Below are 144,179 nucleotides of genomic sequence, written 5' to 3'. Positions count from 1 at the left end.
TGGGTAGGCTGCCTGAGGATCTAGCACATGAGAAAGGTGAGATTTTTGCTTAAAAGGACATTGCCCAGTGATTTTTCACAACCCTTTGAACAGTTTTGCTGATTCTTTTATTTTTAATTGGTTCCCCTTGGAAAACTCGTGCTGAAATCTGTGTCCTTTCATCATTTTGTGCCGCTGTTGATGCCAGCAGTGTGCTCGGAACTGTATGGGGCATGTGAGGAGCTGGGGTCACCTCAGATATCCTGCCCATAAACTAGGTCAGCATTTGACAAAGAGATTTTAGCTGGCGGTGGGTCTGGTGCTGACATCCTATTGCAATGCCAATAGGGGTGGTTATGGGTAGGTTTGCTTGCTTGAAGAGCACCATGGAAAGGTTTTCCTTAGCCTGAGCAGCATCCTTTGCCTCTAGGGGAGGTGGTGTGGGTTTGTGCAGCAGTTTCCCTGGATCAAAGCCTGACTTGAAATGCCCTTGCAGGTCTGCTGTGTGGTGAGGAAGAGTAAAGCAAAACCTGCCAGCCTTTGGGTGCTGGGATCAGGTGAGGACAGAGCTGCCCTGCTGTGGGTGCTGGAGCTGGGACAGCAGGATTGGGCATGGCACCCACAGCGCCTTCACCCACCACCCCCAGGCAGGGACTCTCTGGCCCAGTGTTTTGGGGGTTGCATTCTTGGGTCTCTTGTTATACAACTAAATCCCTGCAAGGGGAGAGTCTGGGCTCTGTGCTGGATTCAAATCTTTTTCTAGCAGGGCTGGAAAGTCCCCTGCATGCACCGTCCTTGCAGAGAGGGGGTGAGACCTGGCCACTGCCCATCAGGCTGCCTGCCATCCTGCTTCTGGCTCCCATCACGATGCCCCCAGTCTTGGACCTGCCACCCTCCCCACCAACTTTATTTGTGGCCGCAAGGCCACAGTTTACTGATGAAGAAGGTGTTATTTTGGCAATAGCCCTTTCAAAGGCAAATGACTGCCATCCCCAGTGCCCTCTGCACATAAGCTTCTCTGCAGGCTCTGCATTTCACAGCCCATATATTATGCTGGGTTTGATTACTTTTCAAGTCATAGACTCTTGGCAAGGAAAAACGTTCTCCTAAAAGACTAAATTATGCCCTCCTTCCCACCAGGGCCCACAGCAAGCACAAGCAGCTCCTTTCTAGCATTTGCATGGCCTCAGGAGTTGGTTAGAGAAAAGCGGTGCTAATGGCAGCAACACCTCGGAAGGAAACCTCAGACCCGTTCAGATGGGTTTGGTAAAACAGCTTACCTTGGGCTTCTCATCACTGTGATCCCCCTCTTCTGAGTTCTAGGCAGATGGTTGACTGTTCTTCAGACACTCCAAGGAAAGGGGGGCTCTGCTGCCTGTCCCCTGCCACGCAGGAGGGTCACCCAGGAGAGTCTGGCACGAAAGGAGGGAGGGAGAATAGATACAGGGGGATAGAAATTGGTTTTATTCTTTTTTTTGAAAACTATTTTTAGAAAACAATTATGTGCAAAATGCCCTATTTCTTTCACTTGTGGTTGGGTGAGTGCAATATGGATGTGTGTGGATTAGCAGGGATATTTTCATTAAATGGGTAGGTGCAAGGAGGCAACACCCACCCACTGGCACTGCTGCTATCGCCTTTTTATGGAGCGCACCTGTAAGAGCTGTGAGGCCCATCTCGACATTGCTTTGGTCATCCATCCCCTTCCCCTCATGGCTTCCCCTTTCCTTAGCAGGTGCTACGAAAGCTCCTCCTCTTGTTTAACCCCCAACTCTTTGCACTTGCAGCGCTTCCTATTTCTTGGGCTGGACAAGTTCCCTGGGTTCACCATAGTCTTATCTCGGGTAGTGCAGCTGTGAGGGCTTAGCAGTGAAGGGTGGCGTTAGGGTTTTAGAAGAAACTTAATAAAACCATGTTGGGGGCCAGGAGCAGTCCAGCAGAGGGTAACAGGCAGTGCTGCCCATGCATGGTGCAGGCAGAGGCAGAGCAAAGCTGCCATCCTGCATCCTGCTTGGCTTCAGAGTAAACTGCTGACGCAGCCAGGGCGAGCGTGAGCGGCCGAGGCAAGGCTGTGCACCGGCAGCGGCGGTTTGTCTCCTTCCGGCAGCACGTTGCTGCCTGTGCCTGCGCCATGAGCCTGCAGCGGCTGCCCGTGGCGGCGGCGAGGCTGGGGGGGGCACGGACCTGAGCCTGCCCCCATCTGTGCTTGGGCACTACAGTTGTTGCCACGTTTGGAAACCATTTTATCCTCTTTGTTTCTCAAAATAATTTATTTTGTGGCTTTTTTGGAGGCGAGTCAGCGTTCAGGGAAGTTGCAGATATTCTTCATCACAGGGCATGGTTTGCTGGGTTGCGGTGGTGGCAGCTCCGGCTCCATCAGTGCGTCCAGGCTGAACCATGCAGCTTGAGAATTCAACTGCGGCCAAGCCCAGCGGCTCGGCACCTGCTGCAGCAACCAGGGCCAGGTCTGGAGGGTGGTGGTGGGGAGCAGAGCACCTCCAGCACCTCTCAGCCGCACCGGGCAGCAGGTCCCTGCTGAGGGAGGGTGCTGGCCCCCGCGGGCATCGCCCGGGCTGTGCAGCGAGCGGGTGCCTGTGCCACACGGGATTGCAGCTGGCAGCATCGAGCCGGGGGGAAGAACAACTGAAGAAAGGCAGCAAACAAACAGAAATCCTTCGCACGGTTAACTGCCTCCGCTTCCTCCCTCACTCTCCTGGTCGTGCTGCTCCACTTCTCTCCCCAGCCCCCTTTTTAGTTAAATGCAAAGGGGACCATGAGCCCTGTTGCTTTTTCAGCTGCTGTGCGTATAAATGCTCCTCTTTGCTCCGGGCAGGAGGAGGTGATGGGTGTCCCAGCGGTAGCTCTGTAGCTGGCTGGGGATGGAGCCTGGAGCCAGAAAAATCTCCATCCCCCTCCGCCTCCCCCAGGTAGGCTGCCTGCCGGCCTGCCTCCATTTTGCCTGCCGTCGTAGACATGCTTTTAACTAGTCTTTAAAGATAATAAAAGGACTTACAAAGCTTAATATGAGTCAAAGTGTTTTCAAGAAATGTCAGCTGCCACATGTCTCTATTTAAATAGGGAAGGGTTTTTTTTTCCATCTGTAAAGCACAAAACCACACTGCTGTGTTAATTCATGAAAATGCCATGGAAAGTGGCAGTGAGAAGTAAAAAGGGAAAAATGACCAGGTCAGCTCCACTGCCAAGGATGAGTGAAGCACTGAAAGGCTGAACAGAAAATGTGGTGTTTGAAGAGATTTGGTGCCTGATTTAACGCCTTCCTTCGCTCTGTAGTTCCCGTGCTATTGTATTGCACACGATGCACACTTGAACAGACACATGGCCTCTGCCTCTGCATTCCAGCTGTGCAGTTTTGTACCTTGCATGGGAAAAGAAATATGCAAAAACCTGATTTTTTAACTTTATTTTTTGGGTGAGTGGCATTTTGCTTTAATAGCCTTTATCTCCTGTCCCTGTGCAACAAATCTCCTTGTGTCCAGTTCTGACCTGCCCTCAGGACCCTACAGCCTCAGGGTGTTTCCTGCTGGAGAGCCCAGACTTGCAGAGCTCCCTCCAGCATGAGCTTTTTCTTTGCACGTAAAAAGGGCCTTGCATCTCCAGCCAGGGACGCTGGATGTTCCTCTAACCAAGAAAACCCCCTCTCTGAGGCAGGAGAGGACCCCAGGTCCCCCCCGGCCGAGCGCTCCTGCGTTCCTGCACACACGCCGTACCGGGAGCCCGCAGCCCCGGCGGCTGTTTGCACAGTGCGAATCTCTTAGCTGAGTTACTGCTGTAATTTCCTAATGGGAAGGGGAACGCTCAGGAAATGATAGAACTGTATAATTAAACCAAGTCTATCTGAGGATCTTCCATTACGGCATGGTAATTTCTGGATCTTGACATCCTTTCCCTTTTTTAGAAGTTGGAGAGAAGGGAGATGTGAGGTGGTACTTTTCTCTTGAAGCTTTAGGTATCGCACCTTCATGGTCATAAATCCCTGCATATTTACGATCCAGGGCAGTTAACCTTCCAAATCAGATTACACAGATGATTATATGCCTTGCCTTTACCTGGCTGGCAGGAAGGAGCGCTGCTAGGGAAGAGCACGTATTCCAGCAGTGGAGTACGTTGTGTATAGGAATTTAGCAACATCTTTCTGAATAAATGGAGAGCTCTCCTTTGGGACTCACTGTTTTTTATTGCAAAAGCTATTAAAACTCTGTGAGAGCAGCAGGGTTCAGGGCGGCAGGTTTTGTGTATTTGCAGAGGGTAGTTAACCTGGTTATTTAGAGTCCAGCTGTAGATGTTCCTCCATAGTCTTGAACTGCAGAGAGTCAAAGCCACAGCAGTTTGCAAATTCTTCTTCCATGCTCCACTTCCAGGATTTGCTGTTCTCTGGCCTTTGCTCAGGGACCTGCTCATGAAACCTGCTGTAGGTCTGCCAATACCCAGTGTGATCAAATGCTGTGAGACCCAGCAAAACGTAGATGCAGATATGCAATAATTTCACTTAAGCAGGCAGGAGCCAACATTTTAAAGACAAAGCCAGGCAGCCCAGGTTTTGCTCAAGAAAAGGCTGTGCTGGAAGATGCCAGGAGACTGACAGTAGCTGATGTGCACAAAACAGAGATGTCTCCTTTAGGGTTATTCTGGGCACATGCCCTTTGGTGATTGATGACTGACACCTCCAATGCAAAGTTCCCCTTCACTGGGTCTTGTTTTTTACAATGCAGTCTTTCACTCTCAGCAAGGCACGCTCCGGCTGTGCGCTGACTTCGTCCATCCAGGCAACTTAGAATAAAGCAGTGGTCACAATGCACTGAAGAAAACGCATCTGCATTGAGAAAAAACCCACCTTTGCCTGGTCTTTAGAGTTAGCCTGATCTCCAAACTCCTATGTTTGAGTAGTCTCATCCTCGCTGGGAATATCAGCTTTTCTTAGATCCTTTTCTGACTTACAATGTTATTGTTGGGACAAGCTAAACCATTACTTAATGCAAACAGATATTTTATGACAAGGAGGGATCTCATAAGAAAGCAATACATCACCAGAGTTGCACTGAATTTGGTTCAAGGCTCCCAGGGTTATAATGGGACAAGAAGAATGGTAGATTTGCATGGCCCTTCTTTTCTTTCAATCAAGTCTTTCGTCATTTTGATGCAAATAAGCGACCCGTGACAGTGCGGCCGCTGGAGCACGGCTTGCTGAGATCTGTGCAAGTGCTCTGTGCATCTCGCTGTCAGTTGGCAGAGTCTTTTATTATCCCGTAACTCTCCGCTGGCATCCCAGATCCTTTTCTTCTGTTTCTTTGAAAACTTTGGCTGTCCTTACTAATTAAATGGCACTGCTCTAGCATCAGCATTGCTTGGTGGTACCAGACTCCCAGCACTCATGTGAAAGGTGAAAGCTGCACTCCTTTTTGAGGAGATATTGGGCACACTGGCAATTTGGGGCAAATTTCCCCCTCTCCACCCTCTGTTAAGACATGATTTCAGACAGGTTGAAACACAAGTGGAAATGTAGTACCTGGTTTCTACCTTAAGAGAGAGACTTACAGAGCAGCTACTCAGTGGTTAAGACATGCAGAACTGAATTTGTGGTCTTCACTACAGCCTAATAACATTGGCTAAGGGTGGCAGATAGGAGATTTCCTCATACAGCCTTTACTAGTCAGTTCTGGAAAAGAATAGCTATTGATGCCTGGGATTTCCTGGGCAGAGGCTGCAACCTGCCAGATCTTACAATGGAGACAATCCAACCCCCAGGAACTGGTTTAAGTCCAACAAACAAGTTCCTGTAGTGCCTTAAGAGCCATTGCGATGTGGATCTCCAGAGATAATATAAGGAGAGATCTTGAAATGAAGACTTCTGGTATCCAGCCAGCTCAGGGTTTGTTTCCTTGCAGCTTGTGCAAAGGGCCTGAGCTGGTGTTTTGGTGGTGGTAGGACACTTGCAAAAGGTCACCTTTTCCACTGCTCAGGCTCCTGTGGTTTGGGCTGCACTGATTCATCTGCTGCTGGTTTCCTAGAGATGTGCTGTGGGCTCTGTAAGAAAAAAAATCTGGATTTCTGTGCCTGTCCGTGGTTAATATGAAAAGATACTGCAAGTGCTTACAGTCTTTAAGCAAAATCCTCTCCTCCCCATATATCTTAAAATTTTGTTTGTGCTAAGGAAGTAACGAGCAAAATTCATGTTGCAGCCTGTGCCCTCCATCAGGAGTATCTACTGCGTGGACTTTATTACACTGTCCAATAGAAACAGGGTTAGGGAGAGTGGTCAAGAGGTGATGCACTACTTTATTTATAAATGCCCACAGAAGAGTGTCCTGGGAAGCATAGATCCCATCTGCAATTGCTCAAAGGACATAAGAGAGGTAGAAATAAACAAATCAGCTATGAAAATTATACCCTTGCTTCTCCGCTTCGGAAAATATTATCTGTTCACCCTGGTGGAGGTCCAGATAATGATAAATGGGTACTAATGGACAAAAGTAGATCTGCCAGTCACTGTTACGTATTACCCATTTCTTACCCAGCCTGCATCATGAGCTTTGGGTTATGGGTTGAATTTTCATACTCTTCATCACTTGTAGAAAAAAAAAAAAAGATGAGAGAGGCATATCTGGGCATGCATGAGTCTCCCTGAAGAGCCATTTAAAGAGCAAAATCCACCTCTGCCCCAGGGAGCTCCTGACACCATGGTGTGAGGCTGCATTTTGGATGCAGCTCACCTAACTGCAATTAAACATTTTAATAAATAAAAGCTTATAACCAGCAGAGCAGAAACAGTGTCTTTGGCATTTGTTCTCACTGCGGTGTATGCTTTCGCTTTGCAACACAAATGTGTTTTGAGTTTTGCTTCCCTTTCTTAGCATGACTACAGCGATTAGGTTTACCGGAGTCTGACAGCGCACAAGGCTTTTTTTTGTTTGTTTTTGAAAATTGTTCTATTTTAATGCTTTAGTTTTTCCTGGATAAATTCTCAACTTCAAAACAAACCTAGTCTGTGGGTAAGGGAGCGATGAAGAGTGAGCTCTCAGCTGATCCTCGCTGTGAGCAGAAGTAGGGCTGGAGTGGAAAATGCCTGAATTCTGGTGCAGTTTTGATCAAGATCTGTATTTCATTCTGGATGGGATTAGCCAGACCAGTCCCTCCAATCTTCAGGGCAGGTTGTAACTCATTGAAAAAAAACAGAGCAGTTTCCTTTTTCCTTTCTCCTTCACTAAACATGCAAAACCCATTCTTTTAACAATTATTCTTGAACATATTCATTCTTTTCCTATCTATTATTGCTTACCTTAGTAATCTCATTCTATTGTATGGTGCTTCTTATATCAGGCATTAATATATTTCTCAAAGGTAATCTTTAAATACCCAGGCTGGTTTTGCAAAGGGGAAAATATTGTTGGTCTTTTCTAAATCATTTGTTTTGAGGGAGTCTTGGAGGAAGGGTTATATGTATTTATTATGAAAACGCAATAGTATTTTAATGAGAAAATTCTGCATTAAATATATATCGCATGTATTTATTTCTGAGAAAATTCATATTGTTCAATCTTTGGGTGAAAGCCAAGCACTTGTAATAGTTACCTGACATGATGTGGCCCTGTGACAGAAAGTCTAATGAAGACTTTCTTGATAGGAATGTAATTGTAAAGAAAAAAAATTATTAAAAAATTGGTTCCAGTGCTCTGCGATCCAAGAGTTCATTTGTTTCCTCATTCATGCACTAAACAAGTCCCTAATTAATCTTGAACCTTGGAGAAAGGAGACTAGATTGGCATCTTCTGAATACGAACGTACTTCTCATTTTGGAAAGTTTGAAGAGGCTCTTAAGCATTCTCTTTTAATGGTATTTTTGCAAGGGTTTAAAGTGGCTTCATTAGCCTGCCAAAGCCACTAATTGCATTACCATATTTTTAAACTTCGGAGGTACAGGTTTTTTCCAAAAAAAAAAAAAAAGACATTAGATTAATTTGCTGGCTGAAACCGACTGAAGTGTTCAGTGACTCTCGCAGTCCTCAGCTGGAGCCAGCGCGGCACCGAGCAGCGCGTGTGCTCCTGGGGCTGCACCCAGCCGTGCCACCACCGCGTGGGCCTCGGTCCTGCGTAATTAAAGCAGCACAATCTCCATCTCTCTGCCCTGGCCATGGCTACGCTGATTTAAACATGCCTGAAGCTTATTCCTGCCAACCTCAGCACCTGAGCCAGACAGAAGTAAATACTTGCGCAGAGGCAAACCTGCCCCTGTGCTAGATTTGCTGCTTTGGCTGTTTGGGTTAAAAAAGCAGGGGATCTTTAGCAAAAGCATCCCAGGCTCTGGGGGGTTGCAGGCTGCGCCCGGGGGTTCGGTTGGGTGCTCACCCTGCAGTCTTGCTTGCAAAAATACTCAAAGTCCAGTGGGCAAAACCCCTTTTGTAATCTCAGGCCTTTTGGAGGAAAAGTCGTGGTGCTGATTAACTCCGGCTCCTCCGTTCCTCTGTGCTGTGAAGTGTGAAAGAGATCAAGTCAAAGCCTCAGATGGAAAGTGCCAGCCAAGTTCAAAGTGTGGCTGTGTTAGTCCAGCTGTTCTTATTACAGTAAATAGGCGTCTGAACTTTAATGAGGTCACTTCCTTGAATCTTGCTTGTGTGCGGCCCCAGGTGGCTTATCTAAGGTAATATGAATAATACGAACAAGATAAGATAAGGCTGTTAGCCCCAAACAATATTATCAGCCTGTGATTTTAGCTGCCTACCTACTCCATCCTGACAGCGAAGGATAAAAGAAAACCTAAAACTCCAGCCTTGGAGACTTACAAAAGCCATGTTAAAACCCATATGAGAGCTCCAAGAAGAAATATTATCCTGGCTGGGGGAAGGGGGTGGAGGAGAATCAAGGGCACCAAGAAGAAAATACAGCTCACGGTTGAGGGAGTTGGTTTTTTTTCCTTCCTTTGCAAATGTGTTCTTGCTCATTTCATTGTGAGCACCACGATATATTATCAGCTTTCACGGAAGTGAAGAGTCGTCGGGGTTTCATTAGTTATGTTTATGCCAATAGAAATAAATCTTCGCAGTCATCAGAACAGGTTTGTTCATACTCCCGGTCCCATCTAGGGAATTTCACTGGCCACATCCCTGTTGTGCTGGTGGAGCAGATACAGTTTGAGATATACTTTGGCCTTATTGATTTGAAGGCTTCTTCATTACTTCTCCAGCACTGCAGATCAATAGCCATGCCTAGAGCAGCATAATAGATTTTTTTAAAAAATCAATTAAACAGAATATTTTTAACAGAGCCTAGTGCGAAATTCTGTTGCATTTTGATTTGTGTGGTTTAAGCTTTGCTGCGTTTACCTGCTGACCCATATGCCTTACTGAGGGATGGGAGTCTTTGTTTCAGCATCTGTGTACTGTGGTATTCATGCTTAGCCTCCAAAGGAGGAATGACTCCAGATTTGAAACAAGAACCACCCAGCTTTTCTCCTTTGAAACCCGTGTTCATCACTGCAGCCTCGCTAGGAAGGGAAATAATGTTTGTGGTCTTAGCTCAATCCCCAGTGGACAATAATTCAGTTAAACTATACCAAAATCTGTCATGCTTTTTCCTTGCTCCGTGTCTCTGAACACAAGATGAGCTCCTTTTAAATTAGCTCTCATGCTCGAAGGCTTTCCTTGTGCGTGCAGAGCCCGATCCTGTGATCCTGTCCCCACTGAGGCTGGTGACAAATTCCCTATTGATTTTGGTAGCCCGGGACTGGGGTCAGGCAGCAGCATGGCTGGAGGGCAGCCCTGGGGCTCGCTGCCTTCCCAGGGCTGGGAAAAGCCACCCGCAGCCGCTCCTGTCCTGCTGTCCCGTAGGACCACGTAGGTGGTGCCTGGCCCTGGAGCTGGCAGCGCAGCTTTGGCAGCTGTGAGTCTTCTGTGTTAGATTTTTGCAGCCAGTGCAAGTGGTTAACGTGGTATAACAGAGGTAGGTAAATCCTTATGGCAAGGAAAACACTTATTTTCCAGAAAATTTTCCCCAGTGGAAGGATGTAATGAAGGATCTTGGTGATGTTCTGAATGGTGATATTCAGCAACACCTTTCTCCAGTCACCAGGTCCCCCAGATGGGGCCACTTCAGATCATCTTACAGGAAACTAAAACCAAATTTCCCCATCTTTATTCTTCCTTCTCCCTCCTTCCCACCTGCTCCAGTTCAATACCAGATGCTCTGGGCTGCCTCTCAGCCACTCTCCCACCATTTCTTCTGAAGCCCTGAGTTGAATTATTTCTTTGAAATATATGCATATTTCAAATGACACGGGTATTTTCAGAACCTGCATTTTTAGGTCCCAGCACAGCAGCTGCAGCCACGTTGGGTTTGTTTGGTTGGGGCCTTTTTGCTTTGCACAAGTACAAATATTTGTGGACATGACTACCAAGGCACTTCGACCTGAGTGTGCAGGGTGCCAGGTTGTGAGGGTTCCTCATCAATCTGAACTAGGTCTGCACGTTGTGGACCCGACACACCAAAGTCTTATGGCAGAGGTGCAGATCCACCTCCTGATGTCACGTTGGCTTTAGTGCATCACCAAGTCAGGCTGCTTCAGTCCCATTCCCAGAGAGATGCTCTCTCAGAGGATGATTTGTAGGAGATAGACTTCTCTGCATCGCTGTTACAGGAGCAGCTCGTTGGCCAGGGAGGGAGCTGAGAGAGGCTAATGTGATGTACCCAGCTCCTCAGCTGTCTGCAGTTGGGAGGTCAGGAAACCTGGTTTTCTTCTTTGTATCATCTGTGTGTGCTGGGGATGTGAGAACCACTTCCAGAAAGCCATGACTTCCCTCTTCTCCCCCATTTTTATGCTTTAACATCTCAGGCAATCCAAAGAGTTGGCCTTTTATTTTAAAAAGTGGTTTAAACCTGGAATGGGAAGAGGAGCAAGGCAGAACCCGGCATTCTTGAGCACATGGATTGGAGACCACCCAGCCCGTCACACCCCCGGGCAGCTCAAGTTTAAAGCCAAGTGGGGTGTTTTCTGTGTGAAAGCAAACTGAATAAGAGGCAAAAATTATCAGAGAGCCGAGAGGTCTGTCTCCAGCGGCGGAGGTGAGCTCGGTGGCGTGGGGAGGGTTTGGCTTTGAGCTGCCAGCCGCGGGTGGGCTGTGTCAGCGGAGCAGGTTGGGGCGATGGCACTCGCACACACGCTCTATTCATTCATTTTTCATGCCTCATTTTCAGGCCTGCCTGATTTATGAACCTCATTCTTCCTTCCCCTTGGTTTAAATTTATCTTCTGAAAACAAAGCCAGGGTTTAGAGTAGACCCTCCCTTCCCTTGAGACAGAGGAGCCTGAGTTGGTTTAAGGCCACTGGCTTTAGCCAGGGCACAAGCAGTGTCCTGGGGACCCGGCAGCCTTTTGGGTGAGCAGCTGCCACCAAAAGTGACAACCTCCCTGCCCCAGGTCCTGCCTTTGCCCTGACACCCACCCAGGCCCTGGCAAGAGCTAAGCCAGCAGAAAGCTGCCCCATTTGCCATCAGCCAGGTTTCCCTGGGAAGCACCAGAGCTGAAATGTGGAGTGGGCTGGGAAACCGAGGGAGGAAAGTCAGTGAGCTGGGGGGAACACAGAGACAAGGGAAGCAGCTGGCTGTTGTGGGGATGGGAGGTCTCCTGCCCTGGCTCTGATGCCCATCCCGTTGTCCCACGTGCAACAGCCTCCAGCTGGCCCCACCGCGCTCACTAACCCCACGGGGACCGTTGGAGGGGCTGCACCAGTTCTTCCCCCCCACAGACACCGGGGCAGTTGCAATTCCTGGTTGATGGCAGCAGCACGCCTTGATGTCCTGCACTGACACAGCTCCTCTGGAATTGCCCCTTCTCCCTTCAGATTGGGAATAGGCCCAAATGAGCCACCTTTAGCTCACGTGTATTCCTCATAGACAACCGGAGCAGAGTCACGAGCTGAAGTGCTCTGATTTAGAGGGAAAAAATATCCGGTGTACCTGGGATGGGGCTTGCAGTCCACTGAGCTGTCCCCTAGCAGTCAGGCATGTAGGCCTGGGCAGGTTTTTTATGCCAGGGCAGTTTTGATGGCTCAAGTCTAGCTGGGTTTTGCCTTTTTTAAGCTGCAGCACTTGGGCCTTCCAAGGGTCATCGTGATCCTGCAGTGACCTTCTCCACTGCAAGCTGCCAAGGTGTAAATGCTGGGGGACAGCATTTCCCATGAGTGGCTCTGCCCCAGCACGGGTCCTGGCGTGTCCATGCATTTTCTGCTGGGCAGCGCTGACCTTCTGATGGTGTTGACAGTGCCAGCGCTATGAATAATTACTGACTGCTAAGAAGAGACTTTGTTATTAGGAAGCTTTTTTTCCCAGTTATTTTTCAGCTAATTTTTTCCCGTTCTTAATTTGCGCCTTGCTCCTCGGAGTCGTTTCAGATCTGTCAAGCGCTCTCTGTGAAATGCTTGTTTTTGTTTGACTAACACGTTCTGGGGGAGGGGGACGCGCGGTGCTTTGGAAGAGCCGGTCTGTTTGCTTTGGTGATAGCAGTGATATTTGGGAGAGACAGATGGAAGGCACTTTTTATTTTCTGCAGACACTTCATGATCCAAGCTGCTCATATTGTATAAGAGAGGCCAGATGCCTTGTTAATTCATAGACATGTTTACAGCATGGAGCTTCTAATAGGTGAATATGAATACTAAATAGTGATTAGTGCTTGTCTGACAGACGTCTCCCTCCTGACTGAAATTGGATCTAAGTTTGACCTTTGGTGAGGGCGGAAGGTATTCTGGTATATAATAAGCTTTTTTTTTTTATATATATATCTTCTCTGCATGTAAAAGACAAATCCTTTTCCTTCCTGTTGAAGGATGCATTTGCTCTAAAGACACACCAGCCTGCCAAGCCGGGCTGTGCCTCCCTGTTCCTGCGCCGTGGAAGGAACAGAGTGGGAAACACCCGGCTGGGTGTTGGGAAACTGCGTGTTAAGTGGCGAGCGGGAGCCTGATGGTGATTTAATGCCTGTAGAAGGGATGGCATTTGGGCTTTTTGGAGAGGTAGTGAGGAGCACCATGGCGGGCTTTTCTGGGATGGTCCTGGTTGGACAAGAGCCAGTGTGACCTGCGGGTGTCTGTGCATCCCAGGCAGGGGGGAGGGCCAATGCCTCTGGGTCATGACACCAAACCAAACACACAGGATGGAAGGATTATAGATGGAAGGAGGGAAGGGCAACAGGGAGAGAAAAAAAATTAGCGAAGAGCCTTAATTTAAGAATAATCCCCAGCACTGCTGGTGAAAGGGGCCACCAGCTCTTTAAGAGGATGGACCACAGTGCCCTGTTTGTCCCATCCATGGGGCTTTGCATCACCTCCCTGCAGGACCCAGAGCTATCGTGTATGTGAAAAATCCATCTAGGAGCAGCATCCAATTTATGTTTAATTGTTCTTGATGTGATATAACACCTGAAAACAAGAGTGTAGCCAGCATCCCGGGAGGGGGGTGCTGCTCAGGCACATGGCCAGGCTGCTCCGGAGGCGGCAGAGGTGGGAGGGTGGTTTGTGGAAGTGAAAGTGAGGAAAGCAGAAGCAGGTCTCAAAAGCAGATTTTATTTTGGGGGGGGGGGGGGGGGGTGTGGTAAACTGCTCTTTAAAGATAAGCAAGCACAGACTTCTCATCTTTATGTAAAGAATCATTCCCAATTGGGGATTTGTGGACTGCCTTGGGGAGGTTTGCAAAGCTGAGGGAGAGTTGCAAGGGACGGCTGGCTGTCAGCAAGGTCCCCGCGCACTGGGGCTGTGCCACTTCTCCCTGGGGACTGCTTCAGTGGCACCGAACCTGCAGGACCTGGGAAACAGCGCAGAGCACCCCACAGCCCTGGGGAGCGCCTCGGGTCACCTGCTCAGCCACAGTGGGTCCGGGGCACCCTGGGAGCACCATCTTGGTCACACCGTCTCTCTTATGGGTGCTAGGCATTTCCCAGTCTGCTTTGGCTGGGAGAGCTTTGTGATGCTCGGAGACCCAGCAGGGCTTTGGGAAGAAGGGAGGGTGCTGAGGGAAAGGCGGGTGTGCAGTAGTCCTGATTCCAGCCTTTTTGGCCGCGCTAAGCAGCCACGGTGAGGGGCACTGCTGCGTCAGCGGCTGTGCATGGCCAGACAGAGAGATGGCCCTAAGCCAGCAGGCAAGCGGAGGCAGCTGAACAGGGAGCCAAAGCATGGAGAGAGGGAAGAGGGGGTCAGGCCCTGTGTCCCCAGCCAGGGTCTCCACCCCCAGCCTGGCTTCCCACGGATGCAGAGCAGTGGCGCTTATAATGTCTCTGCATTACCGGAGCATCCTTTCAGACACGTAAGATTATCTGATGCCCATCCAAGGTGCTTTTAAGGCTATTTTGGGGCCGAGCGACAGTGCATTTATCACCCAGGAATCATCCCATTAAGCTGAGTGGAGCTGCACCCAAGAGAAGGGAGACAGAGCTCAGCCCCGCACCCAGCTCCCACCATCCTCCGACCCTTCCCAGCACCCAGTTCCCAGTTGAGGCTGCTCATCGTTTTCTGAGGGCTTGGCTTCAGAGGTTTCTCGTGGTGGCAGGCACCCAGCTCCCACCAGCTGTGTAGGAGAGCAAAGGGCCTGACTCCTGCTGCAGTCCTGCTGACTCGGCGGAGCCCGACAAACAGAGCTACCAGTTCCTCCAGAGCCACAAACCCAGCCTACTGCTTGTGATCACAGCAGGGTGCAGCACTTGGCTTGACTTGCTTTTATCCCTTTCCTTTTCACTTTGTCCTTAAAACTAGTTGTTAAGTTTATTCCCCAATTAGACCAGGATAGGAGAAAATGTTTGGTTTGGGGGATTGGGGGATTTTTTTTTTTTTTTAAAGGCTTGCTCTTGCTGTGAATTTATTGGGTATTGCTGACTGCAGAGGAAATCTTGTGGTTTCTTCCTTTCCCTGCTTGTCGTTCAGACATGAAGGTGCAGAGGACGTCTCAACTCTTGAGTGAGCTCAGCTCTCGCATAAGGCAAAGAGAGCACAACCAGTTGAGCAAAATCAGCCCACGACTCTCATTTCTGATCTCAGCCTCCCCTCTGCTTGGACTGGAAGCTGAAGCAGGAATGCGGTTTTGGCAAACAACCTCAAAAAGTAAATTGCTTGCTCTGTGGACCGAAAAACACACTCTTTCTCCTCTAACTGCTGCCTCTCTGCAGGGAAACAAGCAGATAAATGAACAAGAAAAGAGACCTGGCCTCGAGAGCTTAGCAAAGCAAAAAGACAGCAGCTCGTTCCTGCAGGTTAGTGGGGCTGATGCTGCAGCCGTGTTCTCACCCTGGGACCAGGCTCTGTCGCTGGAGAGGAGGAGAAAAGGGATTTGCTGTGTAAAACACCATTAAGGACGTTGCTTTAGGTACCAGCTGAGTGCACTCCGGTGGCTGTAAACCAGATGATGTGTATATATTATGTGTGTATGTTTGCATGTATATATATAACATATATAAGCTTGTTGCAGGTTCTTCAGAGGCAGACTCTGCCTCCTTGCAGCTGGAAGGGTACAAACCCACAACATCTTGCACTGACATTAGTGCCTTCCCCAGGACTGGACTTTCTGGGGCATTTGCCTGTGCTGGTGCTGGGCTGGTGCAGGCAGCGCAGGCAGATGTCAGGGGTAATGCCTGCCTGCCTGCTCCCGCTGCCGGAGGCTGCTTTGGGTCCAGCCCGCATCCCTTTCCAAAACGTGGGTCTGGCAAATTCTGGCACCAGGTCCCTCGTGTGCACTGGGCTGGCTGGGACGAGGGGGCCATGGCTCCCGGGGCAGAGGTGGCAGAGGGGTTGCAGGTCTCCCAGCGATGCCCTGGGAGAGCTGACCGGCAGAGCTGGTGTCGGGGGCAGAGTCTGGCTCTCGCTAATGCTGTTTCTAACCTCCAGTGCAGTTTTTGTGTGTGTTCTTTGCTGATCACATTGCGATGCTGCTGTGGCTTGCAGTCGTGCCCCGCTCTCTGCTTGCATGTATTTAAAACACTCTGGGTCAGCAGGCAGGGGAAACGTCCTCTTTTTTACCAAAGCACAAAATGACTCCCCCATTCTGTGTCTGTAACACTTACACGGGGGCCCTGGCTGCTTTGTGGGCTCCGGCTGTGAACTTTGCCAAAAAATTGCTGGTGTTTGGAGCTGGGCTTTTGGCTCAGACCCATCTTGAGTAATATTGTTTCTCTTGTTTTTGAAACCATAATGCATTGCACTTGGTGGTGATGTCAGGTACTTGGGGATTATAATTACTGTGTAACCCGGCAGCCTGGAGAGAGATGTCTCAGGAGGGGCAGCCTGAGGGGAAGGAAAGTTAGTTCTTTATGAAATGCAGATGTTTTTAAATAGCTGTAATTAACTGGACTGGATGCAGAGCATTGCAGATATAAAACCTAAATAGGCTTTTGTTTTTAAATGTTTGCTGTGTACTTCAAGGGGTCACTCAATTCTGTAGTGCATGATTTCAGTCCCGTCTGCGCTGCTTCCAGCATCATCCTCATGCTTTGGGTTCAGATCTCGTTATGGTGCTTTTTCTTCCCCATCCAAAACCTGAGGACCACCTAAATGCTGTGTGCAGGGCTGTGTCCCTCGGCTCCATCCCTCAGCACGGCACAGGCTGGAAACTGGCTTCAGGAGGATGCAGAGAACAAGGCAAGATGGGCAGCATGGAAAAGAAAAACAAAACCCCCCAGTGCTCATAGCTGAATAGGAGTGAGCTCTCCAACCCCAAGTTATGAATTTTGTCAATGAAATTAGCCAACAATGTTTGGGAAAGAATAAAAATAAAGCAGTGAGGACTCAAAGAAAAACTACCAGAGCCCCAGAGTGAATGGGGGCTTTGTTCGGGCTCTGGTCCCTTCAATAGGCAGCCTGAAACGCTGTGAGTCACTGCGTGCTGCTGGCCAGGCGCGGGGCCTCCCTTAATGGGCCAGTGGAAAAATCTGCCTTGCTCTCATTTGACAGGCTAACCAGCAAAAGAATAAAGTTAATTTACTGTTAAAGTTAATTTGTTGGGTAAGAGAAGGAAATGAGAAGCATGTTATAATAAATGCAGCAGCAGCGAGGCTGACATGTGGGAAGGGGTGTCTGAGGCAAGGGCCATCCCTCACCCCACTAATAACTGGGTTCGTTATACCTGCGGGTCTCACAGCATGTCTGGGCAGCGTCAGGCACGGCCTGGGGACCCCTGTAATACTCTGCAGGGAGAAACCGCCTTTACATCGGAAATTCCTGGTACAGCAGCGGGGTGATGCTGGTGCTGGGGATGCATGTGAGCCCTGCCACGTCCACGGCTGTGCCTTCCTGGGGCCAGCACCAAGCCCAGCGCTGGAGATACCGATATACGTCAATGTGAGCTGGCTCTGCAGCCCGGCTCACGGTTCGGTAGCCAGCAGGCAGGCAGGGAGCCCACCTTCGGTCACATCGGGTGTGTTTTGCACGTGGAGGTGGGCTCTGCGGGGCCGTGCGAAGCGGCACATTCCTGGGCTGTGATTTCACCCCCAGCCACACACTCAAACCTGTGGAGAATTGGGAAGCTCTCCCTGCGCCCCGCCAGCTCACACTGCACACACCCGCTGGGTTCCTGCCGGGGGAACAGGTACCATTTTGTGCAAAATTGTTTCTGTACGTAACACGGGCTTTTGCACACGCAGACGCCCTGTGCGTGTTTTTGTGGGAGTAGCTGCTGTTTCCAAACAAAGGGCTCCTTTCTTCCCAGCAAACAGAGGTAGCTGGTGTGAGCTGAATACAACCTGCCTCCAGCCTTTGTTCTGTGGTACCTAACACACCCTGTTACTTGGTGCTTGGCATCGTACAAATATACAGCAGAAAAAAGATGGTCCGTCCCCCCACGGGGCTTGTCGGAGCTGCCTGGCTTTGTCCCACCATCGTCCATGGCCCTTCCCACAGCCGGGGATGCCCCAGCTGAGAGTGATGGTTGTGCAGGGTGAAGGATCCCCTGTCTGGCACTGACCCGGCATGCCGGGAGCCCGGCAAGCATTTGCCCCCCCATCCCGGCCCCTGGGCAGGCCGCCACACTGCTGTGGTTTCAGACAGGCATGGCTTGTCTGCGGAGGTTGCCGCCGAGCAGGAGAAATTAGGGCATTTCTGAGTCTCTCCGGCTTGCTGCACGGTGCTGTGGTGGGGCAGCGGAGCCGCTCAGCCCCTCGAAGGTGGAGCTGAGCCCCCTGAGCCAGTGCAAAGTCCAGCTTCTGCAGGGGCTCTGCTGCAGTCCAGCGAGCCAACGTTGGGTCGTATCACCTTCCCCATCATGTAAGCTGGTATCTAATGAAGCACAGAGGCATCGAGATCATTTCTGGATCACACGTTATTTGGGAGGAAATGTTAATAATTTGTTACAATATTTTAAAATCTGGGTTAAGCCCAGAAATGGCACAGCAGAGGTAACCGTTGGGCAGCCAACAAAACTGCAACATCTCCCCTTCCTAACTTCAAGAGGCCATGTTGCGACCAAAGTAATCCTCCTTTCTGCTCACATCACCTTTCCGGATTTATCATTTTAATGTTCTCTGGGCCACCAAGCCCCACAGCTGTAAATTAATTTTTAAAGTAATACAGGTTTTAAAACTTCCATCTGCTTTAATGAGCTTGGGGGAATCCTGTTGTATTAAAAAACATGCATGCAATTATTTTTCCATCTTGGGTTTCTCCAGTTCCCAGCACCACTCTGCGATGACATCTTCTTCCCCTCTCAAAAGTGTTTTCTTGTGATAATGTGGCATTGTATCCTGATGGTGTGTGTTTTGCCGCACATGGGCAAGGCTAGAGAGGACTTCTCTAAGGACAAAGCAGTATCATTAGCAGGTCCCTCGGTGGCTTCCCAGTCACCTTTCCATTAATCCAGAGCTGCATCACAGAATTACGAAGCGGCTAATGAACAGCTTCAGTGCCGGGAGCCTGGAGGTACCGTATTAACCGGACGTCTCTTTGAACTGCGTGATTTCTGGTGGGAAAACTTCATGGCAAAACGAGATTGTGTTTGTTTTCACAGACTTCTGCATCTGTTTTTAAATATTTGCTCACAGTAGTTCTGGGGTTTTTTTTCTTTTTTTTTATTAGCAATTAGCCTAATAAGCCACCTTTTCATTGCTCTGCATGTAGATTAACCACTTCAGAGAGTACAAAATAAACATTTTGCAATGCATGCATGTATCTTCTGGAAAAGATGAGTAACTTGCTTCCACTGAGACAAAGTCCTCCTAACATCAGGGTTTTGCTCTAATCATTAGTGCCCGAGATTTTTTTTCCCTTTTATTTCCCTTAAGAGAACTTCTTACAGCATTCGTTAACCTGAATTTTTAACACAATTAATTCTTATTTAGCCAATGCATTCAAAATGATGTTCTTTATAAATAGCAAATAAATAGCCTGGGAAAGTGCAACTTCCTTCTGGTACCTGAGCATTTAGAAGATTCATCTCTGCTGAGATCGGAGTTAAAAAACTCGGACAGATTTCAGCTGTCGCATTAAAAATGAGTCTGTAAGAGACAATCCTTCTCTGCAGCCCGTGGATGAGCGGGTCTGTTGGAGGGAGAGGAGATGTAGCATCTGAAAGGAGCACACATATCCCAGAATCAGTATGCTGTGTTGCCTGCCCTTACTGCCTGATGGAAATCAAGCCAAGTTTAATAGCAAAATCACAGTGACTAAAATATTCCTGGTCCTGATGATGCCTTGAGCTGTAAAGGCAGAGCAGCAGGCAGTGCTGCCATCTCTTTGGTGCCTCCGTGCTTGTTGCTGCTGTCCGGGACTCGGGCAGCAAAGCTGGAAAGCAGCAGAGAGCAGCCCCCGGGACTGAGGTGCCCTCGCAAGATGTGTCTCTTCCAGTTTGGGGCTGAAACCCACGGCTGGGCTGGATGGGGCAGACTTGTGGGTGATGCTGCCAGTGCCGGCTCTTTGCTGGGGAATGGGAGGACACCATCCACTTGGGTGACATCAGCTTGAATTTTGTGAGCTTTCAGAGTAAGTTGTTCCAGAACCAGTGGGATAAATTAAGCCTTTCCTCCAAATCTGAGATAAGCCCCTACCTCTTGCCTGCTGGAAGAGCTCCAGCATCCACACGTCCTTCTGCCGTCCTCTGGGCAAGAGGTGGCACAGCCAGGACGGGGCCATGCAGAGCAGCCCGGTGCTGCCTGGCCAGCTCTCAGTCAAACCAGGAGCACAGACAACGAGTCACTGCATCTCGGTGGAGACCCTCCTCTAGTCATTTTTCCCCTTACATGCAAAATTTGTAGGATCTTAACATCTTCCTGTCTTCTCTGTCAAGAACAGTAAATGTTTGCCAAAATGAGTGGGGGACAGTGGGAAGAAAGAGGCAGCATGATAGCACGAGCTTGATTTCTTTGGCAAATCAGGTTAAAACCAACCAAGTTGTTTATGCTTATTCCTTGCCATCGCAGTATTACCGCTCCTGGTAGAGCACCCCCTGCTCCTAGAGCAGAGGTCCTGGACACAGCACTCTACATTTTCACTTTGATTTTTGCTGTTCAACTTGAGCTACCCAGCACTTAATTCAAAGGCACCGAGCACAAATGAAGCTCTTGAACTGCTGACAAAAATCAGGCCCATGGTGAGTGATGCCAAGTCTCTGAAATGACCTAAGGTGGCTGGAAACATGGACTGCCTCTTCCTCCGCACCCCATGCCGAGCCCCCAAGGATGTGCAGGGCAGTCCCTCCCCGGCTGGCCCGGGCATGGCCTGAGCTCTAATAAGATCAGTCCAGCAGCGTGTTTCCTGAGCAGCAGGAACAATGAGCCTCTGTCCCACATGCTGCTGCAGTGAGAACAAGAACCAGACCGAAAGAGAGAAAAAAAAAGAGGGGGGGGGGAGGAGAAAGATCTTCATCTTTCAGCAAAGCTGCACTCATATTCACCTCCTGCCTTAGCGAAGCTGAAACGCTGAGTGCCTATGCCAGCAGAGAGACAATAAGTTATTAGTGCTGGTGAAGGATAGCATGGTTTTTTTTTCCAGTGCAAAGCCTTAACCACCCCCCTCCAGGGACCCCTGCGCTCCTCTCATGCCCACACGGCCCCTTTCCAGAGCCGGTGACAAATTCCACATCACCGCAAAGGAATTTCCTTTCCCTTCAAGAGATAAGGGATGGCTGGGTGCAGCAGGGTGGGCCCCCCTCTCTCTGCCTGGCATCTCCTGCAAGAGGGATTTGCTGTGCTGCCCCAGGGGCAGGTAACAGCCTCTTCCCGTTAGCAAATGAGGTCAGTGGTCCAAACGTGGAGGATAACTAAGCAGTGAAACAGAGATCAATAAATGCCTGGACACCGGACTGTCTTAAAATCCCATTTTGCTGTTGTTTAAGGCTTTTGCCTAAATGACAGCTGCAGGTTCTTGGGGAATTTGATCTTTCTCCTGCCCTCATGGTCAGGGCAAGCCAAAGGATCCCCACAGAGCTCCCTGGCCCCCTGCCTCCAGGCTGGCTCCCCAAAAACGCTCCCCACCCTCCAGGAGCCTGCCTGCAGCAGAGCCAAGGGGCTTCAGTGAAACAGTGATGACCTTGGACCAGCTGGGTTGTGTTGGCCCCACAGCTTGTGGATTTTCTTTGGAGGGGTTTTTAGGAGAGACGCTCTCAGAAGAAAGTCCTTCAAGTGTGGCAGGAATCATGCTCTTTCCCTGCTGCTTTTTTGCCTAAAGCTTTCCCCTGAGCCAAGCGATTAGTTTGTGTGACTCAGTAGCTTTGATGGAGCAATGCTGATTTACACCAGTTGATGAGCTGCTCTGATTTTCTTATAGAAAATTACTGTTAGGCTGTTACACTTAACCTGTACTAAACCATGCATGAATCATTTATTGTGTACCTCTCATGCAAATGACATTAATAGACTCTGTCATACATAGGAGAAGATGCTAGAAGATTACTAAAATCTGCTGCACTTAAAAATGTTTCAGAAGAAAATAATGTCTTATATTGTATTACCTGAGAAACACACCTGACTTTCCCCTTGAAGACACATATATGAAAGAACAGTGTGAAGGTTGCGTTGCATTGCATTGTGTGTGAAGCACCTTCAGGCTTTTACAGAAAAGCTACAAGAAGTATTTTAAAAGAATATATATTGATAACCAGAGCTGCATTACGAGGAAGGAAAGAATTCTTCTCCTCACATATCTCGTTCAACCCGACTCATGATCCAGGAGTGTTTGATGACTTCAGGATCAGACTGCAGAGAAGAAACAAACCAAAAGCAGTCCTGTCTAATTAACTGAACATATTTACATGTGTAAAACTCTCCTGTAGTCTTCGTAATGACTAATACATAATTATGCACAGACAAATCCCCACAGTAAACACAAATATTTTTGTTTGTGATTATTTATCTCAGGAGAGCTTAGCAATTTGTCAGGGCTTTGCTGAGATTCTCAGCTGAGCCGAACGAGGTGTGGGCAGCGACTGACTGCCCTTGGTCACCCCAGGAGCCATTCTAGTCATGCAGCAATAGAGGAGGGCAGCTTCTTGCTTACAGAACATTTTTGCATTGAGACATGTAGATTTGGATCAAAAGAAAGTATTTTGCAAGTTTATTCCAATTTCACAGAAATACTGTGGTTTCCCCCAAGTCTAGAAAACATTTATAACCTTTTCATACTACAACCCTCCTCCTTATGTGCTGCCTTCCCCAGACTGCCTGGATGGGAATGGGCTCGTGTGTACCCGTGTCTGGATGTGATGTTACCAGGTGATGTTTGTCCACCAACAAAAGCCATTTCCTGGAGCCAAGTAGGACAGGCACCCTCAAGGATGCAGCATCCTCTGGTGCATTGCAGAGGGGATGTCTGTAAACAAAAGGGTCATCCTCCAGTGGCCAGATCACTTGGACCCTTCACTATGAGAGGACCAGCATGGACACAGCAGGTTCCTGTAGGGAAATACTGTATTCTCCCAGTGCCTGCAGGACAAATGATGAAAAAACACGTGGAAAAAGATTAATCCTTGTAGCTGATTTGGAATGAAGATTTTAGATGGGATGGAGGGAGTCTATTGGCACATCGATCCATGCACCTTGAGTGCCTGGGAGCCAAGGGAGGGCTGAACAGAGCAGAAAGCAAGAGCACTTGTAGGGTATAAAAATGTAGTTTTAAAGTCTTCCCACTGGCCTCAGTGGATGTCAGATTCTTGTACTTTGACTTCAGCTTTTGTTGTCCGTTGGTTCGCCCCAGGGCGTTTCACAGCTCAGCTGCAGGGATGGACAAATCTCCCTACGCACACGCCGACTGATGACTGATGCGCGTTTGACACCAGCTCTGATGTCCTCTGGTTTCAGTGGGGCATCTGTATCAGAAAACCCGTAGTGCTTTCCTCTTACACAGCACATTATGGTGGTCTGGAAAGATGTGGGGGAAGGAAAGCATGAGGTAGCATTCCCAAGCCAACACCGTGGCTCTTTGCAGACAGGTACAGGCAGCTGTGGGCCTGTCTGCCCAGGGCTCCAAGCTTGCTGGACACGTGGGAGCTCTGATTCACCCACCGGTGCCATGTCTCCTCCCTGACTGTGCTGTCACCCTGCCCGGGAGCAGCACGGGCACCTCACCCCGCACCAACGCCTGCACAGTGTAAAGAGCCTTCCCGAACCCCTCTGGAGTCACCAGGCTCTCAGTCTGCTCTCCGAGTCCTTTGTGCCATACCATCTTAATCCATGGAGCCATGCAACCCCTAGTGATAAATTCATCACTTAGTCAATCGCTTTCCTCCTAAAATCCTCTTCAGGGAACAATTTTCCTATGTCTGATACAGAGGCTAATTGATAACTTTCTTTAAGGGGACTGCACGATAACTTTCTTTAAAGCAGTATATTATGATCAGTGGGTTTTCCAAGGAGTGTGCTGCTCTCTTAATTCTCACCTTCATTATTTTAATACCTCTGTAAAATGGATTTCTAATGGATCTATATTGCCATAAAACTTTAGGGATGGTGGGTGGGTGTCAATAAATTCTTTGTGATCTGAGTGACTCTGCCAGGCAGGTAGGGAACTCCTCTGAGGAGAAGCTAGGTCTTGACTCAAGATTGCAGCTTCCAGTGGCGTGACCTTCCCTGATTTGACCCCATCCTGCTGTCTCTGAACACCTTGCAAAACTTCATTAAGCAACATGAGTAGTATCTGTCACAAGCAATTCTTTCTCTCCCACCTCCTCACCCCAGGGATAAATCATATCAGCTCTGTCAGAAATACAGAAGCTGCCCCGTGTGCAATCCAACCCAATGTGTTGATACCTGGTAAGTCTGTGCAGAATAATAGTCATCACATCACAGCATTTTCACCCAAAGATCCCAAGACAGGCAATAAATGTACATTATATTGGTATCAACCCCCTTCAAAACGTTCTCTGCCACCAACGGGATGGGAGGCAGCAGCCGCTGTCCCCAGCTTAATCAAAGAAAGAAAGAAGTGGATGTTATGGCCCTCCAAAAATAGGGGGGAGATTTTAGAGCGGTCAAATTATTCCTATGATGATTAGCCAGGACATTGGAAAAAACTCTTTTACCATTGGATCCATCACCTTGTCTCACAAAAACTGCCCAAGAATCTTATTTTTGTCTCATGCAGGTTCTTGAGCTATAATAACTCATTTTTACTTGGACATTGAAGTAGATGGCCCAGTAACCACTTAGAAATGAGCTGCAGACATAAGTATTTGCCATTCTGCCATCCTTTGCCCTGAAAGAGCTCCCAGGAACAGGAGGTGTTGGAGTGAGAGTGACGCCTGCACTTCCTAGTGCATGTGGTATACAGAGGTCCTCTACCAGAAGCGTAGGAGACTGAAGTCAGATGTGTTGGCTCGTTCCATTGCTAGCATTTGGGCTATGCCACAGAGTCCTCCTGCAAAACCCCACCGAAGGCTATTGCTTATCCTAAGGAAACGGTGTTTGGCTGCCACTGGCATTGTGGAGGCAGTATGGGAGCAGTGCCTGGCCTGAGGACTTGGGTTTCTTTTTTTTGTTAGCTATTTGCAAGTCCTTTAACCACCATTTTGATAGCTGGTGGGGTGCTAGAAGATATTCTCCTCCCTGCAACTTGTTTCAGAAGAAGTTTCATCCCTTGGGTTTTTCGTTCTGGTGGAGTTGTTTGAGCTATCCATGTCAAAAAGGGTCAGACTGGTATATACAGCAAATTCACCTTTTTGTGGACTGCTTCCAACTCTGCTTTATTTCTATTGGGATCAGAGACTTGCAAATAGATAGAAAAACCAAAATCGTCTTGAGCACATCAAGAAAACAGCTCCAGTGCTTTCCATACATGCATGAGGACCTGTGTGGGATGAAGATAAAAATCAACAATCTGAAGGAGACTGAACAATGTTTTTCTGAAAGGTCTTTTCAGCAAAGTACTGGCACCTTCCTCCCAGTTCATTGAAAGGTTGGGTAACTGGGGTTTCTTCCCTTTCTGCTGCAGGATTTTTATTACAGACACTTGGCTTGGCGTCCCCCTCGGTCAGTCTGCCAGTGCCAGATGTAACAACTTCAGTATTTCACTGGGGTTTTGCACACTCAGTGGTGGGTTTTCTGTAACATCTGCAGCCATGCCTGGACGATGAGCGCTCTCTGTGCCACTAGAACAGTCTGTGTCTTCCCCCTGCTTGTTCCAATCCCCTTGTACCAATAAACAATGACCATGAAGGTAAAAACCAGAGCCAGAGAAATTTATTCTTGGAAATACTTTTATCCTCAGAAGCACGAGAAACTTGCATCTCCAGACATTTCTCCAGCCTATAGACTTAACTGGGGGTGCCACATTCACATGTTACCACCTCTAAAACATTACTTCCTCTCCCCCAGAGTAAGCTATAGGGTAGGCTATAGGGTCAAGTCCCGGGCTCTGCCTCCTCTGTTCAGGGCAGATTATGTATTTAATGTTAAACAGCTATCGATAATAAGCAGAAAGTGTTATCGCAGCTGCTGTGTGCTGTGGCAAGTAGGGTAGAGAGTCATGTGCTTCTTGCTTGCTTTTTGGCCTCAGGACACTTGTGTTCTTGTTTATACAATAGCTCTGCTTGGAGAGCAAGAATAAAAAATACCTTGTTTTTCCCCCTTACCAGATTGCTGTTTAGCATCATGCTACATCGCTCTCGTGGGAAATACAGGTTAGAGACTCTCAGGTTGGGGAAGGAATTGAATCCAGATGCTACATTTTCTGGGCAAGTGTTTGAAGTATTTGGTTATTATATAAAAAAGGGGAACCAGCTCATCCAACCTAGGGGTAATAGATGGGCTTTCAAACTCCTGTGATGATGCTCACTGTGGTGGGTTTGCTGATGTTAAATGTCTGTGCCAGAGACTGGGAGGAACCTGGGGTACCAGGGTTCCAGGAGTCCTTTCTGCTTTGGGCCAGTGCCATGGGGAAGATGTTTCATAGCTGGATACAGCCACAGGTTGCTTCACATCGGGATATGGTCCCACCACGTGGGCAAAGAACGTTATTCTTTTTGCATGAAAATGCGAGGAGAGAAACAGAAGTTACTAAAGTGAGTTTTTCCGTTAAAAGAATGATCCTTAAGTTCATTTAAGCGTTCACCCTAAAGGTGCAGTTTGATGGTGGGGTGGTCAGGAGGGATGTGTTTGCGTCCTTCAGAGGGAATGAATTTGATGCCAGTGTCTTACACATCCATAACTCACTTGGAAACCTGGGGAAGAGCCTGTTGTGTCCTGGATCCTGGTCTCCTAGTGCAGCCATATATATAAAACTCTGCCTCTGAGCATCAGCTCAGACAAGGGAGGGCTTTTGAGGTGTAGCTTCACCTTGTGTGGGCTCTAGGAAATCTTGTTCAGCATCAGACACTGGAGCCTCCTTAACGCATGAGTTTGCATTTGTCATTAAAGCACGGCTATGCTGGTGTCAGGCTTTGAGATTAATTTTCTGTGTGCTCGTTATTGCCTGGTAAGAAGTGCTTGGTGACTATTTTGACCCACTTTTGTACTCGGTTGGATCAGAGAAAATTAAGCAAGAGGTGTAAAGCATACGTTGGAGGAATACTTTGCCTTGGTGTGGTTAAGCCATCCCAACGCAGCCCTGAATGTGTGAAGACCTCTGCTTAGCTTAGCTTTGTCACTTGCAGCAAAGAAAACACCATATCTGCATGAGCACCCGCTTCTTTGTGTTTGTACCCATCCATTCAACATGTCCAGCCCCCTGTGAACATTTTGGTCACAGCCCTTTCCCCAGGACATGGGTGTATTGGGAAATTTGAGGTTTACAAGGCAGCGGTGCAAGCACAGAAATTCCTCCTCCTCCGCGAGCAATGAACCTCTGGCATCATATGTCCCTTTTCCTTCCTTTCCCACTAGCTCACATCTGTTCTTACTCAAGTGTGACAAAAAAAGACTACCTGAGCGCTGGGGGGAAGGAGAGAGTTCAAAGGCAGGAGCAGATGCCCGAAGCGATGGCTCCCATGCCGGAGCAGCTCTGGAAAACAAAGCTCCAGGAGAAGCCTGTGTCCCACCAGGGTCCTGCGGCGGTGGCTCAGCTCAGGCCGAGGGGGCTATTAGGGGCCAGATGTACCCTACATGGTCCCAGGAGTCACCAGCAAAGCCTCAGCCTATGGCACTGCGGGTGTGCCCGGGATCTCTGCGAGCTCCCCAGGAGCACAGCCGAGGGAGCAGGGAGGGCAAAACCCCGGCAAAACCCGAGAGGGAGACCAAAGTAGAGGGGGAAAAAAAAAATCAAATTTGCATTGGATAAAGCCCTGTATTTAATGGTAAAAAAGCTCAGGTAGGAAAGGAATGGCTTACTACAACGCATTTTTACCCACTACAGATAGTATTTTAAAATACGGGTATCAAACACAACGGGCTCTCTGTGTCTGTGTGGCTGAGGTTACATCATGCTTTTTATGGTAATTTTGCCAGGGCCAAGAAAACATATTAGTACACAAATCACTTTCAGTTTTATTCCATTTTGACATTTCAGGGTCTCCAGCAACTTGGCATCATTCTGCGGAGCCAGGCATTCTTGGAAATATTTGTATGTTAAAAGTGTGTTTGGAATTACAAATACTTGCACATTCACAACACATAATTTAGGGCCAAATTTGACCAGGAACATTCCTCTGTGCAATTGCCAAGCAGAGTTTTTGGTCTAGGGCAGCCTCCTGTAGGTACATTATGAGCATGAGGATGCTTGTCCCATACGCAGGCGAAAAAGGCTTTATCTGTTCTGCTTCTTTGGGGTTGTTGGCTTATCAGAAGAGCAAAATCTCTTTCGAAAGAAGCAGTGTGGCAACCTCCTGCTGCTCTGGGGCGGTCTTTGTGGGAAGGAGTTTATAGGTGCTGACCTACATTTAAGTAAGAAGAGCAAGCAGGGAGCTGCGGTGACTTCTCCTGCAGCAGCACGGGCGCTGCTCATGGGATTGCACAAACCAAGGAGCACGAGGGCATTTTCATCCTAATCCAGGTCTGCCACCATCATGGTGTAAATTCACTCCTGGTGAAAGGTGCCAGACTGACATTCAAAACGTGGGAAGAAAAAGCCTTGTTCCTAATAATTTTTCCTTTCTTTGTGCTGATGAAGTACAATGGAACATTTAAATCTGATTTTTATAACATTTTGCATATCTATAGATCACGGTCTGACCTGGAGAAGACACTTTGTTCTGACTACAATGATCTGATATTTCATATTTTATTATTTTTTGTCTTCCACATATTATTTCTGTTGAATTCTGGCACAATATGGGCTCCCTCCAGTGGTCAAGGGACTCTGGGCTCCTGCTGCCGCTTGCCCAGGCGCTGGAGCTGGCAGAGTGGCTTTGGTGCATGGCATCAGAAATCTGAATAGAAATCATATTGGGCCTGTACTTCTCTATTTTCTCCCGTCTCCTACTGTGTGTGTCATCCCACTTGCAGTAGTAAACGCCCTGCTCTGTAACCCACATTCAATTAATATTTAAGTGGAACGGCCTGCGCAAATAAAGATTCAGGCTTTAGATTTCCTTGCAGTTCCCAAAACGTTCACTGCAGAAGGGGGAGAGGAAGCAGGAGAGGAGAGAGAACCAGAGAGGATCTGCTGAAAGACCTAGACACAACAACTTTTAGCAAAAATGACTCATTTTTGCATTCCACTCTTCTTGTGGTACTTTGAGAATAGATCCTGACATTCTCCTCAAACCTGCAACTAGTTAACGTGGTTATTGTGGGGGGTAAACCAGTTCCTCTGAAATTTCCACCTCCCCTCGCCGAGCTACATAATTCCTAGCGGCTCCCTCGGCTCGGTTAGCCGCAAGTTCATTTAAAACGCTGCAATTTTTTTTGGGGGGGGAGGGTTGAGGGCATCCCCTCCAATGGGCCAAGCCTGACCCAGGGCGCTTGCTGGGCCGTTGAGGAGCGGCCGTGGAGGGCTGGGCCTCCTATGGACACACGTATGGTCCAAACCAAGCGATAAAGGGGGGTATATCTATAGGTGCGTGCGCACGCACAGGTGTGTGTGCTCGGAGGTGTGTGCAGCTGTGCACGCCGGTGTCACCACACGTGCCGGGGCACCCTCGGAGCAGCTGGATTGTTCTGGAGCGCGAAGGGACCCCTCAGGCCGGCGGCACCTCGGGGTGTTTCACACACACCGCCCGCCCCACACCGGCCCCTTCTCGTTACTCCGTGCCCGGCGGAGCGGGCCGCCCCCCCCGGCCCGCTGCGTGGTGCTTGTTTGGGAGAGCGGGAGGAGGGCAGCGCTCCCGCCTCCCCCCCCCACCCCGCCGCGGCGCGCGGGCTGAGCGCGGCCCCCGGAACGGCGCGCGCCGCCGCGAGGGGAGAGGGGAGGGGGAGGAGGCGGGGCCGTGAGCGCGCGGCCTCGCCGCTGTTTGGCTGCGGCCGCCGCGCTCATTTGCATGTGGCGGGGGCTCCCCTGTCACGTGGCCGCGCGCGGGCCGGAGGGGCGGGGGCGGGAGGGGGCGGGGGCAGACTTCCTGTTTGAGGTCAGCGCGGGGAGGGGAGGGGGGAGCGCGCGGCGAAGCCTCCCCGCGGTCTCGCGCTGCCTGGCGGGGCTCTTGTCAGTTAGCAACAAAATGGCCGCGGTGGCAGCAGCTCTGCTCCTGAGGACGGCGGCGGCGGCGTCCGTGGCGGCGGCGGCAGCAGCGGTGGCGGCGGCGGCAGCAGCGGCGGCGGCGCGGAGGAGCGGGGGACCGGCCCGGCAGCACTGAGCCTGCACCGCCTGCCTGCGAGCGGACGAGGCGAGAGCGAGCGGGAGAGACGGAGAGAGGCGCTGCGGCCCCCCCAGCCCAGCCTCCGCCAGCGAGCCCGGCTGACTGACCGACTCTGCCCGAGGCGCTGCTGCAGCCCCCTGGGGAGACGCTGCCGCCTCGGCCCCCGGCCTCCCCCGCTCCCCGCCTCCCCCCCGGGGGCTCGGGCGCCCGGGTCCCTGCCTCCCCCCCCACACCTTCTCCCCGGCGAGGGGCCCCGCTGCCGCAGCCTCCCGCCGCCCACCCCCTCGCCCCCCCCCGCCCGGAGACCCTGTCCGGATCCCTCCGGAGGAGACGGAGCGAGCCCGCGGGATCTCTCTCCTCCTGCCCCCGGATCCCCTGTGCGAGCGAGGCAGACAGACTGTTGGGTTTCCCCACTCCCCCCGTCGCGCCCCCCCCTCCCCTTCCCCTTCCCCCCCCTCCCCGTGAAAGACTTTGCAGGATCCTCCTCCCCGGCTCCCCTCCCCGCGCTCGCTCCTTCCTGCGAGAGCGGCTGCTGGATCCTCCTCCCGCCGGAGAGAGGCTGCGGGATCGCTCCGCTGGGTCCCTGCGAGAGCCGCGGATCCTCCTCCCGTGAGAGACTGCTGCGGATCCTCCGCCCTCCTCGGATCTCCCCGGAGCGAGAGACTCGGCGGGATCCTCCTCCTGCCCGGAGCCCCATGTGAGACTCCGGATCCCCCCGTGGCTCCGTGGTGGTGTTTGGTTTTTTTTTGTTTTTTTTTTCTTTTATTTTTTTTGAAGAGGAGGATCCATCTTAAAACTATTTTCTGGGTCCCAGTTTCTCTTTTTAATTTGCACTTTTTAAAAACCCCTCAGATGCTTCTCCATGTGGACTGAGAACCCATCAAGACACACACACGAGAACTCATCCCGATCAACTCCAAATCCTGGCTTTCGTGGGTTTTGCTGCAACACATAAAAGCAAACTTGTATTTAAGACACACTCGTGCAAAAATTTAGCTGAGGACTTTAAAGTGTATTTTGTCTTGGTTTTGGTTTTTTTTTTTTGCTTCACTGGAAATCAAAAGCTTGTTTTGGAATTGGACCTGCTTTTGCTGCACTTCTCCTCTGGGCTGGATAACACTGAAGCTCTTTGCTTTTCTACTTGGATAGTGTTTTCCTGTTGATCTGTTGTTTTTTTCTTCTGTGTGGCAGACTTTTTTTTTTTTGAGGGGGGTAAACGACAACAACAAAAAAAACTTAATTTTTTTGGCCGTGTGAGATTTTTTCGTATTCAGATTCGTGAAATTACGGGTACACTTACAAAAAAAAAAAAAAAGCATTAAAATAAGAAAGGAACACGTCAGAAAGACCCCTACACGGTAGACAAAATACTCGTTTCCTTACAGCAAGACTGAATCGAAAGCTGCCAAAGAGCCCCATAAAGAAAAGACTAAAAGGTAAGAAGGGGTAATAGCCTCTCTTAATCAGGGCATGGTAGAAGCCAGTGCATACCTCCTCCTTTTCTCACAACCAGATTATTTTTTTTACTGCTGGTTAGTCAGTGAAGCAAGTAACACCCCCAAACATTTCAAAACCCATTTATTTTCATGAGATATCTTTTTTTTTTTTTGCTTTAAACAACTTGAGGATATGTTGGGTTTTTTTACATGCTAGAATTAATTCAGTATTTTTCCATCTTTTCCCAGTTTAAATAGATGTTGTGTGCAAAATAGCGAACAGAAGTACCATTTGTGAGTATGTTGTGCCACTTAAACATTAAGACCGCTTCTGTTGCAGACATGACCGTCTACGCGGTCGTGCTTTATAACTTAACACGTGTGAAAATTATTGCAGAGCGTGTTGGAAAGGATCCTAAGTCTGGAAAATGAGTGGTGTGGGTATGGTCAGCAGTGCTGCTCTGGTGGGGGAGCAGATGAGGCTCCAGCTCTGTCCTTCGTAGCTGCTTTCCGTTAAAAGTTAAGATCTCCAAATCTGGGGTTTTTTCCCTCCCCCCCCCCCCCCCCCCGTAATGAGATTATGGGGATCTACTGTAATTTTCTCTTGGGTATTCAGAGAGAGAGCTTCGTCTGAACCTGAAATGTCGTCCAGTGGGAGAGAGAGTATTAAACAGAGTTTATGCTTTTAACTGCGACGCTGAGGGGGAAGAAAATGGGGAGGGTTCAGTTAACCTCAGAAATCTTGAAACGCTGGAAGTTTATTAATTGTTTGAATCTTCTTTGTATCACAAGTTTGTGTCAAAGGTTAATCTTCTTAATATGTAATTAGTCGAAGGTCCAATTATGGGATTTATTGAACTCAATTGTTTGGTTTTTTTCCCTCTTTGCCCATTAAATATAATACTGCTAGTCTTACTTTGTGGCTACTTTATTTTCTGCTACATCTCGAGTGTATCTGTGGGAAGATACTTATTCAATTAGCATAACAGCCAGTTTAAATTTAGAAATAATTTTTAGTACATCATACCCGCGTCTGTTGCTTATTTTTCCTCTCGTATGCATGTGTATGTATCTGACGAATTTACGCTAATTTATATACTGAAATTTGCTCTGGATATTAGGCCAGTTAAGGTAATTAAAAATCCAATAAATCCCGCTGTTAGTGGGCTGCTCGATGATGCAGAGCTCTAAATCAGGTGGATGTCGGCAGTGCTGTGTGGACCTGGGGACAATGCGAGGGTAGAGGAGCAGGAGAACATCTGCACTGCTGTTGGGAAGAAAGTAAAGTCTTTAAAATCTTGCCCTAATTACATACGGTGGGTGGGTTTTTTGGATCCACTTGCGACTGAGAATTAAAATGCAGTTTTCTGTCGGATGTTATTTTTTATCGTTTCAGGAAGGTAGTGGAGGGGTGCACACCGATTCTCACTGCCTCCCTCTGTTTTCCAAGGAAGTAGTAGGTGACTTGCACTGGGTGCAACCCGTGCTTAGCAAATCCCATAGTCTTCCATAATTGCGTTTCCTCAAATTCAGAAAGCCCTCGGATATCTGTCTGGCTACTTCAGGGTGTTATGTGTGAACTCAAAATGGTGTGCTGAGGACCTGCCCCCGGATGCGCGTTCCTTCAACTCCGGCTTTTGGAGTTATTTCCAGGACATTAAAGCATCAATGTCAGACTTGTATACAACTAGCGAGGAAAGCTGCTTTAGCCTGTGGGAGGCTTGTTCTTTGATTTGTAGGACTAATGTTGCTTTCTGAGGGTGAGATTCCAGAGGTTGCGTTGTGCCACGGGTATTGTAACCTTGCTGCTTCCGAATCTCTGACTGCGGAGTCGATGAAGAAAGCTATAGTAAATCAGATTCATTTCAACTTTTCTTAGTGGCCACGACTGTTTAAAGGGACTGGCAGTAGTGTAATAATGCCTCGCGTCGCTTTGTCCTTATCTTCAAAGGAGAACATACCTTTTCTGGCTTGAAGTTGGCTGGCTGGCCCGTAGTTCGTGAGAAGGACAAGGTTCAGCCCTCGGGGAGCAGGTGCCGCCACCGGGGGAACGGCGAGGGCCTGGGAGCAGCGCTTGGAAACGTGCGGATTAACAGGGGCTGTATTTTAGGCAGTATTCGGTACTTTTGATGAAATATTTTGTTTGTAGTAATGAAAAAAACAGGGCAGGCTAACCTCTTTTTATTTCAAGCCCTTCTGGATTGCAGTATAAAATACTTAGGATTTATTAATGTTTCTGTTCTGTGTGTGTGGATTCTCCTATTGACAAATTTAACTATCGGTATGCATCAGACTAAAAGCTGACTTGAACTGAGTGGTGTGTTATATACGGTTGGTTTATGTATGCTGTTACAGTACATGGATTATTTTGTAATTAGGCTGTCATCGGTGCAGGGCGTTAGTCTCTCTTACTGGGAATGTACTTGTGGGGAGCCTTGGTCTGTGCCATTTCTGTGCTAGTACAAAGCGTAGTGGCGTTTACTCTGGGATGCTGCCCTTGGGTCTTGGTTGTTAAGAAGCATTTTTGGTAACTTAAAGGTTCACCCTCTTGACCTGGCATCTTTGCATCTTTAGAAATCTGCCTCTGATCACCTGTGAATGGGATGAGGTTTACCTCATCTACCATTGCAAAGCCTGCTGAAGCTTGCTGGGATGAATGAAAAATCCACCTCTCTGGCTTAATTTTTTTTTTGTTTTGTTTTCCGAGGTTTGTCTTTCCTGTTAAAATAACAAGAGATGCTTTTGACGACTCTTGTGATCTTTTGCTGATGTTTAGGGGAAGGTAATTCTATCCTTTTTTTGTTTGAAGAAGCTTTTTAAGACTTGGAAAAATAATAGGATGAAATTTCCTTGGTATGACAAATAACATAATTGGGCATAAGAGTACTTTTAACCTGAAGATTTTTTGTTGAAGTTCTCAAAGCTCCCAAGTTCCATACCGTGCCGAGCTGGGGTAACGATAAAACAGGGGGAAGTTAAAGGTTTTGTCAAGCAGGGGCTGTGATCTCTTTGTGTCTTCAAGCAAACTGTTGCTAAATGGCAACCTTATAGAAAGTATCGCTTTAAATTAGTGTAGAAATAAAACCTCGTATTTTTCTGTTTTTCATTCACTTCATTCAGGAAGGCCAGGAAATTTTATTCATGTAAGGGATTTACTGCCTGCTGTTAACTCAAAATGACCTACGCTTTTACAGTCCCTTCAGATGCTGTATGTGATGTAGACACCTTTTCTCTTTCGTGTTAAGTTTGTTATTAAAAGCCCAATAGCAGCGTTTACTTTCAGTTTTAGCTGTTAAGACTTAACCAAGACTGGTGTATGTGGGAACGGGTAATATGTTAACTTAGCAGCTGGCCTTGCCGAGATAAACATGCGCTTTTCCAAATGCTGTCATCTGGCCCCTTTCCAAAACAAGCTGAAGGAGGAGGTCAGGGGTGGAGCCATCCTTTGCTTTAGTAAAAAGAGTCTTTCATTTGGAAAGAATTGCTAGATAGTATTGACCAGGAGAACTGCAGATTTAAAAATAAAATGGCCAAACCTTTCCAAAGTAAACAAAATACCCTCTGTCGATTCCTTGTATCTCAATGCCTGTTACTGTGGTGCTTCTCTTTGAAGATACAGCAAGTTAAACGTAGACTGCATATTGCTGCTTTTATTTTTTTAAAAAAATCAGTGCTTTATATAAGACTTTGAACATGAGAACTGATGAAAAATTTATCATCTTTGGTTACAGTATAGATGTGCAACACAAAAGTGCTATTGTTTTAATTGTTTAAAATTCAGATTACAAGATAATGGTAATACCATTAGAAGGTTTCCCTTTGGCCTAGAAGCTGCAGGTAGGAGCCTGTCGATCCCTTAGTATTAAAGATGAATGATAAGGAAACCTCTTAAATGCCTGTGATGCTGCAGTCTAGCCAATTTAGGATCAGCTGATGCCTTCTAGTGATAATGGCTTGAGGTTTTCAGCTGTATTATGAAGATATCCGCCAGGGCAAATAGTATTTAGAAGAGAAGTATACTTTATTGAATGCGGAGATGATCTAGAAGTGACAGTAAATTGCATTACTAAATGATCTATGCGCTCTGCACAGTCTCTTCACTGGTAAATGCTAGTGGTAAAATGAAAGATGGTTATTCTTAATGTATGAAAGCAGAGGAATCAAAGTATTATTTGATCTTCCTTTAGGAATCTGAGCTATTTATGAAAATTGTCTACCAAAAGCACGGCTTAGTTTTACATCTTAACTACCAGATGTAGATGTACTTATGCTTATTTTATCATTGCTTAATCGTGATTAACTTCACTGTGGATTCCCATACACAGTTATAGCTGTGTTTCCTGAAACTTTATTTGTGCAGCTTTCTATCTTGTCCCTAATATGTTTTAAAATTTTCCGCACAAGATAAAAATGTCTGAATTTGACCATAATTAACAAACTGTACATTCTTGCACAGAATAATTACAGCACTCCTTAAGATTGTATCACTTGCAGAAAATGCAGCAGGACTTTAAAATAAGCGCCTGATTCTTTTGTCTTTTTTTAAAATGTAACCTATCTCTCTCTTCATCCCAATAAAAAAAGGCTTCTTTCAGTGAAGACATCTGTAAAATAACTAGCTGTTCTTAAGTCTCACGGTTGGGGGTACCACGCATCAAAATCTGAGTTAGTTTTGGTCTTAGTGCTGATTCACATCCAGGGCTAATTTTTCAGTGTTGAGGTCTTGAATGTAGTTGTAATTCAAGCTCATAAAATATTAGAAGCTCTGACGGTAGTGAGGTCTGCTTTCTGGAGCTCTTCCCTGTGGGTTTACAGCCAAGGATGGCTTGAGAGTGAGAACAGTTATCTGTGCTGCAGCAGTGATGTTTTATGGCTGGATGCCCAGATTGTCTAGCTTTGCACACAGCTTTATAGTTTGCCTTTGAGGGCTATGGAGGTGGAAGTCATTTGTAATAAACAGCTATCTGCAGCTTGCTTTTTCTGTGTTTTGAAATGTACATCCATTTAAAAAATTGCAAACTAGATGCACATTTACTTAGATTTCAATCAGGAAACTATGTGTTAGAAGCTCGCTTATGAGAAATGTTAACAATTGCTTATTGCTTTTTATTAAAAATAGCTAATATTTATCCCTTGGCTGTTTGGGCTTTTTTAGCAGTAAGCTATGAATTACTAGAGAATGAGATTTTTTTTTTTTTTATTTGAAAGAAAAATTGACTTGTCAAATCGATTGGCATCCTTTGTGGCAATTAAGCCCCAGAGAAAAATATGTTTATAGGTCTCAATAGTTATCATGCAACTACCAGCTATAGGCTCATTTAGGAAAGAATAACACCCACCCCCCTTCCACCACAAGGAAAATAACCACCCTGGGCTATGGAGTATTTGACGTCTGCCCATGGGCGTTTTCCTGAGGCAGATCCATTTCTTTTTTTTCCCCTAGCTTCTTGTTAATGGGGTCTGTGCGTGTTTTCCTGTGGTGACTTTCCGAAGGGATAGTGGGTAGTGCCTTTGTTATGATCTTGGTCAAGAAGAATCTCCTAGAATGGCATATCTGTTTTTTTAGATGTGCCGTTTTCCTTCCTATTCCTTTTTTCCCTTCCTGTGTTCTGTCTGTTAGCTGTCTGCTTGAAGTTTACAGTTTTCCCTCTCATACTGCATCTGCAAGACATCCCGATGAGAAGTGGAAGAGCTCCTTGTTTTGTTTGAGGGATACAGAGTACTTGCAGTGGCTTGGATACCTTTCTGGGTGGTCAGTATGTACACATATCGATTGTTAGTTCAAACTGACTTCTGCCAAGTCTATTTTAAGCTCAGCCAGATCTCTACATTGTGTCAGTCTGCTTTTCAGTCATACTCTAGTCCCGGACTCTTGGGTCTTTTAGTTCGTCAGAATTCATAATGTTTTCATGGCTGATGCTAACATCATTGGTGCTGACAATGGAGATGCTTGTTTTTAAACAGTAGCTGGTTGCTGGTAAACAAAAGAGCATCAGCCCAGTGCTTTATCACAAAGCATTCTAGGAAAAAGAATCAGTTCAGTGAGAATGTAAAGAAAAAAAAAAAAATCAACTGCACAGATGCATAATGTCCTGACTGCCATTTTACCGTGTTTTCTTACAAGGTCATTAATGGACCACCATAGAAGGTGGTCTTGTAAGGTTTTTGTTTGAACTCAATGTACGTTCATAATATCCTTGAAGATGGTATTTCATATGAAATGTGAAGTTGAAAACTTTACTAGCACTGCAGGCGTAGCCTAATGATGTGTGTGTAAATTGAGTAAGACTCTTTACACAGTGTATTACCAAAGCCAGTCTGGTGTAGGATTCCTCGTTACCCCTCTGCTAACATCATTCTTCCTGTCTGTAGGTCTCATCTTTCGTCTTCTCTCAATGTTTTTAATCAATTGCACAAACTTATTTAACATAGGAGAATTGCTTCCAATGTTTGCGTTGTCTCAATTTTTTTTCCACATTTTCAGCTTTCAAGTGAAGCATCCACTTCAAAGTTTGTTCCTTACTCCCTGGCTATGTAATGAAAGTTGTTACATGTCTGTAAATCTAATAATTCTTCGCTCTTTATGGTGTCATGGCTGAAATGCTGTAACTGCACAGTATTGTACCTCATTCTTGTTTTGTGATGCTACAAAAAATTGTTAGTTAAAAATAACCTGTTGGCACAAGAGTGCTGATCACATCTGTTTGTAACATACCTCTTCATTTTCCTGCTTGTGAAACTGGTTTCTCTTTGCATTACATTAGTTGATGTCAACTATAAAGAGGTATATGTTTATCTTTTTAAGCCTTTAAATAATAAATTAATATGGAAAATGCAGCATCTTCTGATAAGGAAGAAGAGCCTGGTGGTAGCAATCTAAGTGCTATTTAATATTTCCTACTATGTTCATCATAAAATATAGCTGTCTGATCCAGGTGTGGAACTAAATTTGGTCTGTCACAGTAATAGAATTGCTGCTATTGAGGAGGAGAGTCTTTGTATAAATAGCACTGTTTCAGGTGAAAAATGTTATTATATGGGGCTTAGTGGAGCTTGGTGAATGTGTAATTTTTACGATTTTTATTCTTCTAATCAAACTTTTAGAAGTCCTTCACTTTTGAAAAGAGTGATCCTAGTTAAGTCTCATTGGGCACCAAGAGTACGTTATCTAGTGATGTCAGTCTTTATACCGTGCTACCACGCTTACGTGTAATAATTGAATAAAGCAACGGTTGTGTTATTGGATGGATGCTTATATAGTGATTTGCTTAAAGACCTCAACTTTCATTTTTTTTTCTTGCATTTGTGAAGATGAAATGTTCTTCACAAATTTCTAGATGAAATATTGCGGTGACAACAAAACTCCATGCTTTTGAAGCAAATACCCAGACTGATCGATATAATCTATTTTATCTGGATGATATTGCAACACTCTGATAGTCCAGCTGCATTGAAATTGTGATTCCCTCCACCCCCATCCATCCCCTGTCCCTCTATCAGCATCCAGACAAGCAAGAGCTGATCTTTCTGGAATTCTGTCTGCATCTACTGATCAGATAACATACTTGGAGACATTTTGGATATGTTTCTGAGAATATTTACTCCCCATGGCATTTCATAGACTAACTGAAGGCATAAAATAGTTATTACTAAGATCATAATTGACCATAAATTGATTTCCAAAGTGCTGTTTACTGCAGCTGGTTTTCCTGTCCCGGAAGATCGTTTATGGCTATTTCCTTTCCCCATCTCTCCCCCCACCCTGACTCTCCTCCCCCCATGGAGACGCTATTCATTTGCTAAGTTGAAAAATGGATGATGGCCCATTCTGATGGTGGCTCTGATATTCTAATTTATTATTGGCAGCAATTGGCGTCCAGATGCTTTTACTATGGAAAGTGGAGGAACAGAGAACTTTGAAACTTGGTGAACTTAATGGAAATAAGGATTACCTTTTTAGCAATGCAGAGTTAATCTTTTAAACTCTGGTCGATTTTTGGAGGGAGAGGTGCTAGCTTGGACCTTTCTGTTTCTTTAATTTGGATGATAGAGTAAGTCTTTTTCTGAATTTTGGGGATTCAGTTTCCAGCCTAAAGATAGGTACAGACTCATGTATGGGTTTCTTACCTCTCTTGAGCTATGTTGCTATATAAATTTTCAAAACAGCATTGTAGCTGAAGATGCGGTGGAACAAAACCTAAATTGCTTCAAATGTATTATCTTTAAATTGAATGCAGTGATCATGGTGGGCAGTGTTTTGATTTTTATAGTTAAAACACAAAGAATGTATAAAAAATGCACAAAACAATTCAGTAGATTTTCTTTGTGTTTAAACTTTAACATATTTGCAATGCACAACTTTTAGTACAGTTTATTAGTCTATAGTATGTTTTTGTCTTCCTTGACTCGGATCAAATTTGGTGTTAACCTCCTGCAGAGAATTCCAGGACCCCTGACATTTTATTGTGACTCTTGATTAGCTCACCAGGGTTCCTGCTAAGAATTCTTCTTTCATTCATTTGATAATTTGAATTCCCTATTCACAGTGCCTTTAAATAGAATGGTATTTGGAAAACTTGAAGACAACAACTTGAATGTTCAATGAGCTCACCCAGCAAATCTAAAAGAAGGAAATGATGGGTTTGTATATTCTGAAATCTTTTAAAAGAATAAACATTTTACAAAAACGTAAGTCTTAGTCTTTATGTTCCCTTTAAATTTATTTCCTTTTCGGTTTCTACAACAAGGAGTTCTGTTGACATCTGTTTTCCATTTTTCATCTTACCTTGTCTTGTTAAGTCAGGAGCTGTGTGTTCACCTAACCTGTGTCTATCTGGGAGCAAGTATAGTACACACCCGTGTAGTGGAACTTCAGCTTTCCAAGGCAGTCTGTGTGCAGTGTAGAGAGCATCTCTTTCTTTACACCCAGGACACACTAGCCTAGCTTACTTGCACCTCGTAGATACTTATGCTGTTCACCCGCTTTTACTGTGTGCCCCTTGCTGGTGGTGCTGGCAGGGCATGTACTGGGCAGTACCGCTCTGAGCACTACAGCATGAGAAATAGTGTCATTATTTTTTTTCTGATTCTAGATCCTGAGACACATCCTTCCTGTGAGGCCACTGTCCTTTTCCTCCCCCATCCAGGTCTCGCTCCATGAGCCTCCTGGGGCTGCAGCAGTGCCCTGCACCTCCCCACTGCTTGTGCCTTCTGTGGTGACACCTGGAGATCTCGGTGGTGAGATGGCAGAGGCTTGTTCCCTGTATAGGATGCCATCTTTCTAGAGGCTGGTTTCTGCGGGCTTCTGCCACTCATCTGTGAAACAATTTTAACATCATAGGAAAGCTCAGGCTGGAAGGGAACCTCAGGAGGTCATCTCAGATAGGCAGGTCTGTATTTTAAGTCGAGTGACACGTGCATGTCTGATAACACATCTGCTGCTACTCACTGCATTCGTTGCTGGTATGTGTTGGTGTTATTCTTAGACTTGTCTGGTACAGTTTCCCTGCTTGTGGATAGGAGTGAGGAAAGTGCATGTGCGTTTTTTCTACTGTGCCCGTGGCAGGAACTCTACATCAGGAGGAGGTATTTCTTCCAGACCTCACCTTCTTGGGCCTTTTTAATTGCACTGAAGTCACTCCTGGATGTGGTAGTGGACATGTGTGGCTATGGCTGCTGTAAGCTGGGTGTCTTGTTGAAGGTGTGTTGGCCACCACCTTTTCCCCAGAATAAGCACAAGAGCAGCATCATAAACATAAGATCTGCTGCCTGCTTTTTGATCTTGTAGGTTGTGTTGTCTACCTTGACCCTGTGTGAGAGTACCAGCCCAGTCTTCATCTCCTGCAATAAACGAGTTGAATGTGTTTTCACCTGCTGATAACAAAGTGATTGAGCTCAGAAATAGCTGAGTGCTGGCATGTGACCGCGATGGAAGGGGTGAAAGGACGACTGGGGATGTTGGAAATCCCTACAGATGAAATGGCACATCATTTTAGTTATGCAAACTTAATTTTCACGTCTTTTAACAAAGAAGCATAAAGCCTTATCTGCGTTTGCTTGAAGGGTGTGAGGGTACCTACACAGAAGCAGCGTTCCCAGCTGTCTGTCCTGCAGCACGCGTTGTCCCTCCTGACCCTGTTACTGTGGGTCAGGTAACGTGCTGACCAGCTCCTCCAGCCTCCGTCCCTGGGAGTGGTCAGCTCTCAGCCAGCCCTGGGGGCTGTGGTCTGTGGCAAAACATCCTGTGGAGCTCCTCTTCCTATTTCCTGGCCTCCTACTTCCCAATATCCCCAGGAAGCAGCGCTCCTCTGACACATTCTTCAAGTCCAGCTAAGTAATTTGAGGCAGAAACTTGTCCATAGGTTGTTTCTGCTTCTGGGTCAGTTAATTGGTGATATTTAGTAGAACTATTTGTTAGTGTGGGGCTTTGCCTCTGTTGGCACTGGGCTCTTCTTGGCTGAAGTATTTGCAGAACCCAAAATAGCAAACATAGTATCTGGAGAGAGACAAACATGCAGTGCTCTTGCTGAGCTACTGGATTCCAAAGCTGTTTTCCTTTGTGTATTATGCCCCAGGAAGACTGGGGAAGAGCTCTGGACCAGATGCTACATCAACTGCTGGTAAATACCATCGTGCCTGGGAGGGAGGCAGCGCTGTGAAAGTAAATCTAGTTATCTGTGCTGTTCACAGTCTGTAGCTTAATTTTCCAAGAGAGGAGTCAGTCCATGTTTGTTGGGGGAGGAGAGATGTTCATAGCATGTTTCTTGCTGTTTGTAGCCTGTTTTGAGTGGTGAATGTAATGCAAGCTGGTTTTGGGTATGGGGTTTTTTTTGGCCTTGGTTCTTGCATAGTGGTGCCTGTGATAGGATACTTGAGGTCTGCTGGGGTGTTATCAGCAGGCTGAGGGATCAAATTCTGATATGGTTCATGCCTGAAATGTATACAAGGGTGAGGTTTTGTGTACAGTGTTCTAGCCTATGCCCAGATTTCTGTAACTACTTAAGTTGCCCCAGAGTGGAGCTTGTATAATGTTAATAGGCCTGCAGAAGAGGTGGTGTACCTGTGTGACAGCAGCTTTATGCCCTAGTGTGTTCATTTGGATTGGGAGTTTCATGTTTAAGCAAACCTTCTGATTTTCCTCGCCTGCTGTGCTTTGATTGACATCATGGAGTGGTCTTGGAGTGCAACAGTTGGATTCCTTTTAAATAAAACTTCACTGGGTGATGTGCTCCAGGGGTGCAGTTAATGCTTTCCTGCCGCAAGTGAGTGTTTGGCGCATGGGAGCAGACTGGAGCTAGTCTCAAGCAAAAAGGTCACCTGAAATGGCAATAGTGTGGCTATCAAGTCCCCTGCACTGACAGTTTTGCTCTGCAAATCCACTCCTGTTGGTCTGCACTACTTAGTAATGAAGGTGTAACCTACATCTCCTGAAACATTCCCATTTGTGCTCCAGTACTCCATCAGTATGCTGTCTCCCTCTGCTAACAGTCCAGGAGAAACTGAACAAAAGGAAAAAAAACCCAAACCCTACAAACATTCACTAGGACTTGGGCAGTGCTCAAATATGAACTTGTCAAACTTCTGATGTCTGAATTGCCACTTATAGTTCATCTGTATCCTTGGTTTATAAAGGCTTTTTCTTCTCTGGGATTTTTCCCCATTTCTAGTGACTGGTAATCAACTAGTAGAAGCTAAAACAAGGCCAGGTCAGTGTGTTTTTTAAGAGGATACCTTGAATTGAATGATATTAACTATCTAGTCTGCTCTATTTTTGTTCTAATCTAATTTACTTCAGTGGTTGTTTACCTTATGTGTACATAAAGTAGGATCACAACAAGTTAACATGGGGTGAATTGAAAACTTCCAGTGAGAGCCTGGGTCCTGCAGTAAGTAGCAGCTGGCACTCTCCTTGAGGTCCTGCCAGTATTTATTGCTCTTTAACCAACAATCCAAACCAGCATATTTCTAACACCATGTCCTACTGCTGGAGATGCAGCCTTGAGACAAGGTGTGTAACACAGGTGCTCTTTTTTCTTCTTTCTAGAATTTCTATTTTACAGATTGTAAGAGTGGGATTATTAATTTAGTCTCTTGGGCAACCAAAAATCTCCCTGTAGTCTCAGTAAGATACTTTAATTGAATCTGTTGCTTTTCACACCCCGTTCTCAACTAATGCTGTAGTGTTCTTGGGTGTCTTTAAATGGCACCTACATTCTGCTCCTGTACAAATTTCAGTTGTGAATGAAGTTGTCTGTGCGTGTCTCACACCTTAGTCAACTGGCTTAAAGAAAGCCTGGAAGGGAGCACAGAGGGATCAAGTCTAATCCCCCACGATTACAGGCAACAGTGGAGAAGGGTCCACAGAGCATCATAGATAGACCTGAAGATACCTACCAGTACTCTGTAACAAACCAAATAAATAAAAACACACAAAGAAGACTTAGAGCCAAAACTATATTGTACAGTAAAACATCAAGTGTAGTATTAGTGCTCTGTTTCTGTGCAGGAACTTCGGTGGAATTTTTAAGTGACTTCAGAAATCAGACTGTTGTCCCAGTTTTGTGTTACTTGCTTCAAGGTAAGTTGGTCAGATAGTGGGAGCATCATAGTACCAGTCCTACAGTTGTCAGCAGTGGGTGATATTTAGATGTTTCAGAGGAAGGGAGGAATCACCTGTCAAGGTAAATAATGTATTAAGGAGTGACAAGTGCAGGACAGGGGCATAATTTGACAGCAAGAAACCCTAAAGCATGGGATTAATAAATCACAAATTGAGGTCAAATGAAAGCACACATCAAGCTTCACTTATGACTCCCTGTAGAAACAAATTTTGCACCTAAACTTTCAAATTACAGGGTTTAGTTTCAAGCTGCATGATCACACCTATACATGTAACTCATCCACAAACTTACCTTGCCCACAGTGGTGTGGCTGAGGACGTTTCCCCCATTAATTCCCTTGAAAGAATATTGTAGAATTCTACTTTGTGAATGGGTAGAGGCCTCCTGTTTCTGGTCTAATTGTCTTTGTGTCCAGGAGTTGATGTGGCCTTGTATCAGTGCTACCACTTAATAAAAACAAGTCTGTCTAGGTTTTTTTTCCTGTTCTTTTCCCCAAAATGGATATTTATAAAGATTTGGTATGTCTTTAATGTCAGTGTGGTTTGGGTTTTTTTTTTTTAAATGCTACAGTGTGGAAGATTTTTCTTTATGCCTTATCCAAATCTCCTTTGTTGTAATTTAAATTCAGTGCTGCTTACCACAGCTAAAATGGAAAGATTTTGCTCCATTCTTCTCTACCTCTGTCTTTAACACCTATTTGAATAAGGGAGTTGCTGTCTGTTTAGATTAAGTGAATTCAGGTCTGAAGTGTTTTCCAAGGGCCTGTGCTTTTTTGCTCCCCGATCCTTCTTGTTGCTGTTTTCTGGACTTTCTTTGGTTGACCTGTATCTCTGTTGCTGTAGATAGTCCCAAACTGGACACAGTACAGCAGCTGATGAGTTTCTGACCATTTATGACATTGTTTCTGTGCCTTTGGATTGAGATCTGCTGTAACACCTGTTTTTTTCTCCCCAAAACTGGTGTTGAGCCAGTTGTTCCCTATGCTGTATTGATATATATTATTCCTGCCAAACATGGTACCCTGCACTCCTCCTCACTGAATTGCACTCCACTTTTTTTTTTGTGCATCTCAAGTTTATCAAGTTGTTCTGAATATACTGTCTGTCCTCAATTGTTTTCCAGCCCCATGACTTGACATAGTCTGGAAACTTAGTAAGTGCACACATTTTTCCAGCAGCAAACCGGTTAATAAAAATTTTGCTGCTGGACATCTGGCTTACTGCAACAAAAATCCATTGGTTCTCTGCCTTGTTGGAAGGAGAAGTGCTGAGGTTACTTGTTTTGTGGGTATTTTACTGTAATTTCATTTAGCTTATATTCCCTACCTTGTTCTTAAGGAAAAAAAAAAAAATAAAGCAACCATGTTCTTATTAACAAAACTTTGCATGTTGCTCGAAAAAACCAATAAATTACTTCTGTTGTCTCCCTTTCATCCTTTTCAAAAATATCTGCAACTGTCCTGTAGGGAAAAAATCAGGCTTTTTTTGCCCCCACATTCTTGTTAGCTGTTACTGATGTTTTTATCCCTTCCTCTTTTAAGTTATATGCACAGTCTTTGCCATTTGCTAGTCTTCTGGAGTGCCATCCATCTTCTGATGATTCTTTAAGGTAATCTGTAATGACTTAGACACAGTTGTTCTTATGGTAAATTACATCAGGCCCAGACAGTGGAAAAACATCTGATATCTCTAGGGACTTTTAAAGCAGTTCTTATTCTGCTGGCCTGATTTCCTATTTGGACTGGTAGCAAAATGTGTAGTTCCATCTCCTTTTTTTCCCTGCCAGTTCATGGAAGTTTTCCTGAGAAGCTGGGTCATTCCGTCCTCCCAGATTTGAGGAAAAGGGATGTAACAAATACATCTTGAGATTCCTGCTGTGTTCACCAGCCCTTTTCAGTGAGGAAGCCAGACCAAAACATTGCAGCGGTGGTGGCAGAGGCTCTGGGGTAGGAGCAGCTTGGTTGGTGGCTCTTTGCTGCCCCCGAAGCAAAGCCTCCCTGCGCAGAGACCGGTGCCACAAAATCCCTCTGTGAAGCTGTTGTCATCTGCGGGCTCAGCACCAGTTCAGAGGGTGGTTGGCCATCTGTTCCCAGCTGACCTCTCCAATGAAGGCCAAAGCAGAAAGAGAAGTACTGTCACTTCAGCCCTCGTAGGGTCATCTGTCAATAGTCCCCCTTTCCCACTGAGTATCAAAACTAATGTTTCCTCTTGCTTACTAATGAAGGACTTAAAGGTTCATTTATCACTACTTTTTATATGCACAGTGCTAATACGTAGTTGGCTTTCCCAATATTTGTCCCCATGTGTTTCTGCTGTCTGGTTTTTTTCATATTCCATCTTATTGATTTGACCTAGTTTTGTGTGCTTCTTGCTTATTTGAGGTGGTTGGAGAGCTTGTAATTAGGGACCAGCTTGACTCTTGATTAATGACTGAGCCTAGATATCAAGGGAAAAAAGCTGGCACTTTTTAAAGTCACACCAGCAACTTGCCTTCACTGGTATTTACTCTAAAAAGGTCACAGAGAGCTGGACTGGGTAGAGATGAAGCAGGAAACAAAATTAGCTATAGGCAGATGTGGATTTTTAGTTTATTTATTTCAGTAGTCATGAAAACAAGGGCTGATGATGATACAGTGACCTCCTGCTTTATGCAGTATTCCTCCATTATACATTAGGGTATCCACACTGTCGTTCAGATTCTTGGTGATTTCCAAGAAATACCACCTGCCTCTTCCTATGTGACAGTATTTTCCATTTGTCCTGAATTAACTGAAGCCTGCCTTTCCAGTATTCACTGCTCTTTATTTTGTTAATTTTTTCATTCCATTTCATTGCCACCCTTCAAGCTGCTTTTTGCCTTCATGATCTCAGCCACTTCTTTCTTACCATTTAAAATCACATCTTGAAGAACTTTTTAAATAGTAATTTTCTCCATTTCCATTTGAAACTGTATGATCCTAGATTTTGGCAAACTTGGTTACTTTGTGTTTCCTGTCTGTGCTGTCCATACCCCCTTTTATCACCTGTGATGATGCGTGGCTCTGTTAATTCCTACCAAAAAGCATGCTCAGCATACTTTGGTAGCCAGCCTTTGGGCTATTATTTGTCAGTTCCTTACAATTCTAGTTTAAAGATTTTTTTTTTTTTTTTTTCCCCTCTCACCATTATTGTTAGGAAAAGTGTGTGTGCAGAAAAACATAATGCCCTGCTGTATGGTGGGCAAAGTCAAAACCAGAGCAATACTTAATCAATTGTATGCAGTTTGTAGGATTTCTGTCAGTAACAGCAACTTTCACAGCTCTAAAGGGAGATTTTCCAGCATAAGGTAGGATGTGAATTTAAGGTACAAGAGGTGTTCCAGAATTGAGGTATGGGAGCTATTTTCTCATTGGGCTAAACCAGGCAAAGACATCTGTAGACCAAAATTAAGATTGCTATTCTGAAGCGGTATTCCAGGCAGTTTTCCTATGTAAATAAATAAGCCTTCAGCATCTTAAAATATGCAAACAAAATTCATTAGGCTTCTAGGTTTGGAGCTGTATCATGGAGGGACAAGAGAAACAGGTCTCTGTTTAGTCCTCAGCTATTGCAGGAACCTCTAAACTATAAAACACTGTATGGGCAATAATCTTGCATGTAATAACACAAATAGACTCTACTTGAAGTTGTAAGAACACAATATGCCTGAAAGGCTTATTGCAAAATCCAGTTAGAATGTCACATCCGTGCTAATTCAGAATACCAGCTGTGGCTTCAGATGTGCAAGCAATTCAATGTCTGATACCAAGTAGAAAAACGAAGTTCTCACTCAGCTTAGAAAATAAAGTCAGCCTACAGAACATAGCCATAGTTCTTAAATTGTTCTGCCCATGACCTGCATTTTGTCTTGCTTTCCTATTCAGAGAGAGCTCTTAAGTGTGTGTACTTTAAAGGTAACTTTGGTTTAGGTTTGGATTTAGTAAACTGGTTGCAATCTGTAAAAACAACATTTGATGCTATAGTAAAATGCTTTGCTCTCTGCTCATAAAAACCCCCCATGATTCTGATATATCAGATCCATATACATGAAAAAGGCAAACTCCTACAAGTATATTCTAAGACACTTCTGGTTTAAACCATGTGGGCTTTGTATTCATAAATTTTTTAGCGTATTTCCTGTAATAAAGATTAAGTTGTTGCTCAGGAAGTAAAACTGCAACACATGCCTTTGACAACGTAATCAAACTTTATATAGCAATGTTTTTATTGTTTTCCTTTTGTTTTGCTCTTAGCTGACTAATTTCTGCCTAGAAGTGACAGCAAGAGTTGCCATCTGAGAGACCAATTGGAGCTTTATTTCTATTTTAAGCATATTTAAAGCATATGTATTCAGAAGTGTCATTATGTAAAACAGTTTTGAAAATTGAACTCCATTAAAAATTATAGTATCATTTTCTGAGTTAATCTGAGGCTATTTTAATCTTAGAAATGAAAAAAAAATTTAAAAAACCCAAACAGGTTTCCGCTAGGAGTGGCACGTCTACCTCTTATGTTGTAATTGATAATATGGTGATAAAATACATAGTATTTTTAATGGAGCAAAATGTTTGCTCTTTGATTTGGAAAATCCTCTGATATGGTGTATTACCTGCATACAGGAGGGAAGAACACATAATGGTGCTTGGGAAATGTCAAAACAGAACTACCTTTAGAGGACAGAAAGGCTGGAAATAAAGTTCATAGTCGAGTCTAGTCTAAGTAATGAGACTTTGGCAGTGATGGAAGTTGATCTCAACATAGGACACTCTTAAGATTTGGCTGGACAGGGTGTTGGGCCACCTTGTCTAGAGCGTACTTTTGCCAGAAAGGTTGGACCAGATGATTCCTGTGGTCCCTTCCAACCCCGTGTTCTATGATTTTATGAAAGAAACTTGATTTTTTTAAAAAAAAGGCCCAACAAGAAAGTTGGGAAATACATACTTAAGAAAACTCTGCAAATTAAGCAAAGTGGTGGTGGTTTGGTTTTTTTGGTGTGTTTTTTTTTTTTTTTAAATACTGCACTGACTATTGAAAGGGATTTAGATGTAATTGTGGTGTTCTGGAATTGCTGTAATGTCGTGGGTTTTCTTAAGTACTAGCAAGAGGAAACCAAAAAGTTTCTCATTTTGCACTGACTCGTTTCATTCACCTGCTTTAAAAAACAAGAAAGGCCAGAACTTCCCTTGGCAATAGTCTGAGAGTTTGGGAGAGTTCACTTGAAGACATGGACTTCGTAGAGACTGATGTGACTCGGGTAGGGAGCACTAAAAATGAAGGGATTGGATGTTTTTACTTTGTAGTTACTGAAATCCTGGGAACTTCTGTTCTTCTCCAGAGCTAAGGGCAGTAAAGTCAAATCTGTTACAGTTCCAACTCAGTTTCTTTTGGCAATGTAAGTCATTGCTTTTTGCAATGTCCTAGAACAATCCATTTAAAACTACAATTTTAAGTCCCTTTTTCTAAGTACAGTGTTAAGTATGTGGTGCAAATACCCACCTGCAACTCCTAAGAGGAAATGCTTCTCAAATGTTGATTTACAGTACAATATTTGAAAGGTGGCCCTTTGAAATTCACATAAAGTTGAGCAGTCATGCAGGTGATGAATTTCTGGTTATGACAGAAAGTGGTTCAGTATTTAAAATACAGCTATCTAATGCTGCTTTAGATGTCCTGACCTCCAGTTGTGCACCGAGCACTTCCAGATGTGCCTGACCTCCAGCTGCTATTCCAGACTCTGGGCCTTGCCGTATCTGTCACTTCTGTAAATAGCTTGAGTGCTGTAAAGTGTCTGAAAGGGCACTAACACCTATGTTTAGATCTCTGAATTGCTTACTGTAATGTTTATTGTTTTGGGTAACACAAGGAAAGGGAAGCTGCTTTTGGTTTAGTCTGGAGCACTGTGCAGGATCTCTGTAAACATTAAAGTATCTACAGTGGCCAAAATAAGTACTTTGAGGCAAGTGAAAAAGCCAAAAACCAGAACACCCTTCAACAGCCAAGATCTCAAACAATTGACTACGATACTGCTTTTCTATAAAAAGGGAGACTACGTAAGAATGTGCAAACTTGTTAAAAGGAAAATAAAAGAAACCGTTAAAAGGCAAAATGTTTCATGGGGAATGTTTGAAGACACAATGTGCAAAATCTGAAGAATATCTGTTTCTCCTCTGGGTAAAGAGCAGCCCCCCCCCCCAGTCACCTGCAGACCTGTTGTGATAAGACATTGGAGCAAAGAGTATTGTAACTAAAAAGGCCTTTTTTAACAGCAACAACAAAAAATATAAAAAAAAAAAGGGGGGGAGAGGAATGGGACTGCAGGCTTTGGCATGTTAAATGTAAAGCAATAATAAGTTAGGCTGGAAGTGATCTCTGAATAATTGGAGGACATCATAAGAATAGTAATGGTTTCAGCCCATCAGAAACAAGAGTATTCTCTGTTTCTGTAAGGAAGAGAAAATAGTTATAGAGAAGTAAATGAATTATTGATATTTATTTGGAAGGATGTTGGAGAGGTTCATTGGTATAAACATTTATTACAGTGATGGACAAAGAAAGCATAGATGGAGAGATTTTAAATAGATTTGCTTCTTGATTTGGGACAATTTAAGTTGAATTTTAACCATGATGCTACTAAAACAGGCTTGGCTTGTATTCATGCAAATTCTAAAGCTAGAATTTATAGGATGAACACAAAATAGGATTATTAGAATTCATCTGGGCCTTAGTTTACAACTCTGAGAACAAAATTGATGCGTATGAGAAATTAATACAGTATGTGTTTGATCAAAAAAAGAATAGTTGGAAAATAATGATCTTTAAGGTATATTGTGAATTGTAGCTGTTCAAAGAGAACAGAATTTGCATTAATTACCTGAGTTTTGTTGGTTTTGGGGTTTTTTTTGTGTTTTTTTTTTTTTCGTTTTAAACTTTCCATAGAATGTGCTAATATTAAAGTAGTACTTTGGAGTGATTGCAGAAAGAGGTTCCAAATAAAATCTATTCTTTCTGAATTTTCATTGCCTACTATTTTATTTGCCATTGGTTTCAAGTTTGGAACAGCTTTTTTAAATGCTTTTATTACAGCATTAGAAGCAGCCTTTTTTAGACTCGAGGTGTAGAAAGTTAGCAACGTAAGTATCGATTATTTACCTTCCTAGATAAATTTCATCTTACTGAAAAGCTTTCCCCAACCTTTATTCTTATCAGGGAGAAAGAACAAGAAACACAAGAAGAGGAACATTTGATGGAAGAAAAGAAAAAGAAAAAGCAGGAAGAAAAGAAAAAGAAGGAAGGTGCTCAGAAAAAGGTTTGTTCCTGTTGTTGTTTTAAATGACATACTCACTTTTATGTGTAATGTACAGGTACTGATTCTGCAGCCTTTATTTCTGTGAATAATTCTGACACAGGTGAGCAGTCCTGTCGACTTCGAGTGAGGCTGCAGTCAGAAAATCTCTGCAAAAGCAGTTGTGGCAGTTCATTAGCACTTCCCAAGCTGCTTACCATCCCCTAATATTGTTACTGCTCCCACAGCTGTGTGGCGTGAATGTTCCTCATCAGTGCCAATGCAAAATTCACAGGATTATTCGCAGCTGATACTGAAGTGACTGGATTCTGAGGCTGTTGTGGGTTTTCTGTGGTGTGCATACTCCTGCCTTGTTTTCTGGATTTATGTAGTTAGTGTTAATCTTAAATGGCCTGTAGGACGTGAATTGGAATTGATCACTGTCTTTTCCAGTGTAAATTTAGGCATCATAAAAAAGAAAGTGGGTAGATTCCAAACAGAGTAAAAAAAAAAAAGACTGGTCTTCACAAAATGTGCGGTTAATCTGTGTAAGCTAGCAGTATGGATGGATTCAAAGGGATACTGGACAAATTCATGCAAGTTAATTCTGTTGAGTGTTAGGCAGTTCATAAATGTACTGCTTAATTCAGGTAGCCTCTGAACCTCGAGTGACAGAGGCTGGGTGGGTAGATGGGGGGTACTGTCATACTGCTTGCAAGGTTTTATACTTTCTCCTCAGCATCTGCTTTTGGCTTAAGTCAGACAAGGGTTGCCATTCTTACATTCATAATACATGGAGTTAAACTAACATTCTCCAGACCTTAGCTGGAACTAATGCCTGATTTATGTAAGCAGTTTCTGCAAAAGGTTAGGCCTGCTGCAGCCCTATAATTATTAGGTATCATTTTGAATATGGACAAGTATTTGATTTGTTTTGTTTTTTTCTTCTTTCAGGCTGCTGAACAAAAAACCAAAGGTAAATTCATATTTATTCTATGTGAATCATTTGATATTTTTGTAAGTTTGATTAAAAAAGGTGTGCTTGTACTTTTAATTCTTTGTGCCTTTTTAACAGGGGGAATATATCTTACTTGAATAGTTCTGTTCATAAAGCTTTGAGGATTCTCAGCATAAGCTTTTTTTTTTGTGCTTATCTTGCTGGGTATCGTATGACACCTTTTTGACAAGAATATATGGATTAAATTTCTGTGAAACATAACACAACACATGACATCTTTTTTGCCTAATGTCAAGACAGATGTAGTTTTCCGTTTAGTTGTTAGTAGTTATTTATCTGTTTCAAAGACAACTAATTGCTACCAAAAAGGGTAACTCTCTCCCCCTGCATGCACAATTCAACTCAATTTAGTGAGTAAACTATTTAGTGAGAAAGCTATTTCCCCCCCACCTCTTTCTCTTTCTGTGTGGGTTTTCTGCTTGCTAAGTGAATTGAACTGGTTTGCAGCATGGTCCAGGAAGCAGCAGAGATAAGCAAGGCATTCTCCTTTTTGGGGCAGTGAACTCTCCTAGATGCCCTAGGAGAAATGTTAATGAAGCTATGGCCTTAAAAAAGGTGAGGAAGAGAGTCGAGCTAATGCCTCTCTCCTGCAACTGTTGGCTTATGGTTCTTTTATCTAGTCTGTCCTTTGATTTGCATGGCACCACACAGAACTCGGGGCTGTGGAACGATTCTGAACTAATTAATATGCAGTTATTTATTACTGGGTAATTAGGTGACAGACAGGCAAGTAGAGCTTCCCAGATTCCCAAAGACTGGGAATTAGAGAAGAGCCAAGACTAACATATGGGGTTGACAAAACAACTTATGTTTGAAACACTTTTTATGTATTTATACAGCAGAAATTAAGAATTGCTTCAGTAATACTGAATTCAGAAAAATAAAGTCTACTTGATGAAGAAACTGTAACAAGTAATTTATTGAAACTCTGTCCTTTTCTCTCCAAATTTTTATTACGTAGGAAGTATGAAATCAGAGAATTTTAGTCTGAATTCTGTTGATCCCTGTAAGCCCTGTAAGATCTCAGGTAGTTTGTAATAGTGGATTTTGCTTTCAGGATAAGGCAGCAGAGGTAGCTAGGCCCCTCAAAATCTGAAATACATGGAAAAAATGCAGAATTAAGATACATCAGAGCGATTTCTATCTAATGGAATATTTCTGTTTCCGCAGTATTACGTGTTTTGTTCTCTGTATCAGCTCGTTACTGTGCGGAAAGGTTTCACTGTTCTATAATGTATTATAATGACTTTTTAATGTCATAATTCAATGGCAGATGTTTTTGCTGTCAAAGTAACTAAGTTCATTTTCACAAAGTAATACAGTGGCTCTTCATTTCTGTTAATATTGAAACACAGTGCCTTCCACTTTGCTCTGTGGGATATTATTATTTCTGTCTTTGTTGTGACAGCTTTGTTTTTAATTGCTTGAAAATGTCAAGTTTAAGTTTTTAGAAGTAGCATAATAATAATTCCAGTTTTCAGGTATGCTTGTGAGTTTGTTTCTTTCAAATTTAGGGACTGTGTTTCTCTGATTTCCGCCCCCCCCCATCTTTGTATTTAAGCGTTCTATGCTACTGCTATAAAACACAAATTGGGAAGAAGACAACAGTAAATAAAGGTAGTTATATAAAAGATTAAGCAGTTCTAGCTTTTATTGTTTCATCTATCAGAAGCAGTAATGCACCTTTTTGTAGTTAGGCTTCCCTGGAAAGAGTTCACCTGGCCTTCAGAGCAACCAAACCTCTGCTGTTGATGTTCAGTGCAGGGGATAGGGGTTATTTAGTCATATGAGTGACCCTTCTTTTAATTTCCTTTGGTGGGCAACTACTAGTTGCTTTCAAGGTTGGTCTGTGGGAATGTTTTATTTCTACTTTATGATACTGTTCTCTTAATTTATCTTTAGGAGAGATGTACATAAGCTTATGATAGGTAGCAGGAATTTGTTAAAATATAGAAAATATTAATTCTAAATTAATGAGGGGAAAAATTGACCTTTTTTTCACGGAATTTTCAAAGTTGACTGTAAACTTTAATGCTGTACTGCACCCAAGTATTTTATTCTGATACATTTTCAAGGTTGAGTGACAAATGCTACTAGAACTAAAAGCAACACAGGGATTATCATGGAATTTAGTAGTTAATTTATTTCATATGTGGGGCACAGCAGTTTAATTCATTGTAAAGACAGGACAATACAGTAAAACAGGGTGAATTGACTGTAGCGGGTACTGCATGCCAAGGTATGGGATATATTAAATCAAAGATTAAAACCAGGCTGGAGCTGAACCTTTTGCAGAATGTTGCTATATCCAGGTTTTGGTAGGTAAGGTCTTTATAAATGTGACTTAATGTAGTTTGTTGTGGTAACTTAGAAGAAAAAATTACTTCATTTTATTTATGTTTCATTCAGTTCTGCAACTGGGTTGCTATAGCAATGAGAGATGTTTACACTGGGTCATATTGGGGAAAAAGAAATTGTACAACTGGAGATGGGCTGTGGAAGGATTTTTCAGCTTCTGCTTTTTAGCTGATTGGAGATTGTTTCTTACTTGCTCTCAGTTGTATTTTTGAAGGAGAAGGCACTTTCTTGAAGTAACTAGGATGGGACAAACGGTGGAACTTGCTAAGCAGTAGGAAAGGTTAGCCCTCTTGGTTGGCTTCTTCAGTACTAGAAACCTATTCTATGATCAAGGTGCTTTTAAATTTTTTTAATATTAAGATCGTCATTTATTTCTGTAGCACAATGGAAAACGTGGAGATACTGCCCTATCTAATAATTAACTCGTATACTTTGTGTAGTTCTAATTCGCTGTAAGATGATACTGGCTCTTGCATGTTCAGTTGCTGGTGAGGCCTCAGGAAAGAGAAACTAGTAAGGAGGAAAGAGGTTTCCTGTGGGTGTGTGTATATGGTGTGTTGTCAGTTAAATATTGCTCTGAGGCCTCAGACAGAGCTGAATGTTTCCATTTGTGATGTGGAGCACAAAACCCTTCCAAAATAAACACACATTTCCACCAAGAGAGGAAAGGTATGTGGCTGCTTCTGGAGTTGCTGGTCCAGGGATAGGAAGTGCTCCCTTACACAGCTCTTGTGTCTATTTAAACAACTTAAATTATTTTTTCTGTTTAAACAAGGATCCAACTCTTTAGTTCTTCTCTACATAACAGCTTCTTCAGTTTCTAATTTTTTTCTGCAACATTGTTTGCCAGAGTATTCTTGTTAGGCTGAATCTTTTATAAATACCCTGTTGGCAACAATTCTAAGGAATGTGTGAAAGGAAAAAGGATTGAAGAGCTGATAAGTAGCTGAAATGTTTCTCAATTACTTGAAAACAAATGAAAGTAGTCTTCCAGTTCAGCTGGAGAGGAGCACTGCAGAATTAGATGAGGTGGGAAATGAACATGCTTTTATTGCCTGCTGTGCATTGTACTTCTATGTTACTGTTCTTTTATGGTAATTTTTTTGAGAACAGGACTATTGAGCACAGCCTATTAGTGTTTATTTTAAATGTGTAAACTCTTGCCAGTTTATATGCACTTGATAAAGAAACTTTGTGTATAAAGGCTTTTGTAATGAAAACATTCAGCAGTAACTACCAGTAAGAGTTTTGTACTGTATGGTAAATAGTCACTAGTATGGTAAATGGCTGTTACTTAATAGCTACAGGGGACTTGAGAGAGCTATGCTTGTGCTGAATACTGGGAGGTCAGTGCATTTTGCTGCCTACTTTTCTTCTGGCTGTCTTGCTGCAGGTTTAGTCAGCACAGGTGATCAATTCCTTGACTGCTTTACTTCCATCGAGCTGAATTCTATGCATTTTGTCTAAAACAAAGTTAAAGTGCTGGTATAAAATAGTGTAAGTGGTTTGTTATTCAAACATCTGCCATGGTAGTTGAAAGGCAAAGTATCTGTCCGTTCTGTAGCATTATCTACAATGAAGGTGTTAAATCTGCAAACATGGAAGTAATAAGTGTTAAGTATATACCATTTTTAGTCTAACATAGAAAATATTTCGGTAAATATTTGATTAGAAATGTTAGTCTAGAAAATATTCTTTCCCTTGAGTTTAAAGGGGAAAAAGTCTTTCCCTGTGAGGACAGGCTGAGAGAGTTGGGGGGGGTTCAGCTGGAGAAGAGAAGGCTCCAGGGAGACCTTAGAGCGGCCTCCCAGGACTTAAAGGGGCTACAGGAAAGATGGGGAGGGACTCTGTATCAGGGGGTGTAGGGATAGGATGAGTGGTAATGGTTTTAAACTGAAAAAGGGGAGATTTAGATTAGATATAAGGAAGAAATTCTTCCCTGTGAGGGTGGTGAGGCCCTGGCACAGGTTGCCCAGAGAAGCTGTGGCTGCCCCCTCCCTGGAAGGGTTCAAGGCCAGGTTGGACGGGGCTTTGGGCAACCTGGGCTAGTGGAAGGTGTCCCTGCCCATGGCAGGGGGGTTGGAACTAGATGATCTTCAAAGTCCCTCCCAAACCAAACCACTGATGATGGTCAGTCTCTGCCTCTTTGAACTTCATGATCCTTGTAGGTCTGTCTTTAATATGTTTCATGACACGGGACCGTGAAGAGAGATTTTGCCTTTCAAAGGGGAAAATGGGAACTTCAGCTCACTGCTTATGGGATGAAGCAGGATTGCAGAAGCTGGAATAGCTGCAATATTCCCGTGGTTCAGCAGCCCATCCAGCTCTGCCCATCCTCCGTTAAAGTGGTACGATGGATCCTGAGCTAAGCATCATTCTCTTCCCCTTGTGGTCTGTTTCGGGAGCTTTCCCTTCCCCCAGACTGTCTGTGCTGTGTGTCTTGGGACTCTCCACTGTATGATGATTTTAATATGCGACTTGCAGAGTCAGGAAGGTTGTCTGCAGACTGAAAGATTATTCTACCAAGGTAGACACTTTAATACATTTTATTTTGGGGGACTTAAAAGAACTTAAAGTATTTAACAGTATGTGGTTGCTTGATAAATAATTTGTGTGTGGTGTTGCAAATGTTGGCATACTTTCTTCAGATTCTTTTTAAAATTTGCAAAGCATTTTTTATACTATAAGCAGTACTGTATATTTTATCTAGAGGAATATCATCAACTGTATTATGGGAGTTAAAAGATAAAGAGTGGATGAAAAGATCTGAGATCCTCTCCCCTGCTCTGGCATTTCTGTTTGGATGTCAGATACCTATTTGGATGTGGCATACCTTTCTTCAAAGCCAGGTATTTTAATTTCCAAATCAACCACATAGATGGTTGCATAGTTTTGAATTGATTCTTTACTTACCCTGCCCAAATGGGCTGTTCTAATGTTCTCTGCTTGTACTCATTTGGATGTGAATTACCTCCTGTAACCTACTCTCAGTTCTGCTCATACAGAAGTGCAGTTTTATGTACATTGATAATGTGCTTGTTCTGGCTGTGGTAGATGTTACAGAGGTTTAATGGTAGTTCCATAAGAAATAAGGAAAACTAAACTTTTTAGAGAATCTCATCAGTATTTTAAGTAGAATTATGACAGTGTGTAACACAATCAGTCTTCTAAAAAAAGAAAAAGTTCTGAGTTTTTCTAGTTTGTCATATTATTGTAGGAACCAGCAGAGGTTTTTACATAACACTAGGAAATGTGTTTCAGCCTACAAATCAGGTATGATTTACAACAGACTTACAACCTCTGACTCATGGGAGTATATATAGCTTTTGCTTGAATATCTGCATCTGCCATCTTGTTAGTTAAATGCTGTGTTTGTACTGAACTACTGAACATTGCAGTGACAAAACGTGCCATAAATCATCACTGCAGAAGGAGGGGGGAGCACTGTAATAAGTTCTTCAATTAGATCTTAATATGCAGTCATTTGATATCCTAATGATAGCCTATTGCCATACGTTAAGGCTTTATAACACAAAAATGTTTTCTTTTTGATAAACGTTATCGTGGTGGCGTTCTGCTATTATAAGTGTCTTTAAACATGAATTTGTTCTTATAACTGAGATATCACTTCTCAGAGAAGTAATTATGATTTTACAATCTGCAAAGAACAGAGTATGAAGATAATTTGTAGAGTCTCTGCCATAATACTGGGTGGAAAGGAGGAGAAAATACGGAAATATTAGAGCAGGAGGGAGGGGAAATTTGCATATTCAGGGAGACAAAGTAAGAAGAATGAGCTGGAAGGCTTGGAGTTAACTAGCACAGAAAAAAACTTTGGTTTCCTGCTTATTGTTTCAGGTGGGATGGCTGTGACAAGCCATCTTGAGTTTCTGGTGGCGGTAGTTCAGTGCTATTTAATACATTTTTCTCTCACAAGTGTAAGCAACATTAGGAGTATGTGATGTCAAATCAACGTTGCCATTATGAAGTGAAGGAGAAAAATTTAAGGTAACAAGTATGTGTATGGATAACCTTTGCTATACAAGCTATATTTGGCTTTGTGAGCACTTTCTGTATTGATCTTGCTGGTTTGCTAGTCCAAGGCGTTCAACTAGAGATTAGTTGTGGCATTGAGAATTGGTGTCTTTTTTTGCAGGAGAGAGGGTTTGTCAGAGCTGGACACACTGAGCTCTGTGACCAAGGATTGACAGTTCTGAAGGTTTAAGTCTTCTGTAGCTCTTTAGAGTTTGTCTTCTGTGAAGCTGTAGACTCTTTAGCTTTCAAATAAACACTCTTTTCAGACAATGAGGCACCAAAGTAGTTAGTACAGGTTTTTGGCAAAAACATGTATCTCTTAAACACACACAAAACTCCAGGGTTATTTGAAAATAAAACTGAAACCATGAGATATATTCTTCCTAATGTGCTTCTGTCCTGAGCTGGATCTACAGGACAGCTGCCCCCTGAAGAGATGCAGAGTGCTTCGATGTCTTTGCCTGGAGTTGCTGCTGCTTCTTACTGCTCAAATAAGCATCTCCAATCCCATTCAGTGGCTGCCTTGTAAGGTTTGCAGGTTCCTCACCTGGGAATAGAAAAGTAGGTAAGAGCTCAAATCAGAGATCCTTGATATTCTTAGTACTCCTTAGAGATAGTTTTTAATCTCCTTAGAGATAGTGTGTTGTAGTTTGCCATCGTGCAAATTTAGGCATGTGCTTATATTATAAATACAGGCACAATATTGCTCTAGTCTTCCATGTGTTTGTCATTCCTCAGTTTCCTCAGTTAGGAAATGATCAGGATTTATCAGATTGAGGGTGGCGACACTCTGACCTGTATATATTTAGTTTTAAAACTGGGGGAAAACGGGAGCTTTCAAACACTAGACGCAGTTGATTGAAGGTATTTTTCAAATGCTTTAATGTTGTAAGGGTTGATACCCTGCTTGAAGGCAGCAGGACTAGATGCTTTCATCAGATGTCTCTCTACATTGTCCATTGTCGAATAAATTTCAAGCCTGGGACATTATATCTACAAGAGTACTCTGTGAAGAGAGAATGAGAACGAATTAGATAACACCAGTTTGACTTTTCTTATCTAGAGAACTTAATTGTCAGGGTGCCCCTTGGTGGTCGTGCCTCTCAGATAAATCCCTGGCTTGCTTTCTGAAAAACAAAACAACTGCCAGTACAGTTGTTGACAACTGTATATTCTAGAATATAAATTTTAACACAGCTACACAATGATAATAGTGGTAGTTATGATCAAACTGCATGCTGTTTTATGGTTATTTATCTGCCCACAGTGTGTGCTTTCATACCCGGCAATAGACTGCTTTTTCAGTAACGGGCATTGCCTAATGCAGTGTATTTAAGCATGTAGACTGTGAAACAGTCAAACTGCTACACTTTCTGGCATCACAACAGTTCAGACAACAGTGTATGTTCTGTTCTTCTCTTGGTCTGCTCATCAAATGACTATTTTCCAATTATAAATAATTGTTGTGCGTTTTTCCATTTTCACATGTCATCGCTATGTTCTGTATCTTCTGGTGATAACAGACAGGGAATGCCCACCCTGCATCTCTTAGTTTTCTTACCCACCTAGCAGAGTCTGAGATTTGTTTTCTTGGAAGTGCCTTTATATCATAGCTCACCTGTTTTATCAGTGTAGTCCTCCTTTACTTTCTGAACTAAAGTCTGTCATTTGCTTTTACCCTTCTTTTAAAGAAATGTGTATATGAAGGCAGTTTCTTGTCTGCCTTGAGGATTGTCTCAGTCTAGGTCATTCCTCTTTGGAAACTGCTGTCTGCTGTGATGCCTTCTCCATGGAAACCTATCAGCTTTGATTTACCTGCATTGTGATGACCACTTTCCATTATGAAATTGTCATCTTACTGCCTGGAGGAGACTCGTATCGCATATGAATACAATATCAGTAAGATCTGCATACCATAAGCTTGAGAAGTGGTTCCTCAGGAAATGTACTGGCTCAGTTTGGTACTGATTGTTTTGAGATATATGCCAGTTTTCTAATGTTTCTTGATCCCTTCCTTGAGAAGAATGAAACCAGCTTTGTACTGTAACACTAGTACACGCTCTTGGGGTAGCTAGTCTACAAATGCTGAAGAGGGTTATCTTGGGAAAACAAAGGAAATGAAAACGTGTTTTGATTCTTTTACAATGTATGTGAAGCCTTTGGCCTGAGGGACCTTGTGTTCTTCTGCTGATTATCTGGTGTTGACATTCCTCTACTCTGAGAACCTAGGCTGCCTCTTGGCTTCCCTGTGTTTTGCTAGATTATTTTAATGCTTTTCCTGAGTTGTTAAAGGTGGTAGCCCATACTTTACAAATCCTACAGGACTACTTAAAATGTCTGTTCAACCAGCTCATGCACTGGTAAATGCTCTGAAGCATTCTGGTTGGGTTTGCATCGTGCACCTGATCATTCAGGATATTCCTGAACTGGTTTAGGCAGCGTAGTGTGCATTAGCATCCTAAGAGGTGGTTACTCATAAGGTTGATTGCAGGTCCAAGATCACCATGAGAGGAGGTGATTTTCTTTTGAAGCATCTGCCCTAGCTTTGTGGCATGGCAGCAGTGGCCCATACTAAGCAGTCTTGTGGGATCTGCGTTTAATAGCCTCACTAAATGCTTTGGACACTCCTCAGCTGCCCTGAGCATGTCAGCAACTATTATTACTGTTTGCCCAAGGGCAACAGCTGAACATGAAGCATGATTCAAGCTCTTGATTGCCTCTTCCCATGCTAACAGTAGTTCTCCTCTGTCTCATCACAGAGTTTTCCGAAGATCCGTCCTGTTTTCAGGATGCTTCTAACGTTTCCGACATAATTTCTGATTTGGCTGCTTCTGCTGTCTCTTTTTTCAGCAGTCTTTATGGAGCCGGGCTTTTCACCTTTCCAAGGCCAGACAGGCTGTCATGAACTTCTGTTTTGAAGCACCTGAGTGCTTTTTTTGAAGGCTGCAGAACTGATGAGTCTTCAACTCCATTAAAGATTCAAATGCCACACTAAAGTCCTAGAATTGTAGGATTAGATATATCCTTTTAGATGAGCAAGAAAAGATTGTCTTATCCATCTCCCCACTGTCAGACAGGCCCAACATGTTCTTGAAAGGTGTTTTGATTATTGTTGGAAAGTGGTCTTCGTACGCAGCCTGAACAGTCTTTCCTGTAATTTAAGCCCATTCTTTCTTGGCTGATTTGCCCAGTATGTGGAGAGCAGATCTTTCCCCTCCTCTGCAGGGGCCTTTTTGTGTATCCTCTTTTTTTACTTAACAGCCCATTCAGTTTTTCCTCATGCTAGTGTTTTCAAGCTGTTTTTCAAACCATAATAATTTATGTTTCTCTTCTTTGGAAGTCCTTCCAGTTAGTCCAGAATTATTTTTTTAAATGTACTATCTGTAATTGGAGGATTATTAAGTAACCTTTGAGTTAACCTGTGTTACTATAACCTTACTACTGCTGTTTACAAGTAAAATCTAAGGCTTATTTTTTATGCTTTTCAGGTTCACTCCATTGTACAGCTCTTTAATCCCAGCCGTTTCATAGCAGTGCTGCTGCTGATTCTTCTCGTTCAGTTATCTCTCTCTGAACTCAGCTTGATTTAAGAAGCTCCCAGATTTCAGATGCCCTCTTCTCTAATTCTCTAAGGATCTTGAATTGATAATGTGGAGTTTCTTCTTCCAACTCTCCCCCTTTCTCCTTTATGATCGTTAATCATTTCCTCTCTGCAGGTAGTCCTCTGAAGTATACATTTAAATATATTATTTGCTTTAATTTCCCAACAGTTTCCACTGCAGTTGTTTAGGCCTGATTGACAAACGATGAGAAAATTTCCTGACTGTGCTGGAGGTGGTAGGCTGTCCTGCTGCATTTTTGATTCTTTTCTGATGTATGTATGAGGGAGACCCTTCCCTTCTGTTCGCTCTGGCATCTGGGTAGTGACTCTCTCCTCAACAAGAGAAAGTCTTCAGAGTGAAATAGGCAGAAGATAATGTATTTAATGCTGTGTTTCTGACATAGGCTCCATCATAATTCATATCTTGCTATCTGTCATCTTCCAAGAGTAATGATTTAATTTTTATTCTTTGTCATATAGTTGTTTCTAATCTTGTCCAACAGTCACCGTGGGAAATCAAGTGGGACATCGTCTTCAACCGCCTCAGTTGTTTATCTCTTTCTTCCCAGGAGGGATTACCCAGACTGTGGGTCCATGTTCTTCACCTTTTTTGTCCCATGCCGACTAGCCAATTCCAGAACCCATGTGTCTGCCTCACTTTTTGCTTCATGGTACTTCTCAGAAATCTGGTTTGCCTTGTTGTTATGTTGTACTTTTTAGTGTACAGAGCCTGTCTGTAGCTCTGTCCAATATTTCTCTTTGTCTGATTTCCCCTATATTGTATAATAAAGATACAAACCCCACTAAATTTGCTAAGGTGAGACCCTTCAGTGTCTGGCTGCTGCTTGCTGCTGTAGCCTCCAGTTTTCCAGCACAAAAGAGAGCTGATCTTTCAGCCAGGTCAGGTTTCTCTTCTCTTACTGTAGGTGAATGAGGCTTGCGGTGGAAAACATAATTTCTCACTGTGGTCACCTGGGATCACTTTCTGGCTTACAGAATAGATTTTTCAAAAAACATGCTTTTTGACTTCTAATACTATAACTTAGGCTGCCTTTTCTTGGCATCTGGGAAAAGATCCTTCCTAAACTCCATTGTGGAGTTTGTGATCATTGTCCTTTCTCAGTTTGAGTAGTTTCAAGGACTGTGGTGATGCTTAGATCTCACTGGGAAGCTCTGTAAGTCATTCCCCCCTTCAAGAAAGAAACTTCTGCCATGAAAGTCACTCCACCTTGAAGAGAAGCTTCTGTTGTGGTTGGTTATGGTGGGGGCATGAGCATCAACCAAAAAAGTGAAATCACACCAGAATTTCACCTGTAGATGTATGGTTTGCTTATATTATTCTAAACAGAAAACGAATAAAGAGATGAATAGAGAATAAAGATGGTTTTGTTTAGTGACACAGAACTAAAACTCTTGAGAGTTTTGAAGGTATATAGCAATACTTTTACCAAGTTGAAAGTTCAATTTGAAAATGTTTTAAAGATTCCAAAATACTAAATTACTTTCTTAGATACAGTGTTCTTACTATCTCTTGATGGTTTATAACATCCTGTCTGTTCAGATATATTTTTGTGCAATGTTAGGATAACCAAGTCAATTCCATGACCATGCACAGTATTGCTGTGGTTTGGTCCTTGAATACTAAATACATTTTTGAGTATGAAGACTTTGTCATTTGGTGCCTTATTATAGTTATTAAGACTTTAAAAAAATCTAGTTTTAACTTAAAATTTCTGGATAATAACTTAGATACGTAGTAACAATAAACACTTCAATCCACAATCACATTTTACTAACACTGGAACGTAGGTGGGATGTTGTAAAGCTTACCTTGTTCTGCTCCATTGGATTGTCACTTGCTTTTCACATTTGCTTTTATGCCTGTTTTTAATTGATATTGAGAAAAATTTTAAAAATACTTACCATATTCTTTCAATGGAAGTATTGACTTTTCTATGGGTGTTTAAAAGAACTTGAACTGAACCTTGTGCTTGGGCTGATGTCATTGTCATCGGAGGGGCCAGTGGCAGATATGAAAATACCGTGTGCTCCCCCTGCTGTTAATTGCTGCCTTCTCACGTATACACGGAGTTTCTGTTTGAAAAGTAATCATATGGTTTGTAGTTCTGAAAGATGATGAATGTTAGATAGGGCCCGTTTTTGCCTGAAGTATTTTGGCGAGTCTTTAATATGACTTAAAGATAAAGTCAGGGTCATTGGGACAGCATTAATACCACCATCAGTTTGCAATTATAACTTGTCCTTTATTTACACTGGGAACTGGGGGCATCTTAGACTTGCCTCCCAGCTGACTATCCTACTCTAACATGCAAGAAACTACTTTAAAAAGTGAGGTTAATAATATATTGTTAGGTAGATCTATAAAGCCATTAAAGAGTTCTTACTGTTGTGGTCTGCCTAGACAGGCATGGTATTTTCCTCTTTCTTTGCTCTCGGACTTAAACTGCAAAAAGCTTTCTTTTCTTCCCCCCCCCCCCCCCCCCCCCCAAGCAGATATGAAACTTTTTGGAAACTAGACACAATTGTTCAAGGCATGAGATTTTACCAAAAGCTTAACTGTGTGTGTGGAAGAAAAATCTTGGGATGTCACATATTAAACCAAGCTGTATTTCACAGGTGAACAGTCCTTAAAATGCCAGTGTTACTTCTTTTGGATGAGTCTAAGCACTTCTATGTGAAATGTGTGTAATGTATGTGGAGTAATTAGGTATTCCTTCCTAGCAGGGAGAAGACATGTGTCTAAAATAAACTGAGCAGAATTTTTGAATTAAAATGAAGTAATAATATTAAGTTATTATTAGTAATCTTTATTAAAACATCTTTAATTTCTTTTAACATTCATGTAATAGAATCTGATTTACTGGGAGTGGCATTTAATTAATTTAATTCAATTTAGAGAGTTAACTCTATTACATATTAGTACAGAAAATTACCTCTGAACAGTCATTTCTCACTGGTGACATGCAATAAGTTAATTTAGCTCGGAGTTCGTTTGGGTGCATTGTGAGTTCTTAGTGAAAGTTGCTATGGTGACAGCCTGATCAACCAGAGCTGTCATCTAAAACAACAAATACACCAGCCCTGCTTTGCACGGTGACACCACTGCTGCTAGGCTATAAACACTGACAGATGGATCCTCTCTGCTCCCTGCTTTTTTCTGGTCCTGGTCTTTTTAGTGAACTTGGTCGCTTAAATCTTCAGCGATGCCAAGGTTGTATTGCAAGGAGTAGTGAAAAGCTTCCGAAGGAATGCTCAGTCATTAATAGCCCTGCTGCGGCTCTACCCTCGCACAAAGGGGGTTTTCTATCAGACTGTGTTCAACAAATTGAACTGAGCTGGGGTTTTTTTGGCTTCATCTTGGCTGCAGTGAAATGATAGAAGAATCCCAGTCGGGTTTTACTTTGCTTTTATTTAGGAAAATTTCCTGAAGAATCTGAAAAGAAGGAGGTCTGAAAACTGCTGGAACTACTTTCTTCATGTTTCTGAATAGTTTAAATCCTGTCTTTCATATATATCATTAATGCATAATGGCACTGGAGACATAAAAAAAAAATCTGTTCAGCTTAAACTGAATTAATAAAGTTTGCTTCAGATTCTGTGTTGAATTTGAAGGGAAGAGTTTGCTTCAGATCCTACAAGTTTTGCTATCAGGTAGATGAACTCTTAGTTCAAAAAAAACCCAAAACCCACCTTCCAGTGAAGAGACCGTCTTTGGCAAACTCATTCAGAAAAACACTATCTGCATATTAAATGTCGTGTTTAGCTTTAAGAGGAAGTATCAAAAGAACAGAAATACACATTTTAAGTTAGGTATATTTTCTTTTCTCCCCTGCTAGATCAGTCTGCAGACTTAAGCAGTAGTTTGTTTTTTCTCTAGAGCATGACTTTAATTGGGTTTGTCTGAGTAAGGGATCATTCTTATTTTTGGGCTTCAAATTTTTCTCTACTGCTCATTTCTGAAGGCAAGAGTATGACATTTCCGTAGGACTGCTTGCCTTTCCAATACTAGGAACTGCATCTAAAATAGGGTGTAGAACCCCAAACGTTTTTCTAGATATAAAATCTGTGGAATTTTGTAGGTACAGTCTCCTAAAGTGGTAACAATGTCCCTATGGTTTTTGTATGTTTTTAAGAACCTACTTGCTCAAAGCATTGATTCTCCAAATAATTTTGTTAAATATAAATGAACACATCTTCCGTTAGCCCAGTAAGGATTCATACTTTGAAGATCCAAGGCCAAAATACTTCAGGTTTAGCTTTCATTGAGTTGGCCACATAGTTTCTCTGGGTGATGCTACCTGAGACTTAAAATATATTCACAGTGCTGGGAGGAGGGGGAGCTGGTCCATACTGAACTCTCTGTTGGCAGTACTGCACTTTTTCATGCTGACTGTTTCAGAATGATAGCTCAGATATCACTGCACTACCTTCAGGACTGCAGTATAAACATACTCTTAAGACTTCTTTTGAGCTGGAATGTGAACTGGAAGGGTTATGCCAAAATTTCAGAGGCCTTTTACTGGTTGCCCGCAAAATACTATTTTAGTATTGCACATAAAAAATTAATTCAGTACCATAAATGTACATGACAGTGAAGTCAAGGCTTTGTGTTTACACAGGGCTCTAGCTGACATGTATGTGTAGTCCCATGATTTCAGCAGCACAGCCAGCGTTAGTGAAAATTACACTTAATATCTCACCAGCAGACTCGTAATCTGCAAGCAGATGACACCATGCTTTCATAGAAACATCTAAAAGGAGTTAAATACAATGCAACCTGTTCCCCCTGCATCCACCCCCAAAACATAAATAAAATAATTGGAGAGGCTGTATTTCTGGTTTCTAGAGTGAAAATTTGTGTGTATGTATAGTGAATCTGATGTGTCCAGGCCATGTCAGACCCAGTGTGGGTCTGATACAAATGGCTGTGTGTGTGTGCTTCATAGCCATCCCATGGGTGTTGACCTCAGGCACACGTGCAGGCTGCCTGCATGCCCGGTAGGTCTGATGTGTCCTGGACACGTTGATCTCAGTATCCACATGTTCAGATACTGATCCATAAATACACACTGGTAATTTCCAGACATTCCAGAAAAATAGCCAGACTCCTTACAGCTTGAATTTCAGAGTGGAAGAAGAGATTGTACCGGACAGCATGAATGGTTAGTATTTCCAGTTGTCCTGGGTGGGATGCTAGCACTGACTGTGCTCTGGGGCACCCAAAACTCCAGGGACCTTGCATGCACACACCACAGCGTGTGTGTTCTAGGTGTGATACAATCTGTGTACTACATACGGCAGCTGAACAGATTTCTGTAGAAGCAATCCAAGGCAGGAATGGTGGATATGTAAGGTATCTCTTTACAGTACCCAACCACTTACGTATTTGAAACTGGATGCCTTTACGCTATGATTCACTCTCTTCTCTTCAAGATGCCTTCAGCATCCCTTCAAACCTCGGCAGCCCTGTGGGGTGAGCTGGGTCTGCCGGGCTCTGAACAGATTCTGCTGCAAAAGGGCTGATTCTAACAGCAGTTGTTTGACACAGTATAGGCATTAATCACTTCCTAAGGCACAGGTTTGTTTATAATAGGATTTTTGCCTCTGCTTACTTAAATACAAAAAACACGTGTTAATCTGCAAGATGGGGATCCGCCAGATTGCCCCGCTTTATGTATTGTTTTAAACAAGTCTCAAGTCTTGTTCATGTGAACTGTAACCTGTAGATGCATCACTGTTCAAGGTCCAAATGAAATTTTAGGCTCTTGTATGCAGTAAACTGATCGACATTGAGATTATCCTAAATGTTGATTATTTATGAACATATTCATTGCTGTGAATTTTTGTATTTATCTGTTTGTGTGAATGGTTTAACAATAAGTGGATTTCTGCTACAAAGAATATTTACTGTGCAGTCTGCACCTGGAAGTGGCCTGTTGAATTAAGAAAAAAGAAGGTTGCTAGTGTGCTGACTTAGCACCGTTTGTAAATTTGTTTTTAAAAATATTCCTTTGAATATGAAAACTGTGTGTAAAACATTGTCTAATGAGATTAAATGCACACAGCTTACAATTAAAGGATTCAATTCCTGGTTCTGCCCAGACTTCTTATGTGACTCTGTGTTAAAGTTATTTAATCTGTTATTATATACTTGGATTTTCTCACTAGTATGTGCAGTGATGATAGTGTTAGCATTGTGTAATTTAACTCTAAGCTGTTTCCTGTCTTCTCTGACTCTTTTATTGTCTAGTTACTGATGGGGTTGCGTTGCCTGGAGCAAAACTTAGGAAGGGCTTGGAGGGTGAGAGCAGAGGTGAAGGAGGAGGGAGCCTTAACAACAAGTCCTGCCTGTGTCTTGTTCCTGATGTGTAAAATGCTATAATCCTTTACTGTGTTACCAAATTGTTGAGATTGTGAGACTCTTGTATCCTGTTGGTGGGCTAGAATTTAATGTGTGCCTGCCTAGTGGGTCTTTTTAAAATTAGTTGGTGGAGTTTAGATGTTTCTAAATACTCTGGAAAGGAATAAAAGATGTGCATTCTTTAACTGTGAAGAGGGCCAAACTTGCTTTATAGGAAAGTCTTATATCAGAAATGTGGAAAAGACTCTGCAAATGTTTCTAAACACTAGCTGAGCAATGCCTCTCTTCATTCAGAGCTGCCCTCCCACTTCATTGTAGAGTAGCAGTTTCTTGCACAGGCTAATTCGTCTCAGCAGTGACTCTTTTCTCCCTTCTGTCCTTTTTAGTCAGTTCTTAATGCTGTTGTTTCTTAATGTTATTAACACAAGTGATTAAAAACTTCAATAGCTTCATTATTTTCCTTTTGTAATAGTCAAGTTGGGTTTCTAATGTCAGTGTACTGTCCTGTTCTGGAGGTGGGAATTGAGTTTACAGGAGTCTGATTTCAAAGTTAAATGTATGATGACATGTTACATGAAATATGCCTGTGCTGAAACGTCAGAGGCTTCAGGACAAATATAGTTTAGAGACCAGCTTCTAGCAAGATGTATTTATTTGTCGTTGCTTTGCAATGGGTGCATATTTGGACAAGTCTATGTGTAGAGAGATGTACATGATTAATACCGGTATTTCAGTTACATGAACTCATAAATGCAGCTTCACATCGCCTGTAAATTGGAGAACTATCGCTTGAAAGAAAACAGATGAATTGTTAAGTCTTGAAAGTTACCATCTGTTACCAGTTCACGTCCTGAAGGAATGTAACTATGACAATTTAACTGTTCTTTTACCCAGAATCTTGATTTGTAGCTTGAACTTTTAAGTTTGAGGCCTGATGTGTATGGTCCAATTTCTATTCATCAATTCCACCGTGGCAAACCCATGTGTGTGCACTCAGAGCATTCAGTAAACGTGAGTGAGTTTGACTTGCAGTGAAAGAACATCACATTTACTTTGCATTATCAATCTATTGTTGATGACAACCTATCAACCTAATTAGCTGTACCATTTTAATGGCACCACTAATTAATTGTGAATTTAAAATTAAAATGATAATCAGTGCTAACACAGAGGAAAGCAGTGAGGAAAATACTAAAGCTGCTAAAACTGTAAGTATTCTTCACAAGACTGCCGCACATGAAACCAACCTGAATAATATAGAATGGGATTGAAGTAAACTCTTGAAAATACATGTTGAATCACACAAAACAGGTTTTATATCTTTCAAGAGTATTTGGCACCCTCTCTGCTGACAAATCTGAAAGAACAAAAATGTAGATGCTGTTCCAGAAAGGGAAGCAAAATCTAGTATCTGAGCTCTGAAGTATGCAAGGATCTATGTTTTTATTAGGAGCTTCTCCAGTTCTGAAGAGAAAAGTTAAATTTGTGGATACAGGGTTTTATCAGTAGAATTGGGCTAGGCCTGTTTGCTGCACAGAAGTTCTGCAGCAGGGTGGGCTGTGATGGGCTTACAGACAGAATGCAAACCCATTTGTAGTGGAGGGATATGTCATTCAGTATTGATACAATTTCAAGTTAATGTTAATCAAGATCAAAGTGGAGAGAGTCCAGACAAGTGGGGCTGATGAAGAAAGACCACATCTTAAACTTATATAAAAAAGAACAGAAGCTGCAGAGAGTATTATGGCTATCAACCTGAGAGAAAAATGATTTCTTTGTTGTGGCTGAGGGAAGTGGGAGAACTGAATAAGATGGACCTGGAGCTCCATTTTACATGTAGGTTTGTAGAAAATAATGCTAGGAATGTTCTTGAGAGGTTGTCTGTTCTATCCTCTTGCCCTGAGACAAGATCACCAAACCTGTATCATGGCTGCAGATAATCCTTAATCATCATTATTGCTGGAAATGTAAATCTTTACCTCCCTGGCTGTTATTTAAAAACCCAGCAAGCCTTGTCTTATTCACTGTGGGATGGAGCAAATTATTTCCTACTCTTCCTGTGTATTTTCTTCTTTTTTTGCTTTGTGTACCCACTGTCTTCTAGACTGAACTGCTTCTTTGCCTTGTGTCTGCTGTGGTAGTTCATGTTTCCAGATTCCCATTTACTTGGTACTTTTTTCAGGTGGTCCAGCTCTTTCTTCAAGAGAGATGGTCAACCGTGGGTCGGGGCAGTGCTTTAGTGAAGGCTTTTAAGATGCCAGACTGAAGTAGAAGGGTTACTTTGAGCCTCATAAGTGGTTATTTATTCCATTACACACTTGTTGTTTTCAGTAGCCTGATCTTTTTACTTCTCTTTGGTTTGCGATTGCTAGAACTGCATCTTTTTCTGCAGAACTGCTGTGGGGAGTGAGTTGATGGCAGTTCCACATTTAATTTTTCTTGCCTAATAACGTGACTTTCCTTACTGAATTGCAGTCGCTTTTTTCACACTACTCCAGTTTATCATTGTGAAGTTCTGATCCTATCATGCAGCAATCTGATCACCCCCATCTTCTTTCTCCCTAGCTTGGTGTCATTTGCAGATTTAATAAGGATATTCTCTAGTCCATCATCCAGTTGTTAACGAAAATATTGAGCAGTGTAGGCTCGGATCAAGTCCCTGTGGAATCTATTCCGAAACATACTTCTGTTTTGACAGCAAACCATTGATTCTCCCAGTAAATATTTCAACCAATTTTACATTTAGCTCACACTTCCCCAATTTGCTTATGACAGTATCAAGTAAGAATTTCATGTCAGAAACCATTATGAAGTTAAGACGTATAGGAGGAGCTTTGGATGGTGGGACACGGATGGGAAATCTGAGAAGACAGGTAGAATTTGTTTGAACTGGAGCAGATGACTGAGTTTGGGTGGAGGGAGGAACAAATGAGTGTGAGCGTAGGAGTTAGGGGTCAGCTGGATTTGTGAGGTGCTCTGGAGTCAAAATAAAATAGGTGGTGGATGAAGTCCTAAATGTTTCTCTACTTCAGACCTTTGCATAAAGCCAACAGGTAAGAAGGTAACACCTGTAATTAAATGAATGAGGAAGAAAAAAAAGATGAGAAGAAGATTGTAAGACCTAACAAGGGACAGATTCAAGGAAGGCATGACTATGTCAAATGTTTCTGATAAAGCAGGTGTATCAAGACACCAAGTTTTAACCAGGGAAATACCATTAGAAACCTCAGAAGCTTTTACAGCTCAGTTTACAGAGACAGAAGTTAGGCTGAGAGGTGCTGTGGAGAAAGACAAGTGGGGGCAACAGTGGGTTTAGTAAGGCAAGCTTGAAACATGCATATGCTGTCAGGAGGACCCTAGAATGCAGAGGTAAAAGAAAAGGGTAAGAGTAAACAGTGTCAGTGTAGGCTAGTATGTGGAAAGCATTTGGAATTACCTGGGAAGGCACAAGGGCTAATAAAAAGCAGGTCATAAACTTTTGTGCTAGTGATTTGGAGAGGTCTTGTTTGCATGACCTCCTAATGCATGCAGAGAGATACAGAGCCCTGACACTGTGGGGATATTGTATGTTTTCCCATCAGTAACTGAGGCGGTATCTGTTTAAAATGTATTAATTCAAATATTTAAATTTCTCCATTATTCCATGATTTATGAAGCTATGATTTGTTTAATTCTTCCAAATAATTCCTATTAATTTTCCCCAGATTTCTACTCTTTTCTTCGTTGATACAGAATTTGTCAATATTAACTTCTGCAAAAATAGTGTGGACTCTTAGTTTTAGAGACATTTGACAGAAAACTATGGAAAAATGCTCTAGTAAGTACATTTTCTGGGTATGTTTTGGGCCTAGTTTCCTAAGGAAATGAGGCTTACGAGATTGGGTTGTATTCCTGTCTCAGTCTCGCCATTTAGCTTTAGCAATTCCTGGCTGATCCTGAGCAAATTTGGTAGAAGGTCCACAGAAGTTCCTTGAGACGTGCAGCTGCTTGCAGAGCAGTGCCTTAGTACCATTACTTCCCTTTCCCACCTATCTGCTGAGGTCCTAAGGAAAGTCTTTAATGTGAATTGAATGGTTATCTATTCTGGTTAGTTTGCCAGCTGGCCAGTCAACAGCGGGGAGCTTTGAACAAGCCACGGTACTGTTAACACCAATGTCTGCTTAACAAAAGGATGTTTAGTACTTCAAAAATTGTGAAATGCAACCAAATGGAATGCACTTCCCAGCTTACTTTAATATTTATATGCTTCTAGCAGATCCAGGAATGAAGATTAAAATAAAACCTTTAATTTCTGAGAGGTAATGTGGAAGTCTCACTCTTGGGAAGATAATTAGCAACTGGCTTGTCACTGTGGGCCCTGTAAGTTGTTATGATTTCCTCATGAAATATTGGTTTCCCACAGATGGTTGTAAAAGCTTTCTGGATGACATCTTTTCAAAGGAGGTTTCTCAGCATCAAAATTAGGAATTAATTTTTGACTGAACTGCAATCTACTGTATAGATAACAAATAAATTTCAGCGTTTAATATATATCAATTTATGGTGGGTAGTTATCTGCTAATTTCATGCAATGATCATATGTCTGAATATAGTTTTAGAATAAATTATGCTTATATTTTGATGAAGCCTGTGAAATGTGTTCAGATGAGCAGATCAGACTGGGAGCTGCAGAGTGGGGTTGAATTCGCCGCAGCATAGATACCTTCTCATGCAAAACCAGAATCATTTATTTATGGTTGGTGAGCTCCATCAGCCAATTAACATATTGATAAACATGACTTTAAAACTACTCCAGAACAAGCAGGAAAGCCCTCACCTGTAGGTATTTCTTGAATAAAATGTCTGTCTTTCACAGAATCAATTTTAAAGAAATGTTCTTTCTCCTGTTGTTGTAAAATTACTTTTAAAATGTGATTTGGGTACAAGCTGGTGCAGTTCCAGATGGGTGGATGTGTATTCAGAGCTTTGATTTCTTTCTCTTTTCTGGAGTTGTAAGCTCTGGTTGTTCTAATCAGTTATGCAGTGTATAACAACGCATTAAAACAGTTTTAACCAGTTGTAGTTTAGGTAATATATAAGCAATAGCAATTATTAAGAGCTAAAGCTGGTTTCTGGAGGTGTGAAGATGAGACTGGCTATATGACCACACCATATACCATCACTCCTCCTAAAACAGGGAGGAGACTGGAACCAAGGATGAGGGAACTTCCTTGGTTATCTCCTACCACCAAATTACACAAAACTGAGTTTTTGAAGATGGTTAAGAAATCCTAGTAACTGATTTAGAGGTTTTCCATGATCTTTGGACGCTTCCTGTTAATTCCTAGCCTGACTTCAAATTTCCTGGCAAAAAATCAAAAGTTCTGTATAGAAGGTCTAAATTGGTAAAAGTGAGAGAAGTCTGTAGAGAATGTCAGGAAAGGTAGGTTATGGTGAGAGGATTTAGAAGTCAGGTGTTGAAAGACTGACGAAAGAGGCAGGAAATCTTACAAAAGTGAAGAGAAGGAAGCGGAGAGGAAACCTCTGGAATAGGAAGTGGGAAAAGATGCACTGTGGTCAGATAGGAGGTCAAGTGGAGCGGGGAAATAAAGTTAAACCAGGAAAAGACTTTATTTGTTCTGAGTATTAGATAAATGATATGTCCAGGAATTACTACAAAATTGAAGCATTTGTTTAAATAAATGGTGTTAAAGTTCTAAGGTCATAATAATGCATGTATTTTTACTTTTAACCCGGAATGTGGGTTTCAACATCAAACTGCAGCTTCTGGTTAGGTTTTTAAAGCCATTATAAGTACTACTGAAAACTAATTTCAGGATTCTCTTGGCTTTAGACTGTAACTTTTTGGTAGTTGTTTTCAGGAGAAGTTTGAAAATTGCACAGAAGAAACACAGAAAATTACCCACTTTTGTATAGAAACATTAGGAAGTAGGTTTTTATGCAGTAGTTTACTGAAATACCTTTACTTTTGCCAGTAGATGTCACTGTGGATAAAAAATACCAGCACTTAGTAGACAAAGGAGGTAATTTGCTAAATGAGAATTCATCCTTTGAAAGTAGATTGGGGGGGGGGCAACAATTTTTTCCTAAAGAAAGACCTTTTTTTCAGCATATACAAATGGATTTCTTACTAATCAGGGCATCTATTTTTGCCCACTACAATCCTGTCTGTTTGGCTATCTTCGCCCGACTTGGGTAAGTTCATGGCTTTCTGTCTGACTTCATAGGGGTGTCTGTGTATGAGCGTGCTCCTGTTCAGCTTTATTTTGAAAGCATTTAGTGTTTGGAGGCTGCTTTAATACGCACCAGTTGTCGCTACAGTGTGTATGTGCGGGGAATTGGACATGGAGGAAGTGGCTTCATTAAGGTTGATTTGGAGGGGGGAGCAAGATGAGAAAAAAAATTGCCCATATGATTGGCTGGGAGAATAGCTCTGAATTATGGGATCCATCTGTTTCCTGTAATGAATTCATAAACCCATCAAACAATGACCTGAACGAATTGCTGAAGGAAAAAAATAATACACTGGCATGATATGTTTAACGCAGTGAGGCATTGGCATTGTATAATCAAAAATTCTTCTCACATCCAGCACTTTGTAATGGAGCTGCTGTGTTTAATAGAAGCTGTAAATAAATCCTGTCACAGTAGCAGCCAAGAATGCATTTCTGGGTTTAACTGTTTCTCTTCTGGAATGTCTGGTCCTTTAAGCCTTTAGAAATGCAAGTTTTATACAGCTGGAGTGGGGGATGCTGAAATATAGAGAAATGTTAATGAGGTGAATGAAAGGAAAAAGCTGCCATAAATCAGTATTATGTGGCTTAACCAGTTTCTTTCATTTATGCATGTTCTTTCCTTATGTCATAGAAATGTACTTAAAAGCTATTGTTGTAATTGAAATCTGTTAGACTGATCCTATTCATTATATTAATAAAATCCACCTACAATTGCTTGTAACACTTTTTTATGCAGTTGGGATTCCCGAGATTGTAATCATCAAAAAGCATATGGGGTAATTATTGGATTTGTTTGTGTAAAATTGGATTAAGAAGTTTAGATACCATTAAGTACTGATAATTATTACAAGCAAGCTCATTGTTTAGTATATGTACAGCTCTCAGAATGTAGAATAAGTAGATACCCATCACAAACATCTTAAGAGCAAGCAATCTCAAGGCTTTTATTTTACGCCTTTAATTGTATTTTTGCAAGAGGCTTTCTACTTAAATGTTTTTGCTTTAGCTCTTTAATCATGTGCTAGTTATGAAAACCGCTTTGTATTGAATCCTTTTCCCCATTCATTTTAAAGCAAGTTTAGCCATAAGGGCTACATTTTAATTCCTGGATTTCAAGCAGCTGCCCACATAACATTAGCCGTGACAGTGTATTACTTTCAGGTGAAAGGGTAGACAGGCTGCTCCTTCAGGGACTGGCAAGGTCTCTCTATAGATTGGCAGGTTGGCCCCTGGGGCTGATTAAATGTATAGTGCACAGAGCACCAGTGTTCTAGGCAGCCCCTGCTGACCACAGGCACTGCCATGCGCTGTGCAAAAGGTTGCTGTCTGGTTTGCTCTTAGCCTGCAGTTTGCTAAAATATTATGTCTTTGTACGTTGTATGTTCTGCAAGGGATAGTCATCATCTCAAAATACATCCGTTGTAGGAAGGAGAATGTCTAAATGGTTTATAAAGACACTCTTAGAGCAAATATTGTATGACAATTAATAATTAGGAAATCTCATGTAGACACTTTGAACGGTAGGTGTTTCTCACCGTGCATATCAAATGAAAATTGCTGCTTAAACATTGCTGAAGATGACTTTAATAAATAGGTGTTGAGGTTTTTCAAAGAATGTAGTCGTATTGTCTTTGTAACATATATTATCCAAATATTATTGCTGTATTTGAAGTCTAAATTTGAAGGCTAAATTCTAGCCTGATAAGAAGCTGGAATTTGGGAATCAAGCCCATTGCTATGATGTTGTTCATGTCTTGCTTTATTTCCTGTCAATAGTGTAATTAAATGGTTATTTTTCCAGTTACCATGATTGTATACACAGTATTCTTGCAAGAGCTTCCATTTAACTCATCTTAAAAGAGATTTTTGTATACAAAACCCCCCACATTTCTATGTTGATTAGTGAAAAAACAGTATTGTTAACATGCAGAAATATTTTTATTGTAAAGTACAATGTGTTTGATATTTTCTTTGTTCGTTTCTTCTCATCTATGATTCAGATATTTAGAGGGATTGTTTCTAACACTGAAATTGGGTTTCTCTGGCCACACCTTTGTGATGAAGCTGCTTTGTTAATTTACATTAAAGCAAAAATTTCTGTGTACTCTGTGACTGAGGTTAGTGAGATACATACACATATGCATGCCTAGTTGAAAGTATTAGATGCAATTTATATTTATATATATAAAAATTACTGAGAATATAATGCTTTTTAAAAAGCAGCTTGCCTTGCTCTCTCAAATATGTTTCCAATGAATTAGTATTCCTTAAGAAAATTTCAGGGCCAGACACGTATTGACTCCATTGGCATTATGCCAGTTAATGGTTTTAATTCTCTTGTATGCTTATTTAATTCCATGGAAAAGTCATTTCTTAGTTTAAAAAAATAAATCGAAGAAGGCTCTAAGTTTCTCGCTTTGCTATGCAGTTGTCTCTTCCAACCTTTTTTCCTCGCTGATCATCAGGACCTCGGAGTAGTGCAGTGTTGATGGCCAGAGCTGAGCTGGCTGGGGAAGCGACGTCAGGTGGCAATGTGGGGGAGCAGGCCTCATCCCCACCCCACTGCTGCCGCCTGCCTGCCCCCTCTCCTCGTCCTCCCTGTGTTCCCTCTGATCTGCTGGCACAAGGGTTGTGTGGCTGTCTGGTATCTGAGTTGGAGAAACTTGCTGGCTGAAATGGTTTATCACTTCTGGCAGATCAAACTATGTCTGGAGTGCTCTTTCTGAATCCTGTGGCCATGGGCAAGTCACAGCTTCGTTCTTTGCAGAAGTACAGAGTACTTCAAATTTCAATGTTTGTAAATCCTTACATCTTTGTAATAACATTAGTAGCAGTGGTAAGTAAATGCTTACATCTCTGTAATAATAGTAGTAGCAGCAGTAGTAGTAGTAATAATACCCCAAGATATCTTAATTTTCCCATTTCTGCTCTCAGTCTCCCAAGTGAAATGGAAACATACACTTTGCTCAAAGTCATAAAAAGTGATACTATTTTAATTATCCTTTCAATTCGTCAAAACAAGCAAAACTAAGCAGGAATTGTCTTAGTTTTGGGCAGCAGGCACTAAGAGACGTGCGTACACATGTCAAAGGTGGCGCAGCCTTCCCAAACCCGGGCTGACGGGCGGTGGGAGCCTGAGCCTGCGTTTTCCGTGCAGCAGGTTTGGTACCTGCAGGACGGGTGGTGGTGGGACCACAGCAGCTGTGTGTACCCTCCCGGGCTGTCCTGAGACAGCTGGAGAGATTCGTCTCCGGAGTGACTACTACTCAGTGAGAGGATCAGCTTAATTCATAGGTTATACTGCATTTTTTTAAAGGCCAGGTGGAATGGTAAAGTCAACAGGACTTAAAAAAAGACCCATTAAAACTAAGTAATATTTTCTGTCATGTGGGTGACAGATTTATGTATATTGTGGAAACAAAATAGTTTTCACATACATGTTGGATATGCAAATTTGATATTTGAAATTAATGATTCTGCATTTTGTGACATTTTTCACCTACTTTTTTAATTGTCAGAGTTAGGATAAACTGTTCGTTTCCAAAGCTGTTGGTATATTTTGAAAAGGCAAAGAAGGTTTTATTTTCTGCTCTTCAGATGTTACTGCTTTTAAATTTTTTTTATATTCAAAGTTCCTTTTTTTTTTTTTTACAGAAATAAGCATTGGTGAAATTGTTTAGGCTTCCAAAATAAAAGTCTTGGAGAAGCAAAGTGCTGATGGCCGCTGTCAAACTTAGTATTTTTTTTGCTTGTCCATGTCCCTGCTTGCTTTGAAACTGCCCTCGACACCACCTTGGTGCCTCTTCACTGCTGCTGCTATGGAAGTTGATCAGTTTTTCAGGTGTGTCAAAGCCTGGAGAGAGGCCGGGTACTGGTTTTATAGCATATATGTAACAAGATGAGGTGCCATTTTGCACCTGTTGGCCATGCTTGCGATGAGCTGGAGGAATACTTGTTTAGGAAACCCCAAAGGCTTTTTCTGGGTGGCCGAGCAGCTCTGGCAGACACTGCCAAGTGAGCAGAATAACCCAGTGTGGTTCCTGCCAGGCGCTGCTCCGCTCCCGGTACCCCCGCCCCGGGAGACCCAGCACTGCCGAGCTCGCCGTGCCACGCTGTGCCACGCTGCGCGGGCTGCAGACCGGGGTAGGTCTGGCCTGCTTGTTTCTGGCAAGGCTAGTATGGGGCATTTCAAATGTGTGCCTGCAGTGCAAATGTAGAGGACTGGGGTGTCCTGAAATGCTTGATACAAAGGTTTAGGTAAAGACCATGAGAAAACAAAAGCTTTGTGTGAGTGCCGAATAAGCTGCTGGTTGTGGTCTCTTTAACTTGTTTTTTGGGGAGATGATTAGAAGCCTGAAAATTCATTTTTTCATGGCTATAGGCAGTGTGATTTGATGTTAATAGTAGCAACCTCATATCCAAAACTGAAAAACTGCTGAACTGAAAAGGCAGCGGGTGCTCTAGATGGGTGCAGCAGCTTACTGTGCAGTTTAAATGAACATTCACAGAATCATCTAGGTTGGAAAGGACCTTGAAGATCATCTAGTCCAACCGTTAGATCATCACATCACCTCTCTCTCCTCCTCCCTCCTGTTTTAAACCATACATAAGACTTGTTACAGTAAGGAGTAAAAGGTTCAAATACTGTAGGCAAAAGGCATTGCCTGTTAAGCAGAGAATAATCAGAATTTATCCTTAATTTTAAAACTTAATGCTGTTTTGATTCCAGTAGCGTTTATAGGACATTGTACTTTGTCCGGGTAATAAAGAGGAGCCTAAACCTATGGAAAAGGAACAGTTGAGACATTGTTTAAAGGTTTTAGACTTGAAAGATTCAAGAAAAGCTTGTGTTACTCTTGTGCGGAAATGGTGATGTGCAAATAACTGTAAAAATTTATTTTTATGCAATGTAAATTTAGTCACAAATGTATGTCTTCGGCCTATCCTACAGACTGGTCAATACATTTATTAAATCAGAGAGAAGATAAGATATATTAAGGGGTTCTTTCTGGCCTAGTGTGGACTGGTTGGCCTGTTTGGTGCCTGTAGCAGCTGTGCTCTGCATATACTGGGCATTAGTACCTCTCTGTGAAAGACAAAACCTTTTTTATCATTAAAAGTAGTGCTCATTTTGATTAAAAAAATGTTCATGCTTTGCACTTTGGAATCCGTTTTGCAGCTGAAGTTGAGTGCTTCTTACTACAGATGAGAAAGTTTTCCTTTAGTCACTTGTAAGCTCATTTGTCCTTGCGCCCATTCACTTGTGTTCTTCCAAATGTGTAAAACTGAAATGGGGTTTACTTTTTTCAGTTACCACATTTCAGTGTCAGTTTAGAAATGAGAAGTGCTCTGGAGAGAAACATTGTTATGTGACACTGCAAAGTGCAGTGATGGTTCCTGTGCTCTTCAGTGGCATACGAAAACTTAGTGGTTTTGTAAAACACTGGATTAAAAAAATATTCCCCCCCCCAATACACTTGTTACGACAAGAGTTGTGTAAGTCATCCACTCTTTCCAATGAAAGGAACTAATTACGATCAGTTTTAATCATCACTTAGAAAACATAAGCCGCATATTTTTGAAGTACTTAAAAATTATTTATTGAATAAATAGCCTGCAAGCATAATTTTTTAAAAAATCCCAATACATGGAACATTTGTGCATCGTTTTACGTACAAAGTATTTGCACATGTGTCTACAGATTGGGTAAAGCAGGAGTAACATAAAATAATCTTTACTTGAAAACTTTTGTTACAGCTTTTCACTGTCTGGACACACACCTTACCCCCGCTCCTTTTCAATTGAATTAAATCTTCTGAAGTTCAAATTTCATAGCTGTGTCCTAATAACTCTTCCAGTTTAAAACAAAAAAAGTTACTCTGTGCCACCATTTCTTATTTAATAATTAATTTTTCTGAACATTATTTGAGCATAACAATTATTTCTAGCTATCTTTTTATTTCTTGGGCTTTTATTTACCATTTTAGGGTAAGTGTTCTTAGACATCTTGTTTTGACAACAGTCCAAGATGTCTTAGAAATGCTGGAAGTGAAAACATCTGAGAAGTGTTTTCGCTTGCTCTGTTGTAGAGTTGATAGGAAATCAGTGTTTTCTTCTTAAGTGTTGTGCTTTCCTAAATCATATTTAGTATGAGCACCAGACTCATTCATAGGCATATACAGGGGGGGGGGCGCATTTGAGTATTGATGCAAACTTGGTTGTGTGTATATAAATCGTTCAGTCTTCACCCTATATGCTCTCTCCTCTTCTCATGTGGTGGGTACCAGATATTCATAGTAACCAACTTCTCCGTGACTTCTGGTGCAGCCTGGGAAGCGGGAAGTGTGTGAGATAAGGCCGGGGGGGGGTTGTACAGTTACAGACAGACGTGTAGGCTCTCGCAGAGTTGGCTGTGAAGCCTTTTATCAGCTGTATTCTGGTACATAAATTTTACAGCTGTATAAAATCAGGTTTTTTAGATGTAGATTTCAAAATTCTTATATAGCAATTTAGGAGGCTAGATACACAGTAAACTAGCCCTGAGTTCTGGTTGTAACACTTTTTTATTTAGAATATATTTTACGTATTCTATAGTCCATGTTTTGCCTGCTGTTGTTTGGGAGACTGAGAAACATTATCCCCTTGCTCAGTAACAGAAGAAAACCCCTACAACTTTTCTGATATTAAAAGCAATTTGTGGTTTTTGTTTGTATTTTTAATGTAGTGCCAGAACCTATTAAGACCAGTTTAAGCCAGCCCCAACCTGCCGGTACCGGTACCAGTACTTCCACCAGCACTATTACCAACAGCAGCAATGGCAAGCGTGCGTCTGCTAATGGGCAGCAGCCAGCTGCGTCCCGTTACCTGCCTCGTGAGGTGCCTCCACGCTTCCGCCAGCAAGAACAGAAGCAGCTCCTAAAGCGGGGTCAGCCACTGCCTACTGGGACTCTGACCGGCACCAGCCCAGCTCAAGGTACTGGGCAAGCAGGGGCGAGTCCTCCTCCGCAGCAAGGAGCAGGTGGACAGCATCATCCCAGTAAGACCCAAACAGGTAAGAATCGAAACCCAGTTGGGGTATCAACTCATTCTCTATGTAGTTACGCCTTCCACTGTTAGCACAGGTGTTGCAAAAATTTAAGGAATGTTAAGAATTGTCCTAAAATAACAGGATTTAAAGCATATACTGTTGCTCCTTATTTTACAGAATATATGATGTCATTTCTAGGATCCAGTTCTAAAAGCTTTTCTTATTTATTTTAGATGTTCAGACCTGTGGGGTCTTTTTCCAGGGTTTTTCCTGTCTCTTTGACAGTCATAATAGATATGATTTTCAGGAAATGTAAATATTTCTTAGTGATCATTCTTACAGAAGCATTGCTAATTTGGGTATTTCCAGGTTTTTGACTATAATTTTGGCAATTTTTATGTTCTTTGAAGAGATTTTTGAGTATAATTATACGTAAATAAAAAATAGGAACTTTTGCTTATCTTCTGTTGTGACACTTCTATGTCTTTACTTGCTTGCTCTCTCAATTGTTATTTTCATATTAGGAGAATAATACTTTGGGAAAAGTAGTTGAGTATCTTAGGCCTTTCTACCACTTCATTCCATCCTTTGCAGATAGACGCATGACCTCCTTTGGCTATTGGAAATAGCATATTGAGGGGTAGGTCTCTTAGCTACCTTTTTTTCCCTGAAACTGCTAATGAGAAAATAAGAAGCAGCTCTCTTCTTATTTGCCCTTTTGTGCTAGAGAGTGCGTAACTTTTACAGTGGAGATGAGCTCAGTCAGTAATTGGTATATATCACCTTTTTCATCACTGCTGTATATCTGTCATGTTAGGCAAAGCAGGGAGTGTTCCGAGATACTTATCTATGGCTTACAAAAAGTTATCTGAACTAAGTCACAAGGGGGGTTTTGATATCTTGAATTTCTGTATGATCTCAAGTGTTGCTCATTATCACTCATTAATGCTGTCAAACATCACAAAAATTTGGATCTGAACTGTCTGCAGTTTCTCCCCTTTGGGCATTAGTGAATCTTTCCCTGTTTTTGCTGTACTTGCTGCTGAACTGAACTCCAGCAGAGAAAATTACTTGGTGTTGTCCTTAGAAGTTTTAAGTTAGATAAGAAAAATCATCTCTCTCGGAAATTGTAGCTTTTATGGTTATCAAGATGTATTTGAAAATATTATTCAACTACTCCCCAGAAACACAGATCTGAAAAGTCAAACAGTTGTTTGTTTACTTAAAATGTTGGATTTTTTTAGGGAGGGAACAGGTTTTTACCTCTGTATTCTTGAGTATTTGGCATTAGTGACATGGAAAATAAGCAGTTCCCACCAGTTAGATCAGCATTCTCACCTTCTCTGCAAATCACAGTTCTGCAGGGTCGGTGGCTGACATTTATGACTTCTTTCTGATTTGGAGATGTTTAACTGTCAGACTAATGTTATGTGTTAGGTATGTATATATACACACACATATAGGTTTATTATTTTCAGAAATCTAGTACTTATTATATGGTAGAGACAGATTGGCCAACTTAAGTGACTCAGGCTGTCTGAGGGTCAGTATTGGACTTCTTCCAAGCATCATTATAGGCGTATCTGAAACATCTTTGTTTGATGTTTAAGAAACATACTGTAAACCCTGAAACAAAGTCCACCATAAATCATAACATAATCCATAAAAGAACCTAGCTTGTAAGAGTACAGTACTAGCTGTCTGACTTTGATCTTGCCAGATGCATTTGTACCTTGAGGTTTTTAGACCTCGTTTCCCAATTGCTATTTTAACTTGCTGTATAAAATAAGCACTTGTTTCTGTAGTTTGTCAGCCTGGCAACTATCAGCAGATGTTCTACACTGTTTTAGTTTGGGTTTTTTTTAATTATTTTGCTACTTTTCTGTTACTGTTGGACAAATTCAGAATACAGTAAAAGCTAGTACGGATGAGAAGGAGTGAGGCAGCTTTTCAGCTTCATATTATATTACTTATTGCACAAAGCAAGGTAACCTATACCAAACCCTTAGCAAAAGTATTTCTTGAAAGCGATTAGTGCATAGAGTCAAAATTGTCAGGTGGTTCTTTTAGTATGTAAAGACAAAAGCTTTCAAGACAAAAGCTTTCAAAGGCACCAGCAAAACCTGTGTACAGTTCTTGGAGCAGGGAAGAGACTCTTAGACAAGCTAAATCCTTGGCTACATTTTTATCTTTCGACAGCAAGAGGTTGTGTTTTGAGACTCAAATGGCTGCATCTTCCTCGTATAAAGAACTTGCTGAATACTAGAGCTCATTTAGTTCTCTTTCCAGCAGGTGGAGCATCAGTTCATTTACTAACTAGCTACAGGAGAAAAAACAAATCTAACTCAGTTTGTAAGGCATGACAGCTGTGTCCCTGGCTGCTTTGTGAGTCAGAGAGGAGTATAGCATATCTCACTCCTGAGGGACCTTTGTAGCCATGAAGTAGATATATTGACAATCTTACTTGGTCTGCATACTGGCTTTGTCTTCACCTTGATGAGCATAAAGATCAAAGAAGTGTTCAGGGAAGGCCACAACCTTTTCATCTCAGCTGCTAGGATTTGAGTAATTATTAGCCTATGGAAAAATTTTGGGATTCTATATCCTGAAAACCTCCAGCACTGAAGTTGTGAATTTTCCATGAAATTTAATTCAAACTGGGTCATATTTCATGAAAATAAAGAATTTTAAACATGATGATTCTCACTGAGCAATACTTTGTCAGAAGGAAACTTTTTGCCTCTCCTCCTCTCATCATCGGTAGGAACTGTATTCCTTTAAATGTCTGTCTCTGGTTCCCTGGGTATTTCATTTACCAAAGAGTCTTTGCAAGCAGAAGTTCTCTGCAGAAGTGAAGGGAAGGAAAAAAAAATTGAAGTTGTCCAGAAGAATCAGTGTGGGTACCTGATCCACATATAAACAGGAATTTTGTCTGTCTGAAGAGCACCTGCATTGCAGAAGAGTGATCACTTCCTGAACATCATTAGACATCTTCAAAGTCTAGAGGCAGTCAATAATAGACCAGTGCTTAGGGCTTTCTCCCTCTCTGGTAACCCGATTGCCTAGCCGGAGCTTGTTAGACCTGTGCTGGATTCTGCCCAAGCAAGGCTCCATATGTGGCTTCTTTATACTCATGGTGAATAATAGTAACTTTCTTTTTATGGATGACCTGGTATTAATCAGAGACAGGATCGTCGTATGCTAGCATCTTGTATCCAGAGGATGCTTAATGTAAATTCATGTCTGTAGCTTTTCTTTTTATAGGGTCATATTCCTTTGTAGTTACCTTGAAATTATGCAACGACGTTCCTTCCAGGCCCTATTTATAACTACCTGGGTACAAGGAAGGCTGTTGGAGAGACGTTGCCAGCCTCTTCACTGTAAAAATCACACTATTTTATCTCTTTAATTCTCTTATCAGCAGCCTCTCTTATCTACTGCCTTGGCCTATCCAAAACACTTATCAGAACTCTAACTGCAATGTCATGAATTAAAAAGGATGTTCTGCCAGTGTAAGGCAAGTGGGAATTAATGACCACTAATATATTCTTTGTCAGGTTTATCATTTGGAAGTATCAGTGAAGTGGATGAGAGTAGTGACTTTTTGTTTCTCTTTTATGATAATCTATAAACCATTATCTAGACAAACTGTTAAGGGAAGAAATTAAAACATTTCAAATTGCATAAAACACTTTAGAAAGCTTATCCCTTGAAAACAGTCTTCAATTCATTGTTAACTATTATGAAACTATTTACTTAAAGATGGAGCTTTTAATCTCTTCCCTCTCCACTTTGTCAGCTGACTCCAATAAATGTGGTGAATAGTTAACTTCTCTCATTGAGGTGTGAGGTATTAATGGAATGGCTTTTTTGCCATGTGATCTGAAAGAATTGAGGTAATTTCTGGAAGCTACCATGGGAGTTTAAAAATAACAGGTAATATATCCTTCTTTGTTTCTTTACAAATCACGAAGTTTGTACAGGAGTCTCCAGGCAACCACTGCGTGTTTGATGATTATAAGAACAAAGATCAAAAGAAGTAATCGTTTTTTCTTGAAGATGCCTCTCACTTTTCTGCAATTCAGCAATGTAAAACCAACATCCATCAACTCGATATGTACCATGTCCTGCAGGAGTCATGATGAAACTTCTGCACTTCTTTTGTATTGGCGAGTAAAGTATTTTGTGGAACAGATCCGTAACACATGTTTCCAAAGTCTAAAAAGAAATGAAAGCAAGTAATTCATGCAGTAGTTGAAGTGAGAGAACACACAAGCATTGTGGAAACTGAAGAGTTACAGTTTTAATTTGTTCTATCTGTTGTTTTCTGGGAAGTGAGAATTTGACAGCAGTTAGAGATTTATTTTCCTACTGCGGGCTGATGCCAGATTCTGTGTTGAACTTTATTCTTCTTTTCTATGAAGCTGAAAGTTTTATTTCATGCTTCTTTAGCTGCAGTTTGCATATTCATGCTTGTGACATGGTGTGTGCATGTTGAAGTGAGTGTTGTGGGCAGTCAGAAGTTGTTGAATGCCATTGTGTGGCAGGTAAACTCTTACAAATTTGTATTAACTTTTATTTTTGATAATTTTTTTTAGGAAGCAAGATAAAAGTAAAAAACCACCTTACTGTAAAAGTTGTGTCTGACAATACTTCCTTCAAACATCCAATCCTTTAACTGTGGGTTAGAGTTCCTTCTAATAGAGCAATTTTCTACAGTTGTAAAGTCAAATTTGGAGAAAAGTTTTAGGGAGAGATATCTCTTCTAAAACCAGTCAATATAGCTGGAAAACACAGATAAGCTTTGATATATAGTTGTTTCGTCAGATCTAGCCAGGTAGTAGTGACCTTGAAGCTAAATGCATGTTTGAACAATTGCCCAGTTTAGCTTATTGTACTTTGTGATGACTGTAGTAAGGCATGTATATGCAGAAGTAGTTCTGTAGCATATGAATAAAGTCTCATGTCAAAAGTTTGAAATAAGATTTAGGTTGATTTCCTGGAGGCATGGCAAACAGGCTGATTTTTAATGAATAAAGCACATGTGAAAACTGCCTTTATGGAAGTGATTTGCTGAACTTTATCTCTGTGGGCCCATATTCTGTAATTCCACTAGCAGAATATCTTTATTGGCCAAAAATTACTGTGTTTTTGCTTTTGGTTGAAAAGTTACAGAGTTAAAAGCAAAAACTTTAGAAATTGATTTATTCTGGATCTTCTGTGAACAGTGGGTTTTGTATATAATAGTTAACACACTAAATTCTATAAAGTAGAAATCAAGGATGAGGTATTATATTTATTCACCTTGCACGCTTTCTATGTATATCATTTCATACTTTCTGTAGCAAATACACTTTTTTTAAAAGTGTCTATGTAATACCTGGAAGGTATTCATTGTTGTATCATAGAATCACAGAATGGTTTGGGTTGGAAGGGACCTTAAAGATCATCTAGTTCCAAGTCCCCTACCATGGGCAGGGACACCTTCCACTAACCCAGGTTGCCCAAAGCCCCGTCCAACCTGGCCTTGAACCCTTCCAGGGAGGGGGCAGCCACAGCTTCTCTGGGCAACCTGTGCCAGGGCCTCACCACCCTCACAGGGAAGAATTTCTTCCTTATACCAGTTTAAAACCATTACCACTCATCCTATCCCTACACCCCCTGACAAAGAGTCCCTCCCCCCTTTCCTGTAGCCCCTTTTAAGTCCTGGGAGGCCGCTCTAAGGTCTCTCCAGAGCCTTCCCTTCTCCAGCTGAACCCCCCCAACTCCCTCAGCCTGTCCTCACAGGGGAGGTGCTCCAGTCCCTGAGCATCTTTGTGGCCTCCTGTGGCCCCGCTGGAGCAGGTCCGTGTCCTTCTGCTGTTGGTGCCTCCAGAGCTGGACCCAGCACTGCAGGGGGGTCTCACAAGAATGGAGCAGAGAAGGAGAATCCCCTCCCTCGCCCTGCTGGCCATGCTTCTCTTGATGCAGCCCAGCACACAGTTGGCTTTCTGAGCTGTGAGTGTATGCTGCTGGCTCACAGTCCATTTTCCATCCACTAATACCCCCAAGTCCTTCTCAGGGTTGCTCTCAATCCACTCCTCACCCAGACTGTATTTGTGCTTGAGATTGCCCTGACCCATGGGCAGGACCTTGCAATTGTTCCTGTTGAACTTCATGAGGTTTGCACAGGCCCACCTCTCCAGCCTGTCCAGGTCCCTCTGGATGTTAACACTATCCGTTTTTAAAAAAATACGGAAATTATCAGTATTTTGTTTTGATTAAATATCTTGCCAATGGTCTTACCAAATTAGTGTTGTAAAGGGATATTGAGGTACCACCAGAGGTTGTATGAGTGGTGATTATGTTTCTTTTTTTTTCATCAGGGCTTTGTTTAGCATTTGGTAGTGCTTGCTGTCTGGTACATGTCCCTGGAAATCAGGCAGTGCTACCAAAGGTCACTAGTGACAAGTATATATTTAGACTAAAGGACCTCTTAAAAAAGTTGTACAAGGACGATAATACAGCAGTTAACGTGGAGATGGGATCTGGCCAGTAGGTACTGTCTGGATGTACTCCTGAGTCATGAACACGTTCTGAAATGCAGTAATGGGAAAGTTTGTGAGAAGTGAGTCTCACCTAGCAAAGGGTTTTGTCTCCTATGTAGATTTTCAAAAACTCCATATAATGCTTTGAATATAGAGAAGTAGCAACTGCTGTGTAGCACAAATATGGGCATTATGAATGAAAAATGATGGTAAAAACTCATCAGTAAACTAATCTTTGGAATGAATTTTTCTGTATTGTGTACGTTGTCTGACATCAGGCAGCAGAGTGTGAAAAATAAATCTGCTGCTTCCAATCTATTTGACAGTGATTAGAATTTTTCACTGGGAGAAGGAAAAATAGAAATCTGTAAAGGATAAATAACTGAGATGCCTTTATAGTTTCCCTGTCCTCACTTTCAAAGAGTGGGGCTGTGTGAAAGCATGATGACTCAAATGCCACTGCTTTTGCTTGAGCATCGGTAGACCTGCATCCTACCTCAGCTTCACTGTAGACGCTGTGCTCTAGTGATAGCCAGACACATGGACTGCCCAGGCCTCAGTGGGGAAAAAGGGTCAGGAGACAAAGAGTCTGGCATGTTGTTACAATGTGCAGATGGCAGTTTTCTGACAGAGCAGGTGAAGAGACAGAGTAGCAGGACCTGTCTCTGATGGTGTTCTCGTAAAAGGTGGAAAGTAACTTACTAAGGTCAAAGTGACCAGGAAATAAGAATTTAGTCCTTGGGAAGAGCAGAAAGGGAGTAACATCACGTGAAGGTTATTGAAAAGCTGAATTTGTACAGCTCGGGATACAAGTATGATATTACAAGAAACAAAAACCAAAGAAGTTTGTAGCTGTTAGGAAAAAAAACAAAAGAACAAAAAGATAACACTTTTATAAGCCCATTAGTAGTAAAAGGAAGGCCAGTGGAACTGGACTGATGTTCAGCAGGGAGGACCATCAGTAGATGGCATCAGCAATACTTTAAATGCCTTTTCCCTTCGTCTGTAAACTAACAATTGATGTAGAACTAAGGCTACGGTGAGTTAGAGTACTTGAGGAAATAAAATGTCTCCAATTGTCAAAAAACGATGGAATTCATAGTAGACTACATTGAAGATGGGTTGGAGCAATCTGGCACGCTGGCTTTCTTTCAGAGTGTGAGAACTAGAAAACAAAATAAAACAACTGATGTTAAAAGGTGAGAAAGGAGAAACTGAGGAGTTACAGATCAGTCAGAGTAGTGTGCTAGAATGATACTAGAAAAAAATACCAGAGCAGCTATTTCTGTGCATTTAGAACTTTGCAAGAGAGAAATACGGACAGAACCAACGTGGGTTTGTGGAGAGCAGGTCGTGCCGAAGGAGAGCAGTTCCCTGTCAGCAGTGCGAGAGGCCCTGCAAAATGGGAGGGAAAATCATGTCCTAGAAGTCAACTTTGTACAGCCTTTGAGAGTGCCTCAGAAGACTTTCTCGTGATGGATGTATGGTGGTGAAAAGAAGTGGGAAGAAACTACGGTAAGAAGTGTCATAGCTGCTCAGGAAGCTGTAGATAGAGAAGCGATCAGTCCTTTCTGGCAGAATGAGAATATTTTGAGTGAAAGTGCCAATTTGTACTCTCTGATATTTGCATCAGTGTTTCATCTATAAACAACAGCCTTCGTTAAATTTTTGAATGATCCTAAACTGGAGAAGAGTGCAAGGCAACTGGAAGACAAAATTGCAATATGGAATAGTGGTGACAAAATAGTGTAATTGAATATGAGATAGAGAAAAGGTATAGGTTCTTTATTCTGGCCAGAGCAGCTCTGTACACAAATATGGTTATATGAGTATCATGCTGCAAAAATGGATCTGGAGTTGGTCACAGGGTAAACCAGATTAATGGTGTCATATTGTTGAAAAGATGACATACATACTGAGGGATATAAACAATACTGCTTCCCATGAGGCACTTCTGATAAGGCCTCTGAATACTGAGTCCAGACTGTAGTACTGTGCCTTCACAAGGAGGTTAACCTGCTGGAAGAAGAGCAGAATGCAACAGGAGTGAGTAGAGACCTTGAAAACAAGCCTTGCAAAGAGAGAGGGAATTGGAGCCTGTAGAGTTGGAAGGAAGACTGGAATTAGAAATGCAAAAATACCTAAATGACTGCTGCAAGGAAGAAAATTATGTGTTCTATATGTCTGTGATGGATCAGATAAGAAATAATGGGCTTAAATTTCAAGAAGGAAGGTTAAAGTTAGACATTAGGGCAAACGTGCCAGTATGAAAGCTATCTTAAGTGAGAGCACTTAAGAATGTGTAGTCTCTGTTGCTTGGAGGGCTTCCTTGGTGGGGTGGGCAAATGGCACTTAGTGCATATCAGGAATAGTTGCTTAGGTCAGGTGAGTGGTCTGCAAAACCTCTCAAATCCCCTTTTTTTAGTCTTCAGGTATCTATAAAGATTTAAAATTTATCAGATACATGCCTGCTGAGGTTGCTACAAGACAGGGCACATGGAAGGTAACAGTAAGTAGCTCTCTGCCAGCATGGGCTGCAGTGGAAACTGTGCTTTATTTTGCCCCCAAACTTTGGTGTGGGCTCTTCTTGGGGTTCTGCATTGCCTTCCTATGTACCCCTGTCTGGTAAACACAGTCCCCTTCATTTGGTGTCCTTTATAAGCTCCTGCCTCCTGTAGCCAAAATTGATTACACAAAGTTTATGTTATTAAGAAAAACACAAGGAACATGGGATGTCTCATATGTTCTTTTCCAGTTTTGACATATCATTTTAACTAATGAAAATTCCAATCATGTATAGCTGATACTAAAGTAATGTAATAATCCACAACAATATTTTGACTCTAAAGTTATTGTAAAATTGACTCTCAAGCTTAGTTTCTAATTGCATTTGAAATAGTTTTCTGAATGGAAGCAAAACGAAACATTTGATTTTCATCTGTTGTTTTTAAAATGAGGTTAAACCCGTCCAGTATTCAGAGACTATTGCAAAGAGACAGAGAACAAATGTCTTCAGAAGGAAACCAACTATTTTCAGGAGTACTTTAGTGGAACAGTTCTTGAGCCAAGAATAGCAGCAGCGATTGTGCTTTGGTAGTGAAGTGGCAGCAATTCTGAGAATGCAGCCAAACCTTTAAAGAGACATCAGTTGTGTGCAATCCAGTGCAGAAGGGTGAAACTGCTCAGATGAACACCTGACAAGAATTGAAACAGCAAATTTAAAACGTGCTCCATTTACTGCATAATTAATATGTATTTGGGGCAGATGGGAGGAGGAGGAAGAGCAAAGGAATGAGAAAGGCAAATAATTGTAAAGGAACATATTAGACATACTGGAATGTTGCGTGTAAATTATCCTTTGAGATTTGTGTATATGCATCGACAGAAGTTCTCTAGGTGTGTTCTCAGAATTTGTGATGATATTTAGGTCCTGAAAACGTTAAGCTGCCCCCCCTTCTGTTCACACTCTGTGTGTTCGTGTCTTAAAGAGAACCAGCGCTCTCCAGCCTGCGGTGGTTAAAGATGGTCGTTCCCCCTTGCTGCGGCGGCAGAACGCGCCCCGATCCGCGCTGCTTTGTCTGGGGCAGTTGTTCCCTGCGTTTATAAACAGCAGCGCCTTTGATGAATACGCTTTCATGTTTGTCACTTAGATCTTTTAGATAGAGGCAGGGAAGTCATTAAGGGCTTGGCAGCGCACCAATATACATCTGGGACTTGGCCTGACTCTCCCCTGCCAAGTGGTGGGAGCTGGCATTGGGGCAGGCAGGAGGACGCTGGGCAGGAGGCAGGAGCTGGCGTTGGGGCAGGCAGGAGGATGCTGGGCAGGCAGGAGGACGCTGGGCAGGAGCTGGCGTTGGGGCAGGCAGGAGGACGCTGGGCAGGAGCTGGCGTTGGGGCAGGCAGGAGAACCTGGGCAGGAGCTGGTGTTGGGGCAGGCAGGAGGACGCTGGGCAGGAGCTGGCGTTGGGGCAGGCAGGAGGACGCTGGGCAGGAGCTGGCGTTGGGGCAGGCAGGAGAACCTGGGCAGGAGCTGGTGTTGGGGCAGGCAGGAGGATGCTGGGCAGGAGCTGGCGCTGGGGCAGGCAGGAGAACCTGGGCAGGAGCTGGCGCTGGGGCAGGCAGGAGGACGCCGGGCAGGAGCTGGCATTGGGGCAGGCAGGAGGACGCTGGGCAGGAGCTGGCGTTGGGGCAGGCAGGAGGACGCTGGGCAGGAGCTGGCGCTGGGGCAGGCAGGAGGACGCCGGGCAGGAGCTGGCGTTGGGGCAGGCAGGAGGACGCTGGGCAGGAGCTGGCGTTGGGGCAGGCAGGAGGACGCTGGGCAGGAGCTGGCGCTGGGGCAGGCAGGAGGACGCTGGGCAGGAGCTGGCGCTGGGGCAGGCAGGAGGACACTGGGCAGGAGCTGGGGTTGGGGCAGGCAGGAGGACGCTGGGCAGGAGCTGGCGCTGGGGCAGGCAGGAGGACGCTGGGCAGGAGGCAGGAGCTGCTGCCTGTGCGGGCGGGCGGCAGCGCCCGCGTCTTCTCTTGGCTGACTTTCAAAATCGGGAGAAAAGCAGCTAGGGTGCTAATTGTAGCTGGGTCCTGAAGTGAAAATGTTTTGTGACAGTTGTAAGAATTTAAAGAGGAAGGAAGATCGGTTTAGTGTCAGCTGCAATTAGATAATCAAAGCTTAAAAATCCTACTCTGTTGATACCTTCACCTAGAGTTAAGGAGCGGAGCGAGGGGAAGGGGGAGGAGGGCTGTGCGTGGAAAGGGCATTTCCATAGCCAGTGCAACCGAGGCCCGACCGAGCTTGCAGGTTGTCTGGGCGCACGCTTGCACAGAGAGATTTTCTTGGCAGCTCTACAGGATGAGGCTCACACTGTACACAGCCGACATATTGAAGCCGAGAGCCCTGGAGAACGTAGATGCAGGAGTAGAAACAGCTCTGCACACAATGTAGCGTCTCCTAGGATGGTTGGGCGGCTCCTTTCTTCAGGTATTTTATTACCCATCAGCCCTTTTTAGAGCCAAAAAAAGAGAAAGTAACCCTAACCCTGAGAAAATAGCATCTGCTTCTGCTAAATCAATTTATTACATAACATTTCAGAGAGAGAGCAGCAGCACAGCGTCCTAAGCTTTTGGCTGCATTTCAGGTTTGATAAAATGGCGTCTTCGCAGTGAGCTGCTTGCTAAAGATATGTTGCACTGAGCAGAAAAATGCAGTTATTTGGTGTTTTCTACTGCTGCTTTTGTTTTGGAGAGGTAGCATTTAGTGGAATCTCTACTAATAATGAAGAATGTTTATTTTTGCTTGTTTTCTTAATGCATTTAAAAGCTTTCAGCATCAGAGGAAAGGAACTACATTTTAATGTCGTAGTGCAGAAAATTAAAACGGGATGACAGGCTTTTCCACTTGTGTACTTAACTATGGTTTAGTTTTAAAATAAATAAAGCTGCTTTATTCAATGCTTCCATCTCTCTTCTGTCTTGCCACATTATGTACGCTATTCAAGATTTTAGCTTCCTCATATCTATGAGACTTGTAAGTTAGCTTTGTAAGTGGCTTCAGATATAGATGACAGTTCTCAAATTTGTCCTCTGTTTCAGCATATGCATAGAGCTGGATGTAGCAGGTAACCTGAAATATTAGCACTACAGTTCCCAGATTTTCTACTTAATTATATTTTGTTCTTCAGAATAGATGCTTGTGTCATCTTGTCTTTTTCTTTTATAAAATTAGGTTACATTTGATCTAGCACTTAAAATTTTTCTGGCAACTTCTATTGAATTTAGATTTAGAAAAATCCATGTATAGTCTTCTAAAGATCTGCTCATGTTGAATTGAAAACTATTTCTTTTGGGGGGAGAAAGTAATTTGCCCTTTTTCTCAACTTCCTCTCAGAATCACTAACCTTTGTGTGACAAGTAAAATCCCCAGTAGGACTGTCACTGGCCTTTGGGATTTTTCTCTTTCTGCATGTCAAAGCGAAGAACAATGTTGTCTGTAATCTGTCCTTTGGGCAGGACAGGACGAGCCAATGAATCTGGTGGTTGTTATGCTGACTAACATGAACTGAAAAATAAAACTAGTAATAAGAGAGGGACTCACAATTAGATCTGATTTAAAATTGGATGAGGAAAATAATGTGGTTCTCATTAAAAGTTTATCCCAGGCTTTGCCTCTTCATGCCTTCTCCATACTTTGGTTCCTAAATCAGCTGAGTGTTATATTATAGTTCAGGGTGCATAATTTTACTGCGCAGCATTCGAACTAATTACTGCAATGGAAGTTATGAAGGTTACAGTTACTTTTAACTCAGCTGAATAAAAATGAAAAGAAATATTATTGTAAATTGCATTTTCAGAGGAGACGGATTGAAGTTTTGGGTAAACTGCTTGTGCAGGCAAAGTATTTTGCTTTTGTAAGAAATGCGTGCAACAGCTTCGCCCCACTCATACTTTACATTTGTAATCTGTGTAAACGTTAAACTGATTTTGCAACTAATTATTCATATTCATTATCAAACAGAGCCAAAAATGTTTTCTATTTTTAATAAGTGCTAAATTGAAGTTGGTAAAGTATGTTGGGCACAGTATGTAATAACACCAGCAATCTCCTCCCATCCCATTAAGGATATCATTTATAAACACAACCAAACCCTCATGCTTATTGGTAACACTGATCTCAGCTGTGCATTTTTCAGGTAGCATGTATGATTACAATTTGACAGAAGTTATGTTTGTTTAAAACAAATTTGAGCTGTTATTCTTGGTATTAGATTAATTTTTACTTCCTGATTGCTGAAGAAATGTTGTTAATCAAGGGAATCATATTTTATAAAAGATGCATATTTAAGATTTTCAAACACAAAGTATTATTTTAAAAATTATTTCACTTTGCAGTGTACCAGCACTAGGATTTGCTAACATAAAATACTTGTGGTTCCTGTTCCTGATGCTTTGTTTAAAATCTTTGCTCAGTTCACATAGGAAGGATAGAAATGCTTCTGGTGGACTGCAGTGCTTTTATTTCTGATCTTTGCATAAATAAAGAGGAACTGATTCTTAAGAATTTTTTTAATAGGTTTCCCATTTCAGTCTTAACAGCTTTGAAAATAAAATATTCACAATTCCTGTGAAGAGTTGATTTCCTAGACAGTTGGAGGAAATCTGTGTTCAAAAAAAACCCCAAACAAAAAATTATCTAGTCATATAAAATATTTTGCCTTCGTTATTTTTCTTAAGTTTAAAGTTCTTATGGATTAAGTAGGAGTCTGCTACTGGTTATTTAATTTATAGGAATGAACTCATTTTAGTCTAGAGAAAATGGAAAAATGTCTTTTGGTTATTTGCTTTTAGACAAGAATATTAAAATTACTCTTTTCAGGATCAGTTCTGTACTCAAACTGTTATGTTTGTCCAGCAGCAAAGTCACAGTTTTTGCAGCTTTCTGTTTACTTTGTGACTTTTTTTTTTTTCCATTCTCTTTATTTTATCTGTCCTGTTTCTTACAGGCTTTATAGCAGCAGCCTTTAGTGTTAGAACCAATTGTTCCAGTAAATATTTGGACACTGTGAAGTTATTGCACATCTGGTTTTGCTCTTTTTTCTGAATCTATGACTTTTGAAAGGTACCAGCGTGGTCCCACTGACTCCAGAGCAGGGAAGGCGCAGCACAGGTACACTGCTGCTCGAGAGAGGGCTTGCTTATTTTATGTCACCTACATGGAATTATTGTAATCCCTATCAAAGTAACCACTTTCAGATTAGTCAGTGGTTATTGCTGAGGGCATAATCTGAACCTCAGTAAGAGGAACTATGCTGATGGTACATGAAAGGGAGTAACTGTGGAGTTGCAAAAAAAGGCATCAAAGGGTTTGAGCCGCATGTGTGCTGCTTCCAAGATACTTGGTACTCTCTGGAGTAGATGTGCTTATCTAAGTTAAGGCACTTGGCCATTTTCTACTTTTAGTGTGGACATCTCTTGATTTTTGTAGTTCTTCCCCCTCATAATTATTTTTTTCTTCTTGTTTCTCTGACTGCTCTTCAAAATCCTAGTATCTTATTTAATGAACCATTTTGCTGCCTACTCTCGGGAATCTTTCTAAGCTGTTTTGTCATCTTCCCCTTCCATTCCCACCCCTTCCCTTTACTTTCTGTTGTCTAAGTGCTCTCAAACTTGAGCATTGCTTTAACCACCATCTTTGGGGGAGAGGAGAAAGCAAAAGAAATGATTAAACAAGCAGCTCCCTTTCATCTCATCTTGTAGGTCTTGGTGCCATTTTTGTGAGCATTGAGGTGTCTTGCACTGTGCTCTTGATCCTTCTTCACAAACCTGCCCTGCGCAGAGACTCTGACTTGCCTTGGGCAGAGCCATCGTTCTCCCAGGCACTTGCACATGTAGCTTAGGTTTTGGCTTTGACAAGACCTTTTTATTGGAACAGTGTATTTCAAGCCACTTTTAAATCTTTCTGTCATGTCTGAAATGCAGTGCCGAATCTCACCACCCACAGTGTTGAAAAAAATCTCTCCTGTTATCCGATGCCTTCGTTGCCTCAACTTCTTATCTTCTGGCCTGGCCTGCCGCTGCCTTTTTTTTTCTTTGTTCATTCCTGCTCTGCTAAGAATGCTGCTTGGCTCATTTTTCTGACCCTGTTGACCCTTCTTAAGTCATTTCACAGTCTTCCTTTCCCTTCCATGTCTTATCTGGGACTCTGGTCTCTATTTAACACCTGTGTAGTAAACCTAGATTATCAGGTAAATTTTCAACCTGCTTCCTTAGCTCTGTAATGTAACCAGTTGTCTTTAGACTATTTCTTCCTTTCTAGCAACTGCATGTAGGGGAGAGAATCCAGGTAAATCCAAGTGGCTCCTTTCACATTCTCTTTTGGATTTGTCATACGCACATCAATTATTTAGCTCTTTCTGTGAAATGCTAAGCTTTTTCTGGCATCATGAGAAGACAGGTGATGAGCTAAGACTGTTTTTCCCTTTCTTTCTGCAACATCTGTACTTTTGCTTCAATTGATTTAAATTTAAAAAAAAAAAAAAAAGATATGTAATCTGTCCTGCGTTAGTGTGTTCGTTCTTCATCTTGATAAATCTTCATGAGGCAACCCAGAAATTATTCCCCCTCTTTCTTGAAAAGCTACAGGTGAAATGTGTGAATAAGTCTACTTTGTCAAAGAGAGAGCAAGCTTTTTCTCATTCTTGGAACAATTCTTTTTCAGTATTAGGAACACCTCTAATTGGCAGATTAGAGGAGCTAATCACACCAAACTATTTGTGATTTAAATTAATGGATATTAGGCATCCACGGTTAACAGCTTACTTGGGAGATTTGTTGCATCCATTTTCCCCACAAAATACTCTTATTCAAATGATAAAAAATAGAAGTCATGATTCTGCAGATTTACAGCAAATAAAAATAATTGCTATCCAAAATTTATAACTTAAGTATATGCAGTTTTCTCCCTTATTTAGACAACCAGCTAAGAGGAACTGTTCTGCAGATCGTCTCTAGTATGTATCCCTAGGATCAGACTGAATTACTTCCTATAAAATTCCCATCAACAGAAACTAAAAGGAGTAATCTGTACTAGAAATCTGGATGGAAAGTAAATGCAAAAACTTGAACTAAACTTGAGTTCTTAGCATGAGAAGTGTGTCTTTCAGTGTAACTTTTTACCCTAGCAAGCAATTAGATATGCTGAATAGTTTTTGTTTAATTTTTTGAATTAGTGTCTATGTTTGAGGATGTGGGCAGTGCTCTGAAAAGGTTGTCTTCTGAGGATCTGTACAACATCACATTGATTTTCATTGGTTTGGGGGGGGAAATTGAACTGTATGTGGAAGTGCAAAAGAATGTTTAAACCACATGTAAATCCTTTAAGAGATAAGTTTCTTGACAAAACTGTCTGTTACTTAGAAATGCCCAAGTTCTCTGCTAAAACGTAAGTTACAGTAGTGGTGGTTAAATAATTGACACTGGATAGCAAAGGTGGCTGCCCGTATTTGTTCCTTTATTTACAGAAAGGGTTGAAAACTGAAATGCAGTATAAATTTAGTGCATTTAATTGTGACGTGGGTGTGTATGTAATATCTAATGGCAGGCAGATATTTTAGATTTTTTATTGGATGCTCTTCCTTTGTGTTTCTCTGAAGAATGAGAATTGACTCAAAACAAATGGTAAGAGTCTGCTACATACTCTTCTGCGTTTTTTCCAAATTTGCTTTTTAGATTTTTCACGTAGATTAGTGCATTTGCTATTCTTATTTATTGCCTGCTTATTACTTTTACTAGTATACTAAGGGATACAAAACACTTTTGTTACTCTGTTCTAAAACTGAATTGTTCCATTATTTTAATTGAGAGTTTCGCCAGATTAAAAAAAACCCAAAACTAAATACGAGCATCGTGCTTTATTGTAGTGAGGAAAATTGCTGTATTATGTTAGAGAATGTACTCTAAATTTTAGCAGAATGCAGTGTTGTAACTAGCGATGTAAAATAGTACTTAATAGAGGGCTTTTGCAGTGCTTGAACAGTGGACTCATTTTTAACCTTGTTGGATCCTTTCAGATCTCAGCCACAGTGGATTGGGAGACCATTATGAGAATTCCCACTGGGGACAGCAGCCTGCTTTCAGGAGTGAAGGCAACTGCAGCTGGGATAAAGTGATAATAGACAGGACTGACAAGGAAGCGTGGCCTTCCATTACCGGAGCTGAGACTGAGTCTGCCTCAGAATGTACTACAGACACTGACTCTGCCTCCAACTGTGGCTCAGAGAACAGTAGCATGGCTACAGGGAGTGCCCAAGGCAACTTCACTGGACATACAAAGAAAACTAATGGCAATAATGGCGCCAACGGAGCACTCGTCCAAAGCACTTCTAACCAGAGTGCCCTTGGAGCTGGTGGAGCAAACGGTAACAGCAACTCGGCCAGAGTGTGGGGTGTGGCTGCGGGCTCCAGCTCTGGCCTAGCTCACTGCTCTGCCAGTGGTGGGGATGGAAAGATGGACAACATGATGGGAGATGGTAGAAGTCAGAACTGCTGGGGTGCTTCCAACTCGAATGCTGGCATTAATCTTAACCTTAACCCTAATGCCAATCCAGCTGCCTGGCCTGTACTTGGACATGAAGGAACTGTGGGAGCAGGCAACCCTTCCAGTATTTGCAGTCCAGTCAGTGCCATAGGTCAGAACATGGGCAACCAGAATGGGAACCCAACAGGCACCTTAGGTGCTTGGGGAAACTTGCTGCCGCAAGAGAGCACAGAACCACAAACGTCCACTTCTCAGAATGTGTCTTTCAGCGTACAACCTCAGAACCTTAACACTGATGGACCAAATAACACTAACCCCATGAACTCTTCACCAAACCCTATCAATGCAATGCAGACAAATGGACTGCCGAACTGGGGGATGGCTGTTGGTATGGGGGCCATCATCCCGCCCCACCTGCAAGGCCTTCCTGGTGCTAATGGAACATCAGTTTCTCAAGTCAGCGGGGGCAGTGGTGAAGGAATGGGCAGTTCAGTGTGGGGGATGTCCCCAGGTAGTCCTGCCACAGGAAACAGCAATTCTGGGTTCAGTCAGGGGAATGGAGACACTGTGAACTCAGCATTAAGTGCTAAACAAAATGGATCCAGCAGTGCTGCGCAAAAGGAAGGAAACGGAGCGAGCGCGTGGGATTCGGGGCCTCCTTCGGGTCCTGGGGTACTAGCGTGGGGCAGGGGCGGTGGCAACAGCGGTGTTGGTAGTATGCATTCTGGAGCTTGGGGCCACCCCAACCGTAACACCAGTAACGGTGTGAACGGTGAATGGGGCAAGGCCCCAAACCAGCATTCCAATAGCGACATCAACGGGAAAGGATCAACAGGGTGGGATAGCTCTAGTGTTACCAGTCCAAATCCTGCCATGCAGCAGGGCAACGAACAAATAAACTCTTGGGCCAAAGCTGCAGCATCTGGCACCACAGCTAGCGAAGGAAGTAACGACAGCGGTGGGAGTCAAAATGAAGGCAGTACTGGGAGGGAGGGGGCTGGAGAGGGCAGGAGGAGAGACAAAGGGATGATAGACCAAGGGCAAGTTCAGTTGCCAAGAAATGACCTTGACCCCAGGGTCCTGTCCAATACGGGGTGGGGACAGACCCCTGTAAAGCAAAACACTGCCTGGGAATTTGAAGAGTCCCCAAGGTCTGAACGAAAGAATGACAATGGAACAGAGGCCTGGGGTTGTGCAGCTACTCAATCTTCAAACTCAGGGGGGAAGAACGATGGGTCCATCATGAACAGTACAAATACCTCTTCAGTATCTGGGTGGGTCAACTCTCCACCGGCAGCTGTTCCAACAAATACAGGTTGGGGAGACAATAACAACAAAGCACCAAATGGCCCAGGGGGATGGGGAGAGTCAGCAAGCTCTACTACTGTTAATAATGCTGCTGCTGCCAAAAGCGGCCACGCTTGGAGTGGGACCGCAAATCAGGAGGACAAATCACCTACCTGGGGTGAGCCTCAGAAACCCAAATCTCAAAACTGGGCAGATGGACAGAAATCAAATCCAAGCTGGACTTCAGGAGGTGGAGATTGGACAGATTCATCATCTGTTCCTGGACACTTGGGTGATGGGAAGAAGAATGGATCTGGATGGGATTCTGACAATAGATCAGGGTCTGGTTGGAATGATTCCACAAGGTCTGGGACCAGTGGGTGGGGAAATGGCACAAACAGCAAGGCTAATACAGGTACAAGTTGGGGGGAATCTTTAAAGCCAGGCCCCCAACAAAATTGGGCTAATAAACCCCAGGACAACAATGTGAGTAACTGGGGAGGAGCTGCTTCTGTAAAACAGACGGGGTCAGGGTGGGTTGGTGGGCCAGTGCCAGCCAAACAAAAAGAGAACTGTGAGGCAACTGGCTGGGAAGAGCCATCTCCACCGTCCATTCGCCGCAAGATGGAAATCGATGATGGTACCTCAGCTTGGGGCGACCCAAATTACAACAACAACAAGACTGTAAACATGTGGGATAGAAATAATCCTATAATTCAGAGCAGTACCACAACCAATACCACCACCACTAGCACCATTATCAACACAAATATGGTTGAACCTCAGCCATCGCACCAGTCAAGTGCCCAGCCGAACCGGTCCCCGCTGCTTGGTCCAGGTATGAAAATAGTTTTATAAGATACTTTATACCACTATTCATTACTGAACCCTGTCTGGTCTGATCAGTGTGTAGTTACACATTAAAGGTAGAAAACCTGTATTTATGTTGCAGAATAAGTTTATTCATTTACTGTGAAGCAGTGTTAAAGTCTTGTCTTGAGGACAGAACCCGTGGAACCTGACACAAACTTCCTAGTCCAAGTGAATGTCGGAAAGGCTCGAAACAGTTACCTGGTCAATAATGTGCTAGGTCCTTAGGTTGTTGATCCCTGTTTATTTTGTCAGCTCTTCCACAGTTCTTTAGCACCTTCTTTTAATTCAGCCATTTGAGAGTTGGGGTCTTTTTGCTAACCTTTTTTTCTCTTATTTGTCTTCTGTTATCATTGCTCAGTCTTTGTTCTTGTTTAGACAGCATGCATCTGTTTCTTTTCTGCAGCCATATCTCTTGGCAACATGTTTTTTAACGGTTGCATGAATCTAGGCTGTTGCTGTTTCTCTGTCTTCTTTGTTGCCTTTGATGAAGAAATGGTTCTCTTTCATACTTCAGGTCTCAAGCAACGGGTAGTATCCTGCACTTCTATGTGATTCTCATAAAGCTGGACTGATTAAAGATGTTAATATTCAGGGTGGCTGGGAGAAGTTGTTCTAGCTTCAGCTGTGTTCCAAAGACAAGTTTTTAGGCATCTAGGAATTTTTCTAATCAAAGACAAGGTACTGTTGTAGACAAGCAGCAAGGAATAAAAATGGGGGGAAAAAATGAGAAAAATGCTTAGGGGGGAGGTATTTAAATAGAAGTCACTAGCAGCCCTACTCTATATCGTGACCACAGACTTCTCAAAATAAATCTAATCTTGCAGTGCTCTTTGAAATTCTTCATCTGATTTTTGTCTCCAAGTTTTTGTTTCGTCTTGGTCATGGCTAAATATTGACTTTTTGACCATGTTTTTCTCCAAGTGGGATTTGTTCTACTTCTCCTATTTCCATCATTTTTCTCTTTGATGTTTTGAAATAATTCAAACTTACTGTAATGTCTGTGTATAAATAGGCTTATGTTCCCTACTCTGGTCAAATATTTTAACAGTTGAGAGTATCATATTTTGATAAAATAACATGTGCTGCAGAGGGAGAAATCTTTAAATAGGTTTGTACTTGGTCAGTCCAACATACGGGATCTATAACTTGTTTACCTTAAACTTATTTCATCCATATTTAAAACTTTACTCATGAAACTGACGATTCAAATTTCCGAATTGTAGTGGAGATACCGTGAAAGTGGGGTTTTGGTTCGTTTTTGGTTGGGGTTTTCAGTGTTTTTTTTCATTAGGCTGATTTTTGGATGACTACATTGGTGCTTGTAAAACTATTCATATACAGCAGTGTATTGTTAATGCTATTCAAATAATCTAACACCTTGCAGAGGAAAACTTACTGGTTTGAGTCCTTCAGATTTTGGAAACGGAATTTAAAAACTGGTGTTAATCTACAGTGATTCCTCTGGAGAATAGATGGTAGCAAAGGAAGAGTTTCTTTGAAGTAATATGTTTATGCAGTCAGAGAACTGCTTATTAATTTGTAACCATCCACTGAAGCTGCCTAGATTAAAATGACACTATTGTGCATCGTGCAAAAATGTTAATTAGAAAGATTCTAAAGATACTAGAAGCAAATCCAACTCTCGGAATGTACTTAAGACAGCGTGCAAGGAAGAGGGGAAACTGAGTGATAGTGAAGACAATTTAAAATGCAGTTCTGATATTAAAATTTAGATCAAGTTATAGAGGGCATAAGTTAGGTCTTTTGTGTATTTTTGCTTACATATGCTTGCAGTTGTGTACATATGTACAGATATAAAGGCCATACATGGAAATATTTTGAAGGATTATTGTCTGATGTGCAAATGGAAGCTAGGGACAGTCCCCTGTGTCTTTATGTGTTATGCCCATCTTTAATTTTGACTGTGCTTGAGAGGGACTAGTCTTGTGCTTATCTTATAGAGAGCAGAAAATGTCATTTAAAATGACATGTAGTAGCTTCCCCATTCAGAGTGTAGGAGACCTGTTTTTGACATTGCATATAGCACATAGCAGCTGCAGAGCAAGATCCTGTGGGTCTTTGTGGAAATCTATGCAGATTTGAAACAAATCGTGTCCCATTTGGGACAGCTAAAAGATGAGAAGCAAGTAATGAACAGTTGTCTGTTTAACCTTCTTGTTTCCTACTCCAGTTCCCTGTCCTGTTGGCTATGCATTTCCATCCTCTACAGTAAGGGAGACAAGAATCCTATAGCCAGGAGACTTCTGTAATCTACAACCAAATTTCATCCAACAACAGTTGTTTTTCCATCTACAATATTTCCATGAGTAATTAAAGGCTGTGCCATAGGGCACAGGTTAAGGGTTCATCTAAAATATTACAGCACTTGAACTAAGCACTTACCACTGGCGTTTTGTCTTCTGCATGGGTCATGATGTGCTTTGCCAATCATTTTTATGATTCCCAGTTATTCAGGGAATATCAATAAGGAATCATGGAATCTGTTCCTGTGTAAGTAGGGAAGTGTGGTGTAGCTGTAAGACAGCAGAGTCACGTATCCTGAAAGCAAACAAGTGGATTTTAATTTTGCTGTACAGCACTAGTTGGCTGTTCCCAAAGGAGTAGCAGTCCCTTTAGTTTATACTACATTAGTTTAGAAATGGAGGCCAAGTTACAGTCTTGTTATTCAAGTTGTCACCCATCCCCAGAAGTTCTCAAAATTCTTTGAATACAGAACTTAAAACCTATGGATGGGAAGCAGATGTTGGTACACACTTGATAAAAATGCATAATGTTCTAAGGAGTTTCTTCTTCAGTTGGAAAAAAAAAAAGGAGGGGGATAGGTAATGTGATAAATGTAGTCCTTTCTGGTTACAGGAGCTTGCTTCCAAACCACTGGTGAGTTATTTAGGAAGATGAGCAGAAAGCTAGTTGTTTTGATTTAGATTAAATTTTTATCTAAATTACTTGTGCATAATTCTTACTAGCACTTTTAACTCTTGCAACTTCGATGCAGGGGAATAAGAGGTGAGAAAAGATTTTGCAGAGAGGGATGATTAAAAGAGAGATTTTTGGATCCCAAACGGCATCAGATCCTTCCACCAAATGCTGAGGAGTGGGCTTGGTGCTGTCCCCTGTTCTCATTTGGTAGAGCCTGGCAGGGTTCCAACCGCCCGTCCTCCAGCTGAGAAAAGAAACAAGGAAAGACAATGTAGGCTTCCCTATGGAGATTTTAGGTCGAAAATTAAGGTCTTTGTGGTTCCTGGAGAGCAAGGAGCTCAAGCTGTAAAAAACTGAACCAGGTCTGAACTCTGAAAGCTCTGAACATCTCGCTGTTCCTTTTATAATCCTGTGCCATTGTCTCAGTGGCAACTTAAGTGTCATTCATAGTGTGTAATTTATGTGAAACGGAGAATGCAAGTGATGTGTTTTCCTTACTTTTAACTTTCATCAGAGTGGATTTGAAATCAGATCAGCTTTGAGCTCCTTTAGGATGCTCATGTAAAAATCTAAAATCCTGTTGTGAGTGCTCAGCCTTCTAAACAGCCATTCTGGGGGACAGCCAGGTGGTACTGAGAAACCTGCCCTCTGTTTTCACACGAGGTTGATCTCATTGCTGAAAGCCAAATGAGAGCTTCCCTAATGCTGAGCGATATAAGAAGGCATTGAGCTCCACTGCATGAGCTGAAATACCTTTCAGAAAATTAAGTCTTGAAAGGTTAAGTGTTACAGGTGACTCTTAAAATAAATAACCCTCCTTTTCACATCCCCCCCCCCCCCCCCCCCATTTATTTTCTATTAGCTAGTGACTATTTAGTAAACAATATGTTTTCTTTCTAATTTCTTTTTCATCTACATAAGGTTCTAATATTTTCGTTTGCCTGTATTGTAGTCATATGCTCTGCTATTTGTCGTGGACCAAACAACTTCAAGGAAAACAATTTCTGCCATCCAAATGGCTATAGGGTTATTTTGAGGGAAAACAACTGCATCCTGCCACAGCTTAGTTAACATTTCACTTTCCCTTGAGGATTTCCTGTTGGCTGTGGCCCAATGTTAATTATGTTTTTATTTCTATAAAACAAAGCTCTGCCAATGTGTCCATGTTTATTACTCACTGTGATCTTTTTGTTTCTTGCAATTCTAACAGTGTTTAAAAACTTCACTATTAAAACCTCACTTTCTTGCCAAAGAACCCTTTAACGAAGCTCATTCTGTTGCAAAACAACATTCATGCAAATCTGGGTGTTTTTTAAGGCATGAAGCTTTTTCTCGGGAAAGCCTAAATGCATATTACTTTCTTAAAGAAAATAGTAAGTTCTCTCTGAGCAGAATTTTTGAAAATGTTAGGGAGGTTCAGATTTTGAGACCACTGTGAAGGTGTTTTCCCCCCAAGCAGCTGTGTAAAGGAACTTAAAAGTAGCTTCTTGTGTTCATTGAACCCATTGCAACACCACTTGTGAGCTGCCTTTATTGTGAGGTGTATGATAGTGCTCGAAGGCATCACTCTGGCAGAGGCAAGTGACTGGGACTACTCTTTGAACTAATATTTCACCTCTGTCCAGCAGCATACTGGCTATTTTAAAACCTGAGGAAAAACCTTGTTTTAAACAGAGAGTCCTTTGGAGAATACAAAGTAAATTTCTTCTTTCACCTGTAGAATTCAGCATCATTCATTCAAAAATGTAACTTTATTCACCTTTTTAAGTTTCTAAAATAGAGTTATATGGAATCATAAAAAGGTAGCACAGCTAGTAACGTTGGGACAGCAGGTACTTAACACAGAGGGGACAACAGGTTTGTAATTGAGAAGTACTCTGGAATGCACGTACCATTTAATTATTGCAGTGCACAAGTTATTTCTCCAACAGCCTGCAGGTTTGATTTACTAATTTCCTGCACTTAATTTGGCCTGTGAAGATAGTTTTGAAAACTCTTAGTTGATGCATTTCGTTTGCTTTTATGCTCTTGAGAGTATTCTCTTTTAGTAAAGGCTGGCTCCCTCATTATTTGTAATCCCGTATTATTTACTGCTCAGCGCATTTAAAGCACTTAACTCAAAATAACTTGGACATTACACATCTGTGGTCTTTAATCAGCGTTGTTGAATTTATAGTAGAGAGCAACAGAAGGACCAGTTCTTTTGAGTTTCTATTCTACAGCCTAGCACACTGTGCCTTTTCAAGATATGAATTGTGTTTTAAGGTTGGTTTCATAAATTGAATTACTTAGAGTTTCCAGTATAAGTTGCATGAACTCAGGGAAAAATATTAGTATTCGTCACTCTCTGTATTTGTATTTGTATTCTAGTTGGTGCTTTAGAGATGTTTTGTTTTCTGTTTCATTTGCCTGCAGTTAATCTTTTTCAGATGCCAATATGATTAAATACACACAGTTGTCTGACAAGTTTGCCTCCTGAGTAGCGAGGCAGAAATTCAAATAAAGCGTTCCTTAAATAAAGTTGGCTTAAAGATACAAGCAGAAATCTTGATCATAGGTGCAACGCCAAGGAAGTTGTCATGTGAAGAGGTTCATTTATATACATACATGTGTGTGTCTGCGAGTTTGTCTCTGTACACACTTTAAAATAGAAATTTAAGATAGGTTGATAGAGCTTAGAACACAGTATTTTTGTTTCAGATGAAAATCAATTTAATGAAACAGTGAAATCTTAGGTTGTTTCAGGAGTATGTTTTAAAACACAGTGAATCTTGCTGGTAGTGAAGGAGCTTCATTAAGCTACATGTTCCTGGACACGTAGGCTTAGTTTGGATATGTTTTATGTCATATGTACTTTTATCAGTGTCTGAGAGAACTGCAGTTGCTTTAAGAAACAGACCCTAAAATAAATATGTAATATGGTAACACTAGAGCAGTGGACAGATAGAAGCCCATCTATTTGAAGGGAATTTTCTTCTCTGCTAGCCAGTGTTTGACTTATTATTATTGGTGGTGTATGTTGCCTGCAGTTTCTAGTAACAGAAATTCTGTTGAAGACAGTACATTCTGCAAAGAATTGTTGCTCAGTGAAACACTATTGCTTAGTTAGTTTGATGTATTTCAAGGTGCTCTTAATAAAGTTCTTCTGTGGTGACTGCCTTGCCATCATCTGTCTACTCTAGGTGTCAGTTTGTATAGAAAATGTTACTTTTCTGCTCTTTGAAACCTTTCCTGAGTATTTTTACAGGTAGCATCGGGAAGCAGAAAAGGAATAGTGCTGCAGCAAAGTAGGCATCTAGTCCTTAAATTATAAAAATTGGCTGAAAACAGAGATTACAGTCTTTTTTGGGCAGTAGCAAAACCAAGTTTCTTTCTTACTGCATCTGGTTCCATGTTGTGAGCTGCCAGAAGTTGCAGATTTGGAAGGGCAATAGTTGATCGAAATAAAGAACCCGGACTTAATAATATTCATCTCCAGTAAAAAGAGAACAAGTTCCTGAATTAGCAGCCTAATTAACAGTGGCAATTTTAAGCAGACTGAATTCTGCAGTACTTGTTGAGATCTCGGTTGTCATGTAATGGACTGCTTTTTGTGGTAGCTGTAGAAAAATAGGTTAATATCAGGTAGATGTAAAAATGTTGTTTTCTTGCCTGTTAGGTATCTGTCTCTCTTGTATATTTTTAAAAAGTACCTTGAACTCAATCTGTGATCCAAATCTGTCTCTTCAGAAAAAACTTTTTTAAAGAGGTAATGGTGGTTTTAAATTCAGTTTGCAATTTTGCTGTGTTGGTCCGTGTTGTTCTTTAGAAGCTATATGGCTGTACCTGGCACATTCAACTTCAGTGCTAAATTCGGTGTCATATGGATTTAAGCGCATTATGTTCAAGCCAAGCCAGACTAAGACCGTTTCTTTATAGTAGCTTACGTCTTTCAGTGAGTCAAAATAATATTCTGTAGGAAAACAATGTCTTCTACCTGCTGTTCCTTATGATTTGACTATAGATTCTAATTGCAGTTTTGTCTAGTTCTCCTTAAAAATCATATTTATTATAAAGTAGAGGCTCAGTGATGAAGGGGTATGTAGGGAACACAGCCACAAGCTGTAATAAAAGCTTTAAGGAATGCATACAACATATATAACCTGTGTTGAAAGTGGTAGCAAGCAAATATCTTGCTTGTAGGGAGTGAGAAGAGAGATTTCATAGTTTGGAAGCAGTTAAAATAGCTTCAGATCTTTGAGTGAAACAAGGCCCAGCTCAGATTTGGGTCCTGGTCTCCTGAAAGCTCGCAGTGCTGCCAGCGCTCCCTGAGCCCTGTTTGTCTGCTCTGAGAAGTCACAGTGTAAGGAACTGCTCCCTCGGGACCAGCTCTGGTGCTCCTGTGGCAGCCTGACTGCTCCTGGCTACGCTGAAAACACTCGTTCTGTCTTGACAACTTGGCGTTAGTATTCAATTAAGAAAAAGACTTTTGAGACCAAATCAAGGGGATTTTTTAAAATATGCTTAATTAGAATCACTTGTGTCCGCTTACTAGTTCATGCTCTTTCCAGACAAACACTTTAATAAAATGTCTGTCTTTGAAATTATTGACAAAAACCCTCTTTCCTCTCATCACTGTTCTTCTCTCCTTCTCCTTGCTTCAGCAGGCTGGGGAGAAATGCCTACTGTCCATACAAAGACCGAAGCTTCTTGGGGAGAGCCGTCATCCCCTTCTGCTGCAGTTGATAATGGCACTTCAGCATGGGGGAAACCCCCCAGCAGTGGTACAGGGTGGGGAGATAATCCTGCCGAGTCGGCAGGGACATATGGAAGAACAAATGCTCCAGCTGCTGCCCCAGCACTGTGCAAACCAGGTACGTGCGTGGATGTCGCTGCCGTAAGAGGTTGGGGAAAAAAGGCAAAGTGTGTGTGTTTCTGCCAGTATTTCTAAACAGCACTTCTGATTTGCTGTGCATTGGAATCAGAGACTGTCTTAATTTAATTCTCAAAACTACATTAGCTGTCTCAAAAATGTTGATAGTCCAGATACCAAATTCATACAAAAATACGAATATAATACATCGATCAGTAAATTTAAAGGTACTTCTTGGAGTATTTTTGTGTATTTTGAAAGCAGTATAGTAGAGATGCAGGAAACACTGAAACCGCAGAAGAGCGTGAATAGTACTTATCCCTAGGTGCCTAAAATAACCTGTATTGGGATGAGAAACAACTGAGCTCAGTCGAGACAGGATTGATTCTGATAGGAAAAACAACACACAACAATGACATAACCTCACTATTCGGTTAAACTGAGGGAGTAGATATCTTCTTCAGCTACTAAAACTGTTCACAGGTTCAGGAACATCCTGAACTACTTGGCTGCTTCATGATTCCTAACTAATGTTATTTGATAAAAATCCTCCATCTCTAAATGCCCTGAAGGCTACAGTGCTTATTTTAGACTTCTGGTTTGGCTGTGGAAATCTTTTAAGTTTCACTTCCGCAAAATGCTACACTGACAGATAGTTAGAAGGCCCAGAAAACCTAAAAAAGGGAGTGAGAGGTCTTAAGATGAGTAACCCCAGCTTTAACAGAGTAAACAGGATAAAACAGAATGAGGTGACACAACCTTGTCACTGAATATAAAGTGTGCCCTGCAGCCCACTTGCTCCTTTCAGATTCCATTCTTCTGAGATGGGAATGAGTTTCTGACTGTTAATGACCTCAAAATTTGGTTTTGTTCATCGGAAGAATGTGGCAGCTAAAACGATGAGATTCATTGAAAGCGAAATAGCACTTAAGTGTGTGGTCATACTTTTGGTTCCTTGTTCCTAGGAGACTGGAATGACCATGACCACAGATTTGACTTGTTCAGGGGAAAGCAAGACTTGCTGTTGCCGGACTTTTGCTTCTATAAAATATTCAGAGAACTTTTCTTTTTTGCTGGCTTCAAAGAAGGTGTACTTCCCCTTTAATGCCAATTAAGCTACTTGATGAACCTCTATGTCTCTTGAAAATACTCAAATGTTAGCATACTAGATATGGCATAAAAAGATATATCTGTAAAATACGAAGGAAATCGAGTAAGATTTTTCTTCTCCCTCTTTCCTTTCCCTCCAGCTTCAAAATCTATGCAAGAAGGCTGGGGCAGTGGTGGGGATGAAGTGAATCTCAGTACTAGTCAGTGGGAAGATGAGGAAGGAGATATGTGGAATAATACTGCTTCACAAGAGAGCAGCTCCTCCTGTAATTCCTGGGGGAACGCCCCGAAGAAAGGACTTCAAAAGGTAAGACAAAAAATAAAGAGTACTGTGTAGAAAAGAGTGGAATTAGTGTAACATTTCTAGAATAAGTTGTCACAGATTTCCTGTTGCATTACACCTGAACTCTTAAATTAAACCTCTGACACCTGAACGCAAACACAACTTGCCACTACAGTGGTTCAAGTACAGCCTACCTTGTTTCCAGGGGAAAATGGGAGATCTTTGACTTTAAGCATGTCAGATGCTTCGGGAATTTTGTTGTTGTTGCTTTTTGTCTAAGTTTTATAAGCTTTCATGTATTCTAAAGAAATGATAATGTATTAAAAGAAAAGGTATTAAGGGGGCTTTCAGAGACTTTCCGTGGTGGTAGAAAAGCAAACAATAGTTTGTGATGAAGTGGTTCAACAATAAATAGCTATTTTCTATTTGTGAGGAACACACAGATAATTGTACGGTGTGTACTGGTATGAGATAAAAGCAAACTTGTATTAATGCCGCACTCAGTCGGAAACATAGACAATTATGTTAAGTTTTCCATTGCACAGCCTTTATTTCAGGACAAGGCCAGGCTGTATCTTAAAGGAATTGGGAATGCATTTAGCCACTTTGTTTGTTATTCCATTAGCCAACAGTTAGGCCAGTGATTTGATCAAGTATGGTTGTTTCTTGTACTGTCCGCAGCCCAAAACAAATCCACGCTTGTCCCTTGGTACTTTCTGGAGAACTGAAAGGAAGAGACTTCTTAAGGATTTTGTGATAGAAAAGCTGCACAGAGATCTTTTAAAGGTGTTTATCTAGACGCTCTTGTTTGTTTTTAAGAAAATACACTGAGTAACATTCTTAACTTCAAGGTTGCAAACTTGTTTTTGGGAATGTTTTTCAGGAAGTGTTGTACTATTTCAGAAACTTTTATTTCGTTATGTTTTTCTGCCAAGGATTAAAATGAAATATGTAAATTCAAAGGTGGCTTTAATTCAGTGGTCAGCAAATCAAATACTAAATAGTACACTGAACACCTATTCAGCTGAGATAAAATTTGTTCACTTTGTGGGGGAAGAGAATCGTAGTTACGTTGTTCGGAGGGTTCTTCAATACTTTCTAAATTAATGTACTAATACATCTTTCAGTAGCATGTATTATTAATACAAAAACTTACCATGTATTTTATGTACATCTCACTAGTATGACTGTGGGAACCAGACCGTTAATGGAATCTCCCATTTATTTACTAAGGGCATGAAGACATCTAGCAAGCAGGATGAGGCCTGGATCATGAACCGTCTGATAAAACAGCTCACAGACATGGGCTTCCCTGTGAGTAGTGCTCATAGCTGGCACACCTGGGACTTAGCTTTTGTAGCTTGTAGTTCTGACTTTCGATGTTTCAGACTGTAGCTACAAAAAGCTCTTCAGTTTCCTCGTCAGGCTGGGAAGTAGTTCTGTTACCTGCATTTAGACGTTTACTGTAATTTCAGAAATCTACTGTAAGCTAGTAGAGTCCTCTGAGAGTACTTGATGATAGACTTTGTGTGATGACATTTATAGATCTTTTGAACTTCAGAGTTTTATAACAGCAGGTGTTACTTTGAACTTCAGTAATAATTCCACTTCTGTTCCCCTTTTCTTATTAAACAGGTGAAATTAGAGTATACCCCTTTTTTTTTTTTTTAGAGAAGGACATACCATAGTGATAATTACATTGTCCATGGAAAACAGGAAGTAATTTAAACAGAACAGTATGATTTGACCTTGTAGAACTGATACTTCCTTGACAAACTGAAACTAACTGAATTGTAGGGATTGCTAAAAGCAGAAAAAAAATGTGCACAGACGTTATTTGTGCTGCTGAGTAAATACTAAATCCAGTATTTAAGACACATACCTGTTTTCTCAGTTTGCTTTGAAATCATGCAAGCATTACTACTTTTTCTCTTAACATAATCCATATTTTTGACAGAGAGAGCCAGCGGAAGAGGCCTTGAAGAGCAACAATATGAATCTCGATCAGGCCATGAGTAAGTATGTGTGTAACTAGATTGTTTTTTTTCTTTAAAGCAACACAGGAACCATTCATGATTCTGAGAGTTTGATCTTATCCAGATCAGTTGGATAATACTTCTTTTCTTGCTTTTGCTCTTGTAAGCAAGACTACTTCTTTGAACTACTGTTGGCAAATTCACTGTCTTCGCGTCACCTTTTTCAATATATTTCCCCTTTCTGTGAAGGTGCTCTGCTGGAAAAGAAGGTGGAAATGGACAAGCGTGGAATGGGAGTGACCGACTATAATGGAATGGTCACCAAACCCCTTGGCTGCCGCCCACCACCAATCTCCAAAGAGTCTTCCATGGACCGCCCCACCTTCCTTGACAAGGTAAGTTCAGAAATACGAATGTGATATACAAGTCAGAATTGTACACAGTGTAGAAATATTGATCATTTCCACTGTCTGTTTAGAAAGCTGTAGAGAGAAATGTGATGGATAATTATATATTGCTTTAGTCTTTTTCTTCTTTTTTAATCTTACGGGAAATTTAGTCTTTGTGGAAAGAACCAATGATTTGATTCCCACATAGAAATAAACAATGGTCAGCCCCAGTGTTACACTTGGAAAAGAAAACTTACTAAGGAATCAGTAATGCAATGGAACTAGAAATGAGAAGAACAAAGAAATGGAGCACAGAAAGCCTTTCACTCTGTAAGAGTCCAGAGAGTCAGTGACCTTTGCCTAAATTAATAACCAGGCAGGACTAAGGCCAAAATCTTCAAGATTTAGTCTCCTAATTCCTGTTTCAGTTTTGAGCTCCTTATAGATTTCAGCAGAAGTTCAGTACTTAAATAGGAATGAGGAGCTGAGGTATTTTTGTTAAGTCAAAGAGTAGACACGCACAGTCATAAATAGCTTCTCCAATGAACTTCCTTTTCTGTGGTCATGTATGACAAATTTTCCAGCACCGTTGAATGACTGAGGAGAAGGCCTTGGAAGTTCATGGTGGCCAAGAATCAAAGTGACCAAAGAAAAGGATGTAGGGAAAAATGCAGCCAGATTTCAGTAGGAAATGAGATTTACAACCTGACAGAAAGTCCTACAAAGAGACCTACCAAATCACCTCAGAATTCCTCCCAGAATTAATAAGGAAAGAACAGTCTTCCGGTGCCATTCTTTGTTTCACAGATTATTTGAAATGTTCATAAAGATGGGGGGTGGTGGTTTCTGAGTGCAGAAATCAGTGCTTTTCACAAACTGTGCTGAAACCAATTCATTTTACATAAGCTGTTTACACGACGTGAGACAGTAATGATATCTGGTCTTGTTAACACACTGTATTAAAAACTTTGCCGACCCTGAATAATGATTATCTTTCCAGTCCTCCACCCTGTGTTTTCTTAGTCTTAACTATAGTGTTATCCTTAAAGTTACGGTTTGTGTTGTGACAGGTTCCCAGGTGTTCCGCTAAGAAAATTAGCGTGGTGCTATGCTAGGACATCTGATAAATACTGACCTTTTAATAACAGCTATTACTATTTCTGCTGTCATCACAGTCTAAACAGTTTGCTCAGTTTTAGTGCTGGTACGATGCAAATCATAAACAAGTTAATTTGATTAAACATAAATGCATCTTCCATAATTATGTGTTATTTATATTAATAAGGAGAAATTAGCATCTCTACAAAATTTGCTTTAGAGGGTCCTTATGTATCAGAAGTTTTTGTGATGGTTCAAATGCTGCCACAGTGCTGCGTAGTCTAGTCTTATGGCAGTTTCCCGCAAAGATTATATATTAAAAAACTGCTTTTCTGCTTTTGGGGAATAATAACATTTGTTCTTTCTGGGCTCCCTACTTCTGTTGGAATGATGTGGTGTCCGTTATGTTGTTGTTCCCTAAACCAGACTAAACCGATCTGTATTTCCTGCAGTGTAAGGCTCAACCCGGCTCTTCTTCCTTCTTTTTCTCTTCCTGCCATGTAAAGTTCACTCTTAACTATGGCAAATCTGTTTGCTTATGGCAAACTTTATAGAATATGTTAATTGAAAGATCTCTCTCCTGATGAAGGTCACAAAATTCATGCATGCATGCCAGTTAACCTTTTCTTTTCTAAGGTAACAATATCTTGAGCAGTAAAATTATTGCCAGAGAAGGAGGTGCATTATGTTCAACATGATGCATAATTATGGAAACATATGTTAAACACAGCTATTGAGAAGGGAGTACTAAAATAATTAATATTCATAAAGCAAGTAAAATCTGTCAGTGTAGGCATAATCTGTCACAGTGACTTTACTATAACAAAGGAAATAACCCCAAACTATATTTGTTAGCTAACAGTGTTGAGCAACTTGCTAAGTAAATTAAAGAAATATAGTTCCTACTCTAAGAAAAACTTTCTCCAGGTTTGCAGCTCAGACTACTAGAGTAACTCCTCTTCTCCAAAACCTTTTTGCCCTTTGAGGTGCTTTTTCAGAGCATGGGCCTGGAGCTGTCTTGCTTCCTGCTTAGGTCATCCTCGGTCGGTGAACAAGCTCTCCACACAGCTGCACAAAGCACTCCACCCAGCGTTCCACATCTTACTTACTGTCTTATTGAGCCATTATCCTTTTTGCTTGGCTTTGAGTCTTCAGTAAGTTGTAAGTTGGGTTAGTGTGCTCACTGCTACCACTCTTTTCTCAGCTGATTCTCTCAGCTCACCTGAGTTGAGACTCTTGCATTTTCTCTGACAGATAAAGCCAGAAGTTACTTTTTTTTTTTTTTTAACCTTGTGCATTTGAGGAGAGAGAGTTTCCAGCCCTGACATTTGCTTCTGGATCCATTGAACATCCTGTTCTCTCTGGACTAGTAAGCGATCTGTGCAACTGAACATCACTTTTGAATATTTGCTTTCACTTGTTCCTCCATGCTTGCGGCAGATACTCTTTATTCTGTGTTGCACTGAGTCAATCTTTGTCACTCAGTGCTTTGTTAATTGTATTATTTTTCAGGATGTTAATTTTGCCTTGTAGCACCATAACAAGAGAAAGGAGAAAAATCCAATGGCTTCGAGGAAATAAAAGATCCAGCCTAGCAGTACCCTGATATGTGATCTCAACCACGTTATCTTACACTGGGTGGCGAGCACGCTGTATTTGGGTATCAGGTTTACTTGAAGATGTTACCTGACATCTTCTGGAACCATCACATTTGTAAGAAAAGCACGTAAGCTTTTCCTGGAAGCATCCTTAAAAATATTGGAAATAAGCCCAGGGGGCTTCAAAGGCTCTTTCCTTAAAGTGTAGGGATTTGTCTTGGGTACCACTCCTGAGTACTAGGACTCAAATTTGGTGTGTATTCTCACTGCATCTGTCAAGTGTTCTGCTAAGCTCAGAAGAAAGACGTGGTTTGCTGACTTGCACTGACCACTGTCTAATTGAAAATCTTGAACCGTACAGAGACGTCACTTAATTTTTTATCATAATTGGATGCAAGTGTTGAACTCTGGATTGTTGTATTAGATGTATGTGATCAGCAGTCAGGTCGGCTCTCTGAAGAGAGTAACATCAGCCTGCTTTGGCATTAGCTCAAGCTTGCCTTCTGTGAGGCTTCTGTTAGTTCCATGGCAGACTTGTTATCCCTCCTGCTCTCCATCTTTGTTTTACTGCCAGCAGAGAGTCCTGTCTTCCTTTGCCTTGATGCTGCTTCCAAACTTTCTCCCAAATTCTTGAGCATATAAGAGACGGTGAAATTCTCACCTTACAAATTAGGTCTCCTTTTCACTAGTCTCTCTAGTTGTCTCTGGTGAGTGTGACTGTTTTTTGTCTTTGGGATAACGAATGGTATATTTTATCATTATGCAGAAACACTTTTGTAGGTCTTGCAATTAGATGATGATCACTAGAATTTTAAGGTTGACTTTGAAATTCTTCTTTACTCCATCTCTGCTTCCTATGATCCAGTGACTGTTTCTTTTTTGAACCTCCAAATTTTGAAACCTCTTTCATATGCCCATGTTTTCAAAATTTAAAATACCAATGATGAGTACTTCTTTGAGTATTGCATTTCCTGCAAGATTCTTTTGCCTGAACCTAACTCCGGTCAGATTTGAAGAGAACTTATTTTGAGGTGAGATTTTATTATTTTATCTTCCTCTTTTGAAAAAGTGTTTTTTTTCTGTTCTAAGAAGTTATTAATGTGTATTTTCTACTAACTACTTCTGTAACTGACTTTGTATAAAGACCTCTAGCAAATTCATCAGTCTTGCATCTGTCTGTTGGGACATTTTGATTCATGAAGTGACAGTTGTTGGCAGGCGACCGCCGAAGTGTCCAGGAGTCCTCTGCTAAATTGTCCATATCTCACAGGGCTAAAAAGTCTTTGAGTGATGCTGCTTGCATTCTGTCATATTTGGTACATGAGACTGTTGTGAGAGACTTTCCAAAGTCCTAAAAGTAATATGTTGTTGAGCCCAGTGTGGTGCTTTGTGTTGGAGGGAATGTAGAAGGGAATACTGCTGCCAGTAGGGTTTTACAGTTCCGTCAAATCCCTTCAAAAAGTTAAAAGCAGTGCTGGATTTGGCATGATTTTGACAATTCAGATGTAGGAGATTCGTCTAATTGATTAGCCTGAGGGAGAAATATAACATAAATTTGTAAGGAAGTCACTGAAGAGGAAAGGTTAGGTAGAAAAGATTACTCTTCAGGAAACAATTATTACATAAAGGAGCCTGAAAAATAATGGGTCACAAACCATTGTCAGCAGTAAAGGTATCACTTAGTCTAGGCTGAGAATGACTGATGAGTACTTTATGTTGACCGACTCAGATACTTTGTTAAATGAATTGATTTCAGTTCCACTTTAGAGCACAGATTTGTGCAGCACAGTTGGCACCTTACCACAAGTTCAAATGAAAAAAAAATAGGACAAAGTGAATGTGAACAATGTGTTATAAACTTGCTACAAAAGACATTTGCTGCAGTTCAGCCAAGGAACACACTTGTGAAGGTGGCCTTGCAGCAAGTCAGCCTGTTCTGGAAATTAGATGCCTGAGTCTTCAGTGTGACTTGTCCTCCACCGTCCCTGGCACTGCTTATTTCCAAAATGAGAAAAAACAATGTCAATGAGGCAAGACTTGAATAAATTTTGAGGGCAGGGAGGGGGGCTTGCCTTGGTCTCTCATGGTCAATAGGTCTGTTCACATAGGAAACAATGGCATCTGAAGGAGAGAGCACACATGAAGCTTGAAATTATTTTCACTTTAAAGGGGGAAGGGTAGAATTGTAAACATATGTCTGTGATCTAAGGAGAAATCCTTGAACCTGTTACTGTCATGCAAGCTGCAGTTGTTTGTGGAGTGTGACTGATGTCCAGTAGAATGTAAAATATCTTGAGCTGAAAAGGCCTTGGGGATATCATTAGAAAATGTCAGTGTCCCCCTCAGGATAGTCAGATAGCATGTCAAGTGTCACTTTGCCTGATAGTAAAGAAACTTTTTCTTTGCATCAAAGGAGAGCTGTTGAAAATGTATTTTCCAGGATTAACTTAAAACACAAAATTTACCGAGTGTGCTTGCTGCGTTAGGTCATTTGTTTGGGTATCTGGTTAGTGGACTGGGCTGCTTTTTTAACAAAGGAGGTTTATAGGTATCTCACAATCTTCTGGGGCACTGAATTTATTGGTTGAAATAAGCTAGCTCCTCACCTATTTAAAAGCCTTTCTTTGCAGTGAATATATTGCCCAAAACACCAGTCCAGCACGTTGCAAATTAAAGATTTTTCACTCTGTCTGTTTTTGGAGCTCTACTTTGTACACAGTGTTATTTGATCATGCTTGCCACAGGCTTCCCAGACATCAAAGCACAGTTTGAGATAGAGCTCAGTACCCCACTGTAATACTAGCTAGATATCTACCTGTTAGACTGGGGATTATGTGATTTATTTTATTTTCTGACTTGCTGTTTGCCCCCTGCGGGTGCTGCCTTCTGTAAATTGTATCCGTGTTCAAGTGTGGTTCCTTACACCCCAGTTATCAGAGGGGGCCCCTTATATCTTGCTGAAATCTGCCTCCTCCTGGGGGACGTTCAGGCAGCGTCTTAATCGCTTTCCTAGGAAGGCTACACAGACAACATTATCATTATTGGTTTTAAGTATTTTTGTGTTCATTGGGTGCGTTAGGGTGTAGTGTTTCATAGTGGATAATAATAACTCAGTGCTATGTGAATATTAAAAGAGGCTCATGTGTCTCAGTTAGGAAGGGGGATTAATGCAAAAATGCTTTTTTAAGAGCAGAGCTATGATGTGGAACCCAATACAGACTGGTGTCAAATAAGCTGATCTGGCCGTCCCGAGTTCTGGGTTAGCAAAAGTGGTATGTCATACATCTGTGCTCTGCTGCTGAGAGTTTAGCAAACTAACAGAAGACTTCCCTGAAATGTGCTGGGTCTCTTCCCTTTTCACTTTTCAATCTGGTGGAGAAAAGAGGAGAAAATCTAAGGAGGTGATGGCCGCATGATAGCTCTGCGATTGGTTGCTAGAATCCCTCCTTCTGGAGAGGTGGGTGAGGGTGATTGTGCATTTGTGGATTAAGTGTGACAAAATAAAGAAAAACAGTACCTTAATCCTATTTCTCTCTTTCTTCTCCCTTCACTCCATACTTTTCATTCCCTGTTATTCATACCTTTTTTTTAAAAAATATTTTTATTCATCCATACCCTTTTATATTTCCATGGGACACTGTTTTGTGTGCTGTCTGCTCCTGGGCACCGCACACAGCTCACCCTTTCTTTCTCCAATCAGGATGGCGGCCTAGTGGAAGAGCCCACTACTTCACCATTTTTGCCTTCACCAAGCCTGAAGCTCCCCCTTTCAAACAGTGCACTCCCTAATCAGACCCTGGGCGGGCTTGCCTCAGGGCTGGGCATGCAAAACTTGAATTCTTCTAGACAGGTAAGGCTGTTGGGGGAGATCTCAAGTTGAATTTCAGCTCTCTTGGACTCTGCTGCTAGTGCCCATCACTCCCCAGGGGAAAACGGTGGTTTAAACTGAAAGTGCGTGCAACATCTTTGTTCACGTGAAATATCAGTGGAGAAGCTACCTGCTGTGTGAACATTTCACATTGTAAGACATAAAACAACTGCTTAGTTGTAATTAGCCTGCTAATTACATGCATCCATTGAGAAGAGACTCTAGTGTTACGGGTTTATACCACTGAACCCTGGTATAGCCCTGCCTTGATTGATGTGAGGTTTCTTTTTTTGAGGCGTTGCTAATTGTCACAGACTCTTAAGGCAGAGACATTGCTCTAATTCATCTTTCCTGGCTGGCATAATTACTCGGTGATGAGATGGGTGAGAAGTGATGGGGGCTTTTTTATTCCTGCTGTAAGTGTCAAGGCAACTCATAGCTTTGACAGGTGGTAAGAAAGAAACAGTGCTTCTAGCACCTCTGGTCAAAGAGAGCATTGCAGCAAGAGGGATGTTTTGGCCCCTGGGTAGAGCATGCTGAAAGGGAAAGGAAAGGCAAGGAGATGGAGGGGAAGATTGATAAACAGGAGACTGAGAGGCCATAAACTGCTGTTGATTATGAAAAGGTTATTTTTGCCATAGAAATTGAAGTTCCATCAAAGATAAGAAACAACAACACAGAAAAACTCTATATGGTGGCTTTTATTACGTATGTTCCTTTAAAGTTAGTTTTCTAAAGGCAATACTTGTCCAGCACTTGCAGCCCATTAAGCATATTTTTCAGAAGCGGAGACTGCCCTAATAGCATGTCCATTACCAGTAGCTTTGTAAAATGACTAAGTATAAAAACTGCCTAGTTAATTTAAGGATCGGGATGCTGTGAGTTTAATGACTGCATTCTCCTGTCCCTTCCTACACAAACACAAACCTTTTTGGCAAGTACTTTGCGTTGTTCATCTTGTGACCCTCTAGGGTTATGCATCCTTATAAAAAGCAATCTTCCAACTTAACAGCCACCCTTTGTTCAGGCATCTGTACAAAGTTTTGGAGGTTTGGGATGTTGGGTGCATGACGACCTTTGCCATGCCCGATTCTAAACCTGATTGTCAATACAGTCTGTATGTACTGGTTTCTTTATCCATGGCTGTCATAATCACTGAGGATAAAGACTGCACAGGTAAGTAACTTCCAGGCTATATGTCAAGTGATGTCTTTAAATGCCAATGTACTTCTTGCCCTGCTGTAGATACCGAGTGGCAATCTGGGTATGTTTGGCAATAGCGGAGCAGCACAAGCCAGGACCATGCAACAGCCGCAGCAACCGCCAGTGCAACCTCTTAATTCATCCCAGCCTAGTCTTCGTGCTCAAGTGCCTCAGTTTCTATCCCCTCAGGTTAGACGACACTTCCACTCATGAGTCTTCCCTTTCCCTGGAACTCTTCCATGTGCACTCTCCTCTCCATATGCATTCTGTCATGCTCCTGTTGCCTGGCTGGGTCTGTGTTGATGTATTTACTAGCCAGTAAGCGTGTTACACGGGTAAGCTGTTCTCGCGTGTATATTCTGTACGTTACCTGTGTGGGCACGTTCTTGTGTTCCTTTTTGCCAAAAGTAGTGTTTCTAGAGAGCTGAAAGTTTGTTCTCAGCTCTTCTTCCATAAATGGCTGTTTGAGTGTGGTTATTAAGATTTGTAGAGCCTCTTGTTAATTTTTTGGTAGTTCATGGTACTACTTCTGGTAATAGTAATATTTTCCAGCTAATGTCTTGTGAGTCTTATTAATGACTTACACAGTTGCCAGTGTTAAAAGGAAATGTACAATGTTTAATACACTGCTCTTTCTTAGGTTCAAGCACAGCTTTTGCAGTTTGCAGCAAAAAACATTGGTCTCAGCCCTGCACAGTTAACCTCGCCAATTAATAATCCTCAGCATATGACGATGTTGAACCAGCTCTATCAGCTGCAGCTGGTAAGTTAAAAGACATGACAAATAAACTCTAAATCAGAATTGAAGGCATGAAGATAAAATAAGAGAATGGCTAACTAAATTTTTAAATGGACGTGACAGATCTTTAAAACAATCAGATGCTGATTTCTTTGGTAGAATTTCTTTTTAAAGAGACAAAGTCATGTTTTTTGCCTCAAGCTTTATAAATAGTCATTTGTGGAATAATTATCCTTTACAGCTGATCAGTGGAACTGAAAACTCAATTGTCCTTGTACTGGTATGAGTAACAGTATATTCTCAAACAGCACTAATCTGTGTATTACCTGCCAACGTACAAACAGCTGGGAGATTTTTGTCACAACATAACAAGAGAGAAATTTCGGTAGTGCTGGTCACCTGAGTTACCTGGAGAACTTCCTTCAGTTGCCTCACTAAATAATAAAGTGTAGGGTAAATTTCCTGTACTTAAGGGAATGTATATTAAACACATATGTAACAAGAACTACTTGTTTTTGAAAAGTGCGGTACTTCTGCTATACTTGCAAATTTTAGATACATATATATGTGAGTGTGTGTATGAAAATATTGAATTGGATTTTAAGAATATTTTTAAAAGAGATACTGCTAACAGTATTTGCTAGGGTTAAACATAAAATTGAGGATGACAGACTACCTTAGTTGCTGATCTTAATGTGGTAGTCAAACTCTTATTAGTAACAGCATTTGATACTATTATTCATTTCTGGTTATGTCTCCTAGTTTAGTGGAGCATAGCATTGATCTCATGCCATTGTAATAATTGAACAGTACCCAACTACTTGAAAAATACCTGTACAGAACTGCTTTGGATTTTAAATTCACGTGTTTCAGAGAAACACCTTGAAAACTGGACTTAAATGTACTATAAAATACATTTGTAACACAATTGTTGCTTCTGCTTCATTGGCTGTTTTCAGAAAACTCTGTTTTCTGTCTTTTCTGTCTTTTTTATAATGTATCAGACCAGTTCAAGCAAGCTTGTTTGGCTTACTGTGTATGTTTGGACCTCTGACCTCTCATTTCTGTCTTGTAGGCGTACCAACGTTTACAAATCCAGCAGCAGATGTTACAGGCTCAGCGTAATGTTTCCGGACCCATGAGACAACAGGAGCAGCAAGTAGGTTTGCCTGCCAGTTCACTCTCCCCATTAGAGTTTGGTTTCAATAGCTTAAAGAGATTGTACTACATTATAGCAAAGCAGCTAAAGCATCCTTAGAAACAATAATGTAGTGCATGGCTTGAGTATTGAAAAGGAAAGAGTGCTGGAGTGGTAAAGCTGTTTCACAGCATTCATTTATTGGAGGAAAGCTCTTCAACCCTTAATACAGTCAATTTTTATTTGTAAAGAGATCTACTGTGTTATTTCACTGTAGAGAAAGGCAGAAGAAATCTAGTGTCTTTTTGTTCAATTGAGCATTTATTGATTCTTTTTCTTGCCAGGTTGCACGTACAATCAATAACATGCAGCAGCAGATCCAGCAGCACCAGCGCCAGCTGGCCCAGGCCCTGCTTATGAAGCAGCAGCCTCCCCCTCCACATCTATCTTTGCACCCCTCTGCAGGCAAATCAGCCATGGATAGCTTTTCACCCCATCCCCAGGCTCCCGGCCTACCTGACCTGCAGACCAAAGAGCAACAGTCTTCACCGAACACCTTTGCTCCTTACCCTCTTGGTAAGTGTCCTGCATTAAAACAGTTCCATATGAAAAAGACAAGGGAGTATACTATGTGAATTCAGAATCTAAATAATTTGCTCCGTAGTATAACAAATGCAGAAATACAAAAGATATGTGTATTAAATAATGTGGAAATGCTGAAACAAAATCACAGTACTGCATGCCTGTCTGGTAGCTGTTCAGGTGAACTGTGTTTGCTCACCTGCCTACAAATACCAGAACAGAAAATTTGCTTAATTATCTATCTAGGTATGTTGCTATTTATGAACTAAATATGAATGAACAGCATGATGTTGTAAAATACACAGGTGTCATATTGATAAATAGAACTATCATCTGGAAGTCATGCAAAGTCATCTTTCCATTCTAATCGGCACTGGTAAGGTGTCAGTCTATTTCAAGAAAGGTATGGATCAGTTTAAAGGAATGCAGAAAGAGTGTTGTGCAGACAATTAGGTGTTTCAAAAACATGGCTGCTAAGGAAAAAATGAAATCCTCTGCTCACTTTAGGCTAAAGAGAAGACTTGAGACATGCAGGAATCTTCAAAAATGTAAAAGATAGCTTCGAAGAAGTTCTCTTGCATGTGGCTAATGAACGTTTGTTGCATAAAAGGAGATCTAGTTAAACATTAAAGATTGTTTATTTGCTTTAAGCAAAGTAGAGTACTGGAATAAATTATCTGGAAAGTTTCAGAAGTCTTCACCAGTTGTTTTGTGGTAGGTTAGACATAGATCTGTCAAATATGATTGATGTCAAAATAATTGATTCAGCCTTGAGACCGGGTGAGCAGAACAACCTTTCAGACCTGTTTTCTGTGAGTGTTTGATGTATGCTGCAGACTTCATTTACGACATAAAGGAATTAATTTAATCTCTTTGTGACTCTCTATGCTGTATGCAATAGAATTGCCAGGCTTTATCTAGCATGCAGCAGTTAGGGTGATTTTGACTGCTATGGTGAGCTGTTATAGCAGGGAGCATCAGAAGGCAAAAGAATTGATGAATTAAAGGCCTAAGTCTAAGGTTCTTATCATATCTCAGCTTCCTGTGATCTGCTAACATTCAGGATTATGTATCAAAAAGGACCCAGATTCATGTCACAGAGCATGTCAAAATTATTCCTTAGATATAGCCTGAGTGATCTTGCTCTGTGTATACACACTATATGCCCAAATAGTACGATACCAGCTCTGATGAATAGCAGCTGTTTGTGTGACCTTTTAATCAGTTGCTTTGTTTGGGATTTTTAAAATGTTGTTAGCAAAGTAAAACGGCAAACATCGTGGGGGTGTGCTGGTGAGACATTAGGAATATTTTGGCTTAGCAATGGAATGCTGCAAATTCTTCACTGGTTTAAACGTAGCATTCCAGTGCATTCTTCCAGAATGCCTTTTCTGTAACAAGTGGGGAAACTGCAGTAGAAGTACTGACAGCGTTGAAATGTTAGCCCTACATCTTTTTTCATTTCAGCACAGTTTTATCATTTTCTGAATACATGGGAGTTATACTGGTGTTCCCATAAAAGCAAAAATTCTTGACAGCAGGTTGAAAATGTGCATGGTAAATTAGTACACATACATACAGATGTCTGAAAATCCATGTCTAGTAATTTCTTTAGCTGGATTTTGAAACGCATCTTTTAAGCCTCCAATATACTATGAATATCTAATGACCTATTTCCCCTAGCTGGACTGAACCCGAACATGAATGTAAATAACATGGACATTACTGGTGGTTTGTCAGTGAAGGACACTTCTCAGTCCCAGTCTCGCCTTCCTCAGTGGACACACCCCAACTCAATGGATAATCTGTCTAGTGCTGCTTCTTCGCTTGACCAGAACTCCAGCAAGCACGGTATGTCACGTTTAATCTCTGTCAGTCTGGCTTTTTGAGACTTGAGTCATATTGCAATTGTAATTTTTCTCTCGTGTTACTATTTTCAGTAAGTGCTCATAAATGGTTGGTACAGAGTGCCCTTTGAGACTGTGATATTTTTAAGATGGTTTCTGCAGTCACATTCAGCAATGCATTAAAGCTTTTGCTATCACTTCCTACATGCAATGTAGGAATGTTTTTTCTCATTTGCTAAATTTTGTTGCTCAGAACATGGAGTTCAAGTAAAACAAGCCATTAGTGTTGGCAAAACAAGTCGCACAGGCTTCCCCTTACTCCAGATCTGCATACCTTCAATCCAGAGAAACTTTATATTGGCTTTCTCCCACAGTTTTTCCAGTATCATCAACCTTTCAGAGCCAGTCCTGTACAAAGGCATGATGAATTACATAATTACCCACCCTGGGAGTTAGGAGCACAAACTTCATATTTTTCCAGAAGTGATTGCTAATCTGTTTGAACACCTTTATCCCTAACGCCTCCAGTATCCCGAGTCATTTATTCCTGTATTTCCTGTACCAAGTTTATTCTGTTAGAACATGGTGCTCTGTTAACTTCATTGTATCCTGGATTTTATTATGAGCAGTGTGAATTATTTCTTTTACAATAGTTTTTTATTCCGCAAGTAGCTGTACTGCCTGTGCCAAATTGTTGTTTGATAGTTTGTAGGAACATGAGAATGGCCATTTCAGATCATCCATCCCATCAGCAATGAATACCTAGAGAAGGGTGAGAAGAGAGCTTGCCTACAGTGATATTCCTTAGTATGCTGTTTGAGCAAATTCCTATTTAGCATCAGTGTAATGATTTGAATTACTTAGTCTCTTTTTGGCAGTAATGTAATGCAAATTTCTTGAACTTGAGTGTCTAGATTGTACCAGCAATGTATCTCTCAGCTGTAATTCCTCGTAAGGCTTCAGCAGCTGTTAAGCTTTGTTTACCGTGTTTATATTTTAATTTTCTTTTTTATCTTTGTAATACAGAAAGAAAAAAAGAAAATAATAACAAAATGTAGGGACTGATGAAATTCCATACCCAATATTAGTCCCACTCCTAAACAAAGCCTTTCCATTTCATTCATTGCAGGTGCTATACCTGGAGGTTTAAGTATTGGTCCTCCGGGAAAGTCCTCCATTGATGACTCTTATGGCCGGTATGATCTGATTCAAAACAGTGAATCGCCCGCCAGTCCACCTGTAGCTGTTCCTCACAGCTGGTCACGTGCCAAAACCGATAGTGATAAAATTTCCAATGGCTCCAGCATAAACTGGCCACCAGGTAACAAAATACAAAGCATTCGTGTTAAATTGTTGTCCTTAAAACATATTGTTGGTTTTACTTGTTGAATCCTCATGCCCTCTAATACAGAGGAACTTTGGAGAATTATGACTTAATATATTCTTCTTTTTGTTATATTTGTAACAGAGTTCCATCCAGGAGTGCCATGGAAAGGACTGCAGAATATTGATCCTGAAAATGACCCCGATGTTACTCCTGGAAGTGTTCCAACTGGGCCTACTATAAACACCACGATACAGGATGTTAATCGCTATCTTCTCAAGAGTGGAGGTAAACACACAAATGACTTTCACATCTGTGTATACTTTCATTTTCTTTCCAAAGAAGTTGACTTCATATATTAACAGATGTAGTATATTTTTGCATGTAATCCTAATATAATAATTCTTCTGCTCTGAACTTTCACTGAAAATCCAGAAATACTTGATTTAAATACGGGACTGTATTGGAGATGTAATATAAACTTCTGTGGTCACTGGAAGTTTTTGTAACCTGTAACACTTTGTTTTGAACAAGATTTCTCTCTCCATACTGACTAACCTCTTACAGACACTTTGCGAAATACTCAGAAGACACAATACAAAAGTTCCACAGTTGTTGCTGAGGCAGCAGGCTTCTGTCACACTAATTTATTGTAGCTTTGTTAGAAGATCAATCAGCAAAATGAATCAGAGCTGTTTTATCCCCAAAACCATTAAAGAAAAGAATAGGGAATTGACTAGCAAACTAGTATTTCCCAGTGCCATTTCCATGCCTTTTGTCTTGGCAGTGCTTACTCCAGAATTAAAAAGGTCCTTTCTAAAACAGTAAACCATTGGGACTATGCTACTTGTTAACTAGATGTACTGAAAGTGGATCAAGGGAAAGGTGGCTTGGTTTAATTGTGATCAGTGTGCCGAGATGGGCAAGTTATCTGCACTCTGCTAGAGCACTCTAATATGCACAGGAATAGTGTAATCAGGTGGTAAAGAAGGACCTGTCAGGATTAAAAATGTGGATTTTGTTCTAGTAGTTAAATCTGTGATACCTGTGTAGATTGTAAGTCTAAATTGTTTGCAGCTCTGGGCTTGTTAACTCAGGCGAAGGGATGTGAAGCATGAGGGAAAGGAAGCAGGGGTTTTCATTGTCTTGAATGATTTTAGTTGTCTCTTACCAGAAAGCAATCTTTATTTAAGCTGAAACATGAAGTGTTTGTGTGCATGAGTAATGTTGAATTAACTTCTAATGACCCAAATGTACTTCAAGGGGCAGGCAATCTGGATGGTTTGAAGTTATAAAAAGAAAAGTATAAAGGCATAATTCGGTCACAGTTCAGGTATGGCGCACCCAAGAAATACTCCCTTTAGGTCAAAAGCCTAGCCTTTACTGTGAGAAGTAAACAGGCCCTCAAGAGCCAAAACCTTCTGAAAAGTAGTGACTGTTGGGGTCCTGATGAGCTTTTTAGCTTGTTAATAATATAATTTTAATAAGAAGTGTGGTTGCTGAACCTGTTTCTTTATGCTTGTATAACCTAGGTGTTTGTTTCTAGGTAAAATATCTGTTATTGTCAGTACTGCTCCATATGAGATTGGTGCTTTAATGACGTGCTGCCAGGAAGAGACTGTTCTGAATACTGCAGCTTGAAGTACCCGGATTGTATTAACAGAGCTGATCTCCATTTAGAGGGCGAGACTGTGGTGTATAGCATCCTCGCACTGTACACTTAGACAAAACCTAAGCTTTTGGGTTGATTTTTGGTTTATGCTGTTTGCTAATGAAGCTTTGCAGGGTCAGCCACTATGAGCTGAAAGTCTTAGCCGTGTGGAACCAGGAACCATTTCAGCTCTGTGAGCATATGGGCCTTTGAATCTGATATAATTCCCTCACTCCTGCCTGGGAAAGATTATTTCCTGAGAAGGCCTTGATACCGAGTTATTTTGCTTGAGACTGTCTGTATTGGTGTCCTGTGGAGCGCAGTGAGTCTGGATAAGGTAAAGTTTGGTTGGTTTCTGTTCCAGTTGAAAATACAGCCTGTGTTTTTTATTGAGCTGTGAGGGATGAGATTGTCCTTTTACTTCCTCCCTTCTACCTCAGTACAGCGCTCTTTTCCGAAGAACTCACGTATTTTTATTAGTCAGTTAAATATGTTTCAGTATCACAGTCCATCTCTGTATGTCAGGAATGATAAGTCACCTAGGGTACACACTTAATTTTGTTGGTATCTAGAGAGAATACTTCCAGCTCTTCTGGTCTTTATAATGAAGATATTTTATTTTATGTTCAGTTTCTTTCATTTCTGCCAGTAAGGAAATTGTACGTATGCTTAGATAGCTCCTCAGATTGTAAATGATTTACCACGACAGTTTCAGGCTATTTCGTTTAATGTTATCAGTTTGAGAAGAGATTGCTAAAATATATCCGTGCTTTACTGAAAGTCTGCAAAAATCTAAAAATGTTTGTGGGCATTAGGTTGTAGGAGAAGTGCTTACCTCCGGTAATTTAGGACAAATCACCCATGGTAAGAGGTTAGTTTATCATATACATCTATGCTCATCTACAGTTGCCATTGCTTAAATCAGCCGGCAGAGCACCTTTATAAATGAAGCCTGTTCCTTGAGACTAAACAGTTTAACGCTGATTTTTTGAGAGTCACGTATCTTAAAGGAAATGCAGAATTTATCTTCTGCACAGGCACTAGTACATTTGCTACTGTGCCAGCTTTCTTTTCTTTCCTACTAAAGACTTCTGCTTCCTTTATCATGCTTTCTATAACATTTCATTCCTAGACTTCAGAGACCAGGCTGATTAAGGAAAATGCCTTGCATGGTTTGTATTTGCACATAATAGATTTGCTTATGTCACATCAAACATCATATGCCCATCTTTCTTAGTTGCTTCTCTGCTGGTTCTGCAGGGTCATCCCCAACATCATCTCAGAATGCCACGCTGCCTTCATCGAGTGCCTGGCCGCTTAGTGCCTCCGGCTACAGTAGCTCTTTCAGCAGCATTGCATCCGCACCTAGCATTGCAGGTACGAAACACGGCCTTTCTACTTTCACGTCCTTCTGCATTCTGAGAAAAGGCCCTAGAAAGTGCTTTCCCAGTTATTGCAGTAGTGCTACTATAGACAGAAGCATATTTTTTAGTCCTGTGTTAAGTAGGCAGCTCTCCTGGCAGCTCTTCGGTGGTGAGCGTTGGATGGTATGCCTGGAACTGTGCTAAGGAAAAATGTATTTATTCCACGTGGTGCCACATGCTGTCGCTCTGTGTTGGCATCGAGATCTCTGAATGACTTATTTCCATTGGAACTTTGAGGAGGAATATTCTATTGTCTAGGACATCAGTAGAAACACCCCTACTAGACCCTTCCAGTGAGAGCTGGTAGAAAATTTTTGTTAATAAACTCACTGTTAAAAGTGAACCGTCTTCAGCTCAGGAAAAGCATTAGTAGTACCTCAAGGAGGCACTCTGCATGGCTGTGGAGGGGTTGGGTTTGGGGGCTCTTCCATGTCTTTTAATAGTCAATCCAAAGCCTGATGATCCCCTATATGACTGAGCTTGTAGATGGTCTAAATAATTACCCCATTCTTTTTAATGAGCATTCTGGAGCATTTCTGTCTGCAAATCATGGAAACTGCTTGTGAACTGGCTACCTAAATATCCAGTTTGTCCCATTATAAAAATGTGTTGGAGCCGTTGTGTGGATTGCATTAGCATTTTCATATCTAATCAATGAAAACCTTTCACTTTGAATAAATGAAGCTGCAGCCTCCAGGTCGTACTGCAGAATGCAAAACAAAAAGGGTTTGTTTGAAATGTTTTCCTCCAATGAAAGGAAAAGAAAGGAATGGCTTGCTTTTCTTTTATCTGCTGTGCATTTCTGCTTTATTTGCTTTTTATTTTTTTGCAGTGTCATCTAATCTTTGTGTTAACCCCATAAGAAGTAGTGACATAGCAACATCTAATCTGTGGTAATGTGCGTGTATCATGTGCTACATCGCAGGCTGAGCTGCTCTGAGTTGCAAAACTCAGACTTTCCCTTTCCTCCCCATAATTTTACCCTTGTTAATGTCTTTGTCATCATCGTCAAATTATTTTTGTTGCTACAGTTTGCAAAAAGATGGGAGAGTGGTTGCCCTTTCACTTAAATTGTTACGATTCAGTATAAAATCATTGAGTTAAATGATACAAATAAATGGAGGCAATTTGAGGAGTGCATGTGTGTATATAACTGAGGCTGTGATTTGGTGACTGGTAAATTTGGCTTTAAGGACTAATAAAAAATCCTCAATGTCTGCCTCATGCAAAGCACTGATTCAGTATAAGCTTTATCTGCCAGTTCAAATCTGGTTTTAAAAAGAATCACAAGACTTTTGTATCTTGGACTTTGTCAGACCAAATATTTTCTTACTGTCTTCTGCAATCAACATTAAAGCACTAAGGCAGCATAATACAATATCATTTGCTCTGGCAGAAAATGCAGTGATGTGACCACTCATTTCAGTCAAACATGTGCTGCTGCTGTTAGTAGCCGTGGGACTGTGCTATGACAAGAAAATTGGACTCTTAAATTTCACAACTTAGGTTGGTACAAGGAGGAAAGGCAGGGATGTGTAAGTCTAAAGGTGAATAAAGGATTTTGTTGTGGTATACATAGTTGGAATCAATTTTGTCTGCCACTCTGAATGCTAAACTGTTGTTCTTAGTTTTTGTATTATTTTATAAAATTCGGATTTGGCAGGAACTGTAGTAAAACAGTTTAAAAACTGTTTAGGGAAATAACAAACTGAACAGTAAAAAGTTACGAAGAGTGACAGGTTGTGCTATGGCCTAATCTTCTGAAGACTTCTTTTTTCTCAAAGACACTTGGAAAAAAGAGTATCTGTTACTTTGAATACTCAGAAATACAGTTTTTGTTGGTCTTTGATCCTTGGAATGTTAATAATATATCAGAAGAACATATTGATATACTGGTTAATTTATATTGATAAAATGACTTGTGTAAGAAAAAGTGGTTAAGTTCTATTAAACCTTTGAGAGAGAGAATCTCAAAGTGTTTCATTATAATTTTGATGAAATTTGATTTCAAATACTTAAGTCCATTTCCTGGTCTTTTTTCATGTATTGTCTTTTACATGAAAGCAAAATAGCAGGAGATTTTAAAAAGGGAAGTGTATATGTATCAGGTGTGAGATTCATTAAATACAAAGTTCTTTGAAAATGTAAATACTAGGGTAAGTAGGTTCAAGGGATATAGGCTTTATCTCACTGGATGGTACAGAATGCTATTCTTTTCTCTCCCGAAAAGTTGGAAGAATATAGTCCATGCAGAAGCTTGATGATTACCCATCCAGCTTGGTTTAACAGTTGTTGCTAACTAAAAATACACCAATGTATGTTTTTCTATTGCAGGTAAATTGTCAGACATCAAGTCTACGTGGTCCTCTGGCCCAATCTCTCACACACAAGCCTCTCTGTCCCATGAACTATGGAAGGTACCCAGAAACACTACTGCTCCTACGAGACCACCTCCAGGCTTAACAAACACCAAGCCATCATCTACATGGGGTGCCAGTCCCCTGGGTTGGACCAGCTCTTACTCCTCTGGTACTCTTGACTTCTGTGTTTTGTAACACCTCAGTGCCACCTTTTTAATAATTGTTTGCTTTTATTTTGTGTTACAATAGTGAGGCACCCCATAGCTGTGCATTAGGTTCCAGAAACTTGAGGTTTAGTGCAAGTATTACAGAGTCACAGAATCATCTAGGTTGGAAAAGACCTTCAGGATCATCAGATTGTGTCTGTTTTGGGGATATGAAGTTCATGTCTGTTCATTTTAGTTAGCATAAGTTGTAAATGAAGCTGTCATCTTTCAGGTGGTCATATTAGCAATTTTACATAGGAATTGCCAAATTATTTCCAACTAGGATGTTTTTCCATTTCTTGAATTTCTAAAAATATATTTTAAACATGTTTCTTGTTTTGTGGTATGATCTGTGACTGCCTACAAGATGACCGAATCAGCCTATGAAATTTAATATGGAACACATTTTTGGAGCATGGATGTGAAGCATTTAGGACCTGATGGCATTGCGGGGCCATCAGGGAATGTCTTAATTTTTTCATGCAGGCTCTTTTCTGAGGTGGTGGTGTGTTGCTTAAATACAAATATGAGAAACCATGGATCTGGCAATATAAATATATCTATATCTATATATCTCATGTTTGTTGGTGAAGTACTGTCAGCTTCTCAAGTATGACACCTGCTTTATAAAGCTGACTATTAATCTGCTTCCACTTACTTGGGAATTAAACGTTCTTCCCTCTTCTTGCCATTTATTTTGTCTCTGTTTTCTTCACCAAAACCCCACCTGGTGGGCAGATATTGCTGATGCCAGGATTCCCCCTGGAGCCTGAGTGTGGTCACGCCTGTGACTACAGAAGTACTGCGGTTTCTCAAATGCCACTCATAAATACCAAGCTTGTACAGTTTCTCATTGTAAAACACCAAGCTGAAGTTGGAAAAGCAGGTTTTGTTGGTTATGTCCTTGTATCTTTAATCAGAACACTGTCAGTGCAAAAATATGTTTTGAATAAGTCATACACATTAATCTATCATTGGCAAGATAGCAGAATACTGCAGTGCTGTAAAAATCTTTAATAGCAAGCAGCAATCTGAGCTTGGACATCTGAATTGCTTTTAAAATGTGTCTTCCAGATTAATTCTAATGTAACTTGAAGATACAGTTTGTTGCAGTGTCATACCTGCATCCGTTAGTTTTCTAATGGTTATTGTGGGAACGTGAAAAATGCCACAGATCTTTTAAATGTAACAAAAGCAGGTTTTCACTCAGCAGCCTTTCATTCCAAAGACGACAATAAATCAAGACGTGAGGAAACTGCTGTAGGATTTGTTTTCAGTAGCAGTAACGCTTGCTAGTATGTTGTGATTCCAGCTAAGTTTTCTTCTTGTTATATGCTCTCCACACCATGATAAAATGTTTTGTTGTGGAATTTGTATTGTAGGTTCTGCATGGAGTACTGACAGCTCAGGGAGAACAAGCAGCTGGCTGGTTCTTCGAAACCTCACACCCCAGGTAAATAGAACTGTACATAACTAGTTATGAAAAGAGACTTGTCACATTTAAGAGATAAGAACGTTTATCAGCCTTGGTCATTTGGTTCGTTTGAAGGGAAAATAATTATTCTGTATTGATTACAAGTGTCTGTCTACTACAGGGAGTTTTTTAAGTTTTCAAAGTGCTGTCAAATCAAGTATGAACTTTTTAAGACTGTAATGAGTCATTCAGTGTGCATCATTTATGTATGTGTAAGTATGGAGGTGAATGATGTTTTAAAGCAGATACAGAAATGTTAAATCTGCTTTTCCTATGGTTTTTTTTTTTTTTGTTCTTCTAAGTCTGTCAAATCCTCTAGTCCTCCACTAATGTCATTCACAAGGAAAAACATAAGTCACAAAGCCTTGAATGTAGACATCCAATTTAATCTTGGGGAAAATTTAGTTATATTTATGAACAATGTGTTTTTCCTTTGACTTATTTCTGGACTTCTGTGGACTAATGATAAAGATAATTTCTGTCACCTAAATTGGGAAATTTTGTGCACTGGACTGTAGAGAAGCCTTAAAAAGACAGGATGTCTCACTCAGTGAAGACAGTGATAAGCGGATAATTAAATTCTTACAGAAGAAAAACTTTTTTTTTTTCTTTCACCTGCACTTACTCTCTAGCTTTTAAAACTTATCCAGTTAACAAGCGTTTAAAGTAAAATCACAAAAATACAGATAACCATTTCCCTACCTTCCCTCTTACCAGATCGATGGTTCCACACTGCGGACACTGTGTTTGCAACATGGCCCTCTGATAACATTCCACTTGAACCTGACGCAAGGGAATGCTGTGGTCCGATACAGTTCCAAGGAAGAAGCAGCCAAGGCCCAAAAGTCTCTGCATATGTATGTTTCTTCTCTCTTTCCTTTGTTGTGAACCCAGGTTTATCTCAGAAACTATTTTCTTAGGCATTTATTTACTAGGTCTTGGAACTGATCACTAGTTAGTTTAATCTGATTTTCAAAATTATGTAATGAGAGAGCAAAAAAAATAATTGAGGACTAGATACTCATATACTACTGAATAAGAGGTCATTACAAAACTTGATACTAGATACTTGTCATTACTAATGTGCTCAGTAAGGATTTGTCATATAAGGTTGCAAAGAATTTGTAAGGTGTGATAAAAATTCCAAAGGAAGCTCGGAGAGCATGAGACAGATTTTAGCTTTAGAGAGCAACAGAAAGGACAAAACGATGATAAATAATGAACATGTTCATGGTGATCACCTTTTTTAAAGGAGTTATGAAAGAAATTGAAGAAATGTGTGACAACAAAATGTGCTTTTGAGGTGTTTTAAAATCCTTGGGACTAATTGACATACTACGCAAGAGCTGGCGTGATAAAATCAGTGACAATAGAGGAAGGATTAAGAATACAGAGACTGATGTTTCAAAAGAATACTTGGGTGCTTAAGAGTTGGAAAGCAATTTTCTTTATCAACAGGTTATAGCATGAGTATAATGAAAAATACTGATCATAGCAGAAACATTGTCTGGAACTAGCTGTACTACTGGCCTGATTACCTTCCCTGTACTTAGAAACTTAGGAGCAATGGTTACTCCATGTGTAAAGTTGCAACTACTTTCCCATTGTGAACCTGATTAACAGAAAGTGTAGTAATAATAATTATATTAATGACTGTGTTGCTTTTTTAACTGTTGACCTTTCCTTAATTAAATATTCCAAAGCAGCATTTGGAACAATGACCCATCTTAGTTATACCAGTTCAGATGTGGGCATCAGGTAAAAGAAATAATGCCAAAGGCAAAATTAATATGTGACTTTAAAGATAAGTGCTTATTTCAAATATGTAAATGGAAATTTCCTTCCATATCAGTGATCTGGAAGGCCTCTGTTTAAATTGTTTTTTTAATAGGTTGTGGCATAACTATAGTTACGCTGCTGGCAAGGACAGGACACCTCTCCCTGAGTGAAGAGGGTCGAGCTCTCTCTGTGTTTGGTTTTCTGGCAGGGTGACAGTGGTAAATCACAATGGGATCTGTGGAAGCCAACAGGACAGTATTAGAGTTCCAAGAGATATCAGCCACTATCAGTTTCACAGATAAATGTTTACATGGAGTTGATCACTGCACAATAATACATCGCAGAGCCAACAGTTTCAGATTCCATCTGAGTTGACAGGAGAATAGCTTGCTCACATTCCCCATCTGGTTATGAGGGGGTTTTTGATATGTAAATTAGGAGCAGCAATGATTAATACTTTTTGAAAATTAATGTAAAATTTTATGAAGAACGCATAGTTTTCAAAGACTGCATTTGGATCTCTTCGCTTACATGTTTAGTAAAGGCAGGAATTCTTGAGGAGTGATTTTCAGCAAGGAGCAGTTGCACAAACCCAGCTTGTTGACTGAGTGCTTCCAAGCCAGAGGCTGTGGTCAGGCGGTGAGGGGCAACAGCCATTACAAACACGTTTGTATTCCAACAAAAGCGCCGTTTGTTAATGTCTGTGTTCAGATTTACATGCCATGCAGTGGTGAGACTGAACTAACACAGAGAACCTGGGGGTTTAGGCAGACAGTGCCAGGTAGATTTGTCTTCCATTCTCCTTTAAAAGATCTTAGGTTGCAAAATAAATTCTAGAAGAAAATAAAATTAGGTTCTTGGAAGAAATCTGCATTCATGGCATTAGTCATGCAGTTATTCTTGTCAAACATATACAAAGGAAATTAATTTTAAACATACTATTAAAACAAGTGAGGTTTCAGGAAGCAGGGTGGGGGAGGAGGAGAGACAAAATCTTCAACTTTGCAGGATGAGTGGAGAGTTGCCTTGAAGTACAAATCAATTTTTGGAGTACAGATGTTGGAACGGTGTTCCCAACACAGCCAGTGCATTTCAAGTGTATTTTTAAAACAAAATCGGGAATAAGCATTAGACACAGAAGAGTTGAACTGTACAGTGAAGAGTTAATGTTAAGCATTGTGATGGAGTAAGACCTTTAAAGGTATGAAAGCATACTTGTTAGTTACGTGTGAAAAAAGAAGGATTCTCTAATCTTTCTGAGTCTCCTAAGCCTTCTGAGAATATTTAAAAAAGGACCTCATGGTCTGGAGCTCCCCTTTGCTGCGTTATATGATGCATTGTTAGATCTACATTTTGTATCTTATCTTCTCAGTAAAGCAAAGTGCCTTAGTTACTACAGGTCCCACTGCCCAGTGCTCAGAAATAATAAGAGCTACAACATTTATGCAGAAGTGGAGAAAGGAAGCAGTGTTACCAGGTGCTTGAGCACAGACTGAGAAACAGCATTTCAGCCTTTGCTGTAACTAGAAAGTTACCATCAAGTGTGATGGCTGTAGACATCCTGAGGTGCAAGATGTCTGAATTTTATTCTGCTCATATATTTAGCAGATTTAAAAAAACCCCAACCAAACAAAAAAAACCAACCAACCCAGAGAGAGACTTCTTTTCCTGGTTAGTTGATTGTAAAATACACAGCAAATGATTGAATCTGTTGCAGGATTTAAATACTAGAATATATTCTTTGATGACAAATTAATGTGAAGAGAATAGGTTTTGAAAATGTGTTATAATAAATTTGTCACTATTGGCATTATTTGTTACTGATACTGCTGGTATGCTTGTATCTTTATGCCTAAATAACAGTCTCCCATGATGCATGTTAGTTAAATGAGGTGGTCTCCACACATACGGCTTTGTGTGTTTACCTATGGATGTAGAAAGGTAAATAGAAAATAGGGTAGAGAATCATAGAATCACAGAACGGTTTGGGTTAGAAGGGACCTTAAAGGTCATCTAGTCCAACCCCCCTGCCATGGGCAGGGGCACCTTCTACTAGCCCAGGTTGCCCAAAGCCCCGTCCAACCTGGCCTTGAACCCTTCCAGGGAGGGGGCAGCCACAGCTTCTCTGGGCAACCTGTGCCAGGGCCTCCCCACCCTCACAGGGAAGAATTTCTTCCTTAGATCTAATCTAAATCTGCTGTTTTTCAGTTCAAAACCGTTATCCCTTGTACTATCCCTACACCCCTGATCAAGAGTTCACTCCCCATCTTTCCTGTAGCTCCTTTAAGTCCTGGGAGGCCACTCTAAGGTGTCCCTGGAGCCTTCTCTTCTCCAGGATGAACAACCCCAACTCTCTCAGCCTGTCCTCACAGGGGAGGTGCTCCAGCCCCTGAGCATCTTTGTGGCCTCCTCTGGCCCTGCTGGAGCAGGTCCGTGTCCTTCTGCTGTTGCTGCCCCCAGAGCTGGACACAGCACTGCGGGGGGGGGGGGTCTCACAAGAGCAGAGGAGGAGAATCCCCTCCCTTGACCTGCTGGCCACACTGCTCTGGGTGCAGCCCAGGACACGGTTGGCTTTCTCTGGCTGACTCACAGTCAGTTTTCCATCCACTAATCCCCCCAAGTCCTTCTCAGGGCTGCTCTCAATCCACTCATTACCCAGCCTGTATTTACGCTTGGGATTGGCCTGACCCATGGGCAGGACCTTGCACTTGGCCTTGTTGTACTTCATGAAAAGTACTCTTTGTTTAAGAGACAGGGATTGCTAAAAGTGAGCAGGTGTGGCATAACTCTTCACCTGCAATTCAACTTGGGGGAACATGGATTTACATCTGTCTGGGATATGTCCAACAGTGCCCTTTGCAACCCTTGTTTCATGTTGCTGCACCTTTTGTTTTTGTCCTCAGGTGTGTCCTGGGAAACACTACCATCCTGGCCGAGTTTGCTGGTGAAGAAGAAGTCAACCGTTTCTTAGCACAAGGCCAGCCACTGCCGCCCACCTCCAGCTGGCAGTCCAACACTGGAACCAACCAGACGCGCCTGGGCTCCTCGAGCAGCTCTCACGGCTTGGTGCGCAACGACGCCGGCCACTGGAACACTCCCTGCCTGGGGGGCAAGGGGAGCAGCGACCTGCTGTGGGGTGGGGTGCCTCAGTACTCCAGCAGCCTTTGGGGACCCCCGAGCACCGACGACGGCAGAGTTATCGGAAGCCCGACACCTTTGAATACTCTTCTTCCGGGTGATCTTCTCAGTGGGGAGTCCATCTAGGAAACAAGAGAAACAAAATGGAAATAACAATCATCAGCACTAAAGGAAAAATAAAAATTGTAACCCTTTCCAGTCCCGGGCTTGATGAAGAATCCAGCTTTAACAGATCAGACTGGCAGCCCTTTTTAGTACCTCTGTCCAATATCGAATATGAAACTGCAGAAGTCCTTGTGAACTGTTCATGAAACAGTATGGGCTACTTTTGGTCAGTGTCACATGCTAATGACAGGTTTTATTTTTTTCATGGCTTTTTGTTTTATGTTGTCTTTTTATGTTTGTATGGTGATTTTCAAAACAAAGTATAAAAAGCTGCTTAGAATAGGTCTATCATGAAGGGCACTTTTCAGAATTTGGGCTGGAAAGGGTTATTTTATCAACTGGGGGGGGAAGGGGAAATGAAAGCCTATTTAAAATGAGCCTGTGACTATTATGCACATTACCAGAGGCGGACCCAGTAATCAGAAAGGGTGAAGTGTGATATTTACCATTGGTACAGAAAAGTAATGAATCTGAATGGTAACTATTGACTGTACAGGTTGAGCGGGGGGGAGGGAGGGCAGGGTTGGGGTATCTCTGTGTCCACTACTCCCATGGATCTGCCTATGCACATTACCCTTGTTTCATTACTTTTTCATGTCATTTTTTTAATCCCAAAAATATAAAAAGTAAACAAAAAACCACAAAAAAACAACAAAAAAAGAAAAAAAAAACCAACAAAAAAAAAACATATCAACATGCAAATACTTGAATCCAGCAGGCCAATAACAAAATGTGAACACTTTTTAAGTCTAATTATTACACTTCCAGGTCGGCATCAGTACACAAAAAACAGGCTCTAAGAATTTTTTTTAACGTTCAGACTATATGTTTTCGTTGGAACAGATGTATGTATGTGAGTGTGCTTGTGTGTGTGTGTGCGTGTATGTGTGTGCCCACGTGTGGTTTAACTAAAAGTGTGAATTTTTTCCTTTTATTCAGTATATGCTTTTTATTTGCTCATTGGTCAAATGTTTAATTGTTATTAGCTTCTAACTTTGCACTGAGTGTCCGCAGCCCTTCTTGTAGCTAATCCTATAATGTTAAAAAAAAAAAAAAAAAAAAAAAAAAAAAAAAAAAGAAACTGATAGAAGGGGCCGGCGACAATTCACGTGTAAATGTTTACTCAAGGACTCTTATCGCATTTTAAAAATTACAGTGTGTATCTCTGGAGAATAATATGTATATCTACCTTTAGCGGCTTTTTATTGTGGACTAATGCAAGAAAATTATTACCGGAGTATTGCACCATTTTTCCATTCGGAATATAAAGTTTAAAAAAAATACTCTTGTTGAACTGTGGCCATAGATAATTGTAAAGAGTTGATAGTTCCCTTGCAAGCAGGAACAGAAACAAGCACTTGGACATAGGTTTTGACTGCTTTTGGAGGAGCCAGGAGTTTTGGCTCCCACCTGTTTACAGACCTTTTTTTCTCATTCAAACTTTAAAATAAAAAAGGAATTAAAAAAAAAAAAAAAAAGAAAAAAAAAGACTTCCATCGTAAAGAAAACTATTTTCAGAATGAAGATATGCTACTTCAGAGCTCTGGGATTGAACAGTGTTGTTGTATTATTCTTTTCTTTGGCCATTGCTGTGTACTATTTTTGTTGTTGTTTTCCTCCTCTTCGTCAAAGTGGCGAAAACTTTGTGATCACTATCTTGCACATGGTGGAAGATGTCTCAGGAAAGCCGGGTTTCCCGAGGAGCAACTCCACACCATTTCATGTATTTTTAAAACCCAACTCCTAGCACTGAAGATATTATTAAAAAACAAAATAAAATAAAAAAAAGACAGTAAGAAAGAAGAAAATACCTAATCTAATGTGTAGCAGTTACATATTTACCAAATAATGGACTCAAAAGAAATAGATGTTTGAAGAGTGCTTTATATATTAAAAAATCGCTTTATGTTTAAAAAAAGATCAATGTTTTTGATTGTTTTGAAAGGAAGAAAGACAATGGAATAACATACACTTCAAGTATGTTTTAAAAATTATATGAACATTGTGCTCCCTGCCTGCTTGGATCAGGAAACTTGTGCATTACTTTTTTTTTTTTTTTTTTTTTTTTGGAAGATTAGCTTTTTAATGGTTTTATCAGATTTAAAGGGTCCTGCAAGATTGCAAATTAACAAAAGCTGGTTTTATAGAGGATCATGAACTATGCACAAACTGGGTTCAAGACTTGTTTTTTTTTCTCAAGTTTTAGTAGTGTATTTAGCTGAATAACCTTTCCTCAGAGTAATTGCATCTCATTGCCATTACACGCCTCCTACATATATATTTTATATATATATATATACACACACACTTATATAAAATATGTATGTGTGTATGTGCGTGTTTACATACAATTTTCCATGCTGAAGTTTAGCATTGAGTTGTAGAAAAACTCCTGATATTTTAAAATTGGGAATGAAAATTTTTGTTTGGGGGGGTGGGGGTGGGGGGTGGGTTTTTGTTTTGGGGTTTTGGTTTTTTTTGGCCTTTCCTTTTGAATTAAAGATGTCTGTAACTCTGAGATTAAAAAAAAAAACAATTGTGGCTTTTAATGTTTATTCTCCTCATAGAATGTGATTGTTAAAGAACATGCACCGAAAGTTGCTTTCAAGAGTACGAAGATTCTTTGAAACTTAATAAATTGCAGTTTTTTCTTGGCTGTTCAAATAATGTGTATTTTTCTTTTGTGCAGGGGATACTAAAAAAATATATATTGTTAAATCTGTTACTGGAAGAAGTTTAACTCTTTCAATATTAATGAGAATTAAGTGTACAGCCAGGCAAATCACTCCTGTAAGTGTAGTCACACACTTTGAATCTGTGCTTGTTGGTGATGGCATTCTCATAAGCTTGTACCGTGAACGCTTTGCATATCGCATCCAAAAGAGTGATGCCTAAGAAGCAGTAATCATCTTTTGGTTAGAATTATGTTTTTCTCATTTATTCATGTCTTTAGTGATACAGTAGCTGAGTTGTTAACACTTTGACTGTTGCAAGGCTGAAGGCTCCTCTCTAGCTCTAGCATTCAGTCACCCCGTAGCCTCCCATTTTCTGGACCTGGATGTCTCCAGCTCTACATGGCCAGTTCCACTAAATTTTATGAGATGGGCAAATAGCCTGTAAATAGGGTAGAAACACCAAAGTATTTTTATGTTTGGCCTTTCAGATTTTGAAATTAAGGGAGATATTTACAGTGGCTGACATTAGGCATAGGAGGCGAATCACAGAAGGCTGGTGGAGGGACCCAAACTTGCTCCATCTCCCTTGTCTAAAGACGAGCTCACGTTCTGCTCCCGCCTCCATCAAACCAGTTCTTTACATCCTGGTGGCACTGGGGTGAGCCGTGCTCAGAGCGTGGTTCACAGCGGCTCAGCCCCAGGTCTCCGGTAGGTACGAGTTTGTACAGCAAAACTCATCCCACTAACTCATTTGAGAAGGAATAAAACTAATGTGAAGAACTGGATTCAGAAAGCAGTTCCGAGCCCTGAACAACTCCCTGCGCTGCGGCTGCAGCCCTGGGCTGTCGCTACTCTGCCGTACCTGGGCTTTTCGTAAGGAAGATGCGTGGGGCGGGGGGACCCCAACAGCTCCTGAGAGTTTGCAGTTTGCTGGCAGATAGGATACAGTTAAAAAGTAGGGTAAGTTCTGATACCAAATAGCTGAAATATCCAGTCTGAAGCCTGTTCTGCTGATTTTTTTATTGATACTGCCCCAAAGTTGCACAGCTGTTGCCACAGTTGTTTTTTACTGTGAACTGCTTCCCCTCTCATCTCTTTTTTTTTTCCCCTCCCAGGTGTTTGTAATGAAACTCTTAGAAGAGAGTTGCCTTCCTTCTTTTCATTGCTTTTTTTTTTCTTGTTGGCTTTGTATTTTGGTTGGGTTTTTTCCTTAGGAAGGAGGGCATTCAGTTTCGGTGTCCCTGGGTTTTGTTTGCCTAGACATCAAAGGCCATTATGGAGTCAGATGTTTTAGCTAACAAGAGCTTTTGTCTTCCATAAGGTTGGCAGAGATGGCTTTTTGTAAGTCAGATGTGCTCTTAAAACTTAGTATCCACCCTGGTGTGTTAAAGGAAATGTAGCTTTTGGCCAATATCAATCTTTTAGTGTTTGTGTTGCTCTTTTTATTTTCAGCGTCATGCTCTTCTCTGCTTTAATGCTATCTGGTATTTATGAAATTGTAAAGATAGCCCCTGATGATAAGGATTCTCCGTATGGCTCCAGAATCTTTACAAGATAACATTTTTAACAATTTGTGTTTTTCTGTATATGGCATTTACTGTATCCTCCATAGCACTTGCACTGCATGGCTCCCCTGTCTTTAGGCCAAGAGAATTTCTCTTTCCTAAGTGGTCTGAAACTGTCAAACTTCTTCTTAGTTACTTGTCTAGTTTGTGGGTGGCACTGGCAGAGCAGATCATTTTGCTATTCTGCTCCGGAAATATATTATTGTTCTTGATAATTCAATATATGATTGTGTATGTGAAGGAGCATTTTAATTAAAAAATGTATATGGATATCTGTATATGTTAAGAATTACTGGAGCTGGAAGAGTCTGGAAATGGAATGGAAAAACCCTTTAGGATTTGGGTTATGGGCAGCTATAGTGTGGAGCATTACCTGTGGTACCAGATCAAAGATTGCCATGGTGACCTGTAGGATCATCTCCTGACATTGTATATGAACTGCTGCTAAATGTCTGTTAGAGTTCACGCATTGTACAAATGACAGGTGTACTAATTGTATCACTGTATTGATGCTGAATGTACAATCTCTGCTCAAGTCCTGCATAGCCAGTTTCAGGGAAGGGGAGTTCTGAAAAATCGGATTTTCGAGCTCAAACGAACTCTGTATGTAAACTGTACGGATGCCTGGTGTTCCCCGCAAAACCCCAAGGTAATCTGCAGCTCCGTAAATGTCTGGAAATGTCTGTGATTCACGGTGTTCTCTCTAGCGGGAATTCGAAGGAGACCACGGGCCCGTCCACGGACCGCACAGGACGATGTTAGCTCCCTGCAGGTCTCTTGGACTGTTTCACCCAGGTCCTTGTGTTGCTTCGAAGGCGGTAACGTACCCGTGAAACCTTAACGTCTATGGGAGCAGCCTAACTTTTGTCCTCTCACATTCCCCCTCGTTCCCAGGGGGTCTCTTCCAGTAATACACGCGTGCTCTTGGAATTTGGGAGACCCACCTCCAAACTCATCCACATT

At 41.8% G+C, this 144,179-nt stretch overlaps 1 protein-coding gene across 11 annotated transcripts; it reads left to right on the top strand.

Moving 5' to 3' along the window:
* Nucleotides 1–30,547: 30,547 nt before the first annotated feature.
* TNRC6C (trinucleotide repeat containing adaptor 6C) lies at nucleotides 30,548–141,643 on the top strand. 11 transcript variants are annotated; one of them, XM_074847588.1, is made up of 24 exons: nucleotides 30,548–31,543; nucleotides 51,387–51,486; nucleotides 52,417–52,438; nucleotides 81,817–82,143; nucleotides 99,206–101,797; nucleotides 109,416–109,625; nucleotides 110,875–111,041; nucleotides 111,699–111,803; nucleotides 112,251–112,331; nucleotides 112,975–113,032; nucleotides 113,243–113,388; nucleotides 119,755–119,928; nucleotides 121,192–121,338; nucleotides 121,790–121,912; nucleotides 122,964–123,047; nucleotides 123,371–123,602; nucleotides 125,292–125,459; nucleotides 126,585–126,776; nucleotides 126,924–127,067; nucleotides 129,691–129,807; nucleotides 132,189–132,383; nucleotides 133,803–133,873; nucleotides 134,612–134,751; nucleotides 138,577–141,643. In XM_074847588.1, the coding sequence occupies exons 2-24, from the start codon at nucleotides 51,424–51,426 to the stop codon at nucleotides 138,935–138,937; spliced, it is 5,919 nt and encodes a 1,972-aa protein (XP_074703689.1). In that variant the 5' UTR covers nucleotides 30,548–31,543; nucleotides 51,387–51,423; the 3' UTR covers nucleotides 138,938–141,643. The 11 variants fall into 11 exon arrangements, with proteins under 11 accessions (XP_074703689.1, XP_074703695.1, XP_074703691.1 ...); XM_074847590.1 differs by having other exon boundaries at nucleotides 30,549–31,543; nucleotides 109,419–109,625; XM_074847591.1 differs by having other exon boundaries at nucleotides 30,550–31,543; nucleotides 119,779–119,928.
* Nucleotides 141,644–144,179: the final 2,536 nt, after the last annotated feature.

The sequence above is a fragment of the Strix aluco genome, chromosome 21 (assembly GCF_031877795.1).
Source record: "Strix aluco isolate bStrAlu1 chromosome 21, bStrAlu1.hap1, whole genome shotgun sequence".
NCBI lineage: Eukaryota > Metazoa > Chordata > Aves > Strigiformes > Strigidae > Strix > Strix aluco.
This window is presented reverse-complemented; position numbering and strand designations above follow the sequence as displayed.

Bases quoted from the DNA above. Each gene is read 5' to 3' on its own strand.
- TNRC6C (XM_074847588.1), top strand. From the start codon at position 51,424: ATGGAAGAAAAGAAAAAGAAAAAGCAGGAAGAAAAGAAAAAGAAGGAA. The intron at 111,804-112,250 runs GTGTTTATCTAG...TTATTTACTAAG, and splicing joins TGCACAGAGATCTTTTAAAG to GGCATGAAGACATCTAGCAA. The intron at 121,913-122,963 runs GTAAGTTAAAAG...TCTGTCTTGTAG, and splicing joins AGCTCTATCAGCTGCAGCTG to GCGTACCAACGTTTACAAAT.